Below are 144,179 nucleotides of genomic sequence, written 5' to 3'. Positions count from 1 at the left end.
CAACTACATTCTAATTCCTAGTTGTTTTTTTAAAGATTGAAATACTTTCAACTGTCTTTGGAAGTCATTGAAGTACCCTAAATAGTATTTGAACCCAGGTTTCACTAACATTGACAGTTTGATCTTGTGATGGACAGTGAAGTTATACAAGTCAAGCTTCAATATACTGCAATTACAGAAAGTACATCCGTGTCCCACATTATGAATATAGTCGGAAGAAGAGATTGTGAACAACGAAAAACAGAAAACAGATCTCATTTGTGTCACTTCTTTCCTCAGCGGTTACTGGAGGCACAGAATAAACGGATAGATTACCTGGTGGACAGAATAAGGCAACAGCAGGACAAACTGGAGAAACAGAACATGCACCTACAGGCACTCCAGGGCGAGGTATGTACTGTACAATAACCCCTATTGTGTGTAGGTGTGTGTACAATATCTGATGGTACATGTTTGTCTTTTCCCTCAGGTTAAACAGAGGAGAGTGAAGTCCGTTGTAAGGCGGAAACATCAGGAAATAGCAATGAAGGATTACACTAAAGGAGACGCTTCTCTAACTGGTAAGCCTAATACATCCTAATAGAATATGGACATTGAATTACCGCTAGTCAATTTCGTTGAATTTCCAATACTCCAATTCACACTACCTATTCTTCAACACAAAACCTTTACTCCAGTTTGTCAAAAGCCAGACCATATCCCTCTGAGTTCCTCTTCTACACCAACCTGAACTGTTACAGCTGTTGAAAGTGAGGAGAACGCTACAAAAGCTGAAAAACACTACAGTCGTGGCCAAAAGTTGAGAATGAGACAAATATTAATTTCCACAAAGTTTGCTGTTTCAGTGTCTTTAGATATTTTTGTCAGATGTTACTATGGAATACTGAAGTATAATTACAAGCATTTCATAAGTGTCAAAGGCTTTTATTGACAATTACATGAAGTTGGTGCAAAGAGTCAATATTTGCAGTGTTGACCCTTCTTTTCAAGACCTCTGCAATCTGCTCTGGCATGCTGTCAATTAACTTCTGGGCCACATCCTGACTGATGACAGCCCATTCTTGCATAATCAATGCTTGGAATGTCAGAATTTGTGGGTTTTTGTTTGTCCACCCGCCTCTTGAGGATTGACCACAAGTTCTCAATGGGATTAAGGTCTGGGGAGTTTCCTGTCCATGGACACAACATAGATGTTTTGTTCCCCGAGCCACTTAGTTATCACTTTTGCCTTATGGCAAGGTGCTCCATCATGCTGGAAAAGGCATTGTTCGTCACCAAACTGTTCCTGGATGGTTGGGAGAAGTTGCTCTCGGAGGATGTGTTGGTACCATTCTTTATTCATGGCTGTGTTCTTAGGCAAAATTATGAGTGAGCCCACTCCCTTGGCTGAGAAGCAACCCCACACATGAATGGTCTCAGGATGCTTTACTGTTGGCATGACACAGGACTGATGGTAGCGCTCACCTTGTCTTCTCCGGACAAGCTTTTTACGGATGCCCCAAACAATCGGAAAGGGGATTCATCAGAGAAAATGACTTTACCCCAGTCCTCAGCAGTCCAATCCCTGTACCGTTTGTAGAATATCAGTCTGTCCCTGATGTTGTCCTGGAGAGAAGTGGCTTCTTTGCTGCCCTTCTTGACACCAGGCCATCCTCCAAAAGTCTTCGCCTCACTGTGTGTGCAGATACACTCACACCTGCCTGCTGCCATTCCTGAGCAAGCTCTGTACTGGTGGTGCCCCGATCCCGCAGCTGAATCAACTTCAGGAGACGGTCCTGGCGCTTGCTGGACTTTCTTGGGCTCCCTGAAGCCTTCTTCACAACAATTGAACCGCTCTCCTTGAAGTTCTTGATGATCCGATAAATGGTTGATTTAGGTGCAATCTTACTGGCAGCAATATCCTTGCCTGTGAAGCCCTTTTTTTGCAAAGCAATGATGACGGCACGTGTTTCCTTGCAGGTAACCATGGTTGACAGAGGAAGAACAATGATTCCAAGCACCACCCTCCTTTTAAAGCTTCCAGTCTGTTATTCGAATTCAATCAGCATGACAGAGTGATCTCCAGCCTTGTCCTCGTCAACACTCACACCTGTGTTAATGAGAGAATCACTGACATGATGTCAGCTGGTCCTTTTGTGGCAGGGCTGAAATGCAGTGGAAATGTTTTTGGGGGATTCAGTTCATTTGCATGGCAAAGAGGGACTTTGCAATTAATTGCAATTCCTCTGATCACTCTTCATAACAATTCTGGAGCATATGCAAATTGCCATCATACAAACTGAAACTGTGAAAATTAATATTTGTGTCATGACATCTATCTTTCAGTCCTTTGTATATAGTAATTGATAAACATGTGCATTGCCCTAGACCAGGAATACCCAAAGTGGGGTACGTGCAATGCCGTCTGGGGTAGCAAGCGAAATATATTTTTCTTCTTTTTTTTATTTCTTCACATTTTCTAACAGCCCATTTATATTTTCCAACGGGGCTATACATTTGGGTGAGGTTCTATCCCCCCTCGCAGAGTAGCCTTGTTTCACTGCCAAATTATTATTTTACCATCTAGTATTCAGCGAAATAACAACAATAAAAAAAGGTAAAAAAGCCTAGTCAAATAACATCCAATCACATTAACCGTTACTCTCTCGCGGGAATTCCACTAACGGTTCGTATGTAGCCAAACGTAGCTGCTGCTCATTCCGTTTGCTCGAAAATGGATTAACGGTTAAAAAAAGGGCCTGCGTCCATAGAGCCACATACCAGCTCTACTGGTAGTACTGCTACTACCAGCAGTACTACACCTGCACCTATCGACAACATAAGTTGTTCTATTTCCACGAGCAGATCCAATGCTAGCATCAGTAATTCTACATTTGTTGTTAGCCCAGCTAGCATGGACACTGACAGTTGTGAATCTGATGCAGCCGAAGAGCTACTGCCCCCTTACCTGGGAAAGCACCGAGCAACAGACAGGGAAGTTGAACCATCAAAGAAGCTCAAATATGAGGAGAACTACATTGATTTGGGGTTCACTTATATTGGGAGTAGTGTCTTTCCTCAGCCACAGTGTGTTATATGTGCAAAAGTACTATCGCACAACTCGATGAAACCTTCACTTTTGTGCAGATTTTTTTAAACAAAGCATGCCAATTTGAAAAATAAGCCACAGGAGTTTGAGCGAGAATTAAGACTACGTTTGAGTAGTAAGACATGGATAAAAGCAACAGATAACATTAATAAGAAGGGGCTAGAAGCGTCTTATAAATGGTGAGCTACCGAGTAGCTAGGACAGGCAAGCACCATAATATTGTGGAGGACTTTATTCTTCCTGGTGCCGCGGATATGGCTGGTACAATGCTGGGGTAAAAGGCCCAAAAAACTATGCAGACAATGACTCCATCAAACAACACTGTTTCACGACGCATCAGTGACATGGCAGGCGATGTTTTGAAACAATTACTGCTTCGCATACAAGCCAGTGAATTGTATGCGTTACACTAAATACAGGCACAGACTGTGTGGAAAATGATTTAAGACTGAGACTCTCCAATACAACCCAACATTGCAGAGTTATGTGCATCTTTTCAAGCACACCCTTCTCATTAACCTGTGGTGAGTTATTCACAATTCTTGATGAACAAATAAGGTTTTGTGTGTAAGATGGTTAAATACAGAGCAAAATTATTGATTATTATTATTTGTGCCCTGGTCCCAACTTTGTCACTTCCCACGAGCCGGGTTGTGACAAAAACTCACACTCATTCTTATGTTTAATAAATGTATCGTATAGTGTGTGTGTGGCAGGTGTAACAGTATTGCTTCCGTCACTCTCCTCGCCCCGAACCAAGGACCCTCTGCACACATCAACAACAGTCACCCACGAAGCATCGTTACCCAGCGCTCCACAAAAGCCACAGCCCTTGCAGAGCAAGGGGAACAACTACTTCAGGTCTCAGAGCAAGTGACGTCACCGACTGAAACGCTATTAGCGCACACCACCGCTAACTAGCTAGCCATTTCACATCGGTTACACAGGCTTACAATGATGGTTATTTTTTTTTTAAATAAATCAGAGTGCGCTGACCCTGGTGCTAGAGGGGGTACGCAGCTGGAGGTTGAATGTTTGGAGGGGTACGGGACTATAAAAAGTTTGTGAACCACTGCCCTAGACCATTATACAAGTTGCCACCGAATAAGTTTAATGAATGGTTACTGATCAACGTGTATCATTTTTGCTGTTTCAGAGTTGGCCACGGACTGCCATGAGTTGTTCCTGAAAGGGGAGTGAAATAATGGAGTGTACGCCATCCGGCCTCGCAACTCTCAGCCCTTTGACGTCTTCTGTGAAATGACTGCTGGTGAGTGAACGGGAAACAAAATCGCCTTGTTCTTGGTTGCTCTAAACTTCTATATCGCCATTGGCTGGAATTTGTCCTTGCGGATACAGGCTTCTCCAAGAAAAGTTGCTTTGCACAGAAAACCCCATCGGCTGTGGAACAATTGGAACATTACTTGGCTAATTCCTTCTCTTCCCGTCTTTTCTTTTACAGAAGGTGGATGGACGGTCATCCAAAGACGGCAAGATGGATCCCAAAATTTCAATCAATTATGGGAGGCCTATCAAAAAGGCTTTGGCAGCCTGAATGGTGTTATTTCATTAGAGCAAATGTATATGGAAACCCTTTCAATACAGCCAATATTTCTGTTTAAATAATGCACACGTTCATGTGAATAATCTGGATTCTAATTCTCTTTTAGGCGAGTTTTGGCTGGGACTGGACAACATCCACACTCTGACCAAACAGGAAGAGCTCACACTGCTGGTGGAGCTGTCTGATTGGATGGGAGGCTCAGTCTGTGCAGTATACATTCCGATTGGATGGAGAAGAGAGTAACTACACCCTCTACCTCCCCGAGAGTTCATGTGATAGACTGGAAAGTGGCTTAACCACCAGGCCCTCAGGTCTGTCCTTCTCCACTATTGACAGAGACAACGATCTTAACACAGACGTCAACTGTGCCAAGCAACTCAGGTATTTTAGTGCTTCTTGAACATTTTACTCTAAAAATTGCCTATTTTTTTTTTACCTTACTGAACTTTTTATCTAAAAGTATGTCCTCTAACAAGTGTCTTGTTTCCTCATAGGTGGCTGGTGGTTCAGCAACTGCGGCCAATACAACCTGAATGGCAAGTACCCTAGAAAACCCAACATACTTCAAAGACAACAGCAAAGGAAGGAACTGATATTTTGGAAGACCAACCATGCCCTGAAGACCACTGTATTGAAGATTTCCCCAGCTACAGTGGATCACGGTTATTATTAGATCTTCAGTATAAAAATAGTATACAAAAAGTGTACAATATTGAGCCTGTGAGTTTAAGAACTTATTTCCCACCGTCAACAAGATGTTAGCAGAATTACCATGAATTTTGTTGTTCATAACATCTGCTTTTGTGTAGCAATCTTGCAAGAACATCCCATTCACATTGGATCAATGTCATATTTCACTCTCAGTGGACACTAGTTCAGTCACACCGCCTGATACATTGTAGCACTTTACACCCTTTGGAAGGGTCCAACTGTTTATTTTAGTTGTTATACTTTGTCTGTCGAATGTGAGAAACTCAATGTCATATTGTCACTTCTATACTTCCAATAGTAATATATTGTACATTAATATCCATTTTCAAAATTATTTGAATGTAACTACTTCAAACAAAATATCTTAAAGAAATGTAAAAGTGACAGTTATATTTGCAATGTTTGATTGTTTGGGTGAAATGAGTCCTTAAATCTATTATGACTTATTTTGTCTGGATCCTGCAGGTTTATAGGTTGTACTCAAGATGGCACAAAGAATCATAAAAAATACCGCTCCCCTAGTGAAATAAACGACGATACAACCGCTTCCCTTAAAATTACAGACAGATACAACCACAACCAAGTTTAGTATTCCCCAAGTTATAAATTAAGGGTTATCATGTCTCATTTGCATAAATGGCCAATGCCCCATAGAAACAGAACACAGTGCATAGAACATAAATTACAGACATCCTTACAATAAAGGCATAAGAATTCCAGGGGTTGTTTTTGTACCATATGACTGATAAGAGTTACAGAGCATTCGGAAAGTATTCAGACCCCTTGACTTTTTCCACATTTTGTCACGATACAGCCTTATTCTTTTTTTTTTTACCCCCTTTTTCATGATATCCAATTGCCATCTTGTCTCATCTCTGCAACTCAACAGGCTCAGGAGAGGCGAAGGTCGAGTCACGCGTTTCCCAAAACATGAACTGCCAAGCCGCGCTTCTTAACACCCGCTTGCTTAACCTGGATGTTAGCCACACAAAAAAAGTATGAAACAAATCAAAATATATTTTGTATTTGAGATTCTGTAAAGGAGCCACCCTTTTCCTTGATGACAGCTTTGCACACTCTTGGCATTCTCTCAACCAGCTTCATGAGGTAGTCACCTGGAATGCATTTCAATGCTCTTAAGGATCGGACCCTTTTTTAAATTTTCGCCTAAAATAACATACCCAAATCTAACTGCTTGTAGCTCAGGACCTGAAGCAAGGATATGCATATTCTTGATACCATTTGAAAGGAAACACTGAAGTTTGTGGAAATGTGAAATTGATGTAAGAGAATATAACATTAGATCTGGTAAAAGATAATACAAAGAAAAGAACATGCGTGTGTCATCTTTGAAATGCAAGAGAAAAGCTATGCATTTCTCTTGCTATGCACTATGCAATTTAGAGTAGGTATTTCAGTGAAAGAATACCATGCTATTGTTTGAGGAGAGTGCACAGTTATGAACTTGAAAATGTATCAATAAACCAGGTTAGGCACGATTTTGGCCACTAGATGGCAGCAGTGTATGTGCAAAATTTTAGAGTGATCCAATGAACCATTGTATTTCTGTTCAAAATGATGTATCAAGACTGCCCAAATGTGCCTAACTGGTTTATTGATACATTTTCAAGTTCATAACTGTGCACTCTCCTCAAACAATAGCATGGTATTCTTTCACTGAAATAGCTACTCTAAATTGGACAGTGCAGTTAGATTAACAAGAATTTTAACAAAGCTTTCTGCCCATATCAGATATGTCTATGTCCTGGGAAATTCTCTTGTTACTTACAACCTCTTGCTAATCGCATAAGCCTATGTTAGCTCAACAGACCCGCAGGGGGACACACACACACCGATCCTGTATTAACAGGTGTGCCTTGTAAAAAGTTAATTTGTGGGATTTATTTCCTTCTTAATGCATTTGAGCCAATTTATTTTGTGGCAAGGTAGGGGTGGTATACAGAAGACAGCCCTATTTGGTAAAAGACCAAATTCATATTATGGCAAGAACAGCTGAAATAAGCAAAGAGAAAGGACAGACCATTACTTTAAGACATGGTCAGTCTATAGGGAAAATTTCAAGAACTTTGAAAGTTTCTTCAAGTGCAGTTGCAAAAACCATCAAGCGCTATGATGAAACGGTCTCTCATGAGGACTGCCACAGGGAAGGAAGACCCAGAGTTACCTCTGCTGCAGAGGATAAGTTCATTAGAGTTACCAGCCTCAGATATTGCAGCCCAAATAAATGCTTCACAGAGTTCAAGTAACAGACACATCTCAACATCAACTATTCAGAGGAGACTGCTTCATTGTCAAATTTCTGCAAAGAAGCCACTACTAAAGGACACCAATAAGAAGAAGTGACTTAATAGGGCCAAAAAACACGAGCAATGGACATTAGACCGGTGGAAATCTGTCCTTTGATCTGATGAGTCCAAATTTGAGATTTGATTCCAACTGCCGTGTCTTAGAGACACACAGAGTAGGTGAACGGATGATCTCTGCATGTGTCCCACCGTGAAGCATGGAGGATGAGGTGTGATGGTGTTTTGCTGGTGACACGGATTTATTTTGAATTCAAGGCACACTTAACCAGCATGGCAACCACAGAATTCTGCTGTGATACGCTATCCTATCTGGTTTGCGCTTAGTGGGACAATCATTTGTTTTTCAACAGGACACTGACCTAATACACCTCCAGGCTGTGTAAGGGCTATTTGACCAAGGAGAGGGATGGAGTGCTGCATCAGATGACCTGGCCTCCACAATCACCCGACCTCAATCCAATTGAGATGGTTTGGGATGAGTTGGACTGCAGAGTGAAGGAAAAGCAGCCAACAAGTGCTCAGCATATGTGGGAACCCCTTCAAGACTGTTGGAAAAGCATTCCAGGGGACTACCTCATGAAGCTGGTTGAGCGAATACCAAGTGTGTCCAAAGCTGTCATCAAGGCAAAGGGTGGCTCCTTTGAAGAATATCAATATATTTTGATTTGTTTAACACTTTAGGTTACTACATGATTCCATGTGTTATTTCATAGTTTTGATGTCTTCACTAATATTCTCCAATGCAGAAAATAGTAAAAAATAAAGAAAAACCCTTGAATGATTAGGTGTGTCGCTTCACAGCTATTTTCAGGTCTCTCCAGAGATGTTTGATCGGGTTAAGTCCGGGCCACACAGACTTGTCCCGAAGCCACTCCTGCACTGTCTTGGCTGTGTGCCTAGGGTCGTTCTCCTGTTGGAAGGTGAACATTCGCACCAGTCTGATTTCCTGAGCGCTCTGGAGCAGGTTTTCATAAAGGATCTCTCCATTCATATTTCCCTCGATCCCGACTAGTCTCCCAGTCCCTGCTGCTGAAAAACATCCCCACAGCATGATGCTGCCACCACCATGCTGCACCGTAGGGATGGTGCCAGGTTTCCTCCAGATGTGACCCTTGGCTTTCAGGCCAAAGAGTTCAATCTTGGTTTCATCAGACCAGAGAATCTTGTTTCTCATGGTTTGAGAGTCCTTTAGGTGCCTTTTGGCAAACTCCAAGCGGGCTGTCATGTGCCTTTTACTGAGGACTGGCTTCTGTCTGGCCACTCTACCATTAAGGTCTAATTGTTGGAGTGCTGCAGAGACGGTTGTCCCTCTGGAAGGTTCTACCATCTCCACAGAGGCACTCTGGAGCTCTGTCAGTGACCATTGGGTCTTGGTCAGCTACCTGACCAAGGCCCTTCTCCTCCGATTGCTCAGTTTGGCCGGGTGGCCAGCTGTGTTCTTGGGGACTTTCAATGCTGAAGAAATGTTTTCGTACCATTCCACAGATCTGTGCCTTGACACAATCCTGTCTTGGAGCTCTACGGACAATTCCTTCGACATCATGGCTTGGCTTTTGCTCTGACATGCACTGTCAACTGTGGGACCTTATATAGACAGGTGTGTGCCTTTCCAAATCATGTCCAATCAATTGAATTTACCACAGGTGGACTCCAATCAAGTTGTAGAAACATCTCAAGGATGATCAATGGAAACATGATGCACCTGAGCTCAATTTCGAGTCTCATAGCAAAGGGTCTGAATACTAATGTAAATAAGGTAACTGTTTATTTTGAATAAATTATCAAAAATGTCTAAAAACCGATTTTCCCTTTGTCATTATGGGGTATTGTGTGTCGACTGATGAGGGGGAAAAAAATTAATAATCAATTTTAGAATAAGGCTGTAATGTTAAAAATGTGAAGGTCTGAATACTTTCCGAATGCACTGTACATGTGACCCTATTGATACATTTAACATTGCGATTGAGATGAAAGTCAGTGAAAGTTTTCAAAAGCTAAAGAAGCCTGTGTCTTCTGAGACGACAAGCTGAGAAAAGACTTGATCACTACAGTGAAATGGCATTGGAGATAGTGACTTACTACATTTAGACACTCGTTATAAAATAAGAATTCCTTTTTATTTTAATACACACTTAAAATACCAGTTGCAGGTAGTGTGTAAATTCCGTCCTCAGCGGCCACGCCATTTGGCTCACCACACAACACTGTAATCCACCATGATTTACAACAGCACAGTCCAAAGTATGAACAAACAAAACATTTACATTTTAGTCATTTGCAGACGCTCTTATCCAGAGCGACTAAAAGTAGTCCATATATTTTCATACTGGTCCCCCTTGCTAACAGGGTGTGGCACAAAAATCCCAAATAAAAACAGAAAATCACTCCAAGATGCTAACGAGCTCTTTTTCTCAAAATGCTCAATGTTTGTTCTATATTTTCTACTTCTCTCCTTCTCTGCAGTCATTGTCCAGTTAAAAACTGACAGGTGACAACCCTCTGCTCTCAGCGTGGGAAGGGGTTGGTAGCATGGGAGGGCTTCTCCAGGCTGTTATAAAAAATCTTGTTTTTTAAGAGTGGTGTGAGGGATCGGATGCAAATGGCAGATGATGGGGCACACAGTGTGTTTATCACAGGTGGCACCTTAATTGGGGAGGACCAGCTCATAGTAATGGATGGAACGGAATAAATGGAATGGTTTCAAATACATCATGTTTGATACCATTCCATTCACTCCATTCCAGCTATTATGACCAGTCTGCCACTCACCAGCCTCCTGTGGTATATGTGAAGGGGCATGGTAACATTGGGCAATGGGGGAGTGGGGCAGGGGCTCTGTTCATTCAACTGCAGCCCTCAGAGGTACTGCTGGAGGAAGTGCAGCAGCATAATCTCATAGTGCTCTCCAGACTCTGGGCAGCGGATGCTGTGTCTCTCGTTGGGGTAGATCTGAAGAGATGGAGACAAAGGAACAAATGGAGGAAAGAGAGCTTTCTTTCCCCAGAAAGGAAGCACCCGTCTTCCTCATTTATAAAATGTTTATTTTAATGTGCTCTGAAAAGAGGCCTTGAAAAATAATGAGTCCCACACTTTTCTTCTTTGTAGCGAATGCGTTTGTTTTCAGCAACATATCAGCTAAAGCCTGGGAAAAGGTTCCACTGCACATATTCAATTCTCTCATCATCGCTCGCCATTTTATACAATGAAGTTGAATGAACACTGTGTTGTAGGTCTGTGTAAGATGGGGTACATGTACACAACTAAACCCACTGCCCTCCTACCTGTAGCTGATACGGCTTCCCCGCACGGATCAGTTGAGACACCAGGAAGTTGGTGTGGAAAAAGTGCACATTCTCGTCAAGGAATCCATGTAATATAAGTAACCGGTTAGGCCTGGGTAGGAAAACAAAATATAAAAGATTATCTCTAGAAAAGTTAAAAAAACACATTTTTAATTTCCCCTCGCATCAGAACTTATCCTGGTCCCAGATCTGTTCGTTATGTATAGCCAACTCCTATGGTCATTGTCATAAGAGTTGCCTATACAGTACAAACAGATCTGGGATCAGGCTACATTCCAAGCAAGTCTGTCCCATCAGGACCATATCAAAAACAAGTGATGAACAGTATTGCAGGACAGCTGCACTTTGGAGTCTCTTTACTGCTGCCTTTACTTATTGCCTGTGAAGCACCCTGAGGTTGACAGTAAACGGTAATGAATGGTGATGACTCACTCGCTGGGCAGCTTGTCTACGTGCAAGGCAACAGAGCCGGCTTCGTATCCCTGCTGGTTGTTCTCAGGTAGGTCCATGTAGCGCTCCGTGTAACCGGTGTCATAGGCCATCCACACCGTCACAGGTGCACCCGCTATGGCCACCTGGACCATACAAGGACATTTCAAATCAACCAGGCTTTTAAATTAATGCTAAAATGACTTCATTTTAACTGATTCAGAGTGAACAGTAACCATATGTACAGTACAACTAGTCAAGACTTGAGCGTTAAATTCAGTTTTAGAGTCAATATTTTGAGCTTGTTGACTTAAACCAGGGCTGGGCCACATTACTACCCCTTCATGGTTCAAAGCCATAGAACTACACAGCCTGCCGTCACAATTCATTTCTTACACAGAATGCATGTGAGGTGAAGTTGTGACATAGTCCAAAAGAATAAGTGGAGACTTCGAACTTTCCTCTCACCTTGAAGACATTGGGCCTGTGGACAAGGCCCATGAGTGAGAGGAAGCCGCCGTAAGACCAGCCGTGGATGGCCACGCGACTCAGGTCCACAAAAGTGTACTTTTCAGCCAAGTACTGCAGCCCCTCCACCTGGTCCTCGATCTCCACCTGGCCCTGAGAACAGCAGACGGGGAAAGGAATGTCACGACTGGCATGAAGGCAAACAGGAGAACACTTTTTTTAAACATAGTACATCCCCATTTCACTATCTGGGCTGGTCCAATAAGAATGCCCTTTTTGCTACATTGTGCCTTACTGAACACAACTCTGGTAATACAGATCGATCACAAACTGGCAATGCAAAAATCAAATTTTTTCAATACCTCAGTGTTTCCCCTAAATTAATTTAGCAGTGGCACACTGCAAAAAAATGAAACGCTGCTGATAAAGAACCTAGGTGAAAGACTGACACCTACAACACTTGTGTATGGTTAGTAGAGTAGTTACTGTTTACCATTTTGTTTTTCAGAGCCCCCTCGAACTTGAGGCCTCTCTGACAGGAGCCTCTCCCGTCAATGACCACGACGGCGTAGCCTAGTGACGCTAGCGTATTCAGCCTCAGGTACTTCACTCCTTTGTATGTGTTATTTACTAACTGCACCTGGAGCACACAACCCCCCCCCCCCCTCAACATTAAAAACATTCGAGATAAAACCTTTAACATTATATATTTTTTTTTTTATATAACTAGCCTTGAAATCCAAACGGTCACAAACAAGACTATATTACAGAATTTAAAAAAATGTATTGAACAAACCTGGGGGCCTCCATACACAAAGAGGATTGTAGGGTGCTTCCTGCCAGGAACCAAGTTGTGTGGTTTGTACAACATGCCGTAGAGGTGGAACCCTGAATTCCCTGGGAAAGTAAAGATCTCTGGTGGGATGTAATCTCCTGGGCGCCCTGAGACATAACATTAACACCAATATGAAGTCAAATGCATATCACTATCGAGGTCAACTGTAGATACTATAGATGTTCATTCCATTGGGGGAGTTATTATTGCAAGGGCCGATTCTATTGATGTGACTGCCCTTGGGAAAGTGACTCATTCAACTATAAATAAGCAACATTGAATTTGCAGGGCCATTCTGTAGTCTCAACATGTGAGTTAAGTGTGATGGCGACAGAGTGCTTATGGTAACACAGTTCATTGATACAGTCATGTTTTGTAGTCAGGTGAAAAGCCAACAGAAGATTTCAATGCAGTGATGGGGGGATACTTACATATTACAATATTATTTTGGACGATATTATAAAATCGATACTTTCACACACACAGAAAATATTCAGACCCCTTGACTTTTCCCACATGGTTAATTTAGCCGTATTCTAAAATGGATTAAATAGTTTCCCCCCCTCAATCTACACACAATACTCCATAATGACAAAACAAAGCAAAAACAGGTTAAGACATTTTTGCAAATGTATAAAAATAAAAAATAAATTAAAACCCCAGAAATACCACATTTACATAAGAATTCAGACCCTTTACTAAGTACTTTGTTGAAGCACCTTTGGCAGCGATTACAGCATCGAGTCTTCTTGGCCCCTTTTCTCTCAATTTCCGCCTGAATGACATGCCCAAAGTAAACTGCCTGTTGCTCAGGCCCTGAAGCCAGGATATGCATATAATTGGTACCATTGGAAAGAAAACATTTCTACAAACTTCAAAGTGTTAAAATAATGTAGGAGAATATAACACAATAGATATGGTAGGAGAAAATCCAAAGAAAAACCAACCAGAATATTTTTGAGAGAGAGACCATCCTCTTACAATGGCAAGTATAAGGTCACACTGAAAATTAGCTTCCACAGGGTGTCAGCAGTCTATGTTCAAGGTTTCAGGCTTGTAACTTCAAAAACGAATAAGAAATAACAGTTTTAGTAGAAAGGACAGTCTTGGAAATTCATGTTTGCGCACGCCATGAAGACATTACGCACCTGCTAAAATTTGCTTCCTATTGAACATACTTCTTTCCATAAGAAATATTAAAGTTTGATTACATTTTAGGGTATGAGGAGTAAATAGAAACTTATTTTGACTTGTTGAAACAAAGTTTAGGGGTAGATTTTCGGATTCCTTTCTCTGCAAGTTGAATGGGTGGACTACTCAAATCGATGGCGCCCACTTAACTGACTTTTTGGGATATAAAGAAGGATTTTATCTAACAAAACGACACTACATGTTATAGATGGGACCCTTTGGATGACAAATCAGACGAAGATTTTCAAAAAGTAAGTGAATATTTAAATCGCTATTTGTGAATTTATGAAACCTGTGGCGGTGAGAAAATATTTTGATGTGGGGCGCCGCCCTCAAACAATCGCATGGCATGTTTCGCTGTAATAGCTACTGTAAATCAGACAATGCAGTTAGATTAACAAGAATTTAAGCTTTCAACCGATATGACTCTTATGTACCTAAATGCTTAATATCCATAATTTTTATGATTATTTATTTTAATTGCTCCCACCAGTTTCACTGGAAGTTGTCCCGCTAGCTGGAGGCCTAGCCCTAAAAGGTTAGCCTTATTCTAAAATGGATTCAAATGTCTTCCCCCCCTCATCAATCTACACACAATACCCTATAATGACAAAGCAAAGCAAAAACAGGTTTATAGACATTTTTGCAAATGTATTCAAAAAATATATACAAATAAATAAAATGGAAACATCACATTTACATAAGTATTCAGAACCTTTACTAAGTGCTTTGTTGAAGCACCATTGGCAGCGATTACAGCATCGAGTCTTCTTGGGTATGACGCTACAAGCTTGGCCCACCTGTATTTGGGGAGTTTCTCCCATTCTTCTCTGCAGATCCTCTCCATCTCTGTCTGGTTGGATGGGGAGCATTGCTGCACAGCTATTTTCAGGTCTCTCCAGAGATGTTAAATCGGGTTCAAGTCCAGGCTCTGGCTAGGCCACTCAAGAATATTCAGAGACTTGTCCCTGAAGAAACTTCTGTGTTGTCTTGGCTGTGTGCTTAGGGTCATTGTCCTGTTGGAAGGTAAACCGTCGCCCCAGTCTGAGGTCCTGAGCACTGTGGAGCAGGTTTTCATCAAGGATGTCTGTATTTGCTCCGCTCCATCTTTTCCTCAATCTGACTAGTCTCCCAGTCCCTGCTGCTGACGAACATTCCCACAGCATGATGCTGCCACCACCATGCTTATTTGCTTGACAATCACCGGCTGACTAAATTTTGTGACCGCCACAGACCTAGCAACCACCATGCTTCACCGTAGGGATGGTGCCAGGTTTCCTCCAGACGTGACGCTTGGCATTCAGGCCAAAGAGTTCAATCTTGGTTTCATCAGACCAGAGAATCTTGTTTCTCATGGTCTGAGGGTCTTGAGGTGCCTTTGGCAAACTCCAAGCGGGCTGTCATGTGCCTTTTACTGAGGACTGGCTTCAGTCTGGCCACTCTACCATAAAGGCCTGATTGGTAGGGTGCTGCAGAGATGGGATAATCTTCCAGAAGGACAACCATCTCCACAGAGGAACACTGGAGCTCTGTCAGCATGACCATCGGGCTCTTGGTCACCTCCCTGACCAAGACTCTTCTCCCCCAATTGCTCAGTTTGGGCGGGGCGTTCAGCACTAGGAAGAGTCTTTGTGGTTCCAAACTTCTTCCACTTAAGAATGGAGGCCACTGTGTTCTTGGGGACCTTCAATGCTGCAGAAATGTTTTGGTACCCTTCACCAGATCTGTGCATCGACACAATCCTGTCTCGAAGCTATATGGTCAATTCCTTTGACCTCATGGCCTGGTTTTCACTCTGAAATAAAAGGTGGGACCTTATATAGAAAGGTGTGTTAGGACACCTACTCATTTAAGGGTTTTTCTTTTTACTATTTTAGAATAATAGTGAGGACATCAAAACTATGAAATAACACATATGGAATCATGTAGTAAGCAAAAAAGTGTTAACAAATCAAAATATATTCTATATTTGAGATTCTTCAAAGTAGCCACACTTTGCCTTGATAACAGCTTTGCACACTCCTGGCATTCTCAACCAGCTTCACCTGGAATGCTTTTGCAATAGTCTTGAAGGAGTTCCCACATACGCAGAGCACTTGTTGGCTGCTTTTCCTTCACTCTGTGGGGTCAAACTCCTCCCAAACCATCTCAATTGGGTTCAGGTCGGGTGACTAGATGCCAAGTTCACTGATGCAGCACTCCATCACTCTCCTTATTGGGCAAATAGCCCTTACACATCCTGGAGGTGTGTTGGGTTATTATCATGTTGAAAAACAAATGATAGTCCCACTAAGCGCAAACCAGATGGGATGGCGTATTGCTGCAGACTACTGTGGTAGCCATGCTGGTTAAGTGTGCCTTGAATTTTAAATAAATCACCAACAATGTCACCAGCAAAGCACCCCCACACCACCTCCTCCATGCTTCACGGTGGGAACCACACATGCAGAAATCATCCGTTCACCTACTCTGCGTCTCACAAAGACACAGTGGTTGGAATCAAAAATCTCAAATTTGGTCTATTCAGACCAAAGGACATATTTCCACCGGTCTAATGTCCATTGCTCGTGTTTCTTGGCCCAAGCAAGTCACTTTGTATTATTGGTGTCCTTTAGTAGTGGTTTCTTTGCAGCAATTCAACCATGAAGGCCTGATTCACGCAGTCTCCTCTGAACAGTTGATGAATCAGATGCGTCTGCTACTTTAACTCTGTGAAGCATTTATTTGGGCTGCAATTACTGAGGCTGGTAACTCTAATGAACGTATCCTGTGCAGCAGACGTAACTCTGGGTCTTCCTTTCCTGTGTCAGTCCTCATGAGAGCCAGTTCCAACATAGCGCTTGTTGGTTTTTGTGACTGCACTTGAAGAAACGTTCAAAGTGCTTGAAATTTTCCAGATTGACTGACCTTCACGTCTTAGAGTAATGAAGGACTGTCGTTTCTCTTTGATTATTTGAGCTGTTCTTGCCATAATATGGACTTTGTCTATTACCAAATAGGGCTATCTTCTGTTTACCATCACTACCTTGTCACAACACTACTGATTGGCTCAAACAAATCAACTTAACAAGGCACACCTGTTAATTGAAATGCATTCCAGGTGACTACCTCAAAGCTGGTTGAGAGAAAGCCAAGAGTGTGCAAAGCTGTCATCAAGGCAAAGGTTGGTTACTTGGAAGAATCTCAAAATGTAAAATATATTTAGATTTGTTTAGCACTTTTTTGGTTACTACATGATTCCATATGTGTTATTTCATAGTTGATGTCTTCACTATTATTCTACAATGTAGAAAATAGTAAAACAAAGAAAAAGCCTGGAATGAGTAGGTGTGTCCACACTTTGTACTGGTAGACTGTGTGATGTATGTATGTATGTATGCATGCATGCATGTATGCATGTATGCATGTATGCATGTATGCATGTATGTATGTATGTATGTATGCATGTATGCATGTATGTTTGTATACACATACATACACGCCGGTATTTTTCATCTTATAGCTTGTTCTCCATCTTTTTAAATAGTGAGCCAACATATTTTCAGCACTTTCATTTCCATAACTGATCAAACTAATTTTCTCATGCTCTCTCGTCTCTCTGCAGCAGACATATCGTGAGCAATATGTTTGCAGCACTAAAATCGCAATAAAATTGCAGCATTGAATCGCAATACATATAGAATCGTGAGAATCGCAATACATATCGTATCGGCACCCAAGTATCGTTATAATATCGTACCGTGAGGTCCCTGGCAATTCCCAACCCTAACTGACCCCCCTTTCTTACTCACCTGTGGCCTCCATCATGCTAGCCCAGAACTCAGGCTCTTTGTGCAGTGGGTCACTCTCTGGGCCCATCAGCTTATAGATGTGGACGCAGGGAGGTGTGCTGACATTACTGTAATGGCTGACAAACATGTCAAAATTCTGCAGAAACACAAGAACAGGTGAGGTCAACTAAATCTTCAAAAAGTTAAAAACGCAAAAACCTCCAAGCTTAATTTCAAGGAAAAAAGAACATGCCAGAGCTTGTCGCTAAGGTAATGTACCTACCTGGCTTACGGAGCAGCTGTGGGAGAAGCCTGGCTTGGTCAGCCTGACCATGTCCCCCGGGGAGTCGTAGCTCACAGTGTATAGGTGATGCTCCAGGGGTGTGTCCCGCGTGCCTTGGAAGTACACCAGCTGGGTAGCCTCATTCACCCAGATCTGAGTTGGGAGGGAGGGGAGACAATGACTGGGATGTTTACCTTATGCACATCACCTTTCTACTGTGATAGCTAATGAGCGGTGACAAAGGGCTGTGGCACAAAAGAAAATGGGGTGATTTCCATGCTCCCCACCTTAAAATGTTAAAACCCTTTAGGTGTTCATTTTAGATAAGAGGTGTGTGTCTAGGGCTTACCTTGGAGCCATGTCTGGCCAACACCTCCCACTCCCCACTGGTTAATGTCACCTCTTCCTTAATCGGGCACTTAAAGTCCTCTGAAAGGAACAACCAGTAGACTAAATGAGTTGACCACAGGTGGCTGGAGGCACCTTAACTGCAGAGGATGTGCTCATAGTAATGGCTGGAACGGAATAAATGGAATGGTATCAAACAAACCAAACACGTGGTTTCCATGCATTTGATACCCATTCCATTCCAGACATTATTATCAGCCGTCCTCCCCTCAGCAGCCTCCTATGGAGTTGACCTCCCAATACATTATCAGAAATAGATTTGGGAAGGTGCACCTCTATTCACATCTTTACCATTAATCCATAAATCAAACAGAGTATAAACAGTGTATTCTGCTACCCTCTGTCTGCATGTAGTCTCTGGTCCACTGGTAGCAGCCCTGTTGTAACAGCGTGGTGACTTTGTACAAATGGCAGAAGCCAGTTTTGGACTCGTTCGCCCAGAGGAAGGTGATCTCATCGTCGTTTGTTTGAATGAAAGGATAAAATATGTCATGGACCTGAAACAAAGAAAAAGCCTTGACATAACATGAGCCCTAGAAGAAAGAGCATTTGCTGGTTTCAAAAGGTTAAGACTAAATCTTTTCATTTCAAAATGTATAATTGGAAGAGAATTTCAACTTAACATTCATGTGACTACAAATTAACCAATAAAAATTACAGTACAAGTAACAGCCATATCAAACAAAGGCATGCAACAACTTCGTGCAAATAAGGGCACTGCAAGCAGTAAGGATGATTTCTATTACATTTCGAGTTCCATGCTTAGATCTCAAGTCAAAATCTAGGCCTTAGAGCCGAAGCCAGAGTTATTTTAACTCACGTTGATCCAGATGTCGGTGATCTCCTCGTAGATGATGAAGGGGTGGACCCCCTCTGGCACAGCCTCCACACTCTCCTCCCGTTGGGCCTGGTCCTGGGTTACAGGGATGAACAGGGCCGGGGGCAGCAGGACCAACTGGAGCCTCTGTTGACTCCTGTCCAGCAGTACCGCCCATGCACTGCACAGAGGAGTAGTGGGTTGTCAGGGTCAAATAATTAGCTGGCTAATGTTGCTAAATAGCCTCATGAATTCCATATTTCCTAGTTGATGTAGAGAAAGACGGCCTTGAAATTGAAAGGGTATATATACTATTTTTATTAAATGAAAAATAATTTGTTACAGTATATCTGAATTTCAAATCAAAGTTAATGTAGCTGGCTAACTTTTTGGTCATGCTCTAGCTAACTTTTTGGTCATGCTCTGTGATATACCCCTCTGGAGAGAAGAGATGGGTGCTGTTCAACAGATAATAAGCCCGCATAACCAGCCCGCATTAAGATTGATTGGCTATTGGTTTCTGGATGCAGTGACGTTTGCCTTAGCGGAGACCTCAAGACAACTGTCGCCCACCAGGAGTGGTTAACTTGCCATTTCAGGCCAGCTGGTAGCACAATGTTGTGAGAAGTAGTCCAGATTGCTGGTGAGTGTGGGATGGAATAGAACTTTAGGTGGTTTTGACCTACGTAACACGATCGGGCTGTCATTTTAAATATACATTTGGTCTTAACTGACTCGCCTGGTTAAATAAAGGCTAAATTAAAAAATATCTGAGATGAAACCACAAGGCTTGGTGCAGTTTTCATATTTACAAGGACTTTACTCAATGATAGGAACAATTACACCTTTACATCGCAGATATAATCCGCTCCACAGCATAAATAGCTTTGCTTAGTTGTGTCTGTTCCAGTTTTGAACTCACTATTTGCCGTCTTTTGTCCAGCCGGCGCGGGCGATGTACTCGACCCCAGGGAACAGGGTGGTAAAAGGCAGGACCAACTCCTTGTCCTGGGTGCTTACAATCTAATGATAACAAGGACGCATAAGAATAGGCAGATAGGCATTGAATGCCATACAGAAACATACAGAACACATAAAAGACCACAAAAAGGGAACAGAAGGCAACATACAAGTAGACATGCAGAATACGAAACCAGACCAATACAGTTCAAAACCATGAGAACTTTTTAAGCTGTTCTTACTCTGCCAAGGTGGTCGGTTCTGATTTCTACCAGTTTGAAAGTAATTTGAGGATTCTTACTCCCTGAAAAGAAAAATGGAGAGGAGGGCAATACAAGTTACACGTCTTAGATATCACATCTTGTCTGGCACTCCTGTCTAATAGCTCAAGATACTCAAATGTACAGTACCAGACACACCTACTCATTCAAGGGTTTTGATTTATTTTTACTCTTTTCTACATTGTAGAAGAATAGTGAAGACATCAACTATGAAATAACACATATGGAATCATGTAGTAACCAAAAAAGTATTAAACAAATCAAATATATTTTATATTTGAGATTCTTCAAAGTAGCCACCCTTTGCCAAGAGTGTGCAAAGCTGTCAAGGCATTCTCTCAACCAGCTTCATAAGGTAGTCATCTGGAATGCATTTCAATTAACAGGTGTGCCTAGTTAAAAGTTAATTTGTGGAATTTCTTTCCTTCTTAATGCGTTTGAGCCAATCAGTTGTGTTGTGACAAGGTAGGGGTGGTATACAGAAGATATCCCTATTTTGTAAAAGACCAAGTTCATATTACGGCAAGAACAGCTCAAATAAGCAAAGAGAAATGACAGTCCATCATTACTTTAAGACATGAAGGTCAGTCAATACATAACATTTCAATAACTTTGAAAGTGTCTTCAAGTGCAGTCGCAAAAACCATCAAGCGCTATGATGAAACTGGCTCTCATGAGGACCGACACAGGAATGGAAGACCCCAGAGTTACCTCTGCTGCAGAGGATAAGTTCATTAGAGTTACCAGCCACAGAAATTGCAGCCTAAATAAATGCTTCAGAGTTCAAGTAACAGAGACATCTCAACATCAACTGTTCAGAGGAGACTGCATGAATCAGGCCTTCATGATCAAATTGCTGCAGAGAAACCACTACTAAAGGACACCAATAAGAAGAGACTTGCTTGGGCCAAGAAACACGAGTAATGGACATTAGACCGGTGGAAATCTGTCCTCTAATGAGTCCAAATTTGAGAATTTTCGTTCCAACCGCCTTGTCTTTGTGAGACACAGAGTAGGTGAACGGATGATCTCTGCATGTGTGGTTCCCACCGTGAAGCATGGAGGAGGAGGTGTGATGGTACTTTGCAGGTGACACTGTCATGATTTATTTCGAATTCAAGGCACACTTAACCAACATGGCTACCACAGCATTCAGCAGTGATTTGGTTTGTTAAATGTGATACGCCATGTGTAATATCAATTTGTATAGTTTACTTAGTTACTTGAGTCATCTCTCGCCGCTCTTTCTCTCCGTGCCACTTTCCACACAGACCTAGCCACGCCCCCTGTCACTCAAGGAGCGCATTTGATGTTCCTCAACCACGACACACTTGCGTTCAATCTGCATTGGTCAATGCAGCACATACAACAATGTTGATGACAACAATGCCGTTTAAACTTTGCAGCTTAATATAATGACACTATTAGTTTGTGTTTCTTACATCAGCAAACAGCTAGTTTGTCTTTACTTAGCAAGTTGCCCTGAATCTTGTGAGATGCTAATTGTTAGCCACTAATACTAATAGCTAGCTAGTGAGATGTACTGAGTAAGAGCAAATGTTGCTAGCTAATACGGCCTGATAATACCAGTGATGGTGTAGACCTAAATCAGCATGTTGTTTGTGCAACAGTATCTTCCAAATCAAAGAGGAATATGTAAAGCAATAATATGTTAGCTACATGAAGTAGCTAAGAGAAAACATGTAATGTATTTAAAGCTTATAGGGTCCCCTAGGAAACACTTAGGTTCCTACCCTGTCACAATAACTCCTCAAACACTATTCAAAGTGCACACTATTATATTCTAACTATAGAATTAGAATAGACATTCTATTTCCATGATTCCAACCGTTTTGCTCTACTTCAAGTCAAATCGCAATTGGTAAAAAATAAGTCCTAGATTATTTGCCCATATCGTGCAGCCCTACGTGGCAGTGTGGAAATTCTCAATTGAGCAGTGGTGTAAAGTACTTAAGTAAAAATACTTTCAAGTACTACTTAAAATTGGTTTTTTTGGTATCTGTACTTTACTATTTTTGACAACTTTTACTCCACTACATTCCTAAAGAAAATACTGTACTTTTTACTCCATACATTTTCCCTGACATCTAAAAGTACTCTTTACATTTTGAATGCTTAGCAGGACAGGAAAATGGTCCAATTCACGCACTTGTCAAGAGAACATCCCTGGTCATCTACTGCCTCTGATCTGGAGGACTCACTAAACACAAATGCTTTGTTTGTAAATTATGTCTGAGTGTTGGTGTGCCCCTAGCTATCTGTAAATATTTAAAAAACAAGAAAATGGTGCCATCTGGTTTGCTTAATATAAGGAATTTGAAATTATTTCTACTTTTACTTGATACTTAAGCACATTTTATCAATTACATTTACTTTTGATACTTAAGTATATTTAAAACCAAATACTTTTACTCAAGTAGTATTTTACTGGGTAACTCACTTTTACTTGTGTCATTTTCTATTAAGGTACCTTTACTTTTACTCAAGTATGACAATTGGGTACTTTTTCCACCACTGCAATTGAGTGCAGGAAATGCAGAAATGATAAAAGTGCTGAAATTTGTTTTGGTTGAAGTTGAATTGAACAGTATAAAACAATCAGAATGGAGAAAGACTCATTGAAATCACTTAGAATGTATGTGCTGCCACCCTAGGATCATGTAGAACTTTTACTTTTCAAAACCAAAAAAAATACCATGATATAATATTTTGGCCATATCACCCAGCATATATGGGAACTCCTTCAAGACGGTTGGAAAAGCATTCCAGGTGAAGCTGGTTAAGAGAATGCTAAGAGTGTGCAAGGCTGTCATCAAGGCAAAGGGTGGCTACTTTGAAGAATCTAAAATATATTTTGATTTGTTTAACACTTTTTAGCTTACTACATGACTCCATATGTTATTTCATAGTTTTGATGTCTTTGCTATTATTGTACAATGTAGGAAATAATACAAATCAAGAACAACTTTTGACTGGTACTGTATATTGAAGTATAAAATCCAACTCTGCCTAGCCACAATAGTCACATGAAAATGTAGATAGTAGCCAATACAGTTCAATAAAAAGTTATGAATCAGTACTACTAATACTTAAAAAAGGCCATTTGGGGTGGGGATGAGGGTGAGAGCGGACCTGTGCGGGGGTATCTGTAAACATCAGCCTTGCGCTCCTCCAGGGCTGGGGAGGGAACGTGAATTAACTCCACCTCTGACTCATCCACCTCCTCATACAGTAACTGGAGGGTCTTCCCCCCATCTGGGTCTGAAAGAGAAACTTATTGAGTTGGCCATTTTATTCAAAAGCAAGTATGTGCTAAAGTTTTTTTGGGTATCTGTATTTCACTATTTATATTTTTGCAACTTTTACTTCATTACATTCCTAAAGAAAATTATGTACTTTTTACTCCATACATTTTCCCTGACACCCAAAAGTACTCATAACATTTTGAATGCTTAGCAAAACAGGAAAATGGTCTAATTCACACACTTATCAAGAGAACATCCCTGGTCATCAATACTGCTTCTGATCTGGCGGACTCACTAAACACATGCTTCGTTTGTAAATTATGTCTGAGTTTTGGAATGTGCCCCTAGCTAATGTGCCCCTAGCTATTTGCTTAATATAAGACATTTGAAATGTTTTGTACTTTTGATACTTAAGTATATTTAAAACCAAATACTTTTAGACTTTTACTCAAGTAGTATTTTACTGGGTGACTAACTTTTACTTGAGTAATTTCCATTAAGGCATCTTTACTTCGACCCAAGTATGACAACTGGGTACTTTTCCCACCACTATGTGCTTTGTGTTTGAATGGCCTAACCTAGTTGAATTTGTCTTCAACAATCCAGTAAGATTTAACTAACCTTTTTTAAATTATTATTATTAAACTTAAAGTAGTAATGAAAAACAAAATGCATTTTATTGATAAGATAGAGAAATCTGGAGTCCCTGTTCAGTCAAAAGCTACATCTCTGGTAGAGGGAAAGGAAACATAAGGACAAGCATCACAAAAACCATCCAGAAAAGACTAACCTTCAGGAGCAGCTGGCGACCACCAGTAGCCCGTGAAGCGGTCAAACTCCTCCTGGATTACAAAGGTGGCAATGCCTGCAGACTTGGGGTCCTCCTTCACATTATTCAGCCCTAAGAAAGGTAGAGAAGGATGCACTGTCAGGAGACCGCTCTCTGCTTTCCATTTTACGTTAAAAGATGATGCCCTTTCATGAACAAACTTAATTTAAAAGATTCAAATAATTGGTTATCAACACTACAGGATAATTTTTTAAAGAAAACCTTTGCTAGTATATTCGCACATCATATATATATATATATATTTTTTACCTTTATTTAACTAGGCAAGTCTGTTAAGAACAAATTCTTATTTTCAATGACGACCTAGGAAGAGTGGGTTAACTGCCTTGTTCAGGGACAGAACGACAGATTTTTACCTTGTCAGCTCGGGGATTCGATCTTGCAACCTTTCGGTTGACCAGTAGGCTACCTGCCGCCCCATATGATGAAAATGAAATGCAGGCCTGTATGCATCTTTGGTATTAACCCAAAAGAGCACCCTTTCAGATACATTGAAGAGCGTACATTCAACGGAAATCTATTCAATTGAGAAATAACACAACTCTGAAAGCTGAACAGCATCAGTCTCAAAATAGTTTGCTTGTTTAGTAGCATGCCAACCTTTAAGGCTGTAGGAAAGTCTATCCTCCTAATTTTTGAAAGTTCTAATGTTACTGTCCCCACTACAACAAAAATACATGTAATTTTGTTCTTGAAACAGTTAATTGAAAAACTGTACAATTCCATTCATTCCTAAGGAGGACTGCTTCTTCTGGGGAGTGCCAATACGGCGGACCGGTATACAGTGGTCACCAACCAGTCGATTGCGATATACTGGTCGATCTCCAAGGCATTCCTCGTAAATTCGCTCTGGGAGCGTTCAGAGCGCTTCGCTCTGCACACTGGACGCTCTGGCCGAGGAGTAGAGTTGATCCGAGCGTTCTGACCACACAATGGCAGTCAAGCACCCAAGCTAACTGGCTAATGTTGGCTAGCTTGCTAGCTACTTCCAGGCACAAATGAGAGAACACCTCACTCTGACCATTTTTCACACCCTAGCAGAGCTGGTTAGGCTGTTCTCATGTTATCCAGAGCGTTGGTGACTAACTGTGCTGCTGGCAACAATTTAAATACGTTTTTTTGCCAGCGTTTACCGACACCGGTCATATTCAACGGGTGCTGAGCGTTCGTAAATGAATCCGTTATTCTGCACTCTGGCACACTCAGACGAGAGTGCTCTGAAATCGGAGTAGATAGCCAGAGCGAATTTACGAACACGCCCCTAGTCAATCACCAAACATTTCTGTAAAAAAAACAACGATGAAGCCTTGCGTTCCTATTTGTTTTATTTATTCGTTTCGCGCTGTTGATAGTATATATGCCTACTGTTGGCCAATCAGATAGCTCGGATCACCGTGCCGGCAGTTTCCTTGAGCCATAGACTGTAAAAAGAAACCTCAAAGTAAAGCAAAGTTGATACTGTGACCAGGGCCGAATTAGCGTAGTGGCTTATCGGGGCTGAAGTCGCTGGGGCCCAAGAGGCAGCAAAACATGTAATATAGCGTACATATACTTTTTTTTTTTTACTGCAACCACCAACCACAGGAGGACTCAGCAGCCTGCTCTCAATGAGTTTAGACAGCCTTCTGCCGCTCTGCTAATCATCAGATGGGAGAGGAGAGGAGGTAGTGGGCCCACGTGGGTAACTGGGAGGCTCTGCTTTGAATGGGTAACTGAATCATAAAAAACATCTACTGCAAAATAAATAATGCAACTGGTCAATTGTGTGAGTCATATGTCTTTCATATTCCAATCAGAAAGCTGTTCCCAAATATGGCATGACATGTACTCGGTTACAAAGATCTTGCTAGCTAGCCTACCTACTGAAAATGATGGCCTGTGTGGGGCCCAGAATATAAAATTACAGATAAGAAAGCAGCAGGACCAAGAACTTAAACCAGGATATTGGAAATTTAATCAAAGCCTACTAGATGATAAATTGTTTAGAACTAGGACAGAATAATTTATAACTGACTTTTTCAGACATAACATAGGTACAGCAGATCCCCTTAATGTATGGGACACTTTTAAAATGTGCCTTTAGAGGCCATGCAATTCAGTACTCATCTATAAAACAAAAGCAATTTAGATCAAAAGAGTCCATATTAACAAAGGAAATTGAAGGACTAACAGTACAGTTAGATGGCAATAAAAACGGTACCATAGAGGCACAGAATAAGTTAGAGGAAAAACAAAAAGAAATGGAGGTACTTATTCAAGAAAGATCCAGTGTAATATATTATAAAAAATAAAGTGAACTGGATGGAATATGGGGGAAAATGCACCAAATTCTTTTTCAATCTTCAATATAGAAATGCTACCAATTTTTTTTTATTAAAACTTGTTACAAATGATGGAGTCACGCATGATTCACTAAATTATATTTTGAAAGAGGAAGTAAAGTACTTTAAGAATATGTTTTCGTTTCAGGCTCCTCCATCTCCACTAACTGAAACTTATTGTATGGATTTTTTTCCTAATAATAATGTAAAATTAACATCTGTACAGAAAGACTCATGTGAAGGCCAAATTACAGAGGAGGAACTGCTTGATGCAATTGGGGCCTTTAAGGATGGGAAAACTCCAGGGCTGGATGGCATACCAGTGGAAGTATACAAAACTTGTTTTGATATACTCAAAGGACCATTATTAGCTTGTTTTAACCACTCCTATATAAATGGTAGATTATCAGACACGCAACAAGAAGGTCTGATATCATTATTACTGAAACAGGACCCAAGTGGTATATATAAAGATCCAGTCCATTCAAAAAATTGGAGACCTCTTACACTTCAGTGTTGTGATGCAAAAATCCTAGCAAAATGCTTGGCGCATAGAATTTAAAAAGTATTGTCAGATATTATTCATCCTAACCAGACAGGTTTTTTACATGGACGATACATTGGAGATAATATAAGACAAGTACTGGAAACAATAGAACACTATGAAATATCGGGGACACCAGGCCTGGTTTTCATAGCTGATTTTGAAAAGGCTTTTGATAAAGTACGACTGGAGTTTATATATAAATGCCTAGAATATTTCCATTTTGGGGAATCTCTTATAAAATGGGTTAAAGTTATGTATAGTAACCCTAGGTGTAAAATAGTAAATAATGGCTACATCTCAGAAAGTTTTAAACTATCTAGAGGAGTAAAACAAGGTTGTCCACTATCGGCATATCTATTTATTATTGCCATCGAAATGTTAGCTGTTAAGATTAGATCAAACAATAATATTAAGGGATTAGAAATACGTTGCTTAAAAACTAAGGTGTCATTGTACGCCGATGATTCATGTTTTCTTTTAAAACCACAATTAGAGTCTCTCCACGGCCTCATAGAGGATCTAGATACTTTTGCTATCCTCTCTGGCTTAAAACCACATTATAATAAGTGTATATTATGTATTGGATCACAAAAAAAATGCACATTTTACATTACCATGTAGTTTACCAATTAAATGGCCTGACGGAGATGTGGACATACTCGGTATACAAATCCCAAAAGAAAGAAATCTCACTCCAATAAATTTTTATAGAAAGTTAGCAAAAATAGATAAGATCTTGCTACCATGGAAAGGAAAATACCTGTCTATTTGCGGAAAAATCACCCTGATTAACTCTTTAGTCATCACAGTTTACCTATTTGCTTATGGTTTTGCCTACACCTAGTGACCTGCTTTTTAAATTATATGAACAAAAAATATTCAAATTTTATTTGGAACGGCAAGCCAGATAAAATTAAAAGGGCCTATTTATATAACGAATATGAATTCGGAGGGCAGGAATTATTAAATATTAAAGCATTAGACCTCTCACTAAAGGCATCAGTCATACAAAAGTTATACTTAAATCCAAACTGGTTCTCTAGTCAATTGGTACGAATGTCTCATCCTATATTCAAGAAGGGCCTTTTCCCCTTTATTCAGATTACACCTGCTCACTTTCGGTTGTTTGAAAAGGAAATAATCTCCAAAATATCTTTATTTTTTAAACAAGCCTTAGAAAGTTGGTTGCAATTTCAGTTTAATCCACCTGAAAGGACGGAACAAATAGTACAACAAATATTGTGGTTAAATTCAAATATACTAATTGATATTTTTTTTTTAAAGGTATAATTTTAGTGAATGATATCATAAATAGGACTGGTGGAGTTATGTCACACATGCAGCTAACACAGACATATGGAAATGTCTGCTCTACCCAAAATTACAACCAATTAATTGCAGCATTACCACAAAAATGGAAGAGGCAAGTAGAAGGGGAAAAAGTAAGGAACTTGTATGTCGGCCCTGTATTAAAGAACATAAATGGTTAAAGAAAAGTGAGATAAATAAAAACATATACCAATTTCATTTAAGGACCAAAAAACTGACAGCTGTGCCATATAAATTGCAAAATAGTTGGGAAGAGATTTGCGATGTACCCATTCCATGGCACATGGTTTATGAATTGATACGCAAAACAACGCCGGATTCAAAACTTCAAATTTTTCAATTCCAATTACTAATCAAAATTCTTGCAACTAATAGAATGTTATATATATATATATATTGGGGGATACAATCTTCCCAGCTCTGCAGATTCTGCTGTGAGGAGGCAGAGTCATTAGATCATTTATTTTGGTATTGTCCATATGTAGCTCGTTTTTGGTCACAGGACCAGGAATGGCTGAAGAATTGCAACATTTGCCTAGAACTAACCCTACAGATAGCAATACTGGGTGATTTGAAAAGCCATAGTCAATCAATCAATAATATAATAATTATTTTAGCAAAAATGTTTATTTTTAATTTACAATCTGTAGAAGCTATGAGAATAGGAAGGTTCAATTATTTTGTGATGCATCACAGCACAGTTGAAAAATATATGGCAAATAGAAATCCGAAATGGATGATGTTGAGAGATAGATGGGAGGGGTTGAATGAAGCTGAAGGGTGGGACTAATAACAAGATAAACAATGTAAAGCATACGGGATCTGTAAAATGTATATAGGTTCGGAACTTTTATGAAATAGCACAGTTACAAATAGAAATCAAACTGGATGGACATCAGAAATAGAGGAAGGACTAAGAACAAACAAGAGAGAACTATTGTAAAGTAGACTGTAAAATGTGTATAAGATGTATAAATTGAAGGTAAAAGCAGAAGTGTTTATTAGTTTACTCCAATTGGGGGATCGGTGGTAGGGTTTGCGGGGAATAATAATAAAGGTATATTCTTTAAAAAAGTATGTATGTCTATATAGGTATGTGTATGCATGCGTGTATGGATATATATATTTACCAAAAAAATATGGGGGATTGGAAATGATGCAGACAATTACATTGGAAGCAACATTCTTTCCGCAATATTAAGCTGATCCACCCCTTAAAAAAAAGATTAAAAAAAGAACTTAAACCAGAAAATACCCAAACTGACTGGGTTTTTTTCTGCACAACACAAAGGGCAACTAAACGCCTGCAATCAAGCATAGGAGAGATCAACCCATGCTACATTTACACTCAGTTTTTTACAATTCCTGACATTTAATCCCAGTAAAAATTCCCTGTCTTAGGTCAGTTAGGATCACCACTTTATTTTAAGAATGTGAAATGTGAGAATAATAGTAGAGAGAATGATTTATTTCAGCTTTTATTTCTTTCATCACATTCCCAGTGGGTCAGAAGTTTACATACACTCAATTAGTATTTGGTAGCATTGCCTTTAAATTGTTTAACTTCTACTTCATCCCAATCCCGGATCTGGGAGCCCCCCCATCAGTAAAAAAGCTGACAAGCATAGCCTAGCATAGCGTCACAAGTAAATACTAGCATCTAAATATCATTAAATCACAAGTCCAAGACACCAGATGAAAGATACACATCTTGTGAATCCAGCCATCATTTCTGATTTTTTAAATGTTTTACAGGGAAGACACAATATGTATTTCTATTAGCTAACCACCATAGCAAAATACACAACTTTTTTTTCCCACCATTTTTTTCCTGCATAGGTAGCTATCACAATTTCGACCAAATAAAGATATAAATAGTCACTAACCAAGAAACAACTTCATCAGATGACAGTCTGATAACATATTTATTGTATAGCATATGTTTTGTTAGAAAAATGTGCATATTTCAGGTATAAATCATAGTTTTACATTGCAGCCACCATCACAACTCTCACCAAAGCAACTAGAATAACTACAGAGACCAACGTGAATTACCTAAATACTCATCATAAAACATTTATGAAAAATACACAGCGTACAGCAAATGAAAGACAAAGATCTTGTGAATCCAGCCAATATTTCAGATTTTTTAAGTGTTTTACAGCGAAAACACAATATAGCATTATATTAGCTTACTACAATAGCCAACCACACAACAGCATTGATTCAAGCCAACAATAGCGATAACGAATAAACCAGCAAAAGATATTAATTTTTTCACTAACCTTCTCAAACTTCTTCAGATGACAGTCCTATAACATCATATTACATACATATAGAGTTTGTTCGAAAATGTGCATATTTAGCGGCACAAATCGTGGTTATACAATGAGAATAGTAGCCAAGCTGCAAACAAAATGTCGGGAGAAATCTTGGGAGAGGCACCTAATCTAATCAATAACTAATCATAAACTTGACTAAAAAATACAGGTTGGGCAGCAAATGAAAGATACATTAGTTCTTAATGCAACCGCTGTGTTAGATTTTTAAAATTAACGTTACTACGACATACAGCGTGCGTTAAAGCGAGACCGCACCGAAATTAATGGCGGAATAGTAGGTCAAGATTTTTCAACAGAACAACGAATTAACATCATAAATACTTCTTACTTTTTGATGAGCTCCCATCAGCATCTTGGGCAAGTTGTCCTTTGTCCAGAGGAATCGTTGCTCGGTTGTAGATTGTCGCCTTCAACTTTGGAATTAGCAGTAAACATTAGCCATGTGGCGAAGACGTGTCCAACTCACTATAACGCAGCACAAATAAATATCCGAAAATCGCAATATACTGATATAACTCGGTTTAAAATAACAATATTATGATGTCGTTAACACCTATATCGAATAAAATCAGAGCCGGATATATCTAACTCCTATAACGAGAGCTTTCTAGAACGCCATCCTGAGGTCTGTCTTGCGTCATGGCGAAAGTTGAAAAGAGTGGACCCCACGTTCCAAAACCCTTTATATGGCCTCAGATCTGCCTAGCAACTCCATTCCAATTCTCCCTATTTGCTGACATCTAGGGGAAGGCGTATGCAGTGCATCTCGACCAATAGAACACATGCAAATTAATAAACGGACCCCAGAACAGCCTGCCTTATTTCAGATTTCTCACTTCCTCACAGGAAAATTGCTCCAACTCGAGTTCTGTTTTACTCACAAATATAATTCAAACGGTTTTAGAAACTAGAGAGTGTTTTCTATCCAATAGTAATAATAATATGCATATTGTACGAGCAAGAATTGAGTACGCGGCAGTTTAATTTGGGAACGAAATTTTTACAAAGTGAAAACAGCACCCCCTATTGAGAAAAGGTTAACCTCTTATGGCTGCAAGCCCGAGGTCGGTACACCTATGACAACATCCAGCTCAAAGTGCAGGGCGCGAAATTCAAAAAAATATTTTTTTTAAATATTTAACTTTCACACATTAACAAGTCCAAGACACCAAATGAAAGATACAGATCTTGTGAATAAAGCCACCATTTCAGATTTTTAAAATGTTTTACAGGGAAGACAAAATATGTAAATCTATTAGCTAACCACGTTAGCAAAAGACACCACTTTTCTAACTCCATCAGTTTCTTACTCCATCAGGTGCTATCACCAATTCGGCCAAATAAAGATATTGATAGCCACTAACCAAGAAAAAACCTCATCAGATGACAGTCTGATAACATATTTATTGTATAGGATAGGTTTTGTTAGAAAAATGTGCATATTTCAGGTATAAATCATAGTTTACAATTGCACCCACCATCACAACTCGACTAGAATAAATACAGAGAGCAACGAGAATTACATAATTACTAATCATAAAACATTTCTTAAAAATACACAGCTCACAGCAATGGAAAGACACAGATCTTGTGAATTCAGACAATATTTCAGATGTTCTAAGTGTTTTACAGCGAAAACACAATAAATCGTTATATTAGCATACCACATGTGCAAATGTTACCAGAGCATTGATTCAAGCCAAAGAGAGCGATAACGTAATCATCGCCAAAATATATTAATTTTTTCACTAACCTTCTCAGAATTCTTCCGATGACACTCCTGTAACATCATATTACAACATACATATAGAGTTTGTTCGAAAATGTGCATATTTAGCCACAAAAAACCGTGGTTATACAATGACAATACTAGCAAAACTAGCCTGAAAATGTCGGGCGCCATCTTTAACAGTGATCTTGTCTCATGCATAACTATTCATAAACTTGACTAAAAAAATATAAGTTGGACAGCTATCGAAAGACAAATTAGTTCTTAATGCAATCGCTGAATTACATTTCTAAAATTATCCTTACTGTGCAATACAGGGTTCGCCAAGCGAAGCTATACCAAAGAAAATGGCGGAATATGCGTTTAACATTTTTCGACAGAACAACGATTTATCATCTTAAATATTTCTTACTATGAGGTGATCTTCCATCAGAATCTTGGGCAATGTATCCTTTCTTGGGTCTAATCTTCTTTTGGTCGAAAGATGTCCTCTTGTCCGTCGAAATGCCCACTAACGTTCGACCGGGACCCCGAAATGTGCCCGGCGCTTCAAAGTGCAACACAAAGCAATGCCTCAAAATCGCACTAAACGGATATAAATTGCTATAAAACGGTTTAAATTAACTACCTTATGATGTTTTTAACACCTATAACGAGTAAAAACATGACCGGCGAAATATTACTGGCTAAACCCAAGCTTGGAAAGAGAGCAGGTCCGACGTACATCGTGCGTCAGGCGCAGCAGGAAAAGAACGGTACATCCGGTCTTTGGCCTTTTATACAGGCCCTGATTGCGCAATCGACTCCATTCAAATTGTCACCTCTTACTGGCATCTAGAGGAAGGCGTAGGCAGTGTTTGTAGCATCATAGCATTCACAGGGACTTATGAACTGACCTGGGAGCAGGGGCCAAGATTTCTGAAATCTCACTCCATATCAGGAAAAGTGCTGTAGAATGAGTTCTGTTCCACTCAGAGACATAATTCAAACGGCTATAGAAACTAGAGAGTGTTTTCTATCCAATAATAACAATAATATGCATATTGTACGAGCAAGAATTGAGTACGAGGCCGTTTGAAATGGGCACCTTAAACAGAGCTACTCAATACTGCCCCTGCAGCCATAAAAAGTTAACTAGCTGACTGATGTCTTGAGATGTTGCTTCAATATATCCACATCATTTTCCTTCCCATGATGCCATCTATTTGTGAAGTACACCAGTCCCTCCTGCAGCAAAGCACCCCCGTAACATGATGCTGCCACCCCTGTGCTTCACGGTTGGGATGGTGTTCTTCGGCTTGCAAGCCTCCCCCTTCTTCCTCCAAACATAACGATGGTCATTATGACCAAACAGTTCTATTTTTGTTTCATCAGACCAGAGGACATTTCTCCAAAAAGTACAATCTTTGTCCCCATGTGCAGTTGCAAACCATAGTCTGGCTTTCATGGCGGTTTTGGAGCAGTGGCTTCCTCCTTGCTGAGCGGGATATCAGGTTGTGTCGATATAGGATTCGTTTTACTGTGGATATAGAAACTTTTGTACCCGTTTCCTCCAGCATCTTCACAAGGTCCTTTGCTGTTGTTCTAGGATTGATTTGCAATTTTCGCACCAAAGTACGTTCATCTCTAGGAGACAGAACGCGTCTCCTTCCTGAGCGGTATGACGGCTGCATGGTCCCATGGTGTATATACCTGCGTACTATTGTTTGTACAGATGAACATGGTACCTTTAGGCGTTTGAAAATTGCTCCCAAGGATGAACCAGAATTGTGCAGGTCTACAATTTTTTTTCCTGAGGTCTTGGCTGATTTCTTTTGATTTTCACATTATGTCAAGCAAAGAGGCACTGAGTTTGAAGGTAGGCCTTGAAATACATCCACAGGTACACCTCCAATTGACTCAAATTAAGTCAATTAGCTTATCAGAAGCTTCTACAGCCATGACATTTTCTGGAATTTTCCAAGCTGTTTAAAGGCACAGTCAACTTAGTGTATGTAAACTTCTGACCCACTGGAATTGTGATACAGTGAATTATAAGTGAAATAAACTGTCTGTAAACAATTGTTGCAAAAATTACTTGTGTCATGCACAAAATAGATGCTAAAATAGATTGCTAAAACTATAGTTTGTTAACAATAAATTTGTGGAGTGGTTGAAAAACGAGTTAATGACTTTAATGACCATCGCTGCAACTACTACGGACTCGGGTGAGGCGAAGGTCGAGAGCCATGCGTCCTTTCAAACACGACGCTGCCAAGCCGAACTGCTTCTTGAAACACTGCTCGCTTAACCCGGAAACAAGCCACACCAATGTGTCGGAGGAAACACTGTCTTGCTGGTGACCGAAGTCAGCTTGCAGGCGCCCAGCACGCCACAAGGAGTCGCTAGAGCGCGATGGGACAAGGAAATCCCAGCCGGCCAAACTCTCCCCTAAGCCAGACGATGGCTGGGCCAATTGTGCGCCGCCTCATGGGTCTCCCAGTCACGGCCAGCTGTGACACAGCCTGGGATCGAACCCTGGGCTGTAGTGACGCCTCAAGCACTGCTATACAGTGCCTTAGACCGCTGCACCACTTGGGAGGCCCTGTGCAGTCAATATTTAACTTTTGCTCCAAATCCACTTGGCGTGGCAGACTGCGATATCAGGTTTAGAACCAAATGAAAACAGTCTAATTGAAACCCTCAAATCTCTTTCCGGTACGAGGTGGCCTGCCCATGCACAATCAACAAAAGCATTATGCCTCAATTATGCCAATGTTAGTCAGTCTCTTCTAGAAGTATCTGAGGATGAAAATCTAACAAGGCTCTACCACTCTACACCCAAATGGATAAACTTGAAATAACTTTCTCTGTAACTTGTGAAACATAATACTCCAACGTTTTCAGAATACAAGCACTACAATTAATTAAGGTAGCCCAACCGGACCTGTCTAAGTGTGTTTGTTGGGTGGCCTCCTTTAGAGATTGGGGCTGTGCTCCGGGATCAGTTTGATAGCTTTGAGGCAAAAGGAAAGGACATGTCACCAAGCGTTCTATCGCTTTACAGACCTAACACGACTGAGAAGATGACAAAAACACACTGATAAGTCGTAAGAGGCAGAGCCTGACTGTCGTTAATCAATGACAGGTTAGCAGAAATTTGCTGTCGGTGTTCACCGTTGTGATTGACACACTTATTGATGAGTTGGATGGGAGGTATGACTCATACAAAGAGCTAAAACTGCTTTGGATTTTTTAACAATATACCTTCACTTTCCACATAAGACCTACATTGATCTGCACTCAACCTTCAAAGTAAATATCAATCTGACTTGCAACATGATTTTCCAGATGAAATTGTCCAGTTTAAAGAATGTATTAAAAGTAGGGGGGAAAATTAATTCACATGTTCTAACAGAGCAATCTACAAGCAGTCTTTCACAATGTTAACATTGCCTTGCGAATATTCTTGACTTTACCCGTTACCTATGCATCAAGCCAGTGGTGCTTTTCAAAGCTTGCTCGTCAAAAACAGACAAATCAACGATGGGACCGGAAAAGACAAACATTTTAATCTTATGGCTCTTGGGAATGATCTACTCTGGGCACTTGATTTCAAGGACATAGTTGCAGATTTCACTGCTTGGAAAATAAGGAACAAAACCATTAAGATAAGCCATGATGACACTTTTTGTAACAGCAAAAATGCTCGTCCGCTGGAGAGGCTGTCCAGGCAGCTGGTAGTGCTGAAATGGCGGAAGCCGGCTCTTGTTTTCTTTGCGAAGGCTGTCTGGATGGTATCTGTCCATGGTCCTCCTGAATTAAAATTGTGACCATGCTGTGTAGCCTAGGTTATGCAACTGTAATAATATGCTTTGTGGACTTTAATGTTGCACTCTGATTTTAACTGTGATAATTATGAAACACAAACATATAAAATGTTCTGCTTTACTGTGCTGTATTGTAGCCTAGGCCCAATTTATTTAGTTTATTTCGAGAAGACACACACGTATATAATCCCGTGCATGAGCGGCACGTTCATCAAGCTAGGGGAAGCTAAGCTCTCTAAATAAATTTAATTAATTTGCCAAAATTATATGATTAGCCTACTCCTGTCTATACAGAAATAAAATAATTCTAAAAAGGCTACTAAAGCATGATTTGGCCACAGAGAATCATTAGACTCTTAAAAAAATAAGTTGTGGATTGTTTTACGTCGCATTGCCTACAGTCAGAAGGAAAGGCAGCACGCACAATATGGGCAGATGATTGTTGAGTTGTGACTGTCAGTGAAAAGTAGAGGCCCAGCCAGGCATATAGCAATATTTAAAAATACAATCATTGGAAAACATAGTTTGGAAAGCAAATGGTTATTGATGTAATGAGAAGGCAATGAAAAGACTAAATCTGTCTTTTAGTTATCCAAATTCTCAACTTAATTGAGGGAACAACAGTATAACCCATCTTATTGGCACCAGTGGAGAGCATCGGCCATATCCCCAAGAAGTGTGCACTACGCATATTCACACTATCATTGTTGGGTCAGTGCAAAGTTTGTTTTTGGACAATTTCCTCCTCCAGTTGAGATGGACATTATATTCTGTTTGTGTCTCCCCTTCTTGTAGGCCTATTTATATGGACATAATTTATATTGATATGTTTGTCAGTGTCAGTAAAGTAGGCTATTGGTAATTTGTCGTACTAAAAAAGATTCTGCCAATGCCTCTAGTCATATAGAGTGTAGTAGAATTACAGGAAATGTGTTTATAAAAAGCCAAAAAAAGAAATTCTGTGCAAAGAAAGGTAGGTAGGCTATCTGATATAGCCTAGGCCTACTCTACGCTATACGTGCTCAGCCATGCATTGAACGGTCTTTTTTGCAAACAGTGAATATTGGCCCTTTTTTTCGGTAAAAAAAAAAGACCTATTTTTTTGCCAGGCCATCTAACGATTTGTCCAGGTAAAAATGTACTTGAACACGCATTTCACAATCTGACATAATGGTCTCCTACCTTTTGGGCTTTACATTGCAGATAGTACATTTGTTCATGGTTCTAGGTCGTTTTTTAAGCATTTTGAACAAAGAGCCGTTTGGGAGCCAAATTTAGCAGTCTCTTTTACGTGAATGGAGCCAAATGAGCCGGCTCTCCGAAAAGACTCGGAATGCCCATCACTACCCTCCCTCCCCTCACACTGACTATCAGATGCAGGCCTTCAGTTCAGTAAAAAAAAAATTGATAATTATGCTCACTCAGCTGTGCCTCACAAGTAATACAACAATTGATCCATTACGTGTGATCATATACCTAAAATGTTGAATAATATTGTATTGGGCCTATAGCCTACTGCACAAACCTCAATGCTATAGAACTATTTTTATATGATTAATGTTGCAAAAGCTTAAGTAAAGTTTTTTTTGTTTTTTAATCTGAGAGGTAGATCTCGGCTTGAATTGTGACTCAGAAAGTGATCTTGAATCAGTAAAGGTTGGTGACCACTGCTATACATCATTTGTGCCAACCTTTATGGCAGTAGGTGAGTCTCCTCTCCTCCCCAGTCTCGATGCTGGCCACCCACAGGTCGTTGCTGTTGATGAAGGCCATGAAGGTGGGGTCGCCTGGAGAGATCTTGGGGTCCATTCGAGTGCCTGAGCATTGGGTCTTAATCTCTACAGGCTTCATGGGGGACGCCTGCTAAACATCACACAGACTTTCAGGCATAGAAGTTACCATGCAACAGACAGGTTGGTTACCAGAGTGCCTACATGTCAAAGCCTTTTCTGTCACAAACACTTGTAGGTGACCACTTGGTACACTTCTTTATTTTAGAAGTGTATAAGGCACTTCGTATACTTCACTTTAGCAATGTACAGTCGTGGCCAAAAGTTGAGAATGACACAAATATTAATTTCCAAAAAGTTTGCTGCTTCAGTGTCTTTAGATATTTTTGTCAGATGTTACTATGGAATACTGAAGTAAAATTACAAGCATTTCATAAGGGTCAAAGGCTTTTATTGACAATTACATGAAGTTTATGCAAAGAGTCAATATTTGCAGTGTTGACCCTTCTTTTTCAAGACCTCTGCAATCTGCCCTGGCATGCTGTCAATTAACTTCTGGGCCACATCCTGACTGATGACAGCCCATTCTTGCATAATCAATGCTTGGAGTTTGTCAGAATGTGTGGGTTTTTGTTTGTCCACCCGCCTCTTGAGGATTGACCACAAGTTCTCAATGGGATTACGGTCTGGGGTGTTTCCTGGCCATGGACTCCCTTGGCTGAGAAGCAACCCCACACATGAATGGTCTCAGGATGCTTTACTGTTGGCATGACACAGGACTGATGGTAGCGCTCACCTCGTCTTCTCTGGACAAGCTTTTTTCCAGATGCCCCAAACAATCGGAAAGGGGATTCATCAGAGAAAATGACTTTACCCCAGTTCTCAGCAGTCCAATCCCTGTACCTTTTGCAGAATATCAGTCTGTCCCTGATGTTGTCCTGGAGAGAAGTGGCTTCTTTGCGTCCCTTCTTGAAACCAGGCCATCCTCCAAAAGTCTTCACCTCACTGTGCGTGCAGATGCACTCACACCTGCCTGCTGCCATTCCTGAGCAAGCTCTGTACTGGTGGTGCCCCGATCCCGCAGCTGAATCAACTTTAGGAGTTGGTCCTGGCGCTTGCTGGACTTTCTTGGGTGCCCTGAAGCCTTCTTCACAACAATTGAACCGCTCTCCTTGAAGTTCTTGATGATCCGATAAATGGTTGATTTAGGTGCAATCTTACTGGCAGCAATATCCTTGCCTGTGAAGCCCTTTTTGTGCAAAGCAATGATGACGGCACGTGTTTCTTTGCAGGTAACCATGTTTGACAGAGGAAGAACAATGATTCCAAGCACCACCCTCCTTTTGAAGCTTCCAGTCTGTTATTCGAACTCAATCAGCGTGACAGTTATCTCCAGCCATGTCCTCGTCAACACTCACACCTGTGTTAACGAGAGAATCACTGACATGATGTCAGCTGGTCCTTTTGTGTCAGGCTTGAAATGCAGTGGAAATGTTTTTTTGGGATTCAGTTCATTTGCATGGCAAAGAGGGATTTTGCAATTAATTGCAATTCATCTGATCACTCTTCATAACATTCTAGAGTATATGCTATTTGCCATCATATAAACTGAGGCAGCAGACTTTGTGAAAATGAATATTTGTGTCATTCTCAAAACCTTTGGCCACGACTGTACAGAGCACTTTGAACAATTCTTTCCTTTAAAAATGCAGAGCACTTTGACACTTCTTCATTTTCACAATGTACAAGTTTCGACTATCGTATATATATTTGAAGGACTTTGCTTTCATGACCACCTAAATAACCAAGATGCCAAGATAACTGTATTGGGATAACAACAGTATGATCCTAACTTTAACACGAAGGTATGAGCTGTGTCCTGTAAATAATACTCACAATGAAGCCATTATGGCCTCCATCCCGACAGTAGAACAGGCTGTTGCTGGCCTGGAACAGGAAAAGGCCGCTCTCGGCGTGATAATCATACGATGTGATCCCAAAGACCCCCAGACGCTTTCTCTCCCTCAGCAGCTCCTCCTCCCGGGAGTACACCCCATGATGAGGAGTGGCCTGACGGTCAGGGAAGATACGTAGCAGACAGTGAGACAGCGATGCAGTGAACACCAGCGTGTTCTGGCTTTAGCCAAAGTGCAGTTTTCTGGGCAACAATAGCGGTACCTTCATTTTGCCACTCGTGTTTACAGGGGAAATGAATTATAATATGTTTTTTTGGGGGGCATAGTATTGATGGCTGTGTCATCTACAGAGCATAGACAAACATAGGCACTCCCAAAGGTCGGAAGTACAGTAGTATTCCATTAGGTGCCAACTGAGCTGACCTGTGTATGTCCTCCTCTACATAGTACAAATCAGTGCTGTGGATGAGGACATGCATGCAGAAATTCCTTGTGAATGTGTGATGAACTTCTTGAGGTGAACAACATTTATGTTTAGATTTCCCAGAAATCCGACAAGTGACAAAAGGGAGCCCAGCGGAAGGGGCTGAGGGTTCATTACCTGAAAGTGATCTAGCATCTGTTTCCACGACAACACCAGAAGGGCCTCTTTCCGAATCTTCTTGGGAATCTCTGAGTAAAGTAACGAGTTTTCCCTACTTCCATAGGGCATTCCTAAATTAACATGGAGTGGAAGAAAAGGGTTGAGTTAAAGAATATATTTGCATCGCTAAGTCTGTTTATCTTTTGTCTGTGTAACCACAAAGTTCCCAAGGATATTGTCAATGATATTGGTTGTTCTGAGGTTGTTCCTTTCCATTGTAATGTTCCCTATAGCCTACCTTCTAACATTAATGGTGCAGAGGGAATCAAACACAAGTGAAGAGATCAAATATACACGAGATTCCTCCATTTCCCACCCCTATTCAGATTTGTTAATTATGATACACCGTACTGTCACCATTGCGGTGATGTTTGTTGACAGAAATTATGACGACTCCTCAAAATCCATAATGGGATTTCCAGTGAGGGTGTGGAGGTGACCTCACCGAGGTAGTAGAGTCGATGGGAGTATGGGCCTGACTCGTCCTGCCTCTGGACAAACTGGAAGTCGTGTGGGGCCTTGTTGATGACCATGCCCGTGTACTTGCGGCTACTATGGATGATGTTCCGCAGGCCGTCCCACGAGTGCTTCTCCACAAAGAACTGGGAGGGCACGTCCTCCATCTCCACTACCTCCGTGCTGTCCGAGAGCTCATCTACAGCGGTCATTCTGAAAGCTGAATAACTGACCCATAACAATAGAAGTCACCAACAACATGATACAAAGCTGAATATAAGTACATACATGTAACTGAGTATTGAATACAAGTAAATGATGAGAACAGACGGACCAGCTAGTTGTATAGGTTAAAAAGGTCAAACATGTAACAGTAAGCCACATTTTACCAAATGAGCACTGTAGAATGCAAGATTAGTTACGCACCTTTTCCAACTACCTTCTGTTTCGTCTTCAAGTTTCACCCTCTTAACTCTATGCATTAACCGGCCAACAAGCCTGAACCAGATTTTGAAACCTAAAACAGAGACATTGGATTTCTTGGATACTATAATACATGCCCATCATCTTAAGGCACATTACAGTGTGAAACAAAAGCAAAAAAAAAATAATAATAATAATAATAATCATCACATTAAGGCACAAAATAGAATACGTAGGAGACTGACACCAGACTGAAAATTCCCTGCATGAAAGAGGATTATCGTACAAGGACAAGCCAGAGAAACAGCACAGAATCTGCCATAAACATCCCGGATGAACAAGACTTCACAAAACAATTCCCTAAAAACTGCTATACCGAAGAAATCTCCACACCATTGTTCTTTGACCTGCTTCATTGAGGCACAGCTCAGCGACTCACTTGGGAAAAACCTTTCTCCTGCGATGGTCTAACTATGTGTGACTCAGGACAATGCTAGAGAATGCTACATGCCTCTAATGTCTCAACACGAATATATCACCAGAGTGAGGAATGTTTGGCTATTACTCTACAATTCAGAGGCTAGTCAGGCTTGTTGATCTGCCCTCATTGTTTAGGCCTAAATGAGGTCATTCACATTGCCTACAGTACATTAACATAACCATCCACTTAATATTGAAAGGAAGTAGGGTTGCAAAGAGCCAGAAATTTTCCCGGAAAATTTCCATGGGAAGTTAAGCCTGGGAATCTTGCTTAAATTCTTTTTTTTTTTTTTAAGTTAGCTTATAACAGTGAACCTTTTTTGTGGGATACAAAAGGCAATTCTAGGTCTTCTGGCATATTTTGGTTGAACTATCCCCAATTCAATGGAATTGCAACCCTCTGCATGCACAGTGCATTCTTCCATCACATGTACAGCTGATTTTCAAGATCTTGCACACTAATGAGATGCTATTGAGCCCACACTACTACACTGTCTGAGCCAAGGACTAAATGCGTTCTGTTAAGTTTTGATTACAATACTGGGTGGGGTGAATATATTTTATATGACATACATGATTTTTTGTTAACTAGTAAATAGCTACCATGTGGGTTTTAGCTTGCTTGAGCCTGCTAACTGAGTGTTAATTCATTTATAAAAAATGGATCTTACAAAGGAGTTGTTTAATCTAACTGCTTAACTATTTATCTGTACATGGAATTGTATTTTTATTTATTTTTTATTACAATCTTTACAGGAAATTGCCACGGGCACTATCTGATGTGTGGAGACATTTCACTGCAGCTAATGTAGAAGCAAAAGGTGTACATTTGCAAATACTGTGCCAAATCATATGTGCAAATGCAACAAAGATACAGAATCATCTGGCCAAGTGCATAAAGTACCCTCAGCGCTCACAACAAGCAACCTCTGACAAAAGTCTGTCTGCTTCTATTTGAGGTGAAAATTATGAATCAGATACCTTATCAATAGCAACAGCTCATGGTCCTCCTGGAATCAGAAGTGTTTTTGACTCAATGGAGGAATGTAGACAGAGAAATGCTGATGAATGTCTTGCTCGAGCTGTGTATGCAACTGGTTCACCTCTGATGCTCACAGGCAATGTGTATTTGAAGAGATTTCTGAATGTTCTTCGCCCAGCATACACCCCTCCAACCAGACATGCTTTATCTACTCATTTGCTGGATGCAGAGTTCAAGTGAAGGTCAAGCAAATCATAGAGAAAGCAGACTGTATTGCAATCATCTCTGATGGGTGGTCGAATGTTCGTGGGCAAGGAATAATTAACTACATCATCTCCACCCCTTACCAGTATTCTACAAGAGCACAGACACAAGGGAAAACAGACACGCCGGTCTCTACATTGCATATGAGCTGAAGGCGGTCATCAATGACCATGGACCACAGAAGGTATTTGCACTGGTGACTGACAATGCTGCGAACATGAAGGCTGCTTGGTCTAAAGTGGAGGAGTCCTACCCTCGCATCACACCCATTGACTGTGCTGCTCATGCATTGAACCTGCACCTCAAGGACATCATGGCACTAAAAACAATGGATACACTCTACAAGAGAGCCAAGGAAATAGTTAGGTATGTGAAGGGTCATCAAGTTATAGCAGCAATCTACCTCACCAAGAAAAGTGAGAAGAGGGGGTTGTCGAGGACTCCGGCCACCCTGGTCGTGGACTGTTCTCTCTGCTGCCGCACGGCAAGCCAGTCTGGGTCCAGGAGGCTTCTGGACAGCTTCTACCGACCAAGCCATAAGACTCCTGGACATCTAGTCAGGTGGCTGCCCCACCGCCACTCTGTTGTCATCTATGCATGGTCGCTTTAATTGGCTCTACCTACATGTACATACTACCTCAGCTGGCCAGTGCCCCCGCGCATTGACTCTGTACCGGCGCATGTGACTAATAAAATTTGATTTGAATAAGGGCACCACATTGAAGCTGCCCACCAACACCCGTTGGGGTGGTGTTGTCATCATGTTTGACAGTCTCCTGAAGGGGAAGGAGTCTCTCCAAGAAATTACCATATCACAGTCTGACCTGCCCACTTCACTGTTGCTCCAAGCAGAGGAAACTGCAGTTCTGAAATACATCAAAAAGCGTGAAAACTTCTGCCTGAAGCCCATACACGCCACAGCGAACATGTTGGACCCCAAGTATGCTGGCCAGAGCATCCTGTCTAGTGCAGAGATCAACAAGGCCTATGGTGTCATCACTACAGCGTCTCGCCACCTAGGCCTGGATGAGGGCAAGGTTCTTGGCAGTCTGGCAAAGTACACTTCCAAGCAAACGCTTTGGGATGGAGATGCAATATGGCAGTCGTACCAACATATCTCATCAGCCACCTAGTGGAAGGGACTTTGTGGATCTGAGGCTCTTTCCCCTGTTGCCTCCAACATCCTACAAAACCCAGCAACATCAGCCGCCTCAGAGCGCAACTGGTCCTTGTTTGGGAACACACACACCAAAGCATGCAACAGGCTGACCAATACAAGGGTTGAAAAATTGATGGCCATCCGGGCAAATTTGAGGCTTTTTGAGCCTGACAAGCCATCGTCAACAAGGATGGAAAGTGACAGTGAAGATGAGGCCTCAGAGTCTGATGTTCAAGAGGTGGACATTGAGGAGATCCAGGGAGAAGACATGGAAGCCTGAGAGGAAGACAACCAAAGCTTTAGTTTCTAGACTATCATTTTACAGATGTATGTTGAAACCGTTTTTGGAAGATGTGATGGATCATTGGGGATCATTCAATATTCCCTTTCTTTTGTTGTTCAGTGAAATCATCCCATGTGAAGAGTCAACTAACTTAAAGTTCAATTCGTAACTAAATCGTTTTTTTATTTCTATTAGAAGGATTTAATCATTTGCAATTATGTCTACTTATGATAAGGTAAAAGGTTTATGTTTCTGTCTCAATATGATATGGTAAATATATCCAATGCAAAAAACAAACATTTAAACAGTATTAATATTAATTTGCATATATTTCCATTAATTCCCATATATTCCCGTTAATTCCCATGGAAAGTTTCCACCTCTGAATATTCCCCAAAATGTGCAACCCTAAAAGGAAGAATATGTATGCTTTTATCCTCAATGAGCTACACAATCCCCTTTGAAAGCTGAACATGTAAGCATATCCAACACTGAAAAGGCAACAGGTTAGTGGGTTAACAGCTTAGTATGCAGCTCTGTCTAAACCCCTCATGGTGGTGTTTTTGATGGTGACCGTGGCGTGAACTAAACTATTCTCATGAAAATTTGAATATCTCCATAGAGAGACTGAAACAGCCAGAAGGAAGAACCCCAACTCACAAAAACCCAGAAGAGCTTCAATGACTGTAAGTAAACAATGATGGGTTTGTGGTGGTACTATGGGCTTTTAGCAAAGCGGGTGTATTTACACTAGCGTTGCTTTCAATTGTATTGGGTTGCACAAAAACAGTCCATGGGAAGCCAGAATTTAAATACATTTCAACTGAATTCTTATCAATACATCGCCTGCGCTACTCGCTCATCATTCTTCTCCTCCGTCCTATTGGCAGAAACTTAAACAGGAAGTACCCGTGGAAAGGACTGTTCAACATTCGTCTGACCAATCAGAATCTATACTTCAAGATTGTTTTGATCATGACGACAGGAATATGTTCTGGGTTACCTCAGAATAACATTGATGTATACTGACTCATTCACTGAGTTGTGCCCCCACCCACTGTGATGATTAGAACTTATCCAAACACCATGGATAGATGGAAGCATTTGCACAAAACTGTAAGCATGAACCACTGCATTTAACCACAGTAAGGTGACTGGGAACATGGACGAGTACACAGTACAACTTTGCCCTCTAAGGCAACCAAACAGGCAAAACGTCAGTACAGAGACAAAGTCGAGTCGCAATTCAACTGCTCAGACACGACATGTATTTGGCAAGGAGTTCGGACAATCACGGATTATAAAGGAAAAACCAGCCACGTCAAGGACACCGACACCTTGCTCCAGTACCAGCTAAACACCTTCGCCTGCATTGAGGAAAACAGGGATACTGATGGGGGGCCACCGCCCCTCACGAAGTCTGTGAGCTCTCGTTATCCATGGCCGACTTGAGTAAGACAGTTAAGCGTGTTAACCCTTGCGAGGCTGCCGGCCCAGACGGCATCCCTAGCCGCGTCCTCAGAGCATGTGCAGACCAGCTGGCTGAATTGTTTACGGATATATTCAATCGCTCCCCATCCAGGTCGGTTGTCCCCACTTCCTCCAAAATGTACACCATTGTTCATGTAGCCAAGAAAGCAAAGGTACCCTAACTGAACTAAATGACTATCACTTCTGTCATCATGAAGTGCTTTCAGAGGCTAGTTAAGGATCATATCACCTCCACCTTACCCACCACCATAGACCCACTACAATTTGCATACCGCCCCAACAAATCCATGGATGACACAATCGCCATTGAACTGCACACTGCCCTATCCCATCTGGACAAGAGGAATACCTATGTAAGAATGCTGTTCAACTACAGCTCAGCTTTCAACACCATAGTGACCTCCAAGCCCGGTCTGAACCACACTCTGTGCAACTGGGTTCTGGACTTACTGACGAGCCGACTCCAGGTGGTGAAGGTAGGCAACCTCCGCTGATCCTCAACACATGAGCCCCACAAGGGTGCATGCTCAGCCCTCTCCTGAACTATATGTTCACTTGATCACACATGTCTCAACTCAACCATCAAAATTGCAGACGATACAACATCGACGAGACAGCCTACAGGCAGGAGGTGAGGGCCCTTAAACAGACTTCCCAAATGTGGGACCCACTTCCTCTCTGCTTACCTCATGTCAAAATAAAGTCCTGCATGTCTGCCATATGTGGACAAAAAAGGAATAACTTGTTTTTGACATGAGGTAAGTAGAGAGGAAGTGGTTCTACAACAGACTCATGTTTGGAAGTCTGTTTAATAACAAAATCCTTTAGATATTTTGTCTCAAATTCCCCCAATCATAATGACCAACCTAGAAAGTTGAAATAGAATTGCATTTAACATCTGGCTTACCACGGAGTGTTTTTATGCAACCCAATACAATAGAAAGCAACGCTAGTGAATGTAAATACCCCTGCGTTGCTAAAAGCACCTACCGTGGTACATGGCCGTTGATCATGACTCAGTTCCATTACATTACACATAAGAGTCATTGGACGGAGGCATCTACTGTACCGGGGAGTTTTGTTAAGAGCTGCGACGCTCGGTCTGAACATTAACAAGCATCGCTTGCAGTACGGTTTTTGGTAGCATAAGAACCATATCAAAAAACAAAAAGGTTCAATTGATACACACCTTTATAGGGTTAGTGTTCCCACACGGCCATATATCCATGTTACAGTGCGTGTTTACTGAAGACAGGTGCTAATTAGCATGCTCCGAACAAATCTAAATGTATTTGTCACATGCGCCGAATACAACAAGTGTAAACCTTACAGTGAAATGCTTACTTACAAGCCCATAACCAACAATGCACTTTTAAGAAAAAAATTAAGAAACAACTAAAAATATAATAATAATAATAAAGAGCAGCAGTAAAATAACAATAGCGAGGCTTTTTACAGAGGGTACCGGTACACCGGTGTTTAACGGAAGAAGGCCGCCAGAAACGTGTTGTCACTGAAAAATACTGTCCGCTGCAACTCTGATAACGCCGGGAGTCCATAGTTAGCAACGCTCCATTGTTATTTTTATTATTTAAAATTCTTAATGTTAGGGGTTGGTGGCATTGGCAGTGTCAACACAGCCCATACATTCACTTACATTAAACATGCCCAAGTGTGGATTGTAATCTGTCCAGGTCCATAAAAAAGCTATTTTATTAACTAGCTAGTAAAAGTTACATAGATTCATCCTCGGCTACTGACCATGACGAATGGAGCTAGGTAACGTTAGTTGGTTCTATGGCTAACTAGCTAACGTGAACTAGTACGTTTTATCGTTAACGTTATATGTCACGCCATTAGCAATCCAACAAACTCTAAACTTAACGCAAATAAAATGTTTTAACAAGGACCCGTTTTCAGTAATTCATTTCAGGATAAATTTAAGCAATTGTCGGAGCTTTACTAGCTACAGCAGGGGGCTGTTCTGGCTAGCGAGTTAGCCTCAGCGGCTAGTAAGCTAACGGTTAGAAACTGATCTAGAACTGTCCGTTTACTGAAATAACATCAGTGTTGGTACTTACAGGTTCAGCCTTAGATTTTCTCTCACACGTTTCTAACTTCTGCTTTAATGGTGCGATTAAATGTTAACCAGTTATAACTGCGTCCATGGCCTGTAGTTCATGAGAAAAAACAATCACGGAAACAAATTTAGGAAGTCTTAACGAAAGCGACCCTTCAACCGGAAATCATACATATTTCAGCATCAACCAATGATAATATCAGAGACGGAAGAGGAAGCGAGATACCCCACAGGCTGCGTTTTCTTTTTTTTCAACAAAAAAACAAAACAACAAAAAACAGGCTGCATTTTCTTCTTCTGGTTCAATCAAAGTCAATTGACTAAGTAGACCAGACCCAGCTGATTGCGTTGATGGGTTGGTTGTTTAGCAACAAAACTTTAGGTTACGACCGTAACACCGTTCTCTGATAGTATGGGTGAGGTATGTATTCGTCAGAAGCCTTTAAGAAGAAGCCTTTAAGCCAGCATGATTGGCTGGACGTCGAGACGTGTGTGTCGGGGAAAAGTGTCTATCCTACCCTAAAAAGGTCCAAGGCAGCGTCTCTGAGTCTTTCAAAAATAAGCAACACCTAGTCCTCGCACATGCAAAGAGGGTGATCCAGTGACCTAGAGTTCTTTTTCAAGTATTTGTTTCGGTATTTCACTTATGGGATATACTGACTCCTGTATTGCCAGACAAGCTCCGGACGACCGACTGCCCTGTGCGATATTTCACACAAATGGGCTTTGCCACCAGAAGATCCAACACGTAAAACAGTATGCGCCAGGGTCGGTGCAGTGACATCGAGCCTATAAAACTTCGCAAATGTATGAGGTGAAGTCCAACTCGCTGCTGAGCAAATATCTTGGATAGATATGGCCTTAAATAAATCGCAGAACGTAGCCATTCCTCTAGTGCAGTGGTTCCCAAACTCTTTACAGTCGTGGCCAAAAGTTTTGAGAATGACACAAATATTTATTTCAACAAAGTTTGCTGCTTCAGTGTCTTTAGATATTTTTGTCAGATGTTACTATGGAATACTGAAGTATAATTACAAGCATTTCATAAGGGTCAAAGGCTTTTATTGACAATTACATGAAGTTGATGCAAAGAGTCAATATTTGCAGTGTTGACCCTTCTTTTTCAAGACCTCTGAAATTTGCCCCTGGCATGCTGTCAATTAACTTCTGGGCCACATCCTGACTGATGGCAGCCCATTCTTGTATAATCAATGCTTGAAATTTGTCAGAATTTGTGGGGTTTTGTTTGTCCACCCGCCTCTTGAGGATTGACCACAAGTTCTCAATGGGATTAAGGTCTGGGGAGTTTCCTGGCCATGGACCCAAAATATCGATGTTTTGTTCCCCGAGCCACTTAGTTATCTTAGTTTGCCTTATGGCAAGGTGCTCCATCATGCTGGAAAAGGCATTGTTCGTCACCAAACTGTTCCTGGATGGTTGGGAGAAGTTGCTCTCGGAGGATGTGTTGGTACCATTCTTTATTCATGGCTGTGTTCTTAGGCAAAATTGTGAGTGAGCCCACTCCCTTGGCTGAGAAGCAACCTCACACATGAATGGTCTCAGGATGCTTTACTGTTGGCATGACACAGGACTGATGGTAGCGCTCACCTTGTCTTCTCCGGACAAGCTTTTTTCCTGATGCCCCAAACAATCAGAAAGGGGATTCATCAGAGAAAATGACTTTACCCCAGTCCTCAGCAGTCCAATCCCTGTACCGTTTGCAGAATATCAGTCTGTCCCTGATGTTTTTCTTGGAGAGAAGTGGCTTCTTTATTGCCCTTCTTGACATCAGGCCATCCTCCAAAAGTCTTCGCCTCACTGTGCGTGCAGATGCACTCACACCTGCCTGCTGCCATTCCTGAGCAAGCTCTGTACTGGTGGTGCCCCGATTCCGCAGCTGAATCAACTTTAGGAGACAGTCCTGGCACTTGCTGGACTTTCTTGGGTGCCCTGAAGCCTTCTTCACAACAATTGAACCGCTCTCCTTGAAGTTCTTGATGATCCGATAAATGGTTGCAATCTTACTTAGGTGCAATCTTACTGGCAGCAATATCCTTGCCTGTGAAGCCCTTTTTGTGCAAAGCAATGACGACGGCACATGTTTCCTTGCAGGTAACCATGGTTGACAGAGGAAGAACAATGATTCCAAGCACCACCCTCCTTTTGAAGCTTCTAGTTTGTTATTCGAACTCAATCAGCATGACAGAGTGATCTCCAGCCTTGTCCTCGTCAACACTCACACCTGTGTTAATGAGAGAATCACTAACATGATGTCAGCTGGTCCTTTTGTGGCAGGGCTGAAATGCAATGGAAATGTTTTTGGGCGATTCAGTTCATTTGCATGGCAAAGAGGGACTTTGCAATTAATTGCAATTCATGTGATCACTCTTCATAACATTCTGGAGTATATGCAAATTGTCATCATACAAACTGAGGCAGCAGACTTTGTGAAAATGTATATTTGTGTCATTCTCAAAACTTTTGGCCACGACTGTATAGTCCCGTACCCCTTCAAACATTTAACCTCCAGCTGCGTACCCCCTCCAGCACCAGGGTCAGCACACTCTAAAATGTTGTTTTTTGCCATCATTGTAATAAGCCTGCCACACACACACTATACGACACATTTATTAAACATAAGAATGAGTGAGTTTTTGTCACAACCCAACTTGTGGGAAGTGACAGAGCTCTTATAGGACCAGGACACAAATAATATAATAAATAATTTTGCTCTTTATTGAACCATCTTACGTATGAAACCTTATTTGTTAATCGAAAATTGTGAATAACTCACCACAGGTTAATGAGAAGGGTGTTCTTGAAGGGATGCACATAACTCTGCAATGTTGGGTTGTATTGGAGAGATTCTCAGTCTTAAATCATTTCCCACACACAGTCTGTGCCTGTATTTCGTTTTCATGCTGGAGAGGGCCGAGAATCCACTCTCACATACAGTGCCTTGCAAAAGTATTCACACCCCTTGGCATTTTTCCTATTTTGTTGCATTACAACCTGTAATTTAAATGGATTTCATGTGATGGACATACACAAAATAGTCACATTTGGTGAAGTGAAATGAAAGAAAGTACTTGTTTAAAAAAAGAAACAACAGAAAAGTGGTGCATGCATATGTATTCACCCCCTTTGCTATGAAGCCTCTAAACAATATCTGGTGCAACCAATTACCTTCAGAAGTCACATAATTAGTTAAATAAAGTCCACCTGTGTGCAATTTAAGTGTCACATGATCTGTCACATGATCTCAGTAGATATACACCTGTTCTGAAAAGCCCCAGAGTCTGCAACACCACTAAGCAAGTGGCACCACCAAGCAAGTGGCACCATGAAGACCAAGGAGCTCTCCAAACAGGTCAGGGACAAAGTTGTGGAGAAGTACAGATCAGAGTTGGGTTATAAAAAAATATCCAAAACGTTGAACATCCCAGGAAGCACCATTAAATCCATTATTAAAAAATGGAAAGAATATGGCACCACAACAAACCTGCCAAGAGAGGGCCGCCCACCAAAACTCACGAACCAGGCAAGGAAGGCATTAATCAGAGAGGCAACAAAGAGACCAAAGATAACCCTAAAGGAGCTGCAAAGCTCCACAGCGGAGATTGGAGTATCTGTCCATAGGACCACTTTAAGCTGTACATTCCACAGAGTTGGGCTTTACGCAAAAGTGGCCAGAAAAAATCCATTACTTAAGAAAACATAAGCAAACACGTTTGGTGTTTGCCAATAGGCATGTGGGATACTCCCCAAACATATGGAAGAAGATACTCTGGTTAGATGAGACATAAAATGGAGCTTTTTGCCCATCAAGGAAAGCGCTATGTCTGGCACAAACCCAACACCTCTCATCACCCGAGAACACCATGCCCACAGTGAAGCATGGTGGTGGCAGAATCATGCTGTGGGGATGTTTTTCCATCGGTAGGGACTGGGAAACTGGTCAGAATTGAAGGAATGATGGATGGTGCTAAATACAGGGAAATTCTTGAGGGAAACCTGTTTCAGTGTTCAAGAGATTTGAGACTGGGACGGAGGTTCACCTTTCAGCAGGACAATGACCCTAAGCATACTGCTAAAGCAACACTCGAGTGGTTTAAGCGGAAACATTTAATGTCTTGGAATGGCCTAGTCAAAGCCCAGACCTCAATCCAATTGAGAATCTGTGGTATGACTTAAAGATTGCTGTACACCAGCGGAACCCCTCCAACTTGAAGAAGCTGGAGCAGTTTTGCCGTGAAGATTGGGCAAAAATCCCAGTGGTTAGATGTGCCAAGCTTATCGAGATATACCCCAAGAGACTTGCAGCTGTAATTGCTGCAAAAGGTGTCTCTACAAAGTATTGACTTTGGGGGGTGAATAGTTATGCACGCTCAAGTCTTCTTGTTTGTTTCACCCCCAAAAAATATTTTGCATCTTCAAAGTGGTAGACATGTTGTGTAAATCAAATGATACAAACCCCACAAAAATCTATTTTAATTCCAGGTTGTAAGGCAACAAAATAGAAAAAATGCTATGAGGGGTGAATACTTTCGCAAGCCACTGTAGGTTGCAAAGGGCATCAGTGTCTTAACAGCACAATTTGCCAAAGCAGGATACTCTGAGCGCAGCCCAATCCAGAAATCTGGCTGTGGCTTCTGATTAAATTAAATTTTCCCAGATCCGCATGTTGCAATTTCGATGAGGCTCTCTTGTTGAGATATCGGTAAGTGGATTGGAGGCAGGGCATGAAAGGGATAACAAATCCAGTTGTTTGTGTCATCAGTTTCGGGAAAGTACCTGCGTAATTGCGCACCCAACTCACTCAGGTGTTTCGCTATATCTCATTTGACATTGTGTGTAAGCTTGAGTTCATTTGCACACAAAAAATCATACAATGATGGAAAGACCTGTGTGTTGTCCTTGTTAATGCAGACAAAGAAGTGCTCCAACTTATTAATCATAGCCTCAATTTTGTCCCGCACATTGAATATAGTTGCGGAGAGTCCCTGTAATCCTAGATTCAGATCATTCAGGTGAGAAAAAACATCACCCAGATAGGCCAATCGTGTGAGAAACTTGTCATCATGCAAGTGTTCAGACAAGTGAAAATTATGATCAGTAAAGAAAACTTTAAGCTTGTCTTTCTCAACAACAAAAAAATGTCAATACTTTGCCCCTTGATAGCTAGCGCACTTCTGTATGTTGTAAAAGTGTTACATGGTCGCTGCCCATATCATTGCATAGTGCAGAAAATACATGAGAGTTCAGGGGCCTTTCTTTAACAAAGTTAACCATTTTCACTGTTGTGTCCAAAAAGTATTTCAAGCTGTCAGGCATTCCCTTGGCAGCAAGAGCCACTCGGTGGATCCTGCAGTGTACCCAGGTGGCGTCAGGAGCAACTGCTTGCATGCGCGTTACCACTCCACCATGTCTCCCTGTCATGGCTTTTGCGCCATCAGTACGTTTACCAACATGAGCAGCAGCAGCTACGTTTGGCTACATACAGACCGTTAGTGGAATTCCCACGAGAGAGTAACGGTTAATGTGATTGGATGTTAATTATTTGACTAGGCTACCTGTATCTGACATTGTGTTGTTATTTCGCTGAAAACTAGATGGTTTAATTTTATTTTTGGCAGTGAAATGAGGCTACTCGGGTGAGAGAAAAAACTCACCCAAATGTATAACCCCGTTGGAAAATATACATGGACTGTTTGAAAATGTGAAGAAATAAAAAATATATATATACGCGCAATGCCGTACCCCCGAAGGCATTGCGGGTACCCCAGTTTGGGAATACCTTCTCTAGTGGAATGAGCCTGTAGGCCAACAGGAGACTGAAGACCCATAGTTGTGTAGGCCAAAGCGATAGCCCCCACTATCCAGTAGGAGAGGTGTTGTTTAGTGAACGCTTTACCTGTTCACATTTTCTGAATCCCTTAGTCCTGTCCATGTAGATTGGCAGAGTGTGTACTGGGCACAACATATGCAATTGTTGATGTTCCGGAGAGGAAAGCGGTGGGGGATAAAAAGCTACCAGCCGCAATGATACCCTATTGTTACTGGGTGCAAATTGTGCACATGGCGAGTGCACTGAGAGTGCGTGAATGTCACTTACATGCTTGGCGGAGGCCAATGTTAGTAATAGCAAGGTCTTAAATTAAAGCATCTTCAGTTCCACCTGATCCAGGGGCTCAAAAAGATGTTGGCATAGAGCATCCAAAACAATTGATAAATCCCATGATGGGCAAGCTGTTTGGACACTGGATACAAACGACAGGCACCCTTCATGAAACGGGCGACAAGGGGGTGTTGTCCCACTGCCGTGCTCCCAAAACCCACACTACAAGCCAAAATAGATGCTAGATATACCTTAATAGTAGAAAAAGCATGTCCTTTTTCTAATAATTCCTGTACAAATGACAGGATTACCGGGACAGAGCACTGGAATGACACTGTCTGTGTTTTAATGCACCATTCCTCAAATACAAGCCATTTACAATTATAAAGGGACCTGGTGGATGAGGCTCTAGCACTCTGAATTGTCAAATTACATTTTGGGGAAGCCCAGCTTTGTTCAAGTTGAACCATTCACGGGCCAGGCCCAGAGTGCCAACCGTTCTGGTTGAGGATGGAAAATCTACCCTCGCGCCTGGCACAGTAGGTCCCGACGCAGGGGGAGGGGCCACGAATGAACGCATAGTAGGTGAGTGATCTCCACTAACCAGTGTTTCTCTGGCCAATGTGGGGCTATTAGTATGAGAGATAGACCCTTCTCCCGCATCCTGGCTAGGGTGGGGGAAATCAGGGCTAGTGGGTGGAATGCAAACAGGAGGACGCGTGACCACCCGTGCGCCAATGCGTCCACACCCATCGGTGCATTCCGATCCCTCAGGGAAAAGAACAGTGAACACTGAGTATTCTCCATTGATGCATAAAGATCTGCTGGCATGCCAAAGTGCATCCAAGCCTGATTAGTTACCTCTGGGGGGAGCTTCCACTCTCCGTATAGAGGGTTCCCCCTGGAAAGTAAATCTGCCCCCAGATTCAGTACTCCCGGTACATGAGTAGCTCTCAGTGACTGGAGATGCACACTGCTCCACATAATCAGTCTGTGTGCCAGTGTGTGTAAGTGAGGGGATTGCAGTCCCCCTTGTCTGTTTATGTAAGCCACAACAGTGGTATTGTCTGTTCTGACTAGAACATGACGACCCTCCAGAAATGGGAGGAATTACTTTAATACTAGGGACACTGCACGGAGTTCCAGGCAGTTTATGTGAGTAGATCGGAGATGGGGTCCCCACACCCCGTTGACTGTTCTGCCCTCATGGGTCGCACCCCAACCCGAGAGATGAGTCCATTGTGACTACGTTTCTGGATAAAACAGTGGCCATCTGGGCACCCTGTGACAGAAACGTACGGTGTCTCCAGGAGGACAGTGCTACCATGCAGTCTATAAGATCTGTACACGATGATGTTTGTGACATATTGGGGTCAGACCTAGAGAAGAGACCCAGCCTTGAAACCCTCCCATATGCAACCGTCCTAATGGGATGACTACTGATGCATCAACCAGCGGCTTTCAGCAGATGCAGGTTGAGGTCTGTGGCAATATAGATCTCATCCCACAGACCTGGCTCCGGTGTGACCGCTAGCTCCTCCTGTAGCTCAGCTTGGTATGCCAAGAGCATGGAGGCGGTGCTGAGAGCCCTCACCGCTGTGGCGACCGATCTGTAGACCTTCCCTGTCGCAGAGGACTGGAAGCACTCGTACTTGGTTGGTAAGGTGGGGCCAGTCAAGGTCATTGAGGACTTCTGGCTAGGGTGTAGATGGGAAGCCACAAAGGGGTTCGATGGGGGGCATGTAGGCAAGCCCAATCCCCACCATGTCAACACAGTCCAACACCGACCCACCTTGGACAGGGTACTTGGAGGAGAAAGGTGTACTCCAGGTACGGGTAACCTCTTCCAGGGATTCTGGGAAGACTGGTAGTAATTGCCTGTTTTCCCATTTTATTTTTGGGTAGCGGGGCGTGGTGGTCTCTGCTAATACATTTGCCAGGGAATCACTAGTTTATTCGCAGCGCGCTTGCACACGTCCTGCAGGTTCACACCAGGAACTGGTAGGGATGGCGCCCCGCCTGCGTGACCGGTTTCAGATTCCCCGGCAGGAGGCTTGATGGCCTGACGGGGATGAATGAGTCTTTGTCTCCATCTGATGATTCTGAAAGAAGGCTGTCGCAAAACCCTGTGGAGTCGTTATCATCTCCAATCAGGAAGCCTGGCAGGGAGTCCTCCAACAGCGGGGCAATGGCGTTGAGCTGGTCGCCCCAGCTAGCATTAGCCGTCGATCCACGATTCCACGTGGGGATATCCATCGCCTCTGGTGAGCCATCGGGGACGCCGGCCCCCATGTTAGGGCCCTGTTGACTCAGGCTAGCTTGGCGTGCTAGCCTGCGATGGAGGCTCTTCACATTGAAGAAGGCACAGCGTGGACAGTGGACAGTAGCCAGGGGAGGCTAAGGCTTCCTGGGCATGTTGCAGCACAAGGCAAGCGGAGCACACCGAGTGGGTGTCTTTGGGCGATATCTTGTTTCCACAAGAGCAGATTTGTGCCAGGAGCTTCTCCTTGTTTGGGGTGGGAGATGCTTTTGTTGTCATAGCTTGGATGCTATGTTTTTATTTTAGCTGTCAGAAAAACACTAGAGTTGTAGGCTAGTCCAATAGCTAGCGATTAGTGGGTTATGTGCGACGGTGGCACTCGGTGTGATGGCCGGATACCGTTTTCAAAACAACAGGTTAGAAAAGATAGCTTGGTGTAGCTATCAAAAATGTTTCTTGTCGAAGTAAAACCACAAAAGCTAGCTAGCGTGGTGGCTTGCTTGCTAACGATTAGTCGCTGTTTGGATACAGCTAACTTGGTTGTGAACAAGTTAGCCGTGTCACAGATGTACCCGTTCCTCCCTCAAATAATTTCCTCTAACTATGGTGAAGGAAAAGGAAAATTGTGACCACCACACAGTCCCGATGAATAGCGCCCGGTGAGCGAGTTGTAAGCTCACGTCTGTGGACAGTTTAGCTAGTTCTGGAAAATGCAGTCGTGTCGAGGTAAGTTTTATGATGAAAAGCGAGAAGAGGTGTTTGAATGACTCAGAGATGCTGCATTGGACCCTTTATAGGGTAGGAGGGACACCCTTCCCCGACGCACATGTCTCGACGTCCAGCCAATCAAGGCAGGCAAAGTGTAATAAAGGCTTCTGATGAATACGCTGGGGGCATATCCCATAAGTGAAATACCGAAACGAATACTTGAAAGAAAGTTGCGCACACGTCAGTTATGTGGCAAAACAGACAGGGTTGGCTTGGATTGCTGACAACATATAAATTATATTTTGTCTCCAATGTTCGTTGAAAACAAATACATTTGCACAAGGAGCACTTGTTGTCTCTCAAATTGTCACGCCCTGACCATAGTTAGCTGTTTTTCTCTGTGTTGGTTGGGGCGTGATAGTGTCTAGGGTGGGTCATCTAGGGTTTTTTGTATGTCTATGTTGGCCTGATATGGTTCCCAATCAGAGACATCTGTTTATCGTTGTCTCTGATTGGGGATCATATTTAGGTAGCCATTTCCCTTTTGTGTTTGTGGGATCTTGTCTATGTCTAGTTGCCTGTCTGCTCTATTTGTATAGCTTCACGTTTCGTTCGTTAATTTTGTTGTTTTTTGTGTAGTGTTTATTCATTAAAAGAGAATGTACGCATACCATGCTGCGCCTTGGTCTCACTCATACGACGATCGTGACAGAAGATCCCACCAAAAATGGACCAAGCAGGAGGAGTGGACTTGGGAGGAGATCCAGGATGGAAAAGGACCCTGGACGCAGGCCGGGGAGTATCGCCGTCCTAAGGAAGAGATAGAGGCAGCGAAAGCGGAACGGCGACGTACCGGTCGCCGGTCCCACGCATCAGGTCTCCAGTGCGCCTCCACAGTCTAGTAGGTCCTGTGCCTCCTCCCCGCACTCGCCCTGAGGTGCGTGTCATCAGCCCGGTGCCACCTATACCGGTCCCACACATCAGGTCTCCAGTGCGCCTCCACAGTCCAGTACGTCCTGTGCCTCCTCCCCGCACTCGCCCTGAGGTGCGTGTCATCAGCCCGGTGCCACCTATACCGGTCCCACGCATCAGGTCTCCAGTGCGCCTCCACAGTCCAGTACGTCCTGTGCCTCCTCTCCACACTCGCCCTGAGGTGCGTGTCATCAGCCCGGGGCCACCTATACCGGTCCCACGCATCAGGTCTCCAGTGCGCCTCCACAGTCCAGTACGTCCTGTGCCTCCTCTCCGCAATCGCACTGAGGTGCGTGTCATCAGCACTGTGCCACCTGTACCAGTCCCACGCATCAGGCCTCCAGTGCGCATCCACAGTCCAGAGCTTCCGGCGACAGTTCCCAGTCCAGAGCTTCCGGCGACAGTTCCCAGTCCAGAGCTTCCGGCGACAGTTCCCAGTCCAGACCTTCCGGCGACAGTTCCCAGTCCAGAGCTCCCGGCGACAGTTCTCAGTCCAGAGCTTCCGGCGACGTTTCACAGTCCGGAACCTCCAACGACGGGCCACAGTCCGGAACCTCCAACAACGGGCCACGGTCCGGAACCTCCAACGACGGTCCACAGTCCGGAACCTCCTGAGACGGTCCACGGTTCGGAGCCTCCAGCGACGGTCGGCGGTCCGGAGCCTCCAGCGACGGTTGGCGGTCCGGAGCATCCAGTGATGGTCGGCGGTAAGGAGCATCCAGCGACGGTTGGCGGTCCGGAGCATCCAGTGATGGTCGGCGGTAAGGAGCATCCAGCGACGGTCGGCGGTCCGGAGCATCCAGCGACGGTCGGCGGTCCGGAGCATCCAGCGACGGTCGGCGGTCCGGAGCCTTCAGCAGGGGTTCTCAGTCCAGAGACTCCTGCGACGATCTACGGTCCGGAGCCTCTGGCGACGATCCACGGTCCGGAGCCTCCGGCGGCGATCCATGGTCCGGTGCCTCTGGCGATGACCCATGGTCCTGACAAGGCCCAAATCCCCGTTATTCGCATGAAGAGAATCCGCCGATACAGGGCACACAGGTCCGGGTGCCTTGTGAGAATTAATTTGCGAGTGGGTAACCCGCCTCTACCATCTGTCCTATTGGCCAACGTGCAATCATTGGAGAATAAACTGGATGAGTTCCGTTCAAGACTATCCTACCAACGGGACATTAAAAACGGAAATATCTTATGTTTCACCGAGTCGTGGCTGAACGACAACATGGATAATATACATTTGGCTGTTTTTTCCGTGCATCGGCAAGACAGAACAGCTGCCTCCGGTAAGACAATGGGTGGCGGTCTTGAGGTTTTGCTCACCTGAGGAAGAGTATCTCATGATAAGCTGTAGACCACACTATTTACCAAGAGAGTTTTCGAAGCTGTGTATTTACCACCACAAACCGATGCTGGTACTAAGACCACACCCAAGAAGCTGTATAAAGCCAGGCGGCACTCCTAGTGGCCGGGGACCTTAATACATGGGAAACTTAAATCCGTTTGACCTCATTTCTACCAGCATGTTACATGTGCAAAAAGAGGGGAAAAACACTCTAGACCACCTTTATTCGATGCACAGAGATGCATAAAAAGCTCTCCCTTGCCCTCCATTTGGCAAATCTGACCATAATTCTATCCTCCTGATTCCTGCTTACACGCAAAAACTAAAGCAGGAAGTACCGACAACGATGATACAGCCTATAGGGATGAGGTCAGAGACCTGGAAGTGTGGTGCCAGGACAACAACCTCTCCCGCAACGTGAGCAAGACAAAGGAGATGATTGTGGACTACAGGAAAAGGAGGACCGAGCACACCCCCATTCTCATCAACAGGGCTGTAGTGGAGCAGGTTGTGAGCTTCAAGTTCCTTGGTGACACCAATAAATGATCATGGTCCAAACACACCAAGACAGTCGTGAAGAGGGCACGACAATGCCTATACCCCCTGAGGAGAATGAAAAGATTTGGCATGGGTCCTCAGATCCTCAAATAATTATACAGCTGCACCATAGAGAGCATCCTGAATGGTATGGCAACTGCCTGGCCTCCGACCGCAAGGTACTACAGAGGGTAGTCCGTACGGCCCAGTACATAACTGGGGCCAAGCTTCCTGCCATCCAGGACCTCTATACCAGGCGGTATCAGAGGAAGGCCCTAAAAATTGCCAAAGACTCCAGCCACCCTAGTAATAGACTGTTCTCTCTGCTACCATACGGCAAGTGGTACCGGAGCGCCAAGTCTAGGTCCAAAAGGCTTCTTAACAGCTTCTACCCCCAGCCATAAGACTGCTGAACAGCTAATCAAATGGCTACGCGGACTATTTGCATTGACACCCCCCCCCCTTTTTTTTACGATGCTGCTACTCACTGTTTATGATCTATTATCTATGCATAGTCACCTTACCCCTACCTATATGTACTGTAAATATTACCTCAATTACCTCGACTAACCTGTGCCCTCGCACCTTGACTTGGTACCGGTACCCCCTGTATATAGCCTTGTTATTGTTATTTTATTGTTGCTCTTTTATTTTTTACTTTAGTTTAGTAAATATTTTTCTTAATTCTTATTTTTCTAAAAACTGCATTGTTGGTTAAGGGCTTGTAAGTAAGCATTTCACGGCGCATTTGACGAATAACATTTTATTTGAGTTGATTTGACAAATATCAGCAGTTAAAATCATGAAGTTGATTACTTTAAACGTCTTCTTCTCCAGAACCGCTCGATTGCCACCAAATTTGGTATATAGTATCTATGGATGAACACCTTCAAACACATTTTCCAAGAGTCTAGCTAAAACAATGTGGTCGCTATGAGCCAATGAGTTTGTATGAATGGTTTTCCCTTTCCAACAGCGCCACAATGTGGCCAAACTCAACCACACTTTACAGGTTAGCTAGAGTCATATCATTGAGTCAAACAGATCAAGAAATATAAATATGTGCCTGTTATAGCACCACCGTGTGGTCGATATAAAGGTGCTTGCATATCTTGAATGTTGACACTGTTTGCAACATGTGTACCGAACGTGAGTGATTTATAGGCATTTATGTGCGAGACCACACCCACATTAATGTTTATTGGTCAATAACGGCCATGTTGTTTTTGGTATAAGTCTGGAAAATATTGCGTTGAGAGATCTTGGTCCATAGATGCCACGTACCAAGTTTTGTGCAGATCGGTCATTCGATGCCAGAGGAGTCGCATTTTAAGTGGCGGAAAATCCATCATGGTTGACTTAATGGGTCCTTCAGACAAATGTGTTCCTTGTGAGAATGACCTATGTACCGAATTTCATGATTCTAGCTCAAACAGGGTAAAATTAGACATATTGCCCTCGGATGAACTACTTCTGTACTGTTTACCACACTTGCCAAATTTCAGAACTCAACATCAAACTGACCCTGAAAAATAATATGCTTTTGATGTATTTTGGACCATTTTCAATGCTGTTGACTACTTTAAACGTTTTCATCTCCAGAATCGCTCGACCGATCGGCAACAAATTTGGTATATAGCATCTATGGATGAACATCTTTAAACACACTATTGTCCAAGATTCTAGCTGAAATAATATGGCTGCTATGAGGCAACAAGCTTAAGTGAATGTTTTTCCCTATCCAACAGCACCACAATGTGACCAAACTCAACCCTATTTTACAGGTTAGCTAGACTCACACCCTTGAGCATTTGTGCCAAATTTCATCAGATAAAGAGATATAAAAATGTGCCCACCGTGTGGTCGATATGAATGTGCTTGCATAGGTTGAGTCTTCACAGTGTTTGGAACATGTACCAAATTTCGTTAAACGTACGAATATCTGTGGCTGATTTTACAGTATATGCATTTATGTGACAGACCACACCCATGTGAATGTTTATTGGTCATGTTGTTTGACATACTATCCTGGATTATAGTGTGTTTACAGACCTTGGTCCATAGATACCATATATCAAGTTTCGTGAAGATCGGTCATTTGGTGGAAGAGGAGTAGCATTGGAACTGTTTTTCTGAAAATTCTAAATGGTGGAAAATCCTTCATGGTGAACCTTATGGGTTCTTGAGGCAAATGTGTTCCTTATGAGGAGATGGACCCACAGTATGTACCACATTTCATGACTAGGTCACACAGGGTGAGGGGCATGGCCTTTCAAAGTTTGCATTTTCAATCGCTTGTTATAGGCCCACCATGTTGCCAATTGTCATGGCATTGCATGGGAGGGTGTGGCTTTTGGCCCTTTACCATCATGCCAGGTTGCACCCTTCTGGGACTTACCTTCTCACGAAATGTGCATGTGAATTTCGGCCTTACAGAAGATTAAACAGAAGAATGAACCGGAACAAAAACAATAGGGTTTCACCAGCTTTGCTGCTTGAACCCCTAAGTAGCTGAAACGATCCATCTACGATTCCCTATATGGCATCTTTTTGTCATTAACCACGTTTCCACTCAATTTTTATGCAAGAAAAGTCATACCGGGCTCCCGAATGGCGAAGCGGTCTAAGGCACTGCATCTCAGTGCTAGATGTGTCACTACAGACCCTGGTTCGATTCCAGGCTGTATCACAACCGGCCATGATTGGGAGTCCAAAATGGGTGGTCCTATAGGGTGGCACACAATTGGCCCAGCGTTAGGGTTTGGCCTGGGTAGGCCGTCATTGTAAATAAGAATTTGTTCTTAACTTACTTGCCTAGTTAAAGGTAAAATAATACTGTCATGACAGCTGTGATGGGAATAGGAAGTTTCGGTCAAATTTTATAAATGCCGACACATAATTTGTTCGTTTGACATGGTGGGATCTTTTTGTGTCGGTAATTAATTATATGAGAAATCTGCCTTTATGCGCAAATATTGACATAATAACCATCATATTGAAGTAAACTTGGAGTCACGTGATGGTATGGCGTGTGGCCTCCCACTGCGACTCTTGAAACCATGCCGTTTATTAGGCTGCAGATTAAATACAGTACATTGGGGTGGTGAACGTGCACGATGATGTGCTTGATGCTCATTTCCAATAAATATTGAGGTTCTTATTCTGGTGACATGATGATGGATGCTTGACTGCTTTTTGACAAATAAAAATATTCTCGCTCTTATCCATAATAATATCATCATGTAAACTAGCCTACCCGCACCGTATCTGCGAGCTGTTGGCTAGAGCGCACGTAAAACCAGAGTATGCACATTTGCTATTTAACGCAACCGTTTTTGTGGCAAAACTATCCGTAGAGGTGAAAATCAGATGCAAACAATTCACTTTAGATATTTATTCGGCACATGAACACGAAAAAGTACATTTTGGTTACACTATGTCATTCATCAAGCAATGATTTCTAATAGCAACAAAACAGTTTGTTGGGAACACCACTTTTTGTGGTGTTCCCACAGATTTTTGAATATTCGCATGAAAATCTTTCGCCAATTGGATGGAAACCTAGCTATTGTTACGAACTATCTGGCCACACAGAATCACAAGACCCAGACTTTTGACCCCTTGAAGCGTGCACATCTAAATTTATCCACCATCTTTGATAATATAGTCAATGAACAAAAATATAAACACAACACGTAAAGTGTTGGTCCCATGTCTCATGAGCTGAAATAAAAGATCCCAGAAATGTTCCATATTCTTATCTCAAATTGTGTGCACAAATTTGTTTACATCCCTGAGCATTTCTCCTTTGCCAAGATAATCCATCCACCTGACAGCTGTGGCATATCGAGAAGCTGATTAAACAGCATGATCATTACAGGTGCACCTTGTGCTGGAGATAATAAAAGGCCACTAAAATGTGCAGTTTTGTCACACAATGCCACAGATGTCTCAAGTTTTGAGGGACTGCAATTGGCATGCTGACTGCAGGAATGTCCACCAGAGTTGTTGCCAGAGAATTGAATGTTCATTTCTCAACCATAAGCCGCCTCCAAAGTCATTTTAGAGAATTTGGCAGTACGTACAACTGGCCTCACAACCGCAGACATGAACGGCGTCGTGTGGGCGAGCGGTTTGCGTTGTGAACAGAGTGCCCCATAGTAGTGGTGGGGTTATGGTATGGGCAGGCATAAGCTACAGACAATGAACAATGGCAATTTGAATGCAGAGATACCGTGACAAGATCCTGAGACCTATTGTTGTGCCATACATCCGCTGCCATCACCTCGTGTTTCAGCATGATAATTCACGTCACCATGTCGCAAGGATCTGTACACAATTCCTGGAAGCTAAAAATGGCCCAGTTCTTCCATGGCCTGCATACTCACAAGACATGCCATCGGTTGAGCATGTTTGGTATGCTCTGGATCGATGTGTACAACAGCATGTTCCAGTTCCCGCCAATATCCAGCAACTTCACACAGCCATTGAAGAGTGCGACAACATTCCACAATCAACACCCTGATTAACTATATGTGAAGATGTAGCGCTGCATGAGGCAAATGGTGGTCACAACAGATACTCACTGGTTTTCTGATCCACGCCCCTACTTTTTTTTAAAGGAAGCTGTGACCAACAGATGCATATTTGTATCCCCATGTGAAATCCATAGATTAGGGCCTAATGAATTTATTAAAATTGACTGATTTCCTTGTATGAACAGTAACTCAGTAAAATCTTTGAAATTGTTGCATGTATATTTTTCAGTATAGATTTTACAACCAAACCAAAAATTCCAAAGCTGGAACTAGAGCACCCTTGGGAAAACTGCCCTTTGAATTTCTAGAGAAAAAAAGTCACCCAAAAGTTGTGCCATGATAATGTAGTTAGGCTAATGATAGGTAAAATAATCTTTCATGATGGCTATTCCACGGTATAAGCATGAGACCAACTGGGTTTGAAAATGTGTCGTTTGCACAACGCAGAATTGTTAGCCCGCTGAGCTAAAGCCTATTGGCATTACCTTGGGAGAGAAAACCATTGACATGTTCAGTGTTTATATGTATGCAAATATATATTTTTGATAATCTAGGGGGGCCTACCTGATTGGGTGTGACAGAACATTCAGGTTTTAGTTGATATAGTAAGTGAAACGTGGTCCATTATTATAATTCCACTGTATTTAACCCTTGAAAATTTCCATGGATGTTTTTTGCCCAGACTGTGGCCCTGTCCAGAAACACAGCTCCTACCCCTTCATGATTCATGTAAATACAAAATAATTTGATAGGTGTAAGCAACATGGTATTCAATCCAAGCTGATACCAAACATACAGTACATTGTGATACTAGATAATTATTTTTAGCACTAGTACGCCATCTACTGATGATTGTCCAAATCATTCACTTCCACGGAGGACTCAGCAGTTTAAATGCATCATATTGTCAGGTTTTAGGAAAATGAGGCTATTATCTGGCCTAGTAAGTCATTTGTACAACTTTAACACCACACTATATGGTCTTTTATCTAATTTATTTTAATGGTTTTAGTCATTTTAGTGTAGTACAGGTACGGTAGTGCATGAGTAAGTAGCCTTGCACGAGCCTTGGCTTGTCCAAGTCGGAACAGCTCATAGGGCAAGAGCCTAAGTGCCAAGCAGAGACGCATCAGGTCCCATTTTTACAGTCTTCGGTATGACTTGGCCGGGGAACAAATTCACAAACTTCAAATCTCAGGGTAGCAACACTAACCCCAAGGCCACTGGGGTTAGAAGAATCCGGTAGTCTTAACCAATACCTAGTAGTTATACTCCAACGTATTTTGTGACATTTAAGTTGAAGCATTGATGGCCAAGATGCAGGACAGCAACAAGAGGCAGGATATCTTTTATTTGAAATAAGTTCCTTTTCTTTTTGCATAAGTGCAAAATGCACTCAAACAGCCACCTGAGGGAAGTCTACATCTTTAAATAAAAAAACAAGCAAAGTGTACATTTTTAGTACAAAATTGTCTTAAAAAATTGCACAGATTGTGTATAATATATATTCATATTTTCCATTTTAAACAAACTTTAAAATAAAGGCTCAGAAAGTAAACAAAATCCACCAAATGAAAAATAAAAACATTTTCCCTAGAATTTAAAGCTGAGGAAACTTGAGACCCTGTTTTCATTTCTGTATCCAGCATAAATATACATATCCTTATATATATATATATATATAATTTTTCCATTCTCTGTGCTATTGTTTGACCAGAAAATCAAAACTACTTTGCAATAGGTTAAGTCCTACTATAAAACATGGGGGGAGAAACAAAGGTTCTTTCATTTCAACAGGTTATGCAAAAGTCTTACATCAACATTTACATCAAGTGACATTGTAACAGAAGTAATTGGAATCCCTGGTTTTATGAGTTCACTTTTTCTCAAATTGTGTGTATTTGTGTTCCAAAAAACATCAATCCAGAAATCCAGTTTTGCTTATCACCAGAACACATTTCCCTGACTTTAGAACTGAGCGCTGTGGCGGTTGAAGACGCTCAGCGCCGGTATGGATGGAAGCCCGTTACGTTGTGATTCTGTACTCGAGCAAAAACGGCTGCGGTAGCCTGGGGTCCCACTGCCGGTTGTGCTGTTGGTGCCCCGTAAGAGGCAGTCTGCTGGCTGGGGTCTGCGAAAGTATGCCCAAACCCACTCAGGTCCTGACCATAACCTGTGAGGGTGGGTAGGTGGAGAACAGGGAAGAGAGGTTCATTATCAGGATCGTAAATGGTGCTAAGTGAAAGTCCCTTATTTGACCTATAATAAATACATTAATCATAGTTTCAGAGCCTTCTAATGTTCATGTTAAATATTGTATTCCTTCCTTCGTGAGCCTCCATGAACCTACATTCAGAGTTTGATTAGCCAATTAGGAATGAGCGCTTCCAGTGTAAATCAATTGACTTATAATTGAGGATTCAAAGATGTAATCTAAACTCTTGTGAAAGGCATAAACAAAAGGAAAACATTATAACAAATACTTAAATCAGTTTTCAGTCACACAAGCACACACACGTTTTTTTCCCCAGACACTGGATGGCACCATCTCCCTGCAATCCACTGTAGTCGGAGAAGCAGGGAACTGCATACATTCAGTGAAGACAGGTCTGAACAGTTCCAACTCATGTCGGACAGTACAGAGTAACGAAAAAATAAATGAAATGAAACAATAGAAATGGTAGAATACAAGGCTGGAAGAAAGAATTAAGAAGAGCTAATAGCAGAGGGGCTAATATGACCAGAGAAATCAAATATAATTGGGTATTCGTTCACCAGCCAAAAGTTTTTTTTTCTTCATACCCTTAGATTATCATTCTTTTAGCTGTCATAAGGAGATGGCATATGAAAAACAACAAGTGAATTGACTGCCATCACATTGAATAACAGCGCAAAATAACAGAGAGCAAGATAAAAAATAAACAATGTTGAACATAGTACACCACAAACGCATTTTGTCAATTAGATCATCCCCTTTATAACAGCAAAGCTATGCAGAGAGAGAGTGGACAAAGTGAGGATGCAGGTGTTGTTAGTATAACAAACTACAGCTACTATAGGAAATGAGATGTGTAACAGTTAGATTGAATATTCATACCTTGAGATATGGACAAAAATAACTCAACCTCAAGTCAATGAATACTGTAGCTGTATTTTAGTATACTCTAGAACAGTGGTATTCGAAGTCGGGGTCGTGGGGGAACAAAAGGTCATGTGTAGAGATTATTGTATGGGACAATATACAAATGTTTTTGAGAAGGAATTAGAAAATGTATTTATTGGTTTATTTTAATTTTGATAAGAGATGAAAATTAATGTAAGATTATTTGTTGATGTAAAATTTTAAAGTTAACAATTTTAAGGCTGTGTCATTAGATTTGGGGTGGGGTCCCTAGAAATTCTGGAGGGGAAAAAAATGGGGTGCCCGCTGAAAAAGTGTGACTACCACTGATCTAGGAGTATGTACTTTGTATGCACAAACATACCAAAGTACATGCAGGGCAAAAGTATGCAAGGGAACATTAAAGTTGCAGTTATATGTCTATGTACTGAACTGTACTTTTGGTGGTTGGAAAAGACGATGCTCACACCTACCTGCACTATTTTCTCCCTGCACATCCTGACCATTACTGTGAGAAGGACGCGTTGGTCCGTAGGAAGAGGGCTCCTGAGGGTAGTTACCCAAGCCTATCAGGGAGACGAGGAGACTAGGTTGACTGAACCCAGATAGAGAGTCTACTTTACTTTAAAATTGTCCCCTTCTTAGACCTGCCACCTGGGGCTTGGCTTAAATTAACACTATCTCTGACTGCTGTGAGACTCCTGCTAAAATCAGTGCACCCATCCTTATTACACACTCTCTGACTGCTGTTAGACTCCTGCTAAATCACATACATCTGGAATTAGAAACACATAGGGTAGATGGGCTACTTGCTAATGCCATTTGCTGCCTGTGGCTATGGTTACTGTACTAAATTATTCTAAAATCAGTCGGCTGACGCTAATGGTTAAGAGCAGGATGGGTATGCAAAGCACAAGCATGAAACACCGAACAAGATGGGAATCTCACACCTGACAGTTACAGGGAAATATACAATTTATATAGTCAAATATAAATTATGGTAGAATATAGATATACACACAGTGACCAGTTTATTAGGTACACCACCCCGTTCACGAAAATGGTTAGCTCCTACAGACAGTGAGTCATGTGGCAGTGGCTTGCTATATAAAGCAGGCAGACAGGCATCGAGGCATTCAGTTACTGTTCGATTGAACGTTAGAATGAGCAAAATGAGTGACCTAAGCGACTTTGGGCGTGGCATGATCATTGGTGCCAGTATCTCAGAAGCGGCCGCCCCCTATGGCTTTTCACGCACCACAGTATCTAAGGTATACCAAGAATAGTGCGACAAACAAGAACACATCCAGTGAGCGTCAGTCCTGTGGACGAAAACAGCTCCTCGATGAGAGGTCGAAGGAGAATGGCAAGAATCGTGCAAGCTAACAGGTGGGCCACAAACAGACAAATAATGGAACAGTACAACAGTTGTGTGCAGAAGGGCATCTCGGAACACACAACTTGTCAGTCCTTGTCACAGATGGGCTGTTGCAGCAGACGACCACACCGAGTTCCACTCATATCAGCTAAAAACAAGAAGAAGCGGCTCCAGTGGGCACCTGATCACCAACATCGGACAATTGAGGAGTGGAAAAAACATCGCCTGGTCCGACGAATGCCGGTTCCTGTTGCGCCATGCTGATGGCGGTCAGGATTTGGCGTAAGCAGCATGAGGCCATGGCCCCATAATGCCTGGTGTCAACGGTTCAGGCTGGTGGCGGTGGTGGTGTAATTTTGTGGGGAATGTTTCCTGACACACGTTAGGTCCCTTGTTACCAATTGAGCAACATTTGAACGCCACACCTTATAGGATCCATGCCCCAAATAATATGGCTGTTCTGGAGGCAAAGAGGGGACAGACCCAGTACTAGATGGATGTACCTAATAAACTGGCCACTGAGTGTATACTGTCTTGAAGAGCTATACACTAACAAAGCAATATATCCAAGTCTGTGTCTCCCCATTGTATTTAGTTTACGAAGGATAAATGCCAGTAGGAAATGAGGGAACACAGAATGAACTAACTAGGCTACATAAATTAACCTTCCAAAAAGCAAGGATTTACCAATGCATTTTGTTTAAAGAGGGAGAGACCTTGTGCAAAAGCCCCACAATTGATGACAATGCTGGATTTATTGGTACAATAAGTATAATTGGAGAGTAATTGGAAAAATCCTGATACATTTCATACTGATGTATTGCATTGAGTCTTCTCATAACAGCTGTAATCTGTTTGTAGGAAAATATTGGTTTCAGGACAATTACGCTCAAGAGAAAAATAACATGCAGGATCCATCGACACCATCTGCCAGGAGAGAAAAGCCAACCAAGTCAGTGACAAAAAGGGAACAGTTGGCCAAACTGCCTGTCACTTTTGCTAGTAAAATATCTACCTGGTTTATCTGCAGTTTGGTGGGCATTCAAACTCCTCTCAAAAACATTGAGGCAGGATGATCAAATTCAAACCTACCATGGGTTACCCATCCCCATTATTCCACAGCCCCACCTGGAAAAATGCTGAAAAAGGTGGCACTGAAGATTCCTGGGTATGGTGGGACTTCTATAGCATCTCCATGGCCTGGAGGGTATGTATGCAAGCGTGTGTATGCATGTGATGCCATTAAAGCTAAATTGTACCAAAAGGCAAGCTCCTGCTTGTTTGAGGGTTGCAGTAATGAGCTTTGGCAAGGGAGCGGTTGACCCAATAAAGCATCCAACATAATGGATCCATCCAGTATAGGCCATAATAACAGTAGAGTTGAGGGCGGGGCTGAGGACTGCATGGAGGCTCTACTTACCATACTGGCTGTAAGGGAAGTCCGGCTGTCCCGTGGATGCTTTGCTCATGTCCTGAGTAGGTGTGGTGGCTGGAGCAAACCCTAGCGGCCCTGTTCCTGGAGTCGTGGGCGGGGGCGGCACTCCTTGTGGTGCATACTGGTCACCATGAGGCGTGCCAAAACTGTACCCTAAACCAGTGCCAGATGGAAGAATCATTATAATGTTGTACATTCTGAACTATCAATGATAAAATGTTAATGTCTCATACAGGTTATAATAATCAAAAGAAACATAACATGATTATTGTTGTAGGAGATGCAACCCTAGGCAGTAGGGTTGGGCGATATTAGGATATTATCATATATTGGTAATATAAAGTAATATATTGTGAAGACTATATTAACGTTCTTGTGAAGACAACATTAAAATATATTTCAGAACCATAAACGTGTGTGTTACTGTTGGTGTTGCAGCACTGCTAGTGCTGCAGACCTGCTATCAATTTCTTCAAGACAAAGCTGGCGGTGAAAGTACAATGATTTTCCTCCATTTTCTGTTTTAGCTGACTTTCATCAATGCCTGTATATGAAACTCGCACGGACCTTTCAGAGATACTTAAGAGGTATTTGTAAATGTGTGTAGACGTTTTTAACAAAGCAAAACACTGCAATCATATTTTGGCCCATAATATTGTTAATCACAATATTTACGATATGAAAACAAAATAATGTACATAAATGTAAACACTTTATTTTTATTTTTTTAAATGACAATACAGCACAGCTACTGACCAAACTGAGGTGGTGTACTGTATCCCTGTTGAGCGTAGGCCTGAGGTGCCCCAAACCCCCCTGCCGGGGCCGCTGTGACGAGGAACGCGTTGAATGGCGAGGGGGGCTGTGCGGGAGCTCCACGACCCGCAGATAAAGGGGGCCCATATCCACCTGAGACAGAACACAACGTATAGTTACGTATATACATACACACACGATGACAGGTGTCTATTGCTACATGTTCAGTCTCAGATATACCCTAGATGAAACCGACCGTCAGTAGACACTGCATATTAGACAATATTTTCAACATGGGGAGAAGTGTCAAAAATAACAAAAATGCAACTTGTATATGAATGTGGTGCATTCTAGAACTCCAGCATTAAAGCTACAATAGCACTTGCTTGACCTAAGATACAGGAACACCGCTAGGATTGTTTGGGGGTTGGTTGTATGATACATGACAAGCGAGGGTGAAGGGAGGTAAGAATCATTAAGCCCATTATCTGTCTTGAGGGAAATGAGCAGTGACCTCAGCCATTACAGCTGACACCGTGATAACACTGGTGCTTAACAGACAATACCTAATTGGTCAATATGGAAAATACAAAGTGCAAGGCAATGTCTGTCACAATACTTTCTTGATAAGCTAACTGTCACAAGACAATTTACTATTTAAAACAGCAAGTTAGTGAGATGTCTGAAACGGTCAAGTGATTCAAGGACAAAACATACCCAAGGGCTGGCCTGTAGACACCCAAACTCCTTCAAAGAGAAAATAGTTGACAGTTTATTTATGCTGGCACAAAACCAATCTTGCAATATGTAATTGGTAACTACGGTACTGTTGTCAGTAAGTTGACCATTCCTCAAAGTTACATTTCAGTTTTACATTTTGACCCAGAAATACAATGTTAATGTTATAACATAAGGCATCAGACATTGTAACAGTTTCCAATGCTATCTTTCTTCTAGTTATAAAATAATGTCATGTTCCTGGTCTGAGAGATCGAGCCGTGCCTGGCTGGTCTCCCACTCACCCGGAGGCCCATAACTCTGCTGCCAGCCCTGGGCAGGCTGTGCCGACCAACCATTGGCTGCACTCAGGATGCCTCTGGGTCCCCATTGGTTAGGTCCAAGCTGGCCAGGAGCGTTGCTGTCCCGAGGTTCAGCCTTTTTCACTTCCACCTGGACAAAGGACAAGGAGGACACACATTGCAAGACCAGTAATTTATCTCCAAAATCCCTTCCTTATCTAAACTCACCCATTACTAATATTTATCTTTAACATATCAGCTTGAGAGGGTTTCTGTTTTACATCTTACCTGAGCCAACACTGCTGCCTAATACAGATAAAAAGTTGCTTAACAATATGTTTCTCAGGTATTTCAGTCACAATAAGGTTTAGATAAATCAATTGCATAAAAATTATTTAAAATGGTGCTAAAAACGTCATGAAAACTACAGTACAACTGGTCTACCTGAGAAACATAGAATTCCTATTTCCTGTTTTTTTATGCCCTTTAATTTTTATAAAAACATCTAATGGAAGGTCAAGACTTACCTTTCCCGGGCTAACGCTTAAATAATCTCAATTATGTTTAACTTTTCAGAGGGAAATGGATGTAGAAAGAAATGTGTATCATATCTATCAGAATAAGAGGTAAAACATGCAGACAATAGAAATGGATAGTCATAAGTCAATATAGAAATGAATCTTCATACCGTGTCAGATAATGGAGAAAATTGCAATGGTGCTTAATTGACTAATACCCATCTGATTTGCTCATCTCACACAGAATAGAAGCACCTGGTATTGGACTGGTCTAACATTCAATGAGGTTGAAAAGCCTGTTCTTTTAACATGCCAGATGGTTTGTGAGGCTACCAGCCATTATCTGCCCTAAAAAAAAAAATTGTAGTGTCACTTGCTGTAGCTAGCCAGCAACAGCAATACCAGCAGTTTACCAGAGCGAAAAATGGGTTTAAAACTAGGGGGGAGACTAGATAGAAATAGACTAGGCTCTATAGAGGTTGAGTTATTGGGGTCACCTTGCATGAGGAAAACAAATCGCAATTCTTCCCCTGCTTTAAGGTGGTGCTACTTTCTTTGGCTCCCCTCTTTCTTCTCTGTCGACCTAATTACAGGCACGTTTCCATGAGTGGCCCCCCCGCCTATAGCGCAGATACCTGGGTCCTCTCCCTCGGGCATCGCGGCTGGAGTGATGGATACAACGACTTCGGTACACTCCCCAACAGCAGACATGGGATTTGTGCCACAGTTTGATGTGCTCCACTTTCTAATTTTATAACTTTTATTCCCCAAAGGCCCAGCCTAAGGTAATGTCAACTCAAGAAAAATATCTCAAGTCGAGCCCCAATTCCTGCTGGAAATCAGGACAAAGTCAAGGAGAGTCGGTATGAGTACAGCAGAATGTAGGTAGGGTCTCATACATCAATTCTGAACAGACATGGCTTTAATTTGTACATTTAACGAGGTCAGAAAGGGTTAAACTATGAAACATTTGTAAATAAGTCAAAAATGTCCACGTGGACATTTAATGTTCTCTTCCAATAAAAGACGTTACGTATCCTCGCTTGGGGGGGGGTCGGAGTATTAAACGCAATTTTTTCCAAATGTTTAAAATTTATTTTGTCAAGATAATTACTGCTATAAGAGAGGATGTCTCAGAAGTAGCTAAGCTAAAGTGTTTTGTTAAAACTATAAATTATGAATAAATAAACTCTGCTGGTATCACAAAACTGTGGCTTTAGGCACCCAATTAGCTAAGAAATCTCCATTGGGAGAAAGTAGTGAATGAATAGGGGCTTCAACTAGCCCTTGAAAAAGACCCACCCATTTTGGTTGTCAGAATTGATCGACACAGTATGGAGATTCTTAAACTGAGGTCACTTAATTGAGGTTGTTTCACTTTTTAACAAGTTGAATAGGAAATATATCAAATAGCTCAAAAAGTAAGTGACCTGCCAACAAAATAAGAAAAAAAATAACTGAACAAGACCAATCCTTTAGGTGATTTCTTTGTGGTAAAATACACACTCATCTCCAGGGGTGAAAGTAAGCCGGTACGTCTTCCCGGCAAAAGAAAGTGGACTTACACAGTACCGGTAAAACATGAGCCTATCACAATAATTAAAACAAAATGTCAAGAAAACTGTAGGCTTTTACAACATTTATCATGACAGCCGGAAGAAAAATTAGCGAACGGACTTGAAAATGGGTGGTATACAGGCCTACGGGCCTACGATGCAAATGCGGTGGTTCAACGAGAACACTGACATTCCTATAAAGGCAGATGACTGGCTGAGACTGACACGTGCAGACAGCAGTAGACATCAATTCAGGCTACAAGTGTAGGCATAATGATAGCTGAATGTCATTACATTTTTGGTGTTTTAAAGGGATAGTTTGGCAATGTGGCCCTTTATCATCATCTTCCTTTTGGCTATGTGGCCCTTTATCATCATCTTTTTGGCAATGTGGCCCATATTATCATCATCATCTTCCTTTTGGCAATGTGGCCCATATCATCATCATCATCTTCCTTTTGGCAATGTGGCCCATATTATCATCATCATCTTCCTTTTGGCAATGTGGCCCATATTATCATCATCATCTTCCTTTTGGCAATGTGGCCCTTTATTATCATCATCATCTTCCTTTTGGCAATGTGGCCCTTTATCATCATCATCATCTTCCTTTTGGCAATGTGGCCCATATTATCATCATCATCTTCCTTTTGGCAATGTGGCCCATATTATCATCATCATCTTCCTTTTGGCAATGTGGCCCATATTATCATCATCATCTTCCTTTTGGCTATGTGGCCCTTTATCATCATCATCTTCCTTTTGGCTATGTGGGCCTTTATCAGCATCATCATCTTCCTTTTGGCAATGTGGCCCTTTATCATCTTCTTCCCGAGTCTGATGAACTTGTGGATATAAATGTTTATGTACGGTGGAGTTCAATATGATTGACACCCTTGATACAGATTAGCAATTATTATACTGAGCTATATTGTATTAAAAAATATATATATATTTTATACTAATACAATTGCCCAGAGAAATAGATTTAGTTGAACAAGTCACACTTTTTTTCCTCACAAAAAGGTTACGGTCAAAATATATGACACCCCTTTTTTCAATACCTCACCATGCGAGAATAACAGCAGAGTCAATTAACAATTTCTTCATGTGTGCTTGCGCTTAATGTCTTGCCAGAAGATCCACTTGCGGACAAGTTTCAGCCTCCTGGAAGAGGCAACCAAGTTTTTGGATAAAATGTCCGGGTACTGGGTAAAGTTCATGATGCCGTTGACCTTAACAAGGGCCCCAGGACCAGTGGAAGTAAAATTATCCTCGTAAGGTGAATTATTGAAAGGTATTGAAAACAGGGGTGTCAATTTTTACAAAAAAAATTTTTTTTTATGATTGTCAAACAAAATCTTTCTCTGAGCAACAATTAGCATAAAATCATTTTTTTTTGTATACAATAACTCAGTATTTTAATTATTTATTTTATACAGTCATTTTTGCTAATCTTTATCAAGGGTGTCAATAATTTCAGACTCCACTGTATCTGCGTCCAGTATGAAGGTAGAGATAGTTTCCCGAGCCAACACTAACTAGCATTAGCACAATGACTGGAAGTCTACAGGAACAGCTAGCATATGTTTGACAATCAGATTGAAAACATCATGACTGGTTGTGTTTATGCTACATGAAAAGGTAGCATAAATTTTGTAAAATTAGAGATCCTATTAAATTAATAGGGATTCTATTTATAATTCTATGATCAGGCCCTCGTAATCGCGTGCAAACATATGAGATCCCGTACCGGGAAGAAATAAAATCTACTTTCACCCCTGCTTATCTACCATTATATGCTCCAAAACTGGCAACTTGAATCTCCAATGCCAGAGTAAATATTGTATTTGAAATAAGACATGGAATACCTTTAACACCCTAAAGGAGAGGTCAAAATAAACAAAGCCTTGGGCGACTACAGGAGTTGTACATAATATTTCAGAGGGGAGACCAAGTCTTATTTGCAACAAGTACAAGGCTAACCAGGCCATTGAAAGGTTGCAGCCAAGAAAAAAAATTGTGCCCTGATCTTTAGGAAAATATTTGGAGTACCAAATTTCAGTAATCTTCAGCCGTGTCATTATCATATGAGGTTTACAGGAGCTTTAGGCATTCATGAAAGAGGAACCAACCTCATTGGTGGCCCCTGGAAATAAGAGCTGTAACTCCAAAGGTAACAGCGCCAAACAATGCTTCCCGTCGCCCAAGCCTCTGTTTGATCTTGAGGGTAAAATAAAACTACAACTACACACTTTTTTGCCCATGATGTCGTGAAAATGCATGTTGACAGCCTGGTCCACTGATTGTTCGGCCTCGAAAGTAATAAATCCAAAACCTAGCCAACGACCAAGAGTGAATCAAGGTAGCAGGGTGTTGTGACAACACAAGATGAAGAACAGTATTGGGGTCAGCAAGACAGGGATCCATCAAGATTGAGCTGGAGGCTCCTGGGGCTTGGATGCTGTCGCTGACTTGCAGCAATACACAAGTTGAAGTTTGGGGGCGGAGGCACTTTTATCATCCAATAAACTGTGCACCAATCCTCTCCATGCTAACTCTCGGGTTTCAGTATTTTAAAATATTTGTAAATACTTCTAACATAGCAAAGTAAATTTAAGTAACATTTGCTTGTACTGCATTCATGTATTATATAGGGGATTGAAAATGTAATTTATATACAACTGTAATATATTTACATGCAGTGCAGTCAGTGGAACTACCGAGGAATATAAAAACTATAGATTTCGAGACACATTTGAGTGGTCTCAAAGCATTCATTTCTATATTGGATTCCAATTTGACCTGTGCTATTGATGTGACTTCATGCCGTTTCATCCAAACCCCACCTTGATCTGCCCCTTGGTATATTTCTGTGCAGCACAAACTGGCAGCATCCAATGTTAATGCATAACAAAAAATGGAGAAACAGAAACTGTACAATGTCTAAAGATTTCTCCAAGCTTTCCTAAATTTGGTTTTATGTTTTGAGTCAGCCAGGATAAGCCTAAATGGAAAATTACAATATTACTTACAACAGCAACACAAAGATATAGGCCATTTTGTCTTCCGAATGTGTAAGTAACAACTATTGATGCTGTCAAGAGTTTACATGGGGGATAAACAAAGTTCCCTTCAAAACAAGGAGAAAAACCCCACTCTGTGAGGATTTAACACTTACTATATAAAACAAAAACAGTGAAATTAAGTAGCAAATCAACAAAGGCTTGATAAAGGATTGATGGTGAATCCTCTGGTAGCTTTACATTGAAATAGACAAAGTCTAACATAGACCCTAGGTTATTCTCACACCCTTTAAGCACAATGACTAGTCTCTTCATGATATGAAAAAGAGCTCTAGCTGAACTTATGGATATAAAGCACTGTAATTTAGCATAGCCATACCATCTTTGATTCAACTGTACATTTAGAAGGCAAACATTGGCAAAATGTCCTGGTTCTGATAAGGTCTATGGGGATTTCACATCCAAGGCTCTAAAAAACTTTTCAGAGTTTGCAGTTGCAAAAGCACACAACACTGAACCAGTTTCATTTTGATAAATGTATACCAGTGGCAGAATTGGGTTGTGAGAACATCTCCACTGAGGGGCCTAACCTGATTCCAATTCAATGTCCTTTGAGACAAAATAGATTTTGAAACCTCTAATATCATGTCAAGCCTTCCCAAGCCACCTGATCTACAACTAAAAATACCATCCATCGATGACCTGTCCTTATTCTAGATTCAAAACTTAGTTCAAGCATTTAGAGACATATTGGTAACATTCAAGTCGAACATTTGCTGCAAACTGAAAGCCGCAAACATTCCTAGAAAATAATACAAGTGTCAAAACATCCTAGGTCCTGCTCAGCGCAACAAAACTCAGTTCATATGATGAATCTAAACTTTGTATACACCCCAAATTGACAGCCTGCACATTCCATTTGGGGATTTTACATCTGGCCTGTACCTCTGTGATACCACTCAGTACACAATAACCTAAAGGAGAAAAGACAAATCTTAAGAGACACCATTAATCACATTCAAACCATTCACAAGAAGGAGAAGAGAGAAAGAAAAATAGAAAGGGCTTACTTACAAAAATACTTAACTTTCTACATACGGGAAAACACATAATATATATTTTTAGATATATCAGACATGTCTAAATTAAACAAAAGAAAACTTAGTTCAATGCCGGACTTTAAAAGTATTTTATTAAAAGAAAAGTCTGGATATTATCCTTGATTATCTTAGGGTTATTGCTGTGTATCATCGTGTAAATTCAGATGACAAACTATTCTGTTTGTCTCCCCAAAGAGATCAATGGATTCTGAAGGAGAAGAGGGGGGAATAAATTATGGAAGTCATTCATGACCACTGCATCATTGCTATGTAGGACAAGTGCAAAAGAAACAGCTCTGAGCAAACAGACCAAACTAATGTATATTTAAACTGTTCTGAGAGAACTGACCAGCCTAAACTACATCAACCCATGCTTGTCTTGTCATTCTAACTGTCAACTAATTTAAACAGATGGAACTGAGTAAGGCACAGGTGTCAAACTCATTCCACGGGGGGCCGAGTGTCTGCGGGTTTTCGCTCCTCCCTTGTACTTGATTGATGAATTAACATCACTAATTAGTTAGGAACTCCCCACACCTGGTTGTCTAGGGCTTTATTGAAAGGAAAAACCAAAAACCTGCAGACACTAGGCCCTCCGTGGAATGAGTTTGACACCCCTGGAGTAAGGACTTCCACTTAAAGCACGTTTCAAACTCATTCCACGGACGGCCGAGTGGCTGTGGGTTTTCGCAACACCCTTGTACTTAATTCATCAATCAAGGTTACTAATTAGTAAAGAACTCCCCTCACCTGGTTGTCTGTCTTAATTGACAGGAAAAAACAAAAACCTGCAGATACTCGGCCAGCCGTGGAATGAGTTGAACACCCCTGACTTAAAGGGATACTTTGGGATTTTGGCAATGCACCCTTTTATCTACTTCCCAGAGTCAGATTAACTTGTGGATACCATTTGTATGTCTCTGTGTCCGGTATGAAGGAAGTTAGAGGTAGTTTTGCAGAATCATCTGCATAATTGTCCTTGTTTTCTATCAATACACAGGTGAAGCTCTGTTATTTCAACATTTAAGTCAAACTAAACGAGGAATGTTAGCACTTACGTCAAAGAATATGAAAGTTTGAAATGAGACCCAAAATCTATTCACACATCCTGAATAACAAAAAACAATAACCTTCATCTCAATAAGCTTATTTCAAACTACATGTATTACTATAGCATGTTTACATGTTCCTAATTGAACTAAAACGTCTAGGGGCTACGTCTACACAGGCAGCCCAATTCTGATACTCTTTTGACCAATCAGATGGGCTCTTTAGCCAATAATAGGGCAAAAGATCAGAATTAGGCTACCTGTGTAAATGTAGTCTATACGCATCAGAAGCTGATTCTGTCACACAAAGTCAAGGGAAGATGTCTTAAATGAATGCCAACGTCATTCAACTTTCTCACCATGTAAACAGGTCTGCATGGGGAAAGTTCAATGGTTAAGGATGAAAAAGATGTTCCACCACAAGACACAGGGGATATAGTTATAATTGAGGGTGGGGTGGAGGGGGAATGAATGAGCTTATCCTATTTGGGTCAGAATAGTTTGTCATGAGATTTAGAGATGGGAGGTATGGAAGAGAAAAACGAGATCAGCTTTTACCTCGGGGCCTCTGTTTCTCCGCGTCATAGATCATTACCACCTCTGTGACCTTGGATTACACAAAGGAGAACATGGGCTGCATTAGGATTCAGACCACTAGTATTGCCATAGCATGCATCTCTCAGTTGGAACCATAGAATTAGGAATTAGAATACTAATTTAATAGGATCTCTATGGTTTGAACACTGACACGTTCTACATCCTCAAATTGATGGCATTTTAACAGAAAAATATATTTTTCCTGTGGTCTTCCAAGAAGCAGTTCCTGTATTGGATCCTGGTAACTGTTTTAGGTATAAAACAAATATATAAAGCTATACAATACAGTATACAGCATCTTAACAAGACTCACCACTCCAAATCTATTGAAATATTCCCGGAGTTCTGGTTCACCACAGTTATGGGGGATTCCACCGACAAATATCTTCTTTGATTTATTGCTGTCAGCTTTGCTGCCCTTCTGAAACAAAGAATGGGGTCTCAAAGCCAGATCGAGAATCACACTGAAGACGAGGCAATTCACCATCATCTAGCTAGACAGTCGAGAATAAATTAGCTTCTCTCTCCTTTTGCCCTGAGGTATAAATGTCACGTCGATGCAAACACTAGTCCACACAGATCAGGGTGCACTAGTGCCTTCGCTTCAGCATTACTGAGACAAGCTATTTCAGGATTGCAGCGTAATTCATTTTTACAGAATCACTTAGTCTAACAATTACATTTTAAGCTCTTTAGCAGAAGTCATGTTAACAGCAATAAGCCTCAGTGTGACAGACGCGATTTCTAGAGGCATATAGGACCCAGCTTATCAAAGGACAAAAAGGATCCAATTCAATCCATTCTACCCAGGCGTGGTGCCCTATTTCTATAGAGGACATACAGTACCTAGCCTCCACGAAATGAAATACGCTCCTTACCCAGCCGTCCTTGGTTCGTACTTTTTCAGGTTGCATTCCTCTGGGAGTACATGGCTTGGGGTCAATCTAAAGGCAAAGGATGAAATCTCAGCCTTCAATGAAAAAGCACCTTCAAATGTTCCCTACAATTTATCAGGTGAATTATCCTACTCAATAAGGCCACATATAAATGGAATAAATTAAATATGTGCAATACAATTAACTTGTAAATCACAATTTAAAATAAATCAATTTAATTGCAAGAAAATAACCTTCATTATAGAAAAATGGCCATGTTCATATTGCTGCATATAAAACGCACTGTCTGCAGTTAATTATCTGTTACATGTTGTTAAGCATCTGAACAGGCAACATTCAGCCTGCTTTACATATAGCTCATCAGAACAGTCCAGGGATGTCCTTCAGAGAGCCAGTCTTTTGTTTTCTGAAGATGCCAGTGTGCGCTATGGGTTCACTATTACTTCATTAGCTCTGTGTAATACTTTACTGAAAAAAGTCCCCATTCCCATTCAGTGCTTAATCCTTATCTCACACTTTACAAAAGGCATCATCGGAAAGACACGTATTTCACACTCACATTTCTGCCATCGAGATTATGGGGTTTGGTCTCCAGTACAGTCCGGACACAGTTGGGGTCTTTGAATTTGACAAAACCAAAGCCCCGCGACTGATTTGTGGTTTTGTCCTTCATGATGACACAATCAACTACTTCCCCATACTGCGAGAAATAGTTTCTCAAAGTTTCTGATAGAAAAGAGGACATTGACATGAGTCGGACGATGCCGTTACAGAATCCTTCAGGGATATATACATAGCCTAGTGTCCTGACATTATGGGTAATGTGTTTAAAAGTTCACTGGATGCAAAGCATGAATAATACATTTACATTACAGGCATGTATCTTTGGAGGCAGGGCATAGAGATTTCAACAAATAAGAGTCATATCATTCACATTGAAAGCCCCCCCCCCCCACAAGGTAATCCCAAGGAAGGACACACAGAAATACATAGTACTGTGGCTACTGCTCATAACTTCAGAAAACACTGTCAGAGTGAAGAGTGTGGCGCAAAGACACACACTGTCTAATCAAGCATGATACAGAGAAGGGCTCTGAAAGCCTGTGGCTGAAGACAAACTCATGTAAAGCTACTAGGTCTGAGCAATTATGAGAAAAGCCTGCATGTGTGGTTTAACTGCAATACATGATAACATGCAACCCTTTGGGTACTCCAGAACAACATTTCCATGCAGACACTTTCATGTTCAAGCACAACACTATCTGCATTGCAATACACCTAATATTGACAGGTTGGTAAGTAGACAGCTGACTCACCCTGTGTTGTACTCCAGTCCAAGCCACCCACAAACAGTTTCCTATAAAATTAAGAAAAAAGCCATCCTTTGAGGACACTTGAAATGGTCCATCAGTCCTTGGACACAATAAACCATTCTCAAATGGTTTGTGGCGTTAATGTGTGACTATTAGTTAAGTGACTGTGCCACACAGCTATACTTTTTATGCAACCTTACAATAGCTTGAGTTGTATTTGAGCGGGTGTTTCTGTAGGTAGCTGATGATTCGTATCAACACAAAACGTCCTATTAAAAGGCTGGAATATAGAGGGTGACTTGTTTAGCCCCGACAATACTTCAGGTCATTTTTTGTTTTATTCCTCCTGCGACGTATCCAGGGCAGGCTAAAATAAACCAGGCAAGAGAGACGTTAGCTAGCTAGCTAAAATACATGATCCCTGCTGGATCTTGAAAATAGCGTTAACTGCACATCGATCTAGGCTAGCTAATGTTAGCTACATATTTGACATTATACTCTTATCATCTGTATGCCGACATTCAAAACTAGGCAAGTTACCATAGCCTCAACTATAATTTCGTATGGATAATTTAGATAGATCAAACCAACATTATCCAAATCCTCTCAATCCAATGCCCTGAAAGAGTCCTCTATCAAGTTCATCAAGTGAGTAACAGCGCAATAAAACTCGCGCCAGCAACCAGCTACAATTGAAGACGTTAGCTAGCTAACGTTAGCTAGTTGTCTCTAATATTTTTTGGGGAAAATCTGTTAATCTGTCAACTTCAATCAAACTTCTACCATCACACTCAAAATAAATTGGCAACAACTAACGTAAACATGAAGATAGCAAAGCTTCGACCCCTGATGGTGCGGTGCCCACATTTTTACCACACAATAGCTAACGTTAGCTAAATATAGTAGCTTGCTAGTTAGCCGCTAACATTGTAGCTGCTGACTCGTTTCAGTTTCTATTTAGCTAGGTGGCTTGTTAGCTAAATAGTTGAGTTGTTCAATGAATTATTCAATGACAACTTGAAAAGTAATGTTTAAATGGTATCTAAACCAATGTCATGCGTTTCCAAACGATTAGCTAGTAGTAGCTAGGCTAAAGTCAACTAACGTTCGCTTACTATCTAGCTAGCTACCAGTACATATACTTAACAAAATGCTAGCTGAGTAAAAGTGGTGATGCGGGTGAGATCTACCACAGTAATAATTGATTCAAGTTCAAATGTATATAGCTATTTAACTAATTGTCATTAATTATATGGAGATCACATCTTACCCAACTTCATCTCCGGCTAAGTTGCTGTTCATTTCTAGGCTAGTGTGCAGGGAACTGGTGTGCTGTCACCTGTTCGGTGTATTGCTTCAGTAGCTACTACCGCCCCTCTACTGTAGCTACTGTACTGATACCAGAGGAAGGTCACTCTGCTTTTGGTTCAAACTGAATCTGCGCAATGACGACATGTTTGCCACGGGGCCACCTGCAAGGGGTAAAAAAAAGAAACGAACAGTTCTGGGATATGTAGTTGAAATTCAAGATGTAGTCTCTTCATTTACAAATTAGATCAGAAAATAAAATAATACTGACCTGCACAGGCACATAGACTGAGTGCATGCCCTTGACCATGGACCAAGGAGATAGAATGGGTGACTTTGTAAGCCTACTAGCCTGCACAAAATAAGCAGCCTGGTTGATTTTGTTCCAGTAGGTCAGGAGCTACATTTTTCACAAGGATCCCTTTAGCAATAGTTTATAGCTTATGTTTTCTTCACAAGGACCCTTTAACAATAGTTTATAGCTTATGTTTTCTATGAGTGCAGATTATTGTGTAGTAGGCCTAGATCTACATCAATCAGGGGTGCAGATTTAGTTGATCAAGTCTTGACTCTCCAAGATGACAATCTTGTATCACACTCAGTATCCTTTCATTGCTCTTTGATCTGATTGACAATGACAGCATTATCATCAAAGAGTTCACTGCCACTTGCAACCATTGCTACACAGGTGACTGATTATACCTCTGACCTATTACAGTGGTCAACGTGGTCTTGCACTTTGACGCGCATTCATGGATTTACCTGAGAGGACAGCAGTGGAGGCCATGCAGTGACTTGGCTCTGAAGGGTTGACATAATGATATACATTGAACAAAAATATAAACGCAACATACAACAATTTCTAAGATTTGACTGAGTTACAGTTCATATAAGGAAATAAGTCAATTGAAATAAATTCATTCGGCCCTAATCTATGGATTTCACATGACTGGGAATACAAATATTTGTTGGTCAAAGATACACTACATGGTCAAAAGCATATAGACACAATTAGTGGATTCGGCTATTTCAGCCACACTCATTGCTGAGAAGTGTATAAAATCGAGCACACAGCCATGCAATCTCTATAGACAAACATTGTCAGTAGAATGGCCCGTACTACAGTGGCTTTAAGCATGGCATCGTCATTTTTATTTTGTATTTTTATTTAACCATTATTTAACTAAGCGTGGCACCGTCATAGGATGCCACCTTTCCAACAAATTAGTTCGTCAAATTTCTGCCCTGCTGTTATTGCGAAGTGGAAATGTCTAGAATAGAATAAAACTAGGAGCAACAACGGCTCAGCCGCTGAAGTAGTAGGCAACACAAGCTCACAGAACGTGACCACCGAGTGCTGAAGTGCGTAGCGCATAAAAATCGCCGTAATTGGACTCTGGAGCAGTGGAAACATGTTCTCTGGAGTGAGGAATCAGGCTTCACCATCCGGTAGTCCGACAGACAAATCAGGGTTTGGCGGATGCCAGGAGAACGCTACTTGCCCAAATGCATAGTGCCAACTGTAAAGTTTGGTGGAGGAGGAATAATGGTCTTGGGCTGTTTTTCATAGTTCGGGCTAGGTTCCTTAGTTCCAGTGAAGGGAAATCTTAACGGTAAAGCATACAATGACATTCCAGACGATTCTATGCTTCCAACTATGTGGCAACAGTTTGGGGAAGGCCCTTCCTGTTTCAGCATGAGGTCCATACAGAAATGGTTTGTTGAGATCGGTGTGGAAGAAATTGACTGGCCTGCACAGAGCCCTGACCTCAACCCCATTGAACACCTTTGGGATGAATTGGGACACAGACTGTGAGCCAGGCCTAATCGCACAACGTCAGTGCCTGACCTCACTAATGCTCTTGTGGCTGAATGGAAGCATGTCCCCGCACAAGGAGTCACTAGAGCGCGATGGAACAAGGACATCCCGGCCGGCCAAACCCTCCCCTAACCCAGACGACGCTGGGCCAATTGTGTGCCACCTCATGGGTCTCCCCGGCTACGGCTGGCTGTGATACAGCCTGGGATCGAACCCGGGTCTGTAGTGAAGCCTCAAGCACTGCGATGCAGTGCCTTAGACCGCTGCGCCACTCAACGATTTTCACATTACTTGTGTTCCATTTCAGACAGTGATCAGTGTTTTGAATCAGTTTAGTAGTAATTGACACACTCAAACACACCACAAACAGGCCTTTAAGGATTAGGTAGTCTAACAATAATAATAATAATGTAAACCTTCACTGTAATTACCTGCCTACAAGTCTATGTAGGCCTAATTACTGTATTTAAAATAAATAGAATATATCTGGTGTGAACTTCAGGGGACTGGTTTATGATTAGGTGTTAACAATACGTTTTTCTCAGTGTTAGTCAATGGCAGCCTAAAGACTCCCACCGATGATTTATTCACTTCCTATGTTTTTTTTACTCCCTTACAGTCGGACAGACGGTATAGGAGCATGAGGTCTGATACCAACAGGCTCAGAGACTGTTTCTATCTACAAGCCATAAGACTGCTGAATAGGGTTGCACATTTTGGGGAATATTCAGAGGTGGAAACTTTCTGTGGGAATTAACGGGAATATATGGGAATTAACAGGAATATGTGTGAATTAACAGAAATATATGCAAATTAATATTAATACCATTTAAATGTAGATTTTTTTTGCATTGGATATATTTACCATATCATATGGAGACAGAAACATAAACCTTTTACCTTATCATAAGTAGACATAATTGCAAATGATTAAATCCTTCCAATAGAAATAAAAACTATTTAGTTACAAATTGAAATGTAATTAAATGAGTTGACTCTTCACATGGGATGATTTCACTGAACAACAAAAGAAAGGGAATATTGAATGATCCCCAATGATCCATTGCATCTCCCAATAACATTTTCAACATACATCTGTAAAATAATAGTCTAGGAACTAAAGCCTTGGTTGTATTCCTCTCAGACTTTCATGTCTTCTCCCTGGATCTCCTCAATGTCCACCTCTTGAACATCAGACTCTGAGGCCTCATCTTCACTGTCACTTTCCATCCTTGTTGATGATGGCTCGTTGTCAGGCTCAAAAAGCCTCAAATTTGCCCGGATGGCCACCAATTTTTCAACCCTTGTATTGGTCAGCCTATTGCGTGCTTTGGTGTGTGTGTTCCCAAACAAGGACCAGTTGCGCTCTGAGTTGGCTGATGTTGGTGGGATTTGGAGGATGATGGAGGCAACAGGGGAAAGAGCCTCAGATCCACAAAGTCCCTTCCACCAGGTGGCTGATGAGATATGTTGGCACAACTGTCATATTGCATCTCCATCCCAAAGCCCTTGCTTGGAAGTGTACTTTGCCAGACTGCCAAGACCCTTGCCCTCATCCAGGCCAAGGTGGCGAGGCACGGTAGTGATGACACCATAGGCGTTTTTGATCTCTGCACCAGACAGGATGCTCTGGCCAGCATACTTGGGGTCCAACATGTACGCTGCAGTATATGGGCTTCAGGCAGAAGTCTTCACGCTCTTTGATGTATTTTAGAACTGCAGTTTCCTCTGCTTGGAGCAACAGTGAAGTGGGCAGTGTAGTACAGATTTCTTCTCTTACATCTGCAAGCAGAGTCTGGATATCAGACAGGATGGCATTGTCTCCCTCAATCTGTGCAATGGCTACTGCTATAGGTTTCAGGAGTTTCAGGCTGCTTACCACTCTCTCCCAAAATGCATAATCCAGGCGGATCCCCTTGATGGGGCTGTACATGTCGGCAGACTGTGATATGGCCATTTCTTGGAGAGACTCCTTCCCCTCCAGGAGACTGTCAAACATGATAACAACACCACCCCAACGGGTGTTGGTGGGCAGCTTCAATGTGGTGCTCTTATTCTTCTCACTTTGCTTGGTGAGGTAGATTGCTGCTATAACTTGATGACCCTTCACATACCTAACCATTTCCTTGGCTCTCTTGTAGAGTGTATCCATTGTTTTCAGTGCCATGATGTCCTTGAGGAGCAGATTCAATGCATGAGAAGCACAGCCAATGGGTGTGATGTGAAGGTAGGACTCCTCCACTTTAGACCAAGCAGCCTTCATGTTTGCAGCATTGTCTGTCACCAGTGCAAATACCTTCTGTGGTCCAAGGTCATTGATGACTGCCTTCAGCTCATCTGCAATGTAGAGACCGGTGTGTCTGTTGTCCCTTGTGTCTGTGCTCTTGTAGAATACTGGTTGAGGGGTGGAGATGATGTAGTTCATTATTCCTTGCCCACGAACTATCGACCACCCATCAGAGATGATTGCAATACAGTCTGCTTTCTCTATGATTTGCTTGACCTTCACTTGAACTCTGTTGAACTCTGCATCCAGCAAATGAGTAGATAAAGCATGTCTGGTTGGAGGGGTGTATGCTGGGCAAAGAACATTCAGAAATATCTTCCAATACACATTGCCTGTGAGCCTCAGAGGTGAACCAGTTGCATACACAGCTTGAGCAAGACATTCATCAGCATTTCTCTGTCTACATTCCTCCATTGAGTCAAAAACACTTCTGATTCCAGGAGGACCATGAGCTGTTGCTATCGATAAGGTGTCTGATTCATCATTTTCACCTCGAATAGAAGTAGCGGGACTTTTGTCAGAGGTTGCTTGTTGTGAGCGCTGAGGGAACTTTATGCACTTGGCCAGATGATTCTGCATCTTTGTTGCATTCTTCACATATGATTTGGCACAGTATTTGCAAATGTACACAGCTTTTCCTTCTACATTAGCTGCAGTGAAATGTCTCCACACATCTGAAAGTGCCCGTGGCATTTTCCTGTAAAGATTTGAAAACAATTAGGAAAACCCTAATACAATTCCATGTACAGATAAATAGTTAAGCATTTAGATTAAACAACTCCTTTGTAAAATAAATGTTTTAAAATTAAATGTATGGAAACCGGTGAATTAACACCCCGCAGTTAGCTGGCTCAAGCAAGCTAAAACCCACATGGTAGAAAAACTAACTAGCAGAAATTGTTAACAAGTTAGACATTATTTAAACACACTTTGCTGTAGGCTACTATTTACTAGTTAACAAAAAATCATGTATGTCATATAAAATATATTCACCCCACCCAGTATTGTAATCAAAACCTTAAAAGAAAGCATGTAGTTCTTGGCTCAGACAGTGTAGTAGTGTGGGCTCAATAGCATCTCATTAGTGTGCAAGATTTTGAGAATCAGCTGTACATGTGATGGAAGAGTGCAATGCACATGTGATGGAAGAATGTGTAACGGATGTGAAATGGCTAGCTAGTTAGCGGGTACGCGCTACTAGCGTTTCAATCAGTTACGTCACTTGCTCTGAAACCTAGAAGTAGTGTTGCCCCTTGCTCTGCAAGGGCCGCGGCCTTTGTGGAGCGATGGGTAACGACGCTTCTTGGGTGACTGTTGTTGATGTGTGCAGAAGGTCCCTGGTTCGCGCCCGGGTATGGGCGAGGGGACGGTTTAAAGTTATACTGTTACAAATGCACTGTGCATGCAGAGGGTTGCAATTCCATTGAATTGGGGATAGTTCAACCAAAATATGCCACAATACCTAGAATTGCCTTGTGAATCCCACAAAAACAGGTTCACTGTTATAAGCTAACTTTTTTCATGAATTTAAGCAAAATTCCCCAAATTCCCGGGCTTAATTTACCATGGGAAAGTTTCCTGAAATTTCCCGTAAAGTTTCCGACCCTTTGCAACCCTACTGCTGAACACAGGAACTGGACTGACCACCTGCTCTGATTCTCCGCACCTTAGCACACACTAACTCACGCACACATCCACACAGACATTCAGTACACACATCCATCCATACACACACACACATCATAACTGCTGCTACCACTCTTATTATAATAGCTAATACTGAACAATTTAAACATGGCCACCAATCTCCTCTTCCCCAAAATACGTGTAAATATTGGACTATAAATTGTGCCTTCCTGTATTATACTTATGCTAAAATATGAATTATATTCTATTCTACTGTGCCATTTCGCTACACTTGCAATAACATCTGCTAACCATGTGTATGTGACCAATACAATTTGATTTGACAGTTTGTATTCTTATCTTATATTATTTCTTATTGTTGTTGCATTGTCAAGAAGGAACCTGCAAGTAAGCATTTTGTTGGACGGCGTATTCCATGTGTGTCCTGTACATAAGTCTAATAAAACTTGAAACGTATGTGAAAGTTAGAAGAAAAAAGTGATGGCAATGGGGATCGCTGTGGAAACTGCTGGTAGATACAATTTGATAATTGCAGATCTCTCTCTGCCTGCTCCACTAAAAGGCTAAATTAGTTCTGGTCAGTATAATGTTGTTAATGAAATAGTTATAGTTGTAAATATGTAGCCCATCATACTTTCAAATTAATTGTATTTTTTATTATTCTGTGATTTTATGTTTTATGTAGCTGTCTTTTACCAAATAAATTTCCCCCTGTGGGATTATAAAGATGATCAAATAATCTAGACTAAACTAGGGTGCAATACAATGCTGTATAACAGACTGTAATATGCCACGATTATGAAAATACAATACATCATGTTTTTTTTCTCTCAGTTTTCCACACTAAGGACGTCAGTGACCCCGACGACACTCCTTGGAATGCCACCTATTGACCAGCAGTAGTACGCCTCGTTGACATTGCAAACACGTCTTGCAGAGTCAGCAATTCTGACCCATATAAATCCACACCGCCGCAAAATCTCACTATCCTCTGGCACGACGTGGAAACAGCAACCGTCTATTCCCCAGCGATTAGAGAAAAACAATCAACAAAATGACCACGGGACAACCCATATTTTCCAAGGGAGAAGACTGCAAAACTGGTTGGCACGACGCTAGTGCTGGTTACAATGAGACCGACACTCATCTCGAGATTTTGGGCAAGCCTGTAATGGAACGTTGGGAAACTCCGTACATGCACTCGCTGGCAACTGTAGCCTCCTCAAAAGGTACAACGCACAATGTGCAAGCTGGTGGTCCCTATGAACGCACTGGGACCACTAGATAGTAATTAATTCCAGTATTCTATGATCATTTATAGTTCTATAATAACCTTTTACATTATTGTAATACTTTTTTCTTACAAATGTGTGAAATAAATAAGCCGTAAAGGACAGCCTATTTGCCTATAGCGTAATCATTGGCTAGGTTTACACTTAATTCAGAGCTGCAATATAGTCAAATCAGATTATCAATAAATCAGCAATTAGGCTATTGGGAAAAGTTTATGAAACAAATGCATTGACTTTCTGTATTACTTCTGAGTTGTTTCACCCAAATGTACATGCTAGTGGAGTTTAAAAGCATGGTGGAGTTAGACATATGTTGGACATAATGCTTGTGGTTGCAGCAGGTGTTACTCTACCCATGGAATCGTGCCAAGTGAGGACTTGGGAGTGCCAATCATTTATGACGACATGCCATTCAATACGTTTTATAACTACAACTGTTGATCACTGATTTGACTTTTTATTGCACACAATAGGAGCACAGACTAGAATTCAACGTTTTGCACGTAAAAGTTGTTTTGGAGTTGTTTGCGCGCTCATGTCACCATAGCACACAAGTTGCTGCATGTAGTAGGAATGCAGTCCATTGAGTTTATTAAATAGGGTATTATACTTTCTTTATATTGCTTTATATTGTAAAATACTCATATATGGTGGAAATTTGAGTATAAGCCTGATAATAGTATAGGTCGATGCAAAACCAAATCGTCTTTTTCTCTAATCTATTTTTACACATCACTGAAAGACTATTCTATTCTGTGGAAATCCTTGAAGTGGCCTTTCTATCACGTGCCACCACCTCCTTCTTTCCCCCATACATTTCTATACTGTGGTTCTCAGAGAGGTCTCTCAAATAAACAAAAACAGTCCATTATTTTTGTTTTGCTTTTCATGAAGGGTGCCACAGCATTGGAAATACTTCAATACAGGTCAGACCTGGGTTCAAATACCATTTCACGTATTTCAATTACTTTTCAATACATTTCAAAGCAAGTACTCAGATAACCTTTATTTGGAATAAGTAAGTAGTTGAATATTGGAATGTATTTGGAAATGTTCAAATACACTGAATCAAATGCGCTATGCATTTAACCTCGGAATTTGAAATGACAAATTTGGTTGACTATTTGTTTTTTACAAATAACCATTCAAATACTCAAATAAAAGTATTTGTTTTGGGCTATGTATTTGAAAATACTCAAATACCAAGAACAAATATTTAATAACAAATACACGTATTTGAAACCAAGTCTTGATACAGGTAGATACTTAAACACCAATTGAGATCCTTGTTCTGCTTTCCCCCACAGGGGGACGGGTTCTGGAGATTGGATTTGGCATGGCCATCGCCGCAACTAAAGTCGAGTCCTTCCCCATTGAGGAGCACTGGATCATTGAGTGCAATGATGGAGTGTTCGCGAGATTGCAGGAGTGGGCCAAGGCTCAGCCACATAGAGTGAGACATCTTCAACTTCACATTAGGATCTATTTAGACTTTTCCCTCATTTAATGTGAATAAAATGTATCTAAATTATTCTCCACTCATAGATTGTGCCCCTCAAAGGACTGTGGGAACAGGTAGTGGGCAGCCTGCCTGACAACCACTTTGATGGTACGTTTCAAAAGGCATTCTATTGGCGTATCCATTGTATCTTTGTATTCTTAAGCGGGTAAATTGCTTCAGACACATAACTAAGTAATTTTAATAATGCCTCTTCTATCAAAGGCATTCTGTACGACACATACCCTCTGTCTGAAGACACATGGCACACTCACCAGTTCGACTTCATCAAGGTAAGTACAACACTTCTATGACAAAGACTGCACATTACAAATATATTAGCAAAAGCACCAGAACCAACAGCGGAATGGGGATTTCTCCTGTATTAAAGACTGTATAAAACACAAACATGTTTGGTATTACATATGATATTGTAGCTGAATCCAACACAAACATATGGCAGATGTTTAGGGTGGCAACCAAAAGGTTGCTAGTTCGAATCCCAGAGCCATCAAGGAGAAAATAAACTGTTGATGTGCCCTTGAGAAAGGCACTTAATACTAATTGCTCCAGAGTTGCCATTGCCCACTTTTCGAGGGTGTCTCGGGGAGAGTTGAGATATGCAAAAAGCACTTTTCCAATTCACACATACGTATTAATACACATTTGTACATCTGAAATAGGACAAATATAAGCACCCACGAAATTAATTAATTAATAAACAAATTAATCCAAATGGAATGAGATATTTCTTAATGGAATCTGATTCCTATCACTCATTACAAACATTGCCTATCGTGTCACAATGACGTTTCCATTATAATAACATTTTTGAATTGTGTCTCTATAGGGTCATGCCCATAGGCTGCTGAAGCCCGGTGGTGTCCTCACCTACTGCAACCTAACCTCTTGGGGTGAACTTCTCAAGTCCAAATATGACAACATCGACAACATGTTCCAGGTGAGCCGGCTCTCAGCCAATCAATGATCAACAACACCTAATCTCTCTGTGAGGTGCTTGTGTACACGTGTCCTCTCGGGCATGACACATTTCTTTTCTTTGCACGTATTCTGTCCTTGTCTCAGATAGTACTGCACTTACAGTACAAGTCTGGTACAGTGTAATTGCATATGTGATGTTATACCGCTAATCGTTACTGTGGTATAACATGTCATTTAAAGTGTGGCCCTCCATTTTGTTTGGTTTGATGTTCATTAAATCATTAACCCATTTGTTTCATTCACGTGCAGTGACTATTTGTCTGTTGTATTTTGCTTATTTGGTCTGTCTGTAGCTTCAGTACTAACTAATTTGCCTGCTACCTGCTTCCACCATTTCTTTATAGTACATTTGATTTGGTTTACTAACTGCAGTACAACAGTAATTGGTTTAGTTTATCTATCACCGGCGTCTGCCATTTACTATTACCATTTGTATTGCACTTGGTTGTGGCACTGTTAGAATGTGTCCTCAATTACCTTTCTTGACTAAACAAAGGTAATAACTTGACCTGAACTACAAGATCTGAGAATTAAACTTTATTTTTTTGTATATATATATATATCATATTTTTTACAACCAAATCCCCCAAGAATAGGTAAATGGGATGTTATTGACAGGTCCAGACACTTTCATCCTCGTTGTGCAGTACGGGGCTCTGAAAAAAACATTAACAAAGGCTCCAAAAACATGCAAAAACGTCATTTTAGAAACAGAAAAGCTCTCAGTATAATGATGCAGGTCTTCAGATGTTGTACACATGAAATTGTGTCATTCCATTTTGTTGCTACTCGAGCAATAGCTCTACGTCCATTCTAGCAGCAGGCTACACAGAGAATAGCTGGATAGGGGAAACCGTTTGTCTCACAAAATGGAGTATAACGTTGCGGATACAGTTTGGAATGACACAAGTTCATGTGTACATCTGAATACCTGCATCATTATACTGAGAGCTTTTCCGTTTCTAAAAATGACGCATTTGGATGTTTTTGGAGCCGTTGTTCATGTTTTTTCAGAGCCCCGTACTGCACAACGAGTAAGTGACCCGCTGGTTGGGGTAAGTTTCTCAAAAACAAGTGAAATCGCAGCAACAACAAAAAGTATCTGGACCCTTCTATAACATGCCATATACATCAAAAATAGAGATTTGGTTGTAAAATGCAAGTTTCTCCTATGATGATTTTTCAGGAGACCCAGATGCCTCACCTGCTCGAGGCTGGCTTCAAGAGGGAGAAGATTAGCACCACAACCATGGATATTGTTCCTCCAAGCGAATGCAAATACTATGCCTTCCGCAAGATGATTACACCCACCATTCTGAAAGAGTGAAGTGGCTTGATGCCACCGTAATGTTTTTATTCCTTTAATTCTCAAGTGCCTGCATTTTAAAAGCCACATTGGTTTACTGTCAAAAATCCATAAGCACTCAGCGATGTCCATCTTACAATAAACCAATTGAAATAACATGTCCACTCTGAAAATGAATTTGTTTGGGTATCACCACAAACAATTTTGCACCTCTTGCTATGGAACCTCTTGCAATTCGTTACAGAATGCATTACATTTGAACTTCATTGCAATGTTAATGAGCACTATATTTTACATAATACTAAGTCTGCGTTTACACAGGCAGCCCAATTCTGATCTTATATCCAATTTAATTATTGGTCTTTAGACCAATCAGATCCTATCTTTTGCCAATAATTGGGCAACATATCACAATTGGGCTGCCTGTGGAAACACTTTCGATTGGCCACTTAACTAAATGTGAATCAAAATTTCATTAACATATTTCACTTCTGAAATAATTATTTCCTGAGGGGCTGCAAAATAAGTCAAAAACATGATTTTCCTGTTTTCAATGATATTTCCACACTAGGAGCATGAAATAACACTCAAATTGTGAAAATGCCCTTGGCATTTGCAGCTTTTTGAAAAACATGCCTGGAATTTCAGCCTGTTCACCTGGGATGGAGTTTTGGCCCACAGCATATCACAATGAGATCAGATTATTTTGACCAATAACCAGTCATCTTTTATTATACATATCCTACTTTGGGAAGTAAGTGGGTAGGCTCTAGAGCAGGGGTATTCAACCCTTACCCTACGAGGACCAAAACCTGCTGGTTTTCTGTTCTACCTGTTAATTGGGGTGGCAGGTGCCTAGTGGTTAGTGTTGGGCCAGTAACTGAAAGGTTGCTAGATCAAATCCCCAATCTGACAAGGTAAAAATCTGTCGTTCTGCCCCTGAACAAGGCAGTTAACCCACTCTTCCTAGGCCGTCATTGTAAATAAGAATTTGTTCTTAACTGACTTGCCTACTTAAATAAAAAAAGAATTGCACCCACCTGGTGTCCAAGGTTTAAATCAGTCTGATTAGAGGTGAACAATGTAAAAAATGCAGTGGAACTGGCTTCGAGGTCCAGAGTTGAGTTTGAGGGCTCTAGAGTTGAGACGGTCCTATCCGACAATCAGGGCTGTGCATGTACGCCCACATGATTAGACTGAGCATTTCATTAAATAAAGTCATTTATTAGACATACAGTGATGCTTTAAACGGACTGCATGGGAGCTTTAAGAAAAGAGATGGGAAAAGTCCCTATCTGGTTAGAACTTGTTAATCATTAATTGATAAGTTGTCATGGCACATTGCCGATCTCATTGTAGCTGGTAGATAAGTGTTAGTCATATCTTCCCCAAACTATGTTTTTTTTCATAGAAAATTGAGAACAGTAGGACCGTTGAATATTGGCCAACCGTCATAGCAGATCTCTCACAAGAATTTAACTCAATCTATACACATTTACTATTGGGTCACAAATCCTTAAGCCTAGTGAGATGAGTTACTGAAAACACTGAGAAAATACATAAATTGTATTTATGATGCATGCTACATTTCTTGCAGATTTAGAGGGTGATTTATAGATATATATTTTTTTAATGTAGATTGTGTGATTTGTCACTATAAGTTACATCCAAAGGGTGCCTCTTTGTGCAAATATGTTAAAACGGTTTACACCTTTCAACTTTCCTATAAAATATGAACAGCTACACCCTGCTTCCTGATCGGCTAGGTGGAATAGCACCCCTATTGCTACTTTCCAATTGTCTAAGATGTACACAAGTGCATACAGGGCCGGGGTCAATTTGGGATTGAATTTTGGTGAGTAGAACCAAAGACTGGCCCTGAGACAATACTCTTAAATTGTATCCATCCACATTTACTCTTAAGTAAACAGTGAAGACATAATTGGTCAAAGCACTGCAAAAAGAAAGCATGCTTATACCAATTCAATGTCAGGTCAGTGATTACTTCAAGGAAGAAAGGAAACATTTAGGAGTATTTCAAAAAGGTACTCTACTCTCTCTTTGGTAGACCCAGAGCTAATAGAAGTAAATGTCTAAACTCAGAATTTTTTGGGGTGCCAAGTACACCATCTACTGGTTCAGAATATACACACATAGAAAGTCTTCAAACAAAGGAGTACACCAACATACATAACAAAAACTAATGGACTACTAAAGAAAACTGAGGTGACTTCCATCTACATAGTAATGAACATAATGTTTAAAATGCTCAGTTAAAATGATTATTGATAAATGTATTTAAATCCCTGCCAGTATCATAATCTGTGCAAGGCCAAGAACAGTGATACAAATGACAAGAAATTCCTTTATTGTTTCTGCAGAGATGTGCTAGAGCTCAACCCAGAGTGATTCCTGAGGATATTGCCAACCGGTTTACTGGCTGATCAGACCACCAATAAATACAACATTTACAAAAAGCCAGACGTACATCATTTCACTTGCGATACCAAATCCTCATTTTCTTCTCTCTCTTTATTTTCTTTTGCAACTGTAGCGTCCCGTAGAGAAGGGCCTCTGCTGTGGGTGGGCAGCCTATGGGAGGACAAGTAAAACAGTCACTTAGAGTGAAATGTTTTCTATAAAAATAATAATAAAAAAAGGTAAATAAGATGATCTTCAGAGCTATTATTGTGATTTGTTTCTTTTCCACATTGCTGATCATACAGTGCCTTCAGAAACTATTCACACCCCTGGACTTTTTCCACATTTAGTTGTGTTACAAAATTGGATTAAAATGGATTTAATTGTAAATCTTTGTCAACGATCTTCACCAATGTCAAAGTGGAAGTAAAATTCAAAAAAATAAATAAATGGAAAATAAAACACTATATCTTGATTAGATAAGTATTCAACCCCCTGTGTCAATACATGTTAGAATCACTTGCGGCAGCAATTACAGCTCTGAGTCTTTCTGGGTAAGTCTAAGAACTTTGCACACCTGGATTGTACAATTTTCCCCCATTATTATTTTTTAAACTCTTCAAGCTGGTTGCTGATCATTGCTAGACAGCCATTTTCATGTCCTGACATACATTTTTTTACTTAAATCTGCTTGAAAATCTAACTAGGCCACTCAGGAACATTCAATGTCATCTTGGTAAGAAACTCCAGTGTATATATGGCCTTGTGTTTTAGGTAATGGCCCTGCTGAAAGTTGAATTTCAAATCAAATGAACATTTTATTTACAACAGGTGTAGACCTTACCATGAAATGCTTACTTACAAGCCCTTAACCAACAATGCAGTTAAAGAGTTTAAACAAATTAAAGTTTAAAAAAAGAATAAAAACGAACAATAAAATAAGGCTATATACAGGTGGTACAAGTACCGAGTCAATGTGCGGGGGTACAGGTTCGTCAAGGTCATTTGTACATGTAGGTAGAGGTAAAGTGACTATGCATAGATAATAAACAGCGAGTAGCAGGAGTGTAAAAACAAAGTGGGGTGGGGATCAATGTAAATTATCCGGATGGCCATTTGATTAATTGTTCAATCTTATGACTTGGGGGGGGGGGGGTAGAAGCTGTTAAGAAGCCTTTTGGACCTCGACTTGGCGCTCCGGTACCGCTTGCCGTGCGGTAGCAGAGAGAACAGCCTATGACTTGGGTGACTGGAGTCTGACAATTTTTTGGGCCTTCCTCTGACACTGCCCAGTATATAGGTCCTGGATGGCAGGAAGCTTGGCCCCAGTTATGTACTGGGCCGTACACACTACCTTCTGTAGAGCAGTTGCCATACCAGGCGGTGAAGCAACCGGTCAGGATGCTCCCGATGGTGCAGCTGTATAACTTTGAGAATCTGGGGACCCAAGCCAAATCTTTTCAGTCTCCTGAGGGAGAATAGGCTTTGTCATGCCCTCTTCACGTCTGTCTTGGTGTGTTTGGACCATGATAGTTTGTTGGTGATGGGGACACGAAGGAACATGAAACTCTCGACCGGCTCCACTACAGTCATATAGATGTGAATTGGGGCGTGTTCGGCCCATCTTTTCCTGTAGTCCACGATCAGCTCCTTTTTTTTTTTTTTCTTGCTCACGTTGAGGGAGAGGTTGTTGTCCTGGGACCACACTGCCAGGTATCGGACCTCCTCCCTATAGGCTGCCTCATCGTTGTCGGTGATCAGGCATACACCGTTGTGTCATCAGCAAACTTAAAAATGGTGGTGTTGGAGTCATGCTTGGCCACACAGTCGTGGGTGAACAGGGAGTACAGCATGGGACTAAGCACGCACCCCTGAGGAGCCCCGGTGTTGAGGATCAGTGTGGCAGATGTGTTGTTACCCACCCTTACCACCTGGGGGCAGCCTGTCAGGATGTCCTGATCCAGTTGCCGAGGGAGGTGTTTAGTCCCAGTGTCCTTAGCTTAGTGATGAGCTTTGTGGGCACTATGGTGTTGAACGCTGAGCTGTAGTCAATGAATAGCATTCTCACATAGGTGTTCCTTTTGTGCGATTGAATCATCGGTGGATCTGTTGGTGCGGTATGCAAATTGGAGTGGGTCTAGGGTTTCTGGGATAACGGTGTTGATGTGAGCCATGACCAGCCTTTCAAAGCACTTCATGGCTACCGACGTGAGTGCTACGGGGCGGTAGTCATTTAGGCAGGTTACCTTCGCTTCCTTGGGCACAGGGACTATGGTGGTCTGCTTGAAACCTATGCATTACAGACTCAGTCAGGGAGAGGTTGAAAACGTCAGTGAAGACACTTGCCAGTTGGACCGCTCATGCGCCGAGTACACATCCTGGTAATCCATCTGGCCCCGCGGCCTTGTGAATGTTGACCTGTTTAAAAAGGTCTTGCTCACATTGGCTACGGAGAGCATGATCACAGTCGTCCGGAACAGCTGGTCCTTTCATGCATGCTTCAGTGTTGCTTGCCTCGAAGCGAGCATAAGAGGCATTTAGCCCGTCTGGTAAGCTCGCGTCACTGGGCAGCTCGCGGCTGTGCTTCCCTTTGTAGTCCATAATAGTAGTGCAAGCCCTGCCACATCCGACGAGCGTCAGAGCCGGGGTAGTAGGATTCAATCTCAGTCCTGTATTGATGCTTTGCCTGTTTGATGGTTCGATATGAGGGCATAGCGGGATTTCTTATAAGCGTCTGGATTAGTGTCCAGTTCCTTGAAATAGGCAGCTCTAGCCTTTAGCTCAGTGCGGATGTTGCCTGTAATCCATGTCTCCTGGTTGGGATATGTACGTGCGATCACTGTGGGGACGACGTCGTCGATGCACATATTGATGAAGCCGGTGACTGAGATGGTATACTCCTCAATGTCATTGCACGAACCCCAGAACATATTCCAGTCTGTGCTAGCAAAACAGTCATGTAGCGTTGCATCCGCTTCATCTGACCACTTCCTTATTGAGCGACTCACTGGTATTTCCTGCTTTAGTTTTTGCTTGTAAGCAGGAATCAGGAGGATAGAATAATGGTCAGATTTGCCAAACGGAGGGCTTGGGAGAGCTTTGTATGCGTCTGTGTGGAGTAAAGTTGGTCTAGAGTAATTTTTCCTCTGGTTGCACGTGACATGCTGGTAGAAATGAGGTAAAACAGATTTAGGTTTGCCTGCATTTATCTCCCAGTGTCTGTTGGAAAGCAGACTGAACCAAGTTTAGGATTTTGCCTGTGCTTAGCTCTATTCTGTTAATTTTTCTCCTAAAACTCCCTAGTCCTTGCAGATGACAAGCATACCCATAACATGATACAGCCACCATCATGCTTGAAAATTTGAAGAGTGGTACTCAGTGATGCGTTGTGCTAGATTTGCCCAACGAATACACTTTTGTATTCAGGACAAGCGGTGTGAATACTTTCTGAAGGCACTGTATATCAGGGCCAGAACAAATGTGTTTTATAAGAGTAAAAAAATAAAATACAAATTACAGAATGATACATACCTGGAACGTATATGTCCACTGGTACGATGCGGTCACACCCTCGGACCACGGCGTAAGAGTAGTGGTAGTAGCCACCCCCATTGGCACAGCTTAATAAGGACAGAGTAATAAGATACAGTGTGGCTCAACTAACAGCTGAATATGAAAAACATCAACAGACACTGTAAAAGCACTGTGTGTAATGCTAAAACAGTTTGGGGAATTAAATCCCAATCGGTTGGCAGTAATCTTTATATTCAACAATCAGGCATTCTTAAATGAAAAAGTTAAGGACATCATGTGATCCATTTCAAACTAGACAACCACTAAAATCTTTCTGCTTGAACCTAATATTAGGACAAAATTTTACCTGCCCATGGAAATTACATATCTTGGCTCAGGCATCTGGTCATAAACCTATGGGAAAATAAGCATGTTGAATTCATAGTCAATAAAAGACTAACTTGATTTCAAGCAAATGCAGAACTCCTTTCTCCAAAGAAACTTCAGTCAAATACCTTGCGCAGAGCGGGGGCCATCTTGTTGGTCAAGGTGCCTGCCACAATCATGACGTCGGCCTGTCTGGGGCTGGCTCTGAACACCACTCCGAACCGGTCCATGTCGTATCGAGGAGCCGCCATGTGCATCATCTCAACCGCACAGCATGCCAGGCCAAAGGTCATGGGCCACAGGGAGCTCTAATGTAGAAATCCACAAAAACAGATTAGATCAATTGTTTTGTTAACCTAACTGAACAAAGATCATTCAGTCAGTCAATCTTTTTCCCTAACTCTTCCTAACAATCCTCAACTCATCTTGAGAAAGGTGAAAAGGAAAGGTCAAGGAATAACATTTAGACCAATGGTTCTCAAACTTTTTATAGTCCCGTACCCCTTCAAACATTCAAACTCCAGCTGCGTATCTCTAGCACCAGGGTCAGCACACTCAAATGTTGTTTTTTGCCATCATTGTAAGCCTGCCACACACACACACTATATGATACATTTAAACATAAGAATGAGTGCGAGTTGTCGTCACAACCCGGCTTGTGGGAAGTGACAGAGCTTTTATAGGACCAGGGCACAAATAATAATAAATCTATAATTTTTCTTTATTTAGCCATCTTATGTATTAAACCTTATTGTGAATAACTCCCCACAGGTTAATGAGAAGGGTGTGCTTGAAAGGATGCACATAACTCTGCAATGTTGGCTTGTATTGGAGAGTCTCAGTCTTAAATAATTTCCCACACACAGTCTGTGCCTGTATTTAGTTATCATGCTAGTGAGGGCCGAGAATCCACTCTCACATAGATACGTGGTTGCAAAGGGCATCAGTGTCTTAGCGCGAATTTCCAAGTCAAGAAACTGAGCGCAGCCCAATCCAGAAATCTGGCAGTGGCTTCTGATTAAATTTTCACAGAATCGCATGTTGCAATTTCAGTGAGGCTCTCTTGTTCAGATATCGGTAAGTGGATTGGAGGCAGGGCACAAAAGGGATAACGAATCCAATCGTTTGTGTCGTCCGTTTCGGGAAAGCACCTGTGTAATTGCGCACCCAGCTCACTCAGTCAGGTGCGTCGCTATATCACATTTGACATTGTCCGTAGACTTGAATTAATTTGCACACACAAAAAAATAAATCATACAATGATGGGAAGACCTGTGTGTTGTCCTTGTTAATGCAGACAGAAAATAGCTCCAACTTCTTAATCATAGCCTCAATGTTGTCCGGCAGATTGAATATAGTTGCGAAGTCACTGTAATCCTAGATTCAGATCATTCAGGCGAGAATAAACATCATCCAGCTAGGCCAGTCGTGTGAGAAACTCATCATCATGCAAGCCCCCTGATAACCAGTACACTTCTACACGTATGTTGTAAAAGCGTTACATGGTTACTGCCCATATCATTGCATAATGCAGAAAATACACAAGTTAGTCTTTATTCTCGCCCAAAACACTCCTGTGGCTTATTTTTCAAATTGTCATGTTTTGTTTATAAATGTCTGCGAGAGAGTAACGGTTAATGTGATTGGATTTTAATTATTTGACTAGGCTACCTGTATTTGACATTGTGTTGTTATTTCGCAGAACATTAGTTCACTGGTTTAATTTTATTTTTGGCAGTGAAACAAATCTACTCAGGCAAGAAAGAAAAGAAACTCATCCAAATATAGCACCGTTTGAAAATATAAAATGTACTGTTTGAAAATGTGAATAATTATTACTATGATTTTTTATTTATTATTGCCCCAGTTTGGGAATACCTGGTTTAGAGGAATGACCCCCCCAAAAAGTATTATTTGTGACAGCATTGGCTGGAATTTTACTTCAAATTAAATGGAATTACAGGAGTCAGAGACAACTTCTTAATTTTCCCCCAGCAAAGGGGACTCAATATGGAAAAAGTGAAACCAGACTATGCTTCCCTCTGTAGTTAGTTTAATCATTTTGACAGTTCCTTGACTGACAGCCAGCTGACCACATACTGTATGTTTAGTAGATTACAAAGAGAAGTAAAGAAGGATGTGGATGGGCCTCACGAGTGTGGCAGTGGTCTAAGGCACTACATCGCAGTGCTAGCTGTGCCACTAGATATTCTGGGTTCGAGTCCAGGCTCTGTCGCAGCCGGCCGCAACCGGGAGACCCATGGGGCAGCGCACAATTAGCCCAGCGTCGTGCGGGTTAGGGAAGGGTTTGGCAGCAGGGAGGTCCTTGTCCCATCGCGCACTAGTGATTCCTGTGGCGGGCCGGGCACAGTGCACGCTGACATGGTCACCAGGTGTACTGTGTTTCCTCCGATACATTGCTGTGGCTGACTTCCGGGTTAAGTGGGCATTGTGTCAAGAAGCAGTGCGGCCTGGCTGGGTTTCGGTGGACGCACGGCTCTCGAACTTCACCTCTCCCGAGTCCGTACGGGAGTTGCAGCGATGAGACAAGACTAACTACCAATTGGATACCACGAAATTGGGGACAAAAACATTTACAAAAACTCTTTTGGAGTTTGATAAAAGTTTTATAAAAGCCAAATTGACACTCAAAACATACAAAAGGTACCATATGCCACTGCAAAACAGAGATATTGTGTGGCATTGAATCTGAGCCCTAACTTACTCTGCGTGCCCAGTTCACCAGATCATCCAGTTTAGTGATGACATATTCTCCCTTGCTGCTTGCTACTGCAGCGGGCTTGGCAGCAGCTACCGCTGTGCTTTTCTCTCTGACTGGAACCACACTGGAGGGAAAGGGAATATTAAGTACTCGAGCAAATCTTCTTTATAGTTCTTGACAAATTCAGATGTTCACTGAATTTCCATTACCTTGTAGCATTGTCGCTTTTAGCAATGTGGTGTAGCGACCTCTGTTGTATCGCAAATACTGAAATGGGTCTGTATGGTAAAAAAGACCAAGATTGGATTGGCACTGACAACTTTGTGATAACTGCTGATGTAAAAGAGGTTTATAAAATAAAGTTGATTGATTGACTGACTTACTGGCCATCAACACAAGCACAATGGCACTGCACAGAAATAACACAATACTCTAAACTATAACAAATGGAGCAAACATATTTAATGTAGACTACTGGTGCTTCCAAAACAGAAAGAACCTCTATGTTGCTAACTATAGTAAATGCCAGACCTGTCTTGGACAAATTACGCACTTGATAAGGTGATTAATTAAAACCAGACTGCCAGAGACAGCAGATAAGCGTTCATAAATAATATCAGATTAAACTTTAAAAAGCATCCTTACCTTGATGAAACATTACCAAACGCGGCGAGGCGAGGGACTGCTAAGAAAATACAAAAAAAGCATAGCTAGATTTCAACAAATGCAATTAAATCATTACGCCACACCAAACTCTCTAGCTAACACAATTTACTGGGGGGATAACGTTACTGCACAGGTTGTCATTTGTTACCACAGCCTAACCCAAAATCACGACCAAAAAGCGTATTTTTGTTTGAATGAATCATTACGATAGACAATATTGACATGTGTGGCTGTAGTAACTAGTGGAAACCCACTGACTGGCAGTCAATGCGCATTTCTTGAGTGGCATAACAAACAGACGTTTGTGATATGGCTAGTTGTAACTTAGTCAAACTGACTTGAATCAAGTATTTGCTTATATAAATATTAACATGTATTTGCCATTAGATGACCATTAGCTAAGAGGTTGATCACACTGCATGTCTGACTGAGGAACTTAACGTTCCACGCGTGCTAGTTAGCTATTTACAAACAAACATTTTCTCACTGGCTAGCTAACGTTAGCTAGTTAGCCTAGCCAGAGCCGTTTCTGTTCAGATTTATGCCAGATATAGCATCTAGCTAGTTATAGCTAGATAGCAAGGTCAGTGATTACAACCGATGGTGGAAGCATACAATGACAAAACCTAGATAATACATTAATCAGGTGGCATAGGAAATACTGTAATGTTAGTGGGATAAATAAGTCGGATATTTAGCAGAATGATATGTCGCAGTAACTTGGGAACATTGCATATTAGCCATAACATCACTCACCCACCAACGCCGCCATCTTTCGCTAAAAATGAGAAGACTTCCACTTACTGTGGTTACGTGATAGAACGGTCCGTCCTATCTGTGATCCTTGGGACGTCGCTACTTCTTTGAAGTTGACATTTAAAATGGTTAGGTTCAGGGTTGGGACGTCCCAAGGATTCATAAAAAAAATATAGCAGTTAATTATAGGGACCTACCGGTATATATTTTTTTGTTAACAGGGAGAAAAATGTCTAAAGTAAGAGTTAAACGTATTGATTGGTCTGAACTTAAATACCAAAGATGTGGGAAATAATTTCACATTTGCAAGTGGTTCCATGGGGTGATCCAGGATCACTTTTTACAACCCAATCAACCGAGGTAAAGCCAGTTTCAAGTAGGATATTCGACGGATATTCGCGCTTTCAAACCTCAATAGCTTTCAAACCACTTGAGCCACAGACTCCAAATAAGTGTCATTATGTTGTAAAAAATTGCGCACAACATTGCACAGATCTTATTTTCACGATTTGGACATTAATTGGCTTTCCAAAGCTAATAAACATGTGCAAATGTGAGCAACATTTTGTATTCCAAATTGAATTAGTTCGGGAGCGTAAACAAAGTACAAACCTTTTTTACATTCAAATTTCAATAGCTCCTTGGTCATGTGACCTAGTGACTTCAAACAAGGTTCAGAATGTACACTGACTACCCTTCTATATTGCACACCCTTTAGTTTGACCATTTTCATCTCACATGGTTTTACATTAATTTTTCCAAATGTAGAATTTCAATAGCTCCTTGGTCATGTGACCTAGTGACTTCAAACAAGGTTCAGAATGTCCACTCTGTGGGCCTACACATTGCACATCCTTTAGTTTGTCCATTTGTATCTCACATGGTTTTACATGATTTTTTTCAACATGTAGAATTTCAATAGCTCCTTGGTCATGTGACCTAGTGACTTCAAACAAGGTTCAGAATGTCCACTCAGTGGCCTTACACATTGCACACCCTTTAGTTTGTCAATTTTTATGTCACATGGTTTTACATGAATTTTTCAAAATGTCGAATTTCAATAGCTCCTTGGTCATGTGACCTACTGACCTCAAACAAGGTTCAGAATGTCCACTGACTATATCTTCATATCGCACACTCTGATGTGTGTCTACTTTCATCTCATGCTATTAGACGTAAATCTGTAAGCTTTGCAGGCCTTCATTTTACATGGGTGTTAAAAAAAAAAATTGAAGTCAACAAATGTTCCATCCTCGCAATAACTATCTTTCACATGGACACTGAAAAGATCCGCAAATGGCTGTATGTGGTATGGATCAAGGACAGGAGAGGTGTTCAAACAGAGGTGCTTAAAGGAAGGTGCACAGGTAGGCCTCATGAAAAACAATGTTTCATATGCTCTTTTTAATTACAGTAATAGGCAATGATTTGTCAGTCACAGTGAGCTTGATAACGTGAAATAATCCTTTTCATAGCATCACTTTCATATACTGTACATTAAGACAAATCCTTCTACGTTGAGTATTAGAACGCAGTTTACATAACCTGATAATGACTTGATATTTGAGTGCATTCACAACAAGCCACCTGCAGACAACTTACAAAATGCAATATTGCATTTGAGGGTTCGTTTTTCTGATGAAAATAGTTATTTGATGCATGGCCTACTATTTCTAACTGGGAAAATAAATTCCTACGTCTTTTGTGAGTAAAATCCTTTTTCCAAAATTGATTTAGGTACATTTTTATGAAGAGGTATGAGGGTTGTGATATGGGTCATTTCATAGTCAACTAATTTAAGGGATCAATACATTTCTATATTGCTTCCCCAGTATCTACATGAACCATCAGGCCAAGTGTTTTTGGTTGACCCTGCTGGACAGAAAGAGAAGGAGGAATCGGAACACGCTGCATTCAAATTCAGGTCTTAGTTATTCCATTGTACTGGATCAAATAAACATTAGCATTTTACATACATTCATACGTGTAATACCTTTTTATGACATCCTGTGAAAAACTCTTGGCTGCTGGCTCTGTCACTTTCAGACATGCGCAGAGCAGACTTGAACCACAGGGGTTCTCTGTAAAGAGAGAGTAATCCAAAAGGCACAGACACACCCCTTGACTTTCAATTGGCACCGTTGACCTGTATGTATTCTCTCCTGATTGGCTCTGTGGTGCACAGTCTGGCAGTCTGACTAAAGTGCAAGAGGTATGAGGAGAGACATCCTCCTTTGTGTTTATGGGAACAAATATTTCCCAACACTTTGGATCCTATTCTTGGACAGTTAGAAGACACAATGCATCAATGCAAAAAAATATATATTACTAATGACTGTCCATCAGTAACATCAACCTTGTGGGTCTATGGGTGTTTGGGCCAATAAAGTGCCAACTCAATTCTACCAGTGACTAGTCTCTCATGCCCCTTAGAACGGAGACACAGAGCAATAGTTTTGAATCTAAACCAGCCCTTTTTTACTGGAGTACACTAACCCCTAATTGGGGCTCTTTTCTTGACACATAGTAGCACTTTACCAGATAAGAAGTCAAGAAGATCAAAAAGTAGATTGTTGTAAGGGTGTATTACATCCTATGCTGGCCCCATTGTCATATCCATTCTGGATTCTGAGTGGTAAAATCATAGCTGAAAAATGCCTCAATGTACAGTATGTGTATACATTTTCCGCCAAGACAGAACTGCCAAAGGGCGTGGAGTTGCAATCTACTGCAGAGACAGCCTGCAGAGATCTGTCATGCTATCCAGGTCTGTACTCAAACAGTTCGAGCTTCTACTTTTAAAAATCCACCTTTCCAGAAATAAGTCTCTCACAGTTGCCGCTTGTTACAGACCCCCTTCAGCCCCCAGCTGCGCCCTGGACACCATATGTGAATTAATTTCCCCCCATTTATCTTCAGAGTTTGTACTGTTAGGTGACCTAAACTGGGATATGCTTAACACCCCGGCCGTCCTACAATCTAGATGCCCTCAATCTCACCCAAATTATCATGGAACCTACCAGGTACAACCCCAAATCCGTAATCTCGGGCACCCTCATAGATATCATCCTGACCAACCTGTCCTCTAAATACACCTCTGCTGTCTTCAACCAGGAACTCAGCGATCAGTGCCTCATTGCCTGCGTCTGTAATGGGTCCGCGGTCAAACAACCACCCCTCATCAAAGTCAAACGCTCCCTAAAACACTTCAGCGAGCAGGCCTTTCTAATCGACCTGGCCCGGGTATCCTGGAAAGATATTGACCTCGTTCCGTCAGTAGAGGATGCCTGGCTATTCTTTAAAAGTGCTTTCCTCACCATCTTAAATAAGCATGCCCCATTCAAAAAATGTAGAACCAGGAACAGATATAGCCCTTGGTTCACTCCAAACCTGACTGCCCTTGACCAGCACAAAACATCCTGTGGCGTACTGCATTAACATCGAATAGCCCCCGTGATATGCAACTTTTCAGGGAAGTAAGGAACCAATATACACAGGGAGTTAGGAAAGCAAAGGCTAGCTTTTTCAAACAGAAAAGTGCATCCTGTAGCACAAACTCCAAAAAGTTCTGGGACACTGTAAAGTCCATGGAGAATAAGAGCACCTCCTCCCAGCTGCCCACTGCTAGGAAACACTGCCACCACCGATAAATCTACGATTATCGAGAATTTCAATAAGCATTTTTCTACGGCTGGCCTTGCTTTCCACCTGGCTACCCCTACCCCGGTCAACAGCTCTGCACCCCCCACAGCAACTTGCCCAAGCCTCCCCATTTCTCCTTCACCCAAATCCAGATAGCTGATGTTCTGAAAGAGCTGCAAAATCTGGGCCCCTACAAATCAGCTGGGCTAGACAATCTGGACCCTCTCTTTCTAAAATTATCGACCGCAATTGTTGCAACCCCTATTACTAGCCTGTTCAACCTCTCTTTCGTATCGTCTGAGATCCCCAAAGATTGGAAAGCTGCTGCGGTCATCCCCCTCTTCAAAGGGGGAGACACTCTCGACCCAAACTGTTACAGACCTATATCTATCCTACCCTGCCTTTCTAAGGTCTTCGAAAGCCAAGTTAACAAACAGAACACCAACCATTTCGAATCCCACCGTACCTTCTCCGCTATGCAATCTGGTTTCCGAGCTGGTCATGGGTGCAACTCAGCTACGCTCAAGGTCCTAAACGATATCATAATTGCCATCGACAAAAGATAATACTGTGCAGCCGTACCCATCGACCTGGCCAAGGCTTTCGACTCTGTCAATCACTGCATTCTTATCGGCAGACTCAACAGACTTGGTTTCTCAAATGACTGCCTCGCCTGGTTCACCAAAAACTTATCAGAAAGAGTTCAGTGTGTCATATGGGAGGGCCTGTTGTCCGGACCACTGCCAGTCTCTATGGGGGTGCCACAGGGTTCAATTCTCGGGCCGACTCTTCTCTCTGTATACATCAATGATGTCGCTCTTGGGGCTGATGATTCTCTGATCCACCTCTACGCAGACGACACCATTTTGTATACTTCTGGCCCTTCTTTGGACACTGTGTTAACTAACCTCCAGACTAGCTTCAATGCCATACAACTCTCCTTCCGTGGCCTCCAACTGCTCTTAAATGCAAGTAAAACTAAATGCATGCTCTTCAACCGATCGCTGCCCGCATCTGCCCACCCGCCTAGCATCACTACTCGGGACGGTTCTGACTTAGAATATGTGGACAACTACAAATACCTAGGTGTCTGGTTAGACGGTAAACTCTCCTTCCAGACTCATATTAAGCATCTCCAATCCAAAATTAAATCTAGAATTGGCTTCCTATTTCGCAACAAAGCATCCTTCACTCATGCTGCCAAACATACCCTCGTAAAACTGACTATCCTGCCGATCCTTAACTTCGGCGATGTCATTTACAAAATAGCCTCCAACGCTCTACTCAGAAAATTGGATGCAGTCTATCACAGTGCCGTCCGTTTCGTCACCAGAGCCCCATATACTACCCAACACTGCGACCTGTATGCTCTCGTTGGCTGGCCCTCGCTTCATATTCGTTGCCAAACCCACTGGCTCGAGGTCATCTATAAGTCGTTGCTAGGTAAAGCCCCGCCTTATCTCAGCTCACTGGTCACCATAGCAGCACCCACCGTAGCACGCGCTCCAGCAGGTATATTTCACTGGACACCCCGAAAGCCAATTCCTCCTTTGGCCGCCTTTCCTTCCAGTTCTCTGCTGCTAATGACTGAAACGAATTGCAAAAATCACTGAAGCTGGAGACTCATATCTCCCTCACTATCTTTAAGCATCAGCTATCAGAGCAGCTTACAGATCATTGCACCTGTATGTAGCCCATCTGTAAATAGCCCATCCAACTACCTCATCCCCATATTGTTATCTATTTTATTTTATTTTTTATTTATTTTTGCTCCTTTTCACCACAGTATCTCTACTTGCACATTCATCTTCTGCACATCTTACTCCAGTGTTTATATGCGAAATTGTAATTATTTTGCCACTACGGCCAATTTATTGCCTTATCTCTCTCATCTTACTTCATTTGCACACACTGTATATAGACTTTTGTATTGTGTTATTGACTGTACGTGTAACGATTGTCGTCTGGAGAAGGAGAGGAGGACCAAGGTAAGTGGTAAGTGGTCATATTTTTTTTATAAAATACGAAAACACTTGACAAACAACAAAAAACGAACAGTCCTGAAAGGTGAAACAAAACACTAAACAGGAAACAACCACCCACAAACAAAAGTGGGAAAACAGGGTACCTAAATATGGCTCCAAATCAGAGACAACGATAGACAGCTGCCTCTGATTGGGAGCCACACCAGGCCAAACACACAGAAACAGAAAACCTAGACCTACAACATAGAATACGCAGACATAGAATACCCACCCACATCACAACCTGACCAAACTAAAAATAGAAACATACAAAGCAACCTACGGTCAGGGCGTGACAGTACGTTTGTTTATTCCATGTGTAACTCTGTGTTGTTGTTTGTGTCACACTGCTTTGCTTTATCTTGGCCAGGTCGCAGTTGTAAATGAGAACTTGTTCTCAACTGGCTTACCTGGTTGAATAAAGGTGAAATAAAAAATATAAAAAATACTGTAGGTGGGAATGTCTTATGTCCGTCCTACATGTAGTGTTGGTACCTGGAATATTCCTCAACTGCATATATCATAAATTGCTATTGCAACTTGAAGTATTATGTTGAACAACTGACATTTTGCAGATATTATTTTGACAAACACACTTTGGTGCTTACAATTCATTCTCTATTGTCATAGATTTGGTGGGCACTGTCATCTGTGATCTTTGTGATATTACTTTCTTTAAGCACGTACTGATGTAACTGTCACTTAATATTTTTTTCTTAAAGTCTTCAAACGCTCTACATTTATTCACTCTGTGATAGGGTTGGATCCTATATGCTACTTTTATTATTGTCCTGTAAATGGTTCAGTGCCTATAATTTAGACTGTGTGTAGAATGGGGCATAAAGGAAATTACCTCTACTAATAAATTACTACTAGATTATAGTGATAAGGAAAACAGCATACAAATGTGGCTTGTGTATTCATTTGCCTATAACTAATCATAATTCCATTATTTATACATAAAATAGAAGATCCTGCCATGGAAAAGACGACTGGGTGGACATAAAGTGGATAGGAGGGGAAATAACTCACACCATGCAGCAGGACACCTTCAGCTGCGGGGTCTTTGTAATGCAGGTTTGATAGTTATATTTTCAATAATGAATGGTTAGCTGTTATGTGACAATTAGGTCAAAAACTCTATTTTATTTTTTGGTGTAGATGGCCAAGGAAGTTGCCACAGAACTTCCCCAATATCCCCTCCCAAATTGATATGGAACCTTCAAAAACACATGGAGCAACTGCGAAAATAAATGGCTGAGGATATACTAAAAATGTCTGGTATGTAATGACATTTAATTCAAAGTAAATGTAAAGTCTTTATTTTTATGTAGTTGTGTGGGACAGCCATATGTTCAGTTAATGCCTATGATTTCAGAGTTCAACAAAGCCAACAACTGACTGGGTTAGTAACTTTATTTAACATGTTTATAATCTTTTGACAACAGTGACGGCATGTAAGACAATTTATGATATAACACAATGGATGGCTAATTCGTCATTTGTCATACTGCATTGATATTTGATATTATTTATAACGTGGTGTTTTGTTTTGATTGAATGTTTTGCATGCCAACGGTGGTTCCATGTGCTGTGCCTAGGAATGAAGACAAAAGAATTCAACAGAGTAAAGAACACAAACCGGAAGTGCAGTCTTTGTTGTTGAAAATGTATGCTATACCCCATCCACATTGAAGAGGCTCTGAAATGTACATCAACCAGGGATAAAGAGAAAGTTAACACTGTGAAATGTTTCATACTTAATTGAAGTTAAGTGTCTATTGACATGTTGGAAAAGATTAAAGGTCTACAATTTCTGTTTAATTTGTCAATATTACATTTTTATTCATTGATTTACTGGCCACCATTACTGTGGTTATATGTTCAGTATATGTATTAACCAGCAAACCCACTGTAGCCTACCTCACTAGCTCACTCTCCATCCCCGTTGGACAATTAATAGCATGACTCTCGTACTTTGCCCTTTTCCTTTATGGTTGATATTAACAACGAAAGGAGATATTATCTGTCTCTCTCCTATCGAGTACCACTGTTAAATACTGTGGAAAAATAAAAAAACAGGGAAAATAAGCACTTAAAACGACCAATTATTGTAGATAAACATGAAAGAAAAGGGTAAACACAACACTAGACTGAACCCCCAATTGTCAAACTAATAATAATGTACAACAATATATAAGATACATGACTAGAGGTTATGCAATATGGGTGTATATCCACTGCACGCTTCTTAGGTGTGTAATTGACATGACCAAGGAGCTACTGCAAATTTGAAACTATAAAAAATGTACGTTACACCGCGTGATTTTAGAGTTCACAAACACGAGTGTGCAATATAGAAGGGTCGTCAGTGGACATTAGGTCACATGACCAAGGAGCTATTGTAATTCTACATTTTGAAAAATTCATGTAAAACCATGTGGGATGAAAATGGACAAACTAAAGGGTGTGCAATGTGTAGGCCCACTGAGTGGACATTCTGAACCTTGTTTGAAGTCACCAGGTCACATGACCAAGGAGCTATTGAAATTCTAAATTTTGAAAAATTCATGTAAAACCATGTGAGATAAAAATGGACAAACTAAAGGCTGTGCAATGTGTAGGCCCACTGAGTGGACATTCTGAACCTTGTTTGAAGTCACCAGGTCACATGACCAAGGCGCTATTGAAATTCTACATTTTGAAAAATTCATGTAAAACCATGTGAGATAAAAATGGACAAACTAAAGGCTGTGCAATGTGTAGGCCCACTGAGTGGACATTCTGAACCTTGTTTGAAGTCACCAGGTCACATGACCAAGGCGCTATTGAAATTCTACATTTTGAAAAATTCATGTAAAACCATGTGAGATAAAAAAAAATTACAATCTAAAGGGTGTGCAATGTGTAGGGCCACTGAGTAAACATTCTGAACCTTGTTTGAAGTCACCAGGTCACATGACCAAGGAGCTATTGAAATTCTAAACTTTGAAAAATTCATGTAAAACCATGTGAGATAAAAATGGACAAACTAAAGGGTGTGCAATATGTAGGCCAGCTGAGTGGACGTTCTGAACCTTGTTTGAAGTCACCAGGTCACATGACCAAGGAGCTATTGAAATTCTAAACTTTGAAAAATTCATGTAAAACCATGTGAGATAAAAATGGACAAACTAAAGGGTGTGCAATGTGTAGGCCCACTGAGTGGACATTCTGAACCTCATTTGAAGTCACCAGGTCAAATGACCAAGGAGCTATTGAAATTCTACATTGTGAAAAATTCATGTAAAACCATGTGAGATAAAAAATGGACAAACTAAAGGTTGTGCAATGTGTAGGCCCACTGAGTGGACATTCTGAACCTTGTTTGAAGTCACCAGGTCACATGACCAAGGATCTATTGAAATTCTAAATTTTGAAAAATTCATGTAAAACCATGTGAGATAAAAGTGGACAAACTAAAGGGTGTGCAATGTGTAGGCCCACTGAGTGGACATTCTGAACCTTGTTTGAAGTCACCAGGTCACATGACCAAGGAGCTATTGAAATTCTACATTTTGAAAAATTCATGTAAAACCATGTGAGATAAAAATTGACAAACTAAAGGGTGTGCAATGTGTAGGCCCACTGAGTGGACATTCTGAACCTTGTTTGAAGTCACCAGGTCACATGACCAAGGAGCTATTGAAATTCTACATTTTGAAAAATGCATGTAAAACCATGTGAGATGAAAATGGACAAACTAAAGGGTGTGCAATGTGTAGGCCCACCGAGTGGAATTTCTGAACCTTTTTTGAAGTCACCAGGTCACATGACCAAGGAGCTATTGAAATTCTACATTTTGAAAATGTATGTAAAACCATGTGAGATGAAAATGGACAAACTAAAGGGTGTGCAATGTGTAAGCCCACAGTGGACATTCTGAAACTTATTTGAAGTCACTAAGTTACATGACCAAGGAGCTATTGTAATCTTACATTTTGAAAAATTCATGTAAAACCATGTGAGATAAAAATGGACAAACTAAAGGGTGTGCAATGTGTAGGCCCACTGAGTGGACATTCTGAACCTTGTTTGAAGTCACCAGGTCACATGACCAAGGAGCTATTGAAATTTTACATTTTGAAAATGCATGTAAAACCATGTGAGATGAAAATTGACAAACTAAAGGGTGTGCAATGAGTAGGCCCACTGAGTGGACATTCTGAAACTTATTTGAAGTCACTAGGTCACATGACCAAGGAGCTATTGAAATCTTACATATTGAATAATTCATGTAAAACCATGTGAGATAAAAATGGACAAACTAAAGGGTGTGCAATGTGTAGGCCCACTGAATGGACATTCTGAACCTTGTTTGAAGTCACCAGGTCGCATGACCAAGGAGCTATTGTAATCTTACATTTTGAAAAATTCATGTAAAACCATGTGAGATGAAAATGGACAAACTAAAGGGTGTGCAATGTGTAGGCCAACTGAGTGGACATTCTGAACCTTGTTTGAAGTCACTAGGTCGCATGACCAAGGAGCTATTGTAATCTTACATTTTGAAAAATTCATGTATAACCATGTGAGATAAAAAAAAATTACAATCTAAAGGGTGTGCAATGTGTAGGGCCACTGAGTAAACATTCTGAACCTCATTTGAAGTCACCAGGTCAAATGACCAAGGAGCTATTGAAATTCTACATTGTGAAAAATTCATGTAAAACCATGTGAGATAAAAAATGGACAAACTAAAGGTTGTGCAATGTGTAGGCCCACTGAGTGGACATTCTGAACCTTGTTTGAAGTCACCAGGTCACATGACCAAGGAGCTATTGAAATTCTAAATTTTGAAAAATTCATGTAAAACCATGTGAGATAAAAGTGGACAAACTAAAGGGTGTGCAATGTGTAGGCCCACTGAGTGGACATTCTGAACCTTGTTTGAAGTCACCAGGTCACATGACCAAGGAGCTATTGAAATTCTACATTTTGAAAAATTCATGTAAAACCATGTGAGATAAAAATTGACAAACTAAAGGGTGTGCAATGTGTAGGCCCACTGAGTGGACATTCTGAACCTTGTTTGAAGTCACCAGGTCACATGACCAAGGAGCTATTGAAATTCTACATTTTGAAAAATGCATGTAAAACCATGTGAGATGAAAATGGACAAACTAAAGGGTGTGCAATGTGTAGGCCCACCGAGTGGAATTTCTGAACCTTTTTTGAAGTCACCAGGTCACATGACCAAGGAGCTATTGAAATTCTACATTTTGAAAATGTATGTAAAACCATGTGAGATGAAAATGGACAAACTAAAGGGTGTGCAATGTGTAAGCCCACAGTGGACATTCTGAAACTTATTTGAAGTCACTAAGTTACATGACCAAGGAGCTATTGTAATCTTACATTTTGAAAAATTCATGTAAAACCATGTGAGATAAAAATGGACAAACTAAAGGGTGTGCAATGTGTAGGCCCACTGAGTGGACATTCTGAACCTTGTTTGAAGTCACCAGGTCACATGACCAAGGAGCTATTGAAATTTTACATTTTGAAAATGCATGTAAAACCATGTGAGATGAAAATTGACAAACTAAAGGGTGTGCAATGAGTAGGCCCACTGAGTGGACATTCTGAAACTTATTTGAAGTCACTAGGTCACATGACCAAGGAGCTATTGAAATCTTACATATTGAATAATTCATGTAAAACCATGTGAGATAAAAATGGACAAACTAAAGGGTGTGCAATGTGTAGGCCCACTGAATGGACATTCTGAACCTTGTTTGAAGTCACCAGGTCGCATGACCAAGGAGCTATTGTAATCTTACATTTTGAAAAATTCATGTAAAACCATGTGAGATGAAAATGGACAAACTAAAGGGTGTGCAATGTGTAGGCCAACTGAGTGGACATTCTGAACCTTGTTTGAAGTCACTAGGTCGCATGACCAAGGAGCTATTGTAATCTTACATTTTGAAAAATTCATGTATAACCATGTGAGATAAAAAAAAATTACAATCTAAAGGGTGTGCAATGTGTAGGCCCACTGAGTGGACATTCTGAACCTCATTTGAAGTCACCAGGTCAAATGACCAAGGAGCTATTGAAATTCTACATTGTGAAAAATTCATGTAAAACCATGTGAGATAAAAAATGGACAAACTAAAGGTTGTGCAATGTGTAGGCCCACTGAGTGGACATTCTGAACCTTGTTTGAAGTCACCAGGTCACATGACCAAGGAGCTATTGAAATTCTAAATTTTGAAAAATTCATGTAAAACCATGTGAGATAAAAGTGGACAAACTAAAGGGTGTGCAATGTGTAGGCCCACTGAGTGGACATTCTGAACCTTGTTTGAAGTCACCAGGTCACATGACCAAGGAGCTATTGAAATTAAACATTTTGAAAAATTCATGTAAAACCATGTGAGATAAAAAATGGACAAACTAAAGGGTGTGCAATGTGTAGGCCCACTGAGTGGACATTCTGAACCTTGTTTGAAGTCACCAGGTCACATGACCAAGGAGCTATTGAAATTCTACATTTTGAAAAATTCATGTAAAACCATGTGAGATAAAAATTGACAAACTAAAGGGTGTGCAATGTGTAGGCCCACTGAGTGGACATTCTGAACCTTGTTTGAAGTCACCAGGTCACATGACCAAGGAGCTATTGAAATTCTACATTTTGAAAAATTCATGTAAAACCATGTGAGATAAAAAATGGACAAACTTATGGGTGTGCAATGTGTAGGCCCACTGAGTGGACGTTCTGAACCTTGTTTGAAGTCACCAGGTCACATGACCAAGGAGCTATTGAAATTTTACATTTTGAAAATGCATGTAAAACCATGTGAGATGAAAATTGACAAACTAAAGGGTGTGCAATGAGTAGGCCCACTGAGTGGACATTCTGAAACTTATTTGAAGTCACTAGGTCACATGACCAAGGAGCTATTGAAATCTTACATTTGGAAAAATTCATGTGAAAAACCATGTGAGATAAAAATGGACAAACTAAAGGGTGTGCAATGTGTAGGCCCACTGAGTGGACATTCTGAACCTTGTTTGAAGTCACCAGGTCACATGACCAAGGAGCTATTGAAATTCTACATTTTGAAAAATGCATGTAAAACCATGTGAGATAAAAATGGACAAACTAAAGGGTGTGCAATGTGTAGGCCCACTGAGTGGACATTCTGAACCTTGTTTGAAGTCACTAGGTCACATGACCAAGGAGCTATTGAAATTCTACATTTTGAAAATGCATGTAAAACCATGTGAGATGAAAATGGACAAACTAAAGGGTGTGCAATGTATAGGCCCACTGAGTAAACATTCTGAACCTTGTTTGAAGTCACCAGGTCACATGACCAAGGATCTATTGAAATTCTAAATTTTGAAAATGCATGTAAAACCATGTGAGATGAAAATGGACAAACTAAAGGGTGTGTAATGTGCAGGCCCACTGAGTGGACATTCTGAAACTTATTTGAAGTCACCAGGTCACATGACCAAGGAGCTATTGAAATCTTACATTTGGAAAAATTAATGTAAAAAGCGTGTGAGATAAAAATTGACAAACTAAAGGGTGTGCAATGTGTAGGCCCACTGAGTGGACATTCTGAACCTTGTTTGAAGTCAGCAGGTCACATGACCAAGGATCTATTGAAATTCTACATTTTGAAAAATTCATGTAAAACCATGTGAGATAAAAATGGACAAACTAAAGGGTGTGCAATGTGTAGGCCCACAGAGTGGACATTCTGAACCTTGTTTGAAGTCACCAGGTCACATGACCAAGGATCTATTGAAATTCTAAATTTTGAAAAATTCATGTAAAACCATGTGAGATAAAAATGGACAAACTAAAGGGTGTGCAATGTGTAGGCCCACTGAGTGGACATTCTGAACCTTGTTTGAAATCACCAGGTCAAATGACCAAGAAGCTATTGAAATTTTACATTTTGAAAAATTCATGTAAAACCATGTGAGATGAAAATGGACAAACTAAAGGGTGTGCAATGTGTGTCTATGCCATTGGGTTAGCTACAACTTATGAAAGTGTTAGGAGTAATGGTTAAAGAGCTATTGAAATTTCAAATCAAATCAAATGTATTTATATAGCCCTTCTTACATCAGCTGATATATCAAAGTGCTGTACAGAAACCCAGCCTAAAACCCCAAAGAGCATCAATGCAGGTGTAGAAGCACGGTGGCTTGGAAAAACTTCCTAGAAAGTCAAAACATAGGAAGAAACCTAGAGAGGAACCAGGCTATGAGGGGTGGCCAGTCCTCTTCTGGCTGTGCAGGGTGGAGATTATAACAAAACATGGCCAAGATGTTTTAAATTTGAAAAATTTGATTTGTCACTATGTTGACGGTCCCTAACTGCTGTTGGTGGACGTAAGGAAAACTACAGGCGAATATCCGTCGAATATCTAACTTGAAACTGTCGTTACATCGGTCCCAAATCATAGTCTTGTCAATGCCGTTACCCAACGCAAAAGTGACCAAACAATGCACAGATATTTGCGCGCCAGTCTTGATTATCCGTGGCGGGAATATTAGTTATTGTTCACGCTCGTGTAGGAGGCCTATTTGAATGTAAAGCTACAACCGTTAGTGATGAAACTGTCAACATCAGTTAAAATCAAGTTGTAGACATGAGAGTTAGCGAAATGAAAGGGTTGCTTCTCTATGACCAACAATGTATCAGCTGAACAGTTCAAACAGCAGACAGAATGATGTATATCAGTTGCTTCTTGTGTATGTTTTATGTGTGCACAATGTATGCCGAGGTCATCTACACTAACATTTGGGCTTTACATTTGAATTGCACTCCTGAACAAATCAACAAGATTGCAAAGAAGCATGGTTTCCATAACCTGGGAAAGGTAAAACAATGTTAGTTCACTGTTTATGTCATATAATGATTTGTATTTTTATGTATAGATCTTTTGACATATTATGACTAGCTAATTTCTTCTGGCATATTATATTTGTAGATATTTCCAGATGGCAACTATTACCATATGGAGCAAAGACAGGTGGCAAAACAATCATTGCAGGCACAATATTTGCATAATCTTCGACTCAAAGTGGACCCTAAGGTGAATAGCCAATAGGTCAATACTATTCAAAATTGGCTGGAATAACCAGTCCCAGCATTTCTCTTATTGTAATGAGTGTGATGATGTACTTTCTGTTTCTTAGGTGCTTTGGTTTGCACAGCAATCTGGAAGGAGTAGAAAGAGAAGACACTCTTTCACAGTACCAACTGATCCATTTTTCAATCAGCAGTGGTACCTGGTATGTCAACATTAAGCTTCCATTTTTGTTTGAAGTATATTTCCATAATAGAAGCTCTTTACATTTTTATTCAGCCTGTTTTAGTTTTTTCTGCCTTGAGTGAAAACAAATGGTTATCCCCGTTTTAAAACAGAAAAAATAATTTATTCAAACTGCTTTTCCAGAGTGAGGCCTTTGATCAGAATGTGGTGGCTGCATGGGCTCGAGGCTACACAGGAAAAGGGGTGGTGGTGTCCATCTTAGACGATGGCCTAGAGACAAGCCACCCAGACATTGCTGAAAATTATGTGAGTTGTTATTATACATTTTTTATTTAACCTTTATTTTAACAGGGAACACATTGAGACCTAGGTCTCTTTTACAAATGTGCCTTGTATAATACAACATAAATATACAGATTATACCCTATATATATATTAAAATACAAAAACACATTAATGGGAAGCACAAATCACCCAGAAAAAGTTACATTTCTCCACAAAAATGTCCCCAATCAATACTTTAAATTACCCGAATGGCACTAGAACATCAATATGAAATGTATTTAGAATTTTGTTCCAGCAATACAGTGCTGGAATACATACATACATAATAAAATACAAGTGGCAAAGGATCCTTATAAAGACCTAATGTATTGTACCTGTAGGATCCACAGGCTAGCTATGACATGAACGATAATGACCCCAACCCAGACACTCAATACTCTCTGACCAGACCGAAGAGGTAATTTGCTGTGATGTTAAGATTTTAATGCAAGATATTACATCATGTATCATGTATGAAGTGCACTATGTGACAACATTCTGTATGGATGAACCCCTTTTGTCTTCTGTTCTATAGGCATGGAACACGGTGTGCTGGGGTGGTGGCAGCGGTGGCAAATAATGGGGTGTGTGGGGTTGGAGTGGCATATCAGGCCAAGATCGGAGGCAAGTATTACCCAAACATTCACTCATTCGGTCTCTTTTAATAGCATATAGAACTGTACTGCAATTATCCTGCTTTAATTTGCATCCTGTTACTTGTTCTGTTTTGTCCAGGAGTTCGAATGTTGGATGGACAAGTGACTGACCTGATAGAAGCCATGTCCTTAAATTTGAATCAGCAACACATTGACATCTACAGCTCCAGCTGGGGACCTGAAGATTTGGGGACGAATTTGGAGGGGCCAAACACATTGGCCCAAGAAGCCTTTATCAGAGGCATTACCAATGTATGATACAACTTGTACTGGTTATCCTATATTACCTGTTTCATCAGTAGTGTCAATTTTGTTAGATAAGATAAAACAATGTAATCGGCATGGCAACTAAAGCGGTAAGATCATACAATGAGTCTTAAAAAACATATTCAATACCTTACAGGGCCGAGGTGGCTTGGGTTCCATTTACGTCTGGGCTTCAGGCAATGGGGGCGCCAGCTTTGACAACTGCAACTGCGATGGCTACACCAACAGCATTTACACGTTGTCTGTTGGTAGTACCACTGAGAGGGGAACACTGCCCTTCTACAGTGAACCCTGCTCTGCCATTCTAACAACAACCTACAGTGGTGGCAGCTTTCATCACCGCAGTATTGTACGTCTCTTTGTCCCCAACTCATCCCACGTGTTTTTAACATTCATATATTTCTTTAAAAAGATGCATTTAGAGTGACAAAGCATTCTGTTAAATCTTTGACTAGTTTAGCTTTAGTTTAATTGTGCTTAACAAAGTAGTCACATGAATGCAAAGGTTTGCTTAAGATGTGTGGAACTCTGAAAAAGGTCAATATTTATCTCACATTTACCACCTACAGCAACAGTAAGCAAAGCCTCAACAAAATACCTGGATGTTGTTTCCCTTCCAGGTCACCACCGACCTGCATCAATCCTGCACCTCAGACCATACTGGGACCTCTGCCTCTGCCCCTCTGGCTGCTGGAATCATTGCACTGGCTCTGGAGGCAAAGTAACCAGTCTCTTGTCTCTGTGCACCTGTAACTCAATAACCTATTTGTTGTAAGTTTGAGGCTTTGAGTCATCGAGAAAGATGATAATATCCCAACTTCTCCCACAGCCCGACACTCAACTGGCGTGATGTGCAACACCTCGTGGTACGAGCATCTAGACCGGTAGATCTTCGAACGCATGATTGGCGGACCAATGGTGTTGGAAGACCTGGTGAGACATAAAGCACTACCTTCTAGTGTTAGGTAGTTGACCATTACCCAACTGGGATGTGATTTGCTAAACTGTAGGGCCAGAAATTGAGTTGAAATGAATGAACTGGGCTGCTTTTAGACAGGCAGCCCAATTCTGATATTTTTTTCACTAATTGGTCTTTTGACCAATCAGATTGGTCAAAAGACCAGTTAGTGGAAAAAATATAAGAATTGGGCTGCCTGTGTAAACACAGCTATAGCATCATACACCTGATTTGCTTTATTGTAGTCAGCCATTACTATGGATATGGGCTACTGGATGCAGGGAGACTGGTGGAGTTGGCCAGTAAATGGAAAGCAGTCAAACCTAAAAGGAAATGCACCATTGACCTCATTACCAGAGCCATGTAAGGAAAACCCCCTTGTCCTTTCATCTCACTTATGGATAGTTAGTAGGAAAACAGCCACTTAGTGTGTTCTATAGCTGTTTACAGTAAACATAAACATGATCTTCAGATTTTATTGAGCATAAACAGAAGTGGAGGCTGGTGGGAAGAGCTATAGGACGGGCTCATTGTAATGGCTGGGATGCAATGCTTGGAACGGAGTCAAACATGTGGTTTCCATTTGTGTGGTGTGTGATACCATTCCATTAGCTCCTCCCACCTAGCCACCACTGATACAGTAATTCCACTAATTCATAATGCCAACTTGGCCAGTTAGATTTGTTATACCTGATGCTCTGTCTGTCTGATAGTGAACTCCGCAGGAAACTGACATTGAGGTGGAATGTGACAGCTTGTCACGGCACCAGGAACTGGATTCGGTCTCTGGAGCACATCCAGGCCCGTCTTACACTGACCTATAGCAGACGTGGAGATCTCTCCATCACCCTCATTAGCCCAAAGCAGACCATCTCCAATTTACTCACAACCAGGTAAGGCACAGCCAAGTCAATGGACAGAAAGATTGAAAGCAATACATAGAAGTGATTTAAAAAGTCATAGTCAATCGATTAATAATATTATAATACTCTTAGCAAAAAAAGGTATTTAATTTACAATATGTAGAATCTATGAGAATAGAAAAGTTCAGAACTTTTGTGAAACATCAGAGCACAGTGGAAAAATATATGTTAAATAGAAATCAAAACTTGATGGTGTTCAGAGATAGATGGGAGGGGTTTAGTGGAGCTGAAGGATGGTACTAAAAACAAACAAAAGATAACTATTGTAAACCATACTGTGTCTGTAAAATGTATAAAGTATGTATAGGCTTCTACTTCCAGCTTAAGTGTTGTCGTCTACTACTTTACTCTAATTAGGTGAGGGATTGTAGGGTTAAGTGTGCCTTGAATTGTAAATAAATCACTGACAGTGTCACCAGCAAAGCACCCCCACACCATCACACCTCCTCCTCCATGCTTCACGGTGGGAGCCACACATGCGGAGATCATCCGTTCACCTACTCTGCGTCTCAGACATGGCGGTTGGAATCAAAAATGTCAAATTTGGACACATCAGACCAAAGGACAGATTCCCACCGGTCTAATGTCCATTGCTTGTGTTTCTTGGCCCAAGCAAATCCCTTCTTATTGATGTCCTTTTTTAGTGGTTTCTTTGCAGCAATTCGACCATGAAGGACTGATTCACACAGTCTCCTCTGAACAGTTGATGTTGATATGTCTGTTACTTGAACTCTGTGAAGCATTTATTTGGACTGCAATTTGAGGCTGGTAACTCTAATGAACTTATCCTCTGCAGCAGAGGTAACTCTGGGATCATCCTTTCCTGTGGCGGTCCTTATGAGAGCCAGTTTCAACATAGCGCTTGATGGTTTTTGCAACTGCACTTGAATAAACTTTCAAAGTTCTTAATTTTCCGCATTGACTGACCTTCATGTCTTAAAGTAACGATGGACTGTCGTTTCTCTTTGCTTATTTAAGCTGTTCTTGCCATAATATGGACTTGGTCTATTACCAAATAGGGCTATTTTCTGTATACCAACCCTACCTTGTCACAACACAACTGATTGGCTCAAATGCATAAAGAAGGAAATAAATTCCACGATTTAACTTTTAAATAGGCACACCTGTTAATTGAAATGCATTCCAGGTGACTACCTCATGAAGCTGGTTGAGAGAATGCCAAGAGTGTGCAAAGCTGTCATCAAGGCAAAGGGTGGCTACTTTGAAGAATCTCAAATATGAAATGTATTTGTTTTAACACTTTTTTGGTTATTATATGATTCCATATGTGCTATATCATAGTTTTGATTTCTACAATGTAGAAAAGAGTAAAAATAAAGAAAAACCCTGGAATGAGTAGGTGTGTCTAAACTTTTGACTAGTACTGTGTGTGTATATATATGCACACACAACTTATTGTGGGAAGCTTGTAGAAGGCTATCCGAAACAATTGACCCAAGTTAAACAATTTAAAGGCAAATACTAATTGAGTGTATGTAAACTTCTGACCCACTGGGAATGTGAAATAAAAGCTGAAATAAATCATTCTCTCTACTATTATTCTGACATTTCACATTCTTAAAATAAAGTGGTGATCCTAACTGACCTAAGACAGGGAATTTTTACTAGGATTAAATGTCAGGAATTGTAAAAAACTAAGTTTAAATGTATTTGGCTAAGGTGCATGTAAACTTCCGACTTCAACTGTATATTGAGCATTCAAGACACAATGTGCAGAAATAAAGGGAGGAGCTAGGAATATTTTCACAATGGAAAGATCAGCTGACTCTCTGGCTTTCTAGAAAAAGACATTATCTCTAAACTACACTATGTACAAATCATAAACTCAGAAAAAAAGGAACGTCCCCTTTTCAGGACCCTGTCTTTCAAAGATAATTCGTAAAAATCCAAATAACTTCACAGATATTCATTGTAAAGGTTTTAAACACTGTTTCCCATGCTTGTTCAATGAACCATAAACAATTAATGAACATGCACCTATGGAACGGTTGTTAAGACACTAACAGCTTACAGACGGTAGGCAATTAAGGTCACAGTTATGAAAACTTATGACACTAAAGAGGCCTTTCTACTGACTCTGAAAAACACCAAAAGAAAGATGCCCAGGGTCCCTGCTCATCTGCGTGAACGTGCCTTAGGAATGCTGCAAGGAGGCATGAGGACTGCAGATGTGGCCAGGACAATAAATTGCAATGTCCGTACTGTGAGACGCCTAAGACAGCGCTACAGGGAGACAGGACGGACAGCTGATCGTTCTCGCAGTGGCAGACCACGTGTAACAACACCTGCACAGGATCAGTACATCCGAACATCACACCTGCGGGACAGGTACAGGATGGCAACAACAAATGCCCGATTTACACCAGGAATGCACAATCCCTCCATCAGTGCTGACTGTCCGCAATAGGCTGAGAGAGGCTGGACTGAGGGCTCGTATGCCTGTTGTAAGGCAGGTCCTCACCAGCCATCACCGGCAACAACGTCGCCTATGGGCACAAACCCACCGTTGCTGGACCAGACAGAACTGGCACAAAATGCTCGTCACTGACGAGTCGCGGTTTTTTCTCACCAGGAGTGATGGCGGGATTTGCGTTTATCGTCTAAGGAATGAGCGTTACACCGAGTCCTGTACTCTGGAGCGGGATCGATTTCGGAGGTGGAGGGTCCGTCGTGGTCTGGGGTGGTGTGTTACAGCATCATCGGACTGAGCTTGTTGTCATTGCAGGCAATCTCAACGCTGTGCGTTACAGGGAAGACATCCTCCTCCCTCATGTGGTACCCTTCCTGCAGGCTCATCTTGACATGACCCTCCAGCATGACAATGCCACCAGCCATACTGCTCGTTCTGTGCGTGATTTCCTGCAAGACAGGAATGTCAGTGTTCTGCCATGGCCAGCGAAGAGCCTGGTTCTCAATCCCATTGAGCACGTCTGGGAGCTGTTGGATCGGAGGGTGAGGGCTAGAGCCATTCCCCCCAGAAATGTCCAGGAACTTGCAGGTGCCTTGGTGGCAGAGTAGGGTAACATCTCACAGCAAGAACTGGCAAATCTGGTGCAGTCCATGAGGAGGAGATGCACTGCAGTACTTAATGCAGCTGGTGGCCACACCAGATACTGACTGTTTTTGATTTTGACCCCCCCCCCTTTGTTCAGGGACACATTATTCCATTTCTGTTAGTCACATGTCTGTGGAACTTGTTCAGTGTATGTCTCAGTTGTTGAATCTTGTTTTGTTCATACAAATATTTACACATGTTAAGTTTGCTGAAAATAAATGCTGTTGACAGTGAGAGGATGTTTATTTTTTTGCTGTTCATATATATATATATATACGGCATAATGGTGAAGTATCAGGGTTTCAATATGCAACAAGAAGTCCAAGTGTGACTTATCTTGTCTTCAGTGTACTAAAATATTCTAATCCAATGTTGCTTCACAGGCCTTACGATAAAATGTCTACAGGTTTCTCAGACTGGGCCTTCATGAGTACACACTGCTGGGATGAGGATCCCTGCGGATATTGGGTTCTACGGATAGAAAACAACGGAGATTCAACCAACAGAGGTACACTGACAAAAACAAAGATGTTTCTATTTGAGGTGTCAACTTCAATAACACAGCGAATGTCTTAAAACCCATCTCTAGTATTTCAATTCAATTAGTTACTGAAAGAAATAGTACACAACATTTATTAGAAACAGAACATTTGTCATCTTTAACTAGTATTAGAAATCAAATGCACTCAGTGCTGCTGTCACGCCCTGACCTTAGAGAGCCTTTTTATTTCTCTATTTGGTTAGGTCAGGGTGTGATTTGGGTGGGCATTCTATGTTTTCTGTTTCTTTGTTTTTGGCCGAGTGTGGTTCCCAATCAGAGGCAGCTGTCTATCGTTGTCTCTGATTGGGGATCATACTTAGGCAGCCCTTTTTCTCACCATTATGTTGTGGGATCTTGTTTTCTGTTTAGTTACTGTTGCTTGACATAACTGTACGTTTTTGTTATTTTGTTTGAGTGTTTTTTGAATTAAAATCATGAACACTTTCCACGCTGCGCCTTGGTCTACTCTTTCTACCACCAACGAGAGCCGCTGATGTGACGGAGGCTGGCACGGTTTGGCTCTCGCTTTCTTCTTTTGTAGTCCTTCCCGTTCAAGCGAACACCTCATCAAAAGTACACAATGTACTCATGACATGAAAATGATTTGTTTTTGTTCCATAATTTCTCACACAGTTACAATTTAGGACAGGATGTGTATGCTTTAGATTGTGCAATGGACATTTTCTACAATGTACTCAAGCACAAACTTGTTTTTTTTCTTTGTCCATAGGCATCCTGTTGAAATTTCATCTGGAGTTGCATGGGACAGATGAACGCATGGCAGGCCGTCGCATGGAGAGGGCAGTGATACAGCAGTGTGCAGTGGGGAACTCTGATGGCAGCTGTGAAGGTAGGCAGCAACATCAACCATACCCTGGATTTATACTGAACAAAAATATAAACTCAACATGCGACAATTAATGATTTGACTGAGTTACAGTTCATTTAAGGAAATCAGGCAAAAAAATCTATGGATTTTAACTTGAACTGGCAGGGGCGCAGCCATGGGTGGGCATAGGCCCACCCATTGGGGAGACAGGCCCAGCCAATCAGAAATAGTTTTCCCTCACAAACGGGCTTTATTTATTTTACGGTCTCCTAACCAATTGTGCTATTATGTGGTTTTTTTTCGCGATATTTGTAAATTATTTTGTACATAATGTTTCTGCAACCATATCTTACGGAAGAAAAGAGCTTCTGGATATCAGGACAGCGATCACTCACCTCGGATTAGACGAAGATTTCTTCAACAACAACAACAGCAGCAAGCAGGACTCACACGATATTCTCCAAACACCCCACAGGGCAGATATCCCAATTATTCGCAAAAGGAAGCGACGCAGAGGACGAAGAGCCGGATGCCTCGTCCGTACCCGCAGAAGACAACTAGGAAAGCTGCCGTTACCGTCAATATTACTCGCCAACGTGCAATCATTAGACAATAAACTAGACGAGGTAAGATCACGAATATCCTACCAACGGAACATCAAAAACTGTAATATCCTATGCTTCACGGAATCGTGGCTGAATGATGACATGGATATTCAGCTAGCGGGATACACGCTGCACCGGCAGGATAGAACAGCACACTCAGGTAAAACGAGGGGGGGAGGTCTGTGCATATTTGTAAACAACAGCTGGTGCACAAAATTTAAGGAAGTCTAGATTTTGGGAAGGCCCTAAAAATGATCAGACTCCAGCCACCCTATTCATAGACTGTTCTCTGCTACCACACGGCAAGCGGTACCAGAGTGCCAAGTCTAGGTCCCAAAGGCCTTCTTCACAGCTTCTATACCCAAGCCGTAAGACTCCTGAACAGCTAATCAAATGGTTACCCAGACTATTGCATTGCCCCCCCTCTTTTACACTTCTGTAACTCTGTTATCTATGTATAGTCACTTTAAATCTGCCTACATGTACATATTACCTCAATTACCTGAACTAACCTGTGCCCCTGCACATTGACTCTGTACCAGTAGTCCCTGTATATAGCCTCGCTACTGTTATTTTGCTGCTGCTCTTTAATTTTATGTTATTTTTTATTCATCCATTTTTTAAAACTTAACACTTACTGTTCTTAACTGCATTGTCGGTTAAGGGCTTGTAAGTAAGCATTTCACTAAGGTCTACCCCTCTTGTATTCGGCGCATGTGACAAATACAATTTGATTTGAAATACACTTTTTGTGGATATGGAGAATATCTGGAATCTTTTATTTCAGCTCATGAAACATCAGACCAACACTTTACATGTTGCGTTTTTATATTTTTGTTCAGTATATTTTACAATGAAACAGTTGCACACTGTAATGTCACATTCTATAAGACAGTTTGAAAATGTTACTAACCAAGTAAGGATCCTCCTTTTTTTTTTTTGAGTGTGTCTACCCATTGTACGTGTTTGAGAGCATCTGCCTGATGTCCTGTCCACCTCACTACTATGAGTCAGATGGAAACAGCACCCGCTCCCATCGGAAGTGCTTACCCTGCCATCACAACTGCCACACTTGTTTTGGGAAACAGGACACAAACTGTCTGGACTGCCCTCCGTATTCAATCTTGGATTTTCGTCTTGGTACCTGTAGCCCCCCTGTCTACCCCTGGGACCACAGAGGTAAAGTGACCAGTGGCATGGAGCGGACGGCAGCAGTTCTTGGTATCCTGATGGGAGGGCCGCTGGTGATTTTGTGCATCATGTGGGCGATTACATGGATGGTGAGCAGGGCGTTCCTACCATGTGTCGCTGCCAGGAACGAAGTGGACAGCAGCACCAGTCATAGCAGCAGTGAGGAGGCTAGGGATGTGGAGATGGTGGTCTTCCGTATTACAGAAGACCAGGCAGAGAACAGCGAGAGAACATCTACATTCACCAACATTCCCAGTACTTCACTTTAAGAGGAATTTGACTCGCTTCAGTCAACATTAAAGTAGCCAATAATCAAATTCTGTCGACTAACAGAAACAGAAGAAATTATTTTCCAAATAGCTTTTATTGTTACTTCAGTATCATTTACAAACTTTTGGATGGATAAAATAAATGTCTATTTTGGACCCAAGTTGCATTCAGTGGTTTTTATAAGAACACATCAATTGGTAGAATATCCATCCATTTGCAATTATAACTTTTAAGTAAAAGTACTTCACAGAACATTAAATATAGGCACTGGAATAGCTTAAAAGGACACACATTTAGAAGTAGAACATTGTTCAAAGACTTCCTCCACAACTAAAGGGAGGAACGGCTCTTGCATTTCAGATAATAAGCATGAATCCACATAAAAAGGTCCTGTATATGAGGAGCAAAATACAACTTAAGCCTTTACAGACTTAGAGGTTAGTGGCATTCTGTGAAGCTCTGCTGAACTTCAGACCACAGGAATGGGCTATTTCTGGGTTCTAAGCTTTCTCTTTAAGTTATAAGGGACAGTGCTCTCCTCCTTACTGAGTTTCCAAGATGTCCGTGGGTATGACACTATCTGATTTGCCACTGGAGCTCTGTGACACCTCCAGAGGCCAGGATGAAGGGGTGGTCTGATAATAGAGTGTGTCCTCCGACCCAAAGAGCAGATGTCTGAGGCTCAAGTCGTACAGACAGTACAGATTGAAAGCCACCATGGCAAGAAGTGGGAAAACAGTGAGCCCCGATCCAAAGCCTCTCCAGGGGCTACACATGTGGAAGCAGAGCCAGTAGATAAGCCTATAGGAATAAAATGAGGATAAACTTAAAACATGTTCAGCTTTATAATAATTAATAATTAGGTGCTTACATATGTCCTATTTCACACATGTACAAGTGCAAGATATTTGATTTTTGCATATCCCACTCCCCCGACACCCTTGGAGAATGGGGTCCGAGCCAGGGATCAGCCATTATTCATGGGCACCCTGGAGCAATAAGGGTTACGTGCCTTGCTAAAGGGCACAGACAGATTTTTCACCTAGTTGGCTCGGGGATTTGAACCAATAACCTTTCAGTTACTAGCCCAATGCTCCTAACCGCTAAGCTACCTGCTGTCCATTCTAGAGCATAGTGACACGTCACTATTTTCTCTCACTGAGCAATCAATGACTTTGAAATCACTCACCTCCCACCAACGAAAACTCCAGTCAAAATGGGCACCACCCGCAGCTGGTCTTGAGGCAGGAATGTAGCCAGAACCAACAGATTGAGAACGTAGAGAAACAACTGCTCCATAGACGCAGAGACAAACAGCTGCTGAATGGCCGGTCTTCTGTGGAGAGCCTCAGCTGGATTTAAAGACCGAGTGCAGAACTGGCACATAGCACCAATCAGCATAGCTAGAGGGGGAGTAATAGGTATGTTAGTATTCGAATTTGGAAACACAACACAAAACACCTAATGGTCTGTTTGATTTTGTCTGGCATTATGAGTCTTCAGCATCCTAGTTTGAAGAAAAACTGCTTTTGAACTGATGCTTAGTCCAGTCTTTGATAATACCCTCCTTTTCTGCTTGAACATACGACTACTAATACTTGAAAACCGATGTTTCCTGCTTGAACATATAACATTCGACTAATAAAACTCGAAAACCAAATATGTGAAAGGATTTGTTTTTAGCCATGTTGCTTTCTACAGTCAAGTCATTTCAGTAGAAAGAAAAGGAGATGAGGAAAGTAATGAGAAACTATTGGGACACTGCCCAGGAGACTGGAGAACTAGTTACCCTCATCTTTTCTATTCTAGTTTCCATGTTAAGCTATTTATAAGAAAGGGGAGGAAATTGCCAGTGCTTCAATAAGACTTGCATTGCCTTGAGGTTGAATGTGTTGACAAAGACTAAGCCTGAGACAAATGAGACGTGGACTACTAGAAAACCTAAAATCACTTAATACTGCATTCAAGAGCTTTTTGGGAGATTGATTGCTCCAACTAAATAAGTAGGTTTGTAGAGCTCAATATAAAAGGCACCCCACTGAGCAAAAACTGGTTGAATCAACATTGTTTCCATGTCATTTCAACAACAAAAAATAAAATATGATGACTGAATCAATGTGGGAAAATGATTGGATTTGCAAAAAGTCATCAACGTAAGAGGATTACATATTTTCACCCAACTTTTTACCTAAATCTAATGACGTGACATTTTTTTTGATTTCACGTTTGTTGACAACCAAATTTAAATCTAAACTAGATGTTGAACTAATGTCTGTGCCCAGTGTGACAGTTGTGTTGTTTGAGTCGCATATGAAAATAATTATTCAGACATACCCAACAAGATGGGGACTGCAGCTACGGCACAGCAGCAAAGTGTGAAAGTGAGGCGGCTGACCATGTCAGGGCAGTCTGGGGAATCTATGGGAACATAGAAATAAAGTGCATAGAGAAGCCCTGCAGTAAACAGAAGGGAGGCCAGGACTGAGCACACAGCAGGAACGCGGCCACTTTGGCAACATCTACAGCAGCAGCACCACAGTCTCTTGTCTGCCACCTCTGGGACAGCCTCACACGTCTCTTGATCTTGGGAACTCCACATAGTCAACTCTATGCTCTCCGGTGGCAAGCCGAGCAACGGTTGGCCTTCATCAATGGTGGACTCCAGATTGTTGGATTCTGGACTCCATCTCTGTGTGTCTGTGCCATTGGGAATGTCTCTGCGAGAGGCTGGATTTGGAGTGCTGATGCAGTTTTCCACCGGGTCTTCCAAATTGTGCACAGGAGCAATCGGACTTGAAATAGTTCGATCCTGAACTCCCTCTTGCGGTCTTCGCTCTGCTTTGAAGCCCTCGCTGGGTTGCTGGTGGCAAGAATCAAGCTCTGTACAAAACAAAGCATAATCAACATCTTTCTGCCACCATATGTTCAATGTTGTGAATAATGAATGTCACCCATTCTGCACGTTTAATTAGTGGCACTCAAATAAAAAATGTGTTTGTTCGATTATCACTTACGGACAAGTTGATCGGCTGGCAGGGCTTCCAGGGAGTGATGAGAGCCAATGACTGAGTGAGAAGAGGAGTGGAGCTCCTCCACTGAAGATTCAGGACTGTCAGACACTGGTGCTAAAGAGATTTGGGTGTCCAGGTCGAGGAATGGAGAGAATGACAGCCTGGCAGGGTCAATATCCTGCAGTTGATTGATGATGTCACTGATAGACTCCTTCACACTGTCAATCTCTTTGCCATCTTCTGGGTTGGTGGCTTGACGCCCCGTCATAGTCGCACAGCCTACAGAACTAACTGCAGATAGACAATTTCACATTTACTATGTGAACCCTACAATAACATGACAATATCGGTCGTATTGATATTGTTTGCATCTCCGCACGCGAGGTTCAAAGGGTCCACCCAATTCGCGCCAGGCTGTATTATGAACATCTGGGGATTGAATTTGGAATCGGCCCTTGGGGCAGCGCCAATCGTGGAGGGCGGCTAGTCGTCTGATTTTAGGACTGACACGCAACTAAACCAAACACGTCACGACTGGGGTTCATTCTCCAAACAAAAGACGGATTTACTAGACTATCATAACATTTTGTGCAGTTTTTGGAAAGTGAGGCATCGAATTGAAATTACCAATTGACTCAAACGGAACGCGCACGCAAGAGAAAATGTGCATTTGCTGTTCTGTTGCAGATTAATTGTTGCCAGTTGCATTCATTGATTAGGATATTACCATTTTTCTTTGAATAGGATACTTGATGATTGAAGTGGTAGTTTATTGATCATAAATAATACATACATCTAATATTCCCATATCAAATTACTAATAATAACAAGAGGAGCAATATAAACGATAGCCTCATCATTTAGGTCTGATGAAGCCACTATTCAATAGCTTAGTTTATACATAGTCATATGGGCAGACAGTCAAAATCCATACAGAAAAAGTAGCCTACGCACTTCTATTCGATTAAAAGATGCTGAATACACTTACTTTTTCTAGGGATGCAGAATTACTGTTGTTTCAATTTCTTCGTTTTTTTCCTTCCCCCAACTTTTGTCTTCTAGAATCTGGTATACAGTCTCAACTTCTGAATCAAATTTCAAGACGGACAAAATACTACGTTTTAGCCCCCGCCCACACACTTTCTGGGTACCATGTCACACAGACCATATGGAGCAAATAAATCCAAAGCGGATACACCGGGGGGTTTGGGGCTCTGCTGTTGGGTCCAGATATTTAGAAAATAAAACATTACTTAAAACTTAAACAGGAAGTCACCTGGAGTTGATCATCAAATAAATCAGCCTCCCGTAAAGTGCTATAGTACACACAGAGAATTAAAAACAAATCACATGCAAAGTTATTTCATCTCAGATTTGCAAACTCTAGACGGGTTTCCAAAAGCAGTATGAAATTAACCCACTCAGACCTTAGTGTCGACTGAAAGGTGATCAGTTGCCAACCCCTGAGACTGATTTGTGAAGCATGTTGAAACTTTAGAAAGGTAAGACAATAGCAGTCTTTGTGTTCCTGCCACATGTGGGGGAAACTGGCATTAGAATAGGATTTCACTATAGCTTTAGTGGGAAGGTCTGTTTAATGGGAGGGGTAAGTTTAGTTTCTGAATATTCATTCTTGGGGTAAAAATGTATTGTCAAAATTCCATGTACAAAAACAAAACAAATAGGCTAACCATGGAAGTCATAGGACACATGACATTTCTAGTGTGCTAAAGGCACTGTAAAGGTAGCTAGAATAGATTGACCCTATGCTTGCTTACAGCTGCACTGGGGTCGGACAGGATTCCTGTTTAGATAAAGACACCGTGGAGCCGGAGTGAGATATGGCTCAAAAAACATACCTCAGTCCAGGGATGAGAAATACATTGTACTCCGAATTGTCCCATTATCCCAACTGTTAGATCGAGATTGACTGAGCACTAGTTTTTCCAGAAAATGGCCCTTTCCATCCTCATGCTAAGTAGCAGAAGCTAAAGCAGCCATTTTGGAATGGCAGTGTCAACTAATCAGCTCCTTTGTTCAACGCTACGTGCCATTCCGTAATGACTGCGGTGGGTACCGATAGCTAGAATGAGGACAAATAGCAGTTTACTTAAACTAGCAGCCGTTCAATGATTCTCGGTGTAACAGTTTGGATAATGGGACAATTCGGAGAACAACGCATTTCTCATCCCTGGATTGAGTTGTTTTCCGAGCCATATCTCACTCCGGCGCCACTATAGCTTTGGAACAGGAAGCCTGTCCGACCCCAGTGCAGATGTAAGCAGTAGTGTCAGAATCTAGTTTGAAAAGTGTAAAGGGAGATATGCACGAAAATGCAAGAGGTCATCCAGACAAATAAGACTAAATTCATCGGAGACTTCTAAAATGATTCTGAAAAAGACCAGCATGGTTTAAGTTGTTTTATTATTTACAGATAAACTTGTTCTGGCTTTTGTTGAGGTGAAAAATCCAATAATGTCACTAAAATAATCAAAGAATATTTACATAACAGCTTCTAAAAAGCTATTTTCTGTCAATAAATTAGGATTATTAAGTATGAAGAACATATTTTAAGTTGCATCATTATATTCAAATAGTTCATTTTTCAACTATTAGCAATTTATTGCTGGGCTGAGTGAGAAATGTTTGGGAACGATATAGAATCTCTGCATTTTAAATTGACACTATCAGAAACCCATTGGTCATTCAGGGATTATACAGAAGGACTAGAATAGTAGATCTAGTTCATGTTTGCAATTAAAACGTTTATGGAAGGATGATCAGAAGCCTTTTCTCAATCTTCAGAGAGCAGTCTGTGAAAGTGGTCTGTCCTCCTCTTCAGTACCTCCCGGCAATCATCCTACAGAAAAATGGTGCCTTCAAGTTAGTAAAAACATCCACTATTTATTTTGTAGAACACTGGTGCTGTTTCTTGTGGAATACAAGTAGTTGCACAGTCTTTCTGAATTACATTTCCAAACATACGATAACAGTTTTAACTTGTGGTATTTGTAGAATACTAGCCAAGTGTTAGAGATTGACTCAAGGTTAGTTTTTCTGCTTTTTCCACACCCCAGGGGTATACCCACTTCCCAAATGAGATCTGTTGCATGTGTGATGTTTGTTTTGTCAAACGAGATTTAATCCTAGAAGACACCTAACTAGGTTGTGAATTATGGAAATTGCAACAACAAAAAGAAACACTACAATTTAATAAAAATAATACTTTGTATGCCACCGGAGGTGGGATACCAAAACACTGTCAACGTACTGTTCCGGACACTCTCTCAAGATACGGGATGAGCTTCTGAAGTTCTTTGTCCTCCTTATCCCCAGACCAGCTCTTGATGGGAAGCATATTCATCAGCTGCAGAAATAAAGCAGGAAGTTTAATAAAACTCCACTCTGCTTCCAAAGAAAAAAAATATGCATCGTATAATTAAGTGAACATCATCACAGTAAACACACATGGTAGGGGTATGTGTGTGGAGCATTGTCCAAAACCACCGTTTTAGCAAGGTCCCTCTCAAGTACGCCCAAATCCTTGACATAGTGCCCAAGAACACAGGTACAGTCCTGTTGATACAAACGGTGTCTACAAAAGAAGATATCAGTTATACACATTTAAAGTACAACCTAATATCAACTGAAATCTATTCCTCAAATTATTCAAAGTAGATGAGATTGTCAGCCTGTCTCTGGTACACAGAACTCTGAAGCTGCAATATCACTAAAACAATACAGCAAAACAAGCATGGCAAAAGGACAGCAACCAAAGTTTAAAAAAAATTACTTCTCATACCGAAACAGCCTTCTTTTCGGGTCCAAGATGTCCAGTATTTTCTCTGCATATTCTTTCTTTGCAGATGTATAAACAAACATCTGCGAAACACACATTTGAGTCATTCAATTACCTGGCTTCTTAACAATAAACATATTACACATAAATGGGGGAAGTTAAACATGTAGCAAAAATAAAAACACATGGCTACTGCACACATAATAACAACTTGAAAACATACCTCAAAATGTTTTGTCATGGCTTCCAGAAATTCTTTCACATGTGGTCGTAGAATCATGTAGACCTATTGAGGTAAGAGAATAAAAATATTACAATATTTTATGTTACCATCATTAGACAGACATTCATCCTATTAAAAAAAACAAAAAAATAAACACTGGTCATTCAAGCAAAGAATAAAAGCCCTTATCACTGCCTTCCTGCGGCCTTATAAGTCTGAAATAAACAGATTCATTCACTAACTTTGTACTGATTGTCCTGGAAGCATGTGCGAAAGGTGTACTCTGCATCCTCAATCCGGTTCAGAGAGCTGTACATGAGCGTTTCATCCTAGAACAGAAAAAATGTCCAAGCGATTGGTACCCCATAGTGTTTAATTTTGATGGAATGATAATATAACTTGGTAATCATCATGGAAATACAACCTACTGATACATGAATATACTAAGTAAATATCAGACTGTAAACCAGACCCGCCTAAAAATATATATTATACTTTGCATGGGAATTACACAAGTAAATGCTTTGATTAGTCACTAATCTCAAAGGTAAACCCAACACTCACCAGATCTAAAACTAGAGTGGCTTGGGGCGTACTCCTCGTCTTAGGTGGGATGTCTCGTATGCACGGTTTGGATTGCTGGGATTTGGATGGAATGTTCTTGATGAAGGTAAAGCTAAATACAACAATGCAATGGATTAATTACTTTCAGGAAAAGGGAGTCCTTGAGAACCACATACATTAGGAAAGCAAGTATGGGCAGTGGATTATTTCAGCAGAAGTGCATCACAAACCAGGAACAATTATGTTGGCCAGGCTGGCCAGCTTCTTTAAATGCCCAGCTGTTGATTATCTTATCAGAGTTATTTGACACCAATGAACGGTTTGCTGGTAACTCTTTGATCCTGCATTATGACATAGCCCCAAGATGATCCTGAGGTGATCTAATTCGTCAAGTAGACACATTGTATTTCATAATATGTTATGGCATGCAGCCTTAGAATCGTATTCCACAGAACCTAGAACAAAAAACGGAAGAACCCACGGGCTGAAAACGTCATCGTTGTCCTCATCTCCAGCGAGAAGGCTGATGGAACCATAGCCAAACACACACTGCTCTGGGCTCATCACATCACCACTGCTGGGGGTTCTCGCATCTGAATAGATAAAAAACACACAAAAAACAGCCTTGATTCAAATGAATAAGACTCATTCACCCTGGACCAATTGAGCCATTACTGTGCTGACCTCATCTACTCTTGCCTCAATAATCACATGCAAGTCCTTGCTAGCCTATACAGTAGTTTGTTTATTAGAAACCGAAAGTGACAGTTTCTCTGTAAACAAATAGGCCTACCCAATGGACTCAGGAAAGTGACAAACCATGATGGCCTATTCTCCAAGACAGAAGAATGTCTGTTCGGTTCTACACAATACAGTTCTATCTGAACACAAACACTGCACACCCATGAATTAGCCCCTGGCCTTCCAGGCAGGCTACCCTACTTGTAAAATACATACAAAAGCCAACACACACACTCGGGATTGCTTACTAAATAGTGTGCAAGTATGCAATTTCAAACATAGCCCAACCAATCCACCTTTGATGTACTTACTTTCCTTGGTAGGTGTGAGGAACCGGACCATGGGGGAGTAGATATTTCGCACAGTGGAATTGAGGGGAGAGGAGGGGTTTAGCTCCGACAGCACCCGGTGATGGTGCACATTAACGGGGGTCTTGAAGCCCAGATCTAGAAATTAATACAGAATGATTGTCAGTATTTAGTTGCCATCTTGAAATAAACAACAATAGAGCAATTCCATTCACCAAAATAAATGGGTACCTTCTCTGTCTTCATAGGCAGGGGCTGCCACCCTTTTCCTCCCACGCCCTTGTACAAGAGGGCGCTTTGTAGCGGTGGGGATATCATCATCAGGGTAGAGTGACTGGTTGTCTGGCTGTTGTACATCTGCATCCTACACACAGAAAATATAATTGTGACAGTCTGAAAAAGTAGCTAAAAGCTCACATAAAAAGGATCAGAATTACCCCCACCAACTGTATGTCAGTAAAGTATTGGGCACTAGTATAAAAACGTGCAAGTTGTCTCACATACAGGCTGACCCAAACCTTGATGAAAAAGGCTTTATCCAAAGCGACTTACAGTCATGCATACATACATTGTATGTACAGGCGGTCCTGGGAAAAGAACCCACTATCCTGGAGTTCCAAGCACCATAATCTACCAACTGACCTACTAATGACCACATTATTATGAGTCTTTGTCCTATGGAGGATTCAATTCAATCAATCAGTGTGTATACTGACACTTAACAACATCTAGCTACAGTGATAGTAAAAACAGAGCGCACGGGCGACATAGATACTAGTTCAAGTCCCTCCCCCTCGACCTACTTGTGATGGGTAATCTGTATCCTCTCTGCCAGACACTACATCCGTGGAGCTATTTCAAGCGAAATGTAAGACATGACTACCTGCCTGTATCAACAGGAGTTGATGATAAAGCCAGTGTGATGCTTTGTCAAATTAAACAAAAACATGGGTCGCCATTTTATATTACAGACAGGTAATGTTCAATTATTATAAATGAGATGATAAAATATTGCATATATAGTTTTGGGTAAGAACGACAAATACATTCAGGGTGGCCAACTGGTCAGTTGAACTGTGAACAAGAACCCATTGCAACATTGTCCGTTGTAGTTTGCCAATTTTGCCAGCGAGTGAGGATACTCTTTTCACGCCACTTCGTTACATCTACAACCGGAATTAAATTTTTCGTAGTAGGTTAGCAGAATTTATGCAGCATGTTGAGAATTAACATATTCAGGTTATGATAATTAACGTGTCAGGTTAGGAAAAAGGTTAGGGTTAGCGAAAATGTTCTCATAACCTGCCATGAAAATCACTTCCGGTCGTAGCTGTATCGAAGTGGCGTGAAAATAATGTCCTAGCGACTAAGAGCATTTTCCTAGCTACTACAACATCATTGTTTACGGTTGTCAAATCGGATAGCTAGTTAGCAAGCGATTGTGAGGTCGTCTAGCAAATTTGTTTAAGCCAACGATAATGCGTAATACGCATTCAAAGTTCAGCTTATTCCAAGATATTTGGTCAAAACAAGCTCATCGATTTACCTTTTCCGGAGTTACGCTCTGAGCCGCTCTCTTCGAGGACCGCCGACCGTTAAACTGTGCTGATGAAGGGTCAGCAATACTTCGAGACCGAAGTCTCATCTTCACAAAATGAAATGTTGTACACGGACAATAATCGTTATACAGCCCGTGAAAATAATCCTTGTACCTACTAAAAAAGTCGAGATCAGTTCCTGTTTGTGGTTGCTTTTCGTCCTTTATTCCATTCGTTCTCGTGCTGTTTTGTTTCTGTTCATTTAAATCTACCGGGAAGGTCTACTGCTGTAGCTAGCTGTAATCAAGGGGCGGAGCTTTAAAAAAAATACTGTCAACGTGATAGCCAAGTCACGTTGCAGATGGTAGCCTAGTGGTGGCAGACAATTTCTAGATAGGGTAATAGTCATATTCTATTCATATTCCATTTGTATGGCTTTTTGTTTACAGTTAACTTCCGATGTTTTATTGTTTTGTGGATGAATAGATGGTGTATGACAAAGTGTAAACTTTCGAGGTGTATTTTTGCGAACCATTAGTATACCTAAAATGTTTTGTAAAAATTGAGTAAGAATGTACATAATGTACATCAGTAATAAGACAAGGTTCAATACAAAATACAATAAAACACACCCATTTTATTTAAGATTGTATACTTATGTTTTTCCCCCCATTTAAAATCCAGGCAGATAGGCCTACATCAGATACATTATGTCTTAAACTTTTCCAATGTAAAGGCTGATGGATAACAATTTACAATTGTGTTTAAAGATATAGAATGTAATCTTTCCAAGTTTAACCATGCCATTCAGTTGATACCAACATTCAATGTAATCTGTTCTAAAGAAACTCTGAAACATTCATTGTCTCTTTGTGCTGAAGTATTTATCAATGCAATTGTGGTGTAAAACCTCAGCTGGCATTCTAGGAAAATGTTATATTTATTTAAATCCAAAATGAATGTATTCACACGAACACATTGATTAAATAGGCAAGAATCGTTCTTCACCCCTCAGAAAAAAAGCATTAAAAAGAGATCACATGTTCTAAAAAGCGTGTTGTTGGATCTGTTGTTTGGGCACTACACCTTGCTAAAAACTGGTCACTGAAGAGGCACAGAATGTCACCCTCAACTTCACTTGTTTCCTTGTATTTTGGGAAACATCCCATTCAGTGGAAAAAAGGTTAATCATAGAAAATAATGAGAAAAAATATCACACATGCACAAAACGGACTGAAAAATACTTTTGTGCCTGTATCTATAAGAAGTAGTTGTAGGCTGCAGCAATAGTGTTTCAATATAGCAGTTTGTTGCCTTTTGCAAAATGCAAAAGTGCTACATGAAAAATAATCTGTAACACCAATGAAGAGAAAGAGAGAAATACAAAGCGCAACAGCATGTGCACACACTAACCTGTAACTTTAGCCCTAGCAGGGATACATCCATAAAAATTTGGAGGTAGAAGTATATTCCTGAGAAGTAGAAGAAAAAAAAAACTAATTTATATTCTAAATTTCCAAGTACTGCACATGACAACAAAATAGTTAACAAAACCAAGGCCAGTGTGTCAACCTAGCGGTTCCCCAAATCACAATATTATTATCATTAATATAATAACTATTGTTATTAATATCATGATAATAAATGTCATCAGCTGTAAATGTAATGTCTGTGCTAGGTTGCTATATCATATTTTTTTAAAGAAAACTTCAATGTAAAAACAAAGTAATATAATCTAGAGCCATCCAAAGAATTTTCAGAAGTGTATAATTACTTTTCAGAGGTGCTATAATTACAAGATTTCTTATGCTGTGACAATTCCTCTATGAATTAACCTGTAAATAGAACTATATATTTTCATTCACGATAACATTGTATTTTATTTAATCTTCACATATGTTTTGGTTGTCCCAGCCATGTACAATCTACCAAACAGATAGCTAAAGCAAGTGGTATGTCTTATAATGTCTTAAGGCTGAACATTCATGGAAAGATTCTGATGAGAATCTCTCTAAAATCTAAAGGATATAGAATAGAAATCTATAAGCAAGCCTCTTCCATGATAAGTAGGTCTCATAACTTCTGTTGAGATTAAGAAATGATAGAATTCTCCTCAAAATCAAGTTGAAATCTAAACTGTGGGCCTTGCAATCAAATATAAAACAGAGGAAAGGCAGAGATTATGCCTACCACAGAAGCTATAAACACACTGTGCATCCCAAACTGTATCTGATTGTGTGCTGTAAGAAATAAATCAACTAGGGGGCAGCATCACCAAGGCATAAAGTCAGTATTGCTGACAGAGGCTTCCCTGGTCTCCATTGCATGTTGCCAAAACAATCCAAAGGGATTGTCATCAATTATGATAAAGAAATGATTAAAGGCGTTAGACCAGGAGTGGGCAAACTTTTTGGCTCGAGGGCCACATCGGGATTTTGAATTTCAACGGAGGGCTGCATTTTTGGGGGGACCAATTGTTTGTTAAAATCAATTTGTGGGGCCTCCCGAGTGGCGCAACGGTCTAAGGCACTGCATCGCAGTGTTTGAGGCGTCACTACAGACCCAGGTTCGATCCCAGGCTGTGTCACAGCTGGCCGTGACTGGGAGAACCATGAGGCGGCGCATAATTGGCCACGTGTCGTCCGGGTTAGGAGAAGGTTTGTCAGGCCGGGATTTTCTTGTACCATCTCGCTCTAGCGACTCCTGTGGTGGGCCGGGCGCATGTACGCTGACACGGTTGCCAGGTGTACAGTGTTTCCTCCGACACATTGGTGCGGCTGGCTTCCGGGTTAAGCGGGCATTCTGTCAAGAAGCAGTGCGGCTTGGCTGGGTCGTGTTTTGGAGGACGCACGGCTTTCGACCTTTGCCTCTCCTGAGTCTGTACGAGAGTTACAGCGATGGGACAAGAGTGTAACTACCAATTGGGGAGAAAAAATGGCGGGCCGGATTGAAGTATACTTTGCGCCCCCCTTGCGTTAGACGGTTGTCTGCAATAATCTATCTTTCCAACCATTTTGGATTATTTACCAACATCTGAATTATCTGACTACCATCGGTTTTATCTGTCAATGCATAGTATAAACCCATGTCATGAAGCTCAGAATAATATATAATACGTTAAGTTTAACAGCAATATACTACTTCAATATCATACTGTGTAATGGTCTTACAAGAGATTTAGGCAAAGCATAGCCTTGAGGTTGAGGCAGGTCCTACATTGAGGTCAAATGGAGCTGCAGGAAAAAAGACCATGAGGTATACAATGTGTGTAACATCTCCTTATTGTTACTACAATAAAGTCAAAATCGACCTTCCCTGAGAATTCTGAAAAGTACTGAGTGTGAATCTATGCGGTTTCTTGAAGATACAGAAACAGCCTTCCGTCAGATTCTCCTCTCCACCCTCTCAGGGCTGTGCGTCTCAAACTCTTGGGACTGCTTCCTACCTGGCAGGCTGCTCTTACCAGGTGACGTGGAGAGGATCTGTGTCAGCACCATGTACTCTCACTACTGGCATGACCCAGGGCTCTGTTCTAGGCCCTCTCCTCTTCTCTCTCACTCAGCTCCGTCATATCCCCACATGGTCTCTCCCCTCACTGCTATGCAGATGACACTCAACTACTATTTCCTTCTCCCCTTCTGACACCTAGGTGGCAACACACATCTCTGCCTGCTTGGCAGATATCTAAGCTTGGATTTCGGCCCACCACCACAAGCTCAACAAGATGGAGCTGCTCTTCCTCCTGGTGAAGGTCTGCCCGCTCCAAGACCTGTCCATCCCAGTTGACAACTCCATGGTGTCCCCCTCCCAGAGTGCAAAGAACCTTGGCACAACACTGGTCAACATGCTGTCGTTCTCTGCAAACATCAAAGCAGTGACTCGTTCCTGCAGGTTCATGCTCTACAACAGAGTATGACCCTACCTCACACAGGAAGCGGCGCAGGTCTTAATCCAGGCACTTGTCATCTCCCATCTGGAATACTGCAACTCGCTGTTGGCTGGGCT

The 144,179-nt window shown here is 41.3% G+C and overlaps 6 protein-coding genes across 13 annotated transcripts; 2 read left to right on the top strand and 4 right to left on the bottom strand.

Annotated features, from left to right (window-relative positions):
• Window positions 1-9,788: 9,788 nt before the first annotated feature.
• On the bottom strand, window positions 9,789-48,680 carry LOC120053733 (dipeptidyl peptidase 9-like). 3 transcript variants are annotated; one of them, XM_039000945.1, is made up of 21 exons: window positions 48,536-48,680; window positions 41,799-41,889; window positions 41,362-41,600; window positions 40,875-40,987; window positions 40,254-40,427; window positions 38,319-38,490; window positions 24,491-24,601; window positions 23,588-23,716; window positions 20,396-20,457; window positions 20,116-20,216; window positions 19,197-19,374; window positions 18,714-18,873; window positions 18,318-18,397; window positions 17,969-18,121; window positions 17,707-17,842; window positions 12,686-12,831; window positions 12,383-12,529; window positions 11,890-12,042; window positions 11,425-11,567; window positions 10,972-11,083; window positions 9,789-10,639 (listed from the first exon to the last, which is right to left on the bottom strand). In XM_039000945.1, the coding sequence occupies exons 2-21, from the start codon at window positions 41,852-41,854 to the stop codon at window positions 10,547-10,549; spliced, it is 2,658 nt and encodes an 885-aa protein (XP_038856873.1). In that variant the 5' UTR covers window positions 41,855-41,889; window positions 48,536-48,680; the 3' UTR covers window positions 9,789-10,546. The 3 variants fall into 3 exon arrangements, with proteins under 3 accessions (XP_038856873.1, XP_038856874.1, XP_038856875.1); XM_039000946.1 differs by having other exon boundaries at window positions 38,319-38,487; XM_039000947.1 differs by lacking the exon at window positions 48,536-48,680 and having other exon boundaries at window positions 41,362-41,592; window positions 41,799-41,885.
• Window positions 48,681-66,327: 17,647 nt separating this feature from the next.
• On the bottom strand, window positions 66,328-84,150 carry LOC120053731 (DAZ-associated protein 1-like). 4 transcript variants are annotated; one of them, XM_039000941.1, is made up of 13 exons: window positions 84,044-84,150; window positions 82,777-82,817; window positions 82,020-82,186; window positions 81,443-81,508; window positions 80,878-80,985; window positions 80,526-80,574; window positions 77,048-77,130; window positions 72,722-72,869; window positions 72,417-72,446; window positions 71,700-71,852; window positions 70,929-71,096; window positions 68,604-68,696; window positions 66,328-67,182 (listed from the first exon to the last, which is right to left on the bottom strand). In XM_039000941.1, the coding sequence occupies exons 1-13, from the start codon at window positions 84,073-84,075 to the stop codon at window positions 67,010-67,012; spliced, it is 1,311 nt and encodes a 436-aa protein (XP_038856869.1). In that variant the 5' UTR covers window positions 84,076-84,150; the 3' UTR covers window positions 66,328-67,009. The 4 variants fall into 4 exon arrangements, with proteins under 4 accessions (XP_038856869.1, XP_038856870.1, XP_038856871.1 ...); XM_039000942.1 differs by having other exon boundaries at window positions 80,878-80,982; XM_039000943.1 differs by lacking the exon at window positions 68,604-68,696.
• Window positions 84,151-90,837: 6,687 nt separating this feature from the next.
• On the top strand, window positions 90,838-95,074 carry gamt (guanidinoacetate N-methyltransferase). The gene is made up of 6 exons (XM_039000516.1): window positions 90,838-91,063; window positions 92,434-92,579; window positions 92,672-92,735; window positions 92,850-92,917; window positions 93,475-93,585; window positions 94,813-95,074. The coding sequence occupies exons 1-6, from the start codon at window positions 90,889-90,891 to the stop codon at window positions 94,951-94,953; spliced, it is 705 nt and encodes a 234-aa protein (XP_038856444.1). The 5' UTR covers window positions 90,838-90,888; the 3' UTR covers window positions 94,954-95,074.
• Window positions 95,075-97,283: 2,209 nt separating this feature from the next.
• ndufs7 (NADH:ubiquinone oxidoreductase core subunit S7) lies at window positions 97,284-105,465 on the bottom strand. Of its 2 annotated transcripts, none has more exons than XM_039000939.1 (8): window positions 105,398-105,465; window positions 104,621-104,660; window positions 104,185-104,253; window positions 103,979-104,099; window positions 101,382-101,561; window positions 101,234-101,280; window positions 100,885-100,973; window positions 97,284-97,524 (listed from the first exon to the last, which is right to left on the bottom strand). In XM_039000939.1, the coding sequence occupies exons 1-8, from the start codon at window positions 105,411-105,413 to the stop codon at window positions 97,427-97,429; spliced, it is 660 nt and encodes a 219-aa protein (XP_038856867.1). In that variant the 5' UTR covers window positions 105,414-105,465; the 3' UTR covers window positions 97,284-97,426. The 2 variants fall into 2 exon arrangements, with proteins under 2 accessions (XP_038856867.1, XP_038856868.1); XM_039000940.1 differs by having other exon boundaries at window positions 104,621-104,657; window positions 105,398-105,456.
• Window positions 105,466-119,846: 14,381 nt separating this feature from the next.
• LOC120054034 (furin-like) lies at window positions 119,847-129,989 on the top strand. Its single transcript, XM_039001393.1, has 14 exons — window positions 119,847-119,954; window positions 120,066-120,170; window positions 120,274-120,369; window positions 120,534-120,656; window positions 121,016-121,092; window positions 121,210-121,298; window positions 121,410-121,582; window positions 121,734-121,946; window positions 122,218-122,318; window positions 122,427-122,530; window positions 122,801-122,918; window positions 123,269-123,448; window positions 126,938-127,123; window positions 129,680-129,989. Exons 1-14 carry the CDS (start codon window positions 119,847-119,849, stop codon window positions 129,987-129,989), a joined length of 1,983 nt encoding a protein of 660 aa, XP_038857321.1.
• A 5,418-nt stretch (window positions 129,990-135,407) lies between these two features.
• On the bottom strand, window positions 135,408-140,467 carry ctdspl3 (CTD (carboxy-terminal domain, RNA polymerase II, polypeptide A) small phosphatase like 3). Of its 2 annotated transcripts, none has more exons than XM_039000514.1 (11): window positions 140,183-140,467; window positions 138,868-139,000; window positions 138,640-138,774; window positions 138,069-138,180; window positions 137,588-137,699; window positions 137,266-137,352; window positions 137,024-137,086; window positions 136,804-136,883; window positions 136,470-136,596; window positions 136,273-136,368; window positions 135,408-135,861 (listed from the first exon to the last, which is right to left on the bottom strand). In XM_039000514.1, the coding sequence occupies exons 1-11, from the start codon at window positions 140,279-140,281 to the stop codon at window positions 135,796-135,798; spliced, it is 1,110 nt and encodes a 369-aa protein (XP_038856442.1). In that variant the 5' UTR covers window positions 140,282-140,467; the 3' UTR covers window positions 135,408-135,795. The 2 variants fall into 2 exon arrangements, with proteins under 2 accessions (XP_038856442.1, XP_038856443.1); XM_039000515.1 differs by having other exon boundaries at window positions 136,509-136,596.
• Window positions 140,468-144,179: the final 3,712 nt, after the last annotated feature.

Source organism: Salvelinus namaycush, chromosome 9, assembly GCF_016432855.1.
Source record: "Salvelinus namaycush isolate Seneca chromosome 9, SaNama_1.0, whole genome shotgun sequence".
In the NCBI taxonomy this organism is placed as follows: Eukaryota; Metazoa; Chordata; class Actinopteri; order Salmoniformes; family Salmonidae; genus Salvelinus; species Salvelinus namaycush.
This window is presented reverse-complemented; position numbering and strand designations above follow the sequence as displayed.

What these genes read in the sequence shown, in the direction of transcription:
- ndufs7 (XM_039000939.1), bottom strand. An exon ending in AAAAGCGACAATGCTACAAG is followed by an intron (nt 104,100 to 104,184) that starts GTAATGGAAATT and finishes CTTTCCCTCCAG; the next exon opens with TGTGGTTCCAGTCAGAGAGA. An exon ending in TGGCCCCCGCTCTGCGCAAG is followed by an intron (nt 101,281 to 101,381) that starts GTATTTGACTGA and finishes ATTTTCCCATAG; the next exon opens with GTTTATGACCAGATGCCTGA.
- LOC120054034 (XM_039001393.1), top strand. Translation starts at nt 119,847, where the DNA reads ATGTATGCCGAGGTCATCTACACTAACATTTGGGCTTTACATTTGAAT. An exon ending in TTATCAGAGGCATTACCAAT is followed by an intron (nt 121,583 to 121,733) that starts GTATGATACAAC and finishes AATACCTTACAG; the next exon opens with GGCCGAGGTGGCTTGGGTTC. An exon ending in CAATGGTGTTGGAAGACCTG is followed by an intron (nt 122,531 to 122,800) that starts GTGAGACATAAA and finishes GCTTTATTGTAG; the next exon opens with TCAGCCATTACTATGGATAT.
- LOC120053733 (XM_039000945.1), bottom strand. Translation starts at nt 41,854, where the DNA reads ATGCATAGAGTTAAGAGGGTGAAACTTGAAGACGAAACAGAAGGTAGT. An exon ending in GGGCTCTGAAAAACAAAATG is followed by an intron (nt 12,043 to 12,382) that starts GTAAACAGTAAC and finishes TGCTGTTCTCAG; the next exon opens with GGCCAGGTGGAGATCGAGGA. An exon ending in ACAGGCCCAATGTCTTCAAG is followed by an intron (nt 11,568 to 11,889) that starts GTGAGAGGAAAG and finishes TGTATGGTCCAG; the next exon opens with GTGGCCATAGCGGGTGCACC.
- ctdspl3 (XM_039000514.1), bottom strand. Translation starts at nt 140,281, where the DNA reads ATGAGACTTCGGTCTCGAAGTATTGCTGACCCTTCATCAGCACAGTTT. An exon ending in TGCCTATGAAGACAGAGAAG is followed by an intron (nt 138,775 to 138,867) that starts GTACCCATTTAT and finishes ATTAATTTCTAG; the next exon opens with ATCTGGGCTTCAAGACCCCC. An exon ending in TCCAGGACAATCAGTACAAA is followed by an intron (nt 137,087 to 137,265) that starts GTTAGTGAATGA and finishes TTACCTCAATAG; the next exon opens with GTCTACATGATTCTACGACC.
- LOC120053731 (XM_039000941.1), bottom strand. Translation starts at nt 84,075, where the DNA reads ATGAACAGCAACTTAGCCGGAGATGAAGTTGG. An exon ending in ATAATCTCGATGGCAGAAAT is followed by an intron (nt 81,509 to 82,019) that starts GTGAGTGTGAAA and finishes CTTTGCCTTTAG; the next exon opens with ATTGACCCCAAGCCATGTAC. An exon ending in ACGACATCATGGGCAAAAAA is followed by an intron (nt 72,870 to 77,047) that starts GTGTGTAGTTGT and finishes TCCTTTGTCCAG; the next exon opens with GTGGAAGTGAAAAAGGCTGA.
- gamt (XM_039000516.1), top strand. Translation starts at nt 90,889, where the DNA reads ATGACCACGGGACAACCCATATTTTCCAAGGGAGAAGACTGCAAAACT. An exon ending in AACTGTAGCCTCCTCAAAAG is followed by an intron (nt 91,064 to 92,433) that starts GTACAACGCACA and finishes TTTCCCCCACAG; the next exon opens with GGGGACGGGTTCTGGAGATT. An exon ending in ACATCGACAACATGTTCCAG is followed by an intron (nt 93,586 to 94,812) that starts GTGAGCCGGCTC and finishes ATGATTTTTCAG; the next exon opens with GAGACCCAGATGCCTCACCT.